This window comes from Capricornis sumatraensis, chromosome 8, assembly GCF_032405125.1.
Source record: "Capricornis sumatraensis isolate serow.1 chromosome 8, serow.2, whole genome shotgun sequence".
NCBI classification, from domain to species: domain Eukaryota; kingdom Metazoa; phylum Chordata; class Mammalia; order Artiodactyla; family Bovidae; genus Capricornis; species Capricornis sumatraensis.
Genome location: NC_091076.1, coordinates 92656335 through 92795650, shown reverse-complemented (window position 1 = coordinate 92795650; position 139316 = coordinate 92656335). Strand labels below are relative to the sequence as shown.

The 139316-nt window shown below is 46.5% G+C and overlaps 7 protein-coding genes and 2 non-coding genes across 19 annotated transcripts in view; 3 read left to right on the top strand and 6 right to left on the bottom strand.

The window, feature by feature from the left end:
• RETREG3 (reticulophagy regulator family member 3) overlaps nucleotides 1-19216 on the top strand; it is a 20645-nt gene extending 1429 nt beyond the window's left edge. Inside the window, exons 2-9 of the mRNA XM_068977131.1 lie at nucleotides 10890-10996; nucleotides 12094-12124; nucleotides 13030-13156; nucleotides 13808-13892; nucleotides 14706-14843; nucleotides 15834-15916; nucleotides 16570-16702; nucleotides 17104-19216. Coding sequence (XP_068833232.1) covers nucleotides 10890-10996; nucleotides 12094-12124; nucleotides 13030-13156; nucleotides 13808-13892; nucleotides 14706-14843; nucleotides 15834-15916; nucleotides 16570-16702; nucleotides 17104-17561 — 1162 coding nt within the window. The 3' untranslated portion in view covers nucleotides 17562-19216. The remainder of the gene's footprint in view (nucleotides 1-10889; nucleotides 10997-12093; nucleotides 12125-13029; nucleotides 13157-13807; nucleotides 13893-14705; nucleotides 14844-15833; nucleotides 15917-16569; nucleotides 16703-17103) is intronic.
• A 1219-nt stretch (nucleotides 19217-20435) lies between these two features.
• PSMC3IP (PSMC3 interacting protein) lies at nucleotides 20436-24444 on the top strand. 2 transcript variants are annotated; one of them, XM_068978709.1, is made up of 8 exons: nucleotides 20436-20484; nucleotides 20572-20672; nucleotides 20842-20931; nucleotides 23004-23112; nucleotides 23855-23967; nucleotides 24063-24116; nucleotides 24248-24307; nucleotides 24388-24444. In XM_068978709.1, the coding sequence occupies exons 1-8, from the start codon at nucleotides 20451-20453 to the stop codon at nucleotides 24442-24444; spliced, it is 618 nt and encodes a 205-aa protein (XP_068834810.1). In that variant the 5' UTR covers nucleotides 20436-20450. The 2 variants fall into 2 exon arrangements, with proteins under 2 accessions (XP_068834810.1, XP_068834809.1); XM_068978708.1 differs by having other exon boundaries at nucleotides 23004-23115; nucleotides 23822-23967.
• Nucleotides 21418-21490, bottom strand: TRNAE-UUC (transfer RNA glutamic acid (anticodon UUC)). The gene has a single exon. It is a non-coding gene; the product is annotated as a tRNA-Glu (tRNA).
• A 234-nt stretch (nucleotides 24445-24678) lies between the features above and the next one.
• On the bottom strand, nucleotides 24679-31962 carry MLX (MAX dimerization protein MLX). 6 transcript variants are annotated; one of them, XM_068976488.1, is made up of 8 exons: nucleotides 31870-31962; nucleotides 31424-31460; nucleotides 30846-30935; nucleotides 30471-30577; nucleotides 30128-30227; nucleotides 29805-29904; nucleotides 29242-29443; nucleotides 24679-25792 (listed from the first exon to the last, which is right to left on the bottom strand). In XM_068976488.1, exons 1-8 carry the CDS (start codon nucleotides 31909-31911, stop codon nucleotides 25736-25738), a joined length of 735 nt encoding a protein of 244 aa, XP_068832589.1. In that variant the 5' UTR covers nucleotides 31912-31962; the 3' UTR covers nucleotides 24679-25735. The 6 variants fall into 6 exon arrangements, with proteins under 6 accessions (XP_068832589.1, XP_068832586.1, XP_068832585.1 ...); XM_068976485.1 differs by having other exon boundaries at nucleotides 29253-29443; XM_068976484.1 differs by having other exon boundaries at nucleotides 31708-31911.
• Nucleotides 31963-32703: 741 nt separating this feature from the next.
• Nucleotides 32704-36735, bottom strand: COASY (Coenzyme A synthase). Its single transcript, XM_068977291.1, has 10 exons — nucleotides 36655-36735; nucleotides 35558-36265; nucleotides 34771-34985; nucleotides 34388-34519; nucleotides 34072-34261; nucleotides 33923-33987; nucleotides 33651-33735; nucleotides 33392-33489; nucleotides 33161-33307; nucleotides 32704-33060 (listed from the first exon to the last, which is right to left on the bottom strand). Exons 2-10 carry the CDS (start codon nucleotides 36252-36254, stop codon nucleotides 33001-33003), a joined length of 1689 nt encoding a protein of 562 aa, XP_068833392.1. The 5' UTR covers nucleotides 36255-36265; nucleotides 36655-36735; the 3' UTR covers nucleotides 32704-33000.
• Nucleotides 36736-46475: 9740 nt separating this feature from the next.
• Nucleotides 46476-50967, bottom strand: HSD17B1 (hydroxysteroid 17-beta dehydrogenase 1). The gene is made up of 7 exons (XM_068978590.1): nucleotides 50928-50967; nucleotides 48291-48433; nucleotides 48011-48178; nucleotides 47689-47868; nucleotides 47404-47497; nucleotides 46802-46979; nucleotides 46476-46712 (listed from the first exon to the last, which is right to left on the bottom strand). Exons 2-7 carry the CDS (start codon nucleotides 48385-48387, stop codon nucleotides 46476-46478), a joined length of 954 nt encoding a protein of 317 aa, XP_068834691.1. The 5' UTR covers nucleotides 48388-48433; nucleotides 50928-50967.
• A 585-nt stretch (nucleotides 50968-51552) lies between these two features.
• Nucleotides 51553-58445, bottom strand: NAGLU (N-acetyl-alpha-glucosaminidase). Its single transcript, XM_068977065.1, has 6 exons — nucleotides 58063-58445; nucleotides 57104-57251; nucleotides 55728-55874; nucleotides 55485-55570; nucleotides 54130-54386; nucleotides 51553-52954 (listed from the first exon to the last, which is right to left on the bottom strand). The coding sequence occupies exons 1-6, from the start codon at nucleotides 58443-58445 to the stop codon at nucleotides 51750-51752; spliced, it is 2226 nt and encodes a 741-aa protein (XP_068833166.1). The 3' UTR covers nucleotides 51553-51749.
• Nucleotides 58446-65650: 7205 nt separating this feature from the next.
• On the bottom strand, nucleotides 65651-118920 carry ATP6V0A1 (ATPase H+ transporting V0 subunit a1). Of its 5 annotated transcripts, XM_068979027.1 has the most exons (23): nucleotides 118860-118920; nucleotides 116795-116958; nucleotides 106110-106188; nucleotides 104496-104593; nucleotides 103397-103525; nucleotides 97643-97746; nucleotides 97204-97330; nucleotides 95283-95365; nucleotides 94574-94667; nucleotides 91949-92161; nucleotides 89567-89717; nucleotides 88542-88681; nucleotides 87582-87739; nucleotides 87039-87129; nucleotides 84525-84643; nucleotides 83507-83723; nucleotides 83033-83140; nucleotides 82141-82215; nucleotides 78338-78445; nucleotides 77352-77369; nucleotides 73097-73214; nucleotides 72642-72813; nucleotides 65651-67180 (listed from the first exon to the last, which is right to left on the bottom strand). In XM_068979027.1, the coding sequence occupies exons 2-23, from the start codon at nucleotides 116909-116911 to the stop codon at nucleotides 67087-67089; spliced, it is 2613 nt and encodes an 870-aa protein (XP_068835128.1). In that variant the 5' UTR covers nucleotides 116912-116958; nucleotides 118860-118920; the 3' UTR covers nucleotides 65651-67086. The 5 variants fall into 5 exon arrangements, with proteins under 5 accessions (XP_068835128.1, XP_068835129.1, XP_068835130.1 ...); XM_068979028.1 differs by lacking the exons at nucleotides 77352-77369; nucleotides 82141-82215; XM_068979029.1 differs by lacking the exons at nucleotides 77352-77369; nucleotides 82141-82215 and having other exon boundaries at nucleotides 97643-97725.
• TRNAS-GCU (transfer RNA serine (anticodon GCU)) lies at nucleotides 104972-105053 on the top strand. Its single transcript has one exon. It is a non-coding gene; the product is annotated as a tRNA-Ser (tRNA).
• Nucleotides 118921-139316: the final 20396 nt, after the last annotated feature.

Here is a 139316-nt window from a genome sequence, read left to right as displayed (position 1 = left end):
TGGGTTAGAGGTGTCACAGCAGTCTCTGGTATTTGTTGCTTCTAGAGTCTTGAGCAAACTTGATGAACTTTTCCTTCAGGATTCTTCATTTACTTTTGGTAGTGCTTCTTCCTTGATCCCCAGGTACCTACTCTTCCCCAGGCTCTCTGTCAGAAAACTTTTAACTGTAGCACCTCATTCTGGAGCATTTACCCAAATGACCTTATCTTCTTTTCCTCTCACCTCCACATCCCCTCCACATCCCAGACCGTAGCCCCAGACCATTAAGTCAAAACTTCTTTGCCTACAATGGGATTGTATTATTAGGAAAAGAGCTGATCATGAATCAGTTTGTATTAAAGTGTGACTGACTGATGTATAAAAACATTGGAAGCATTTAAATGAATTCTGATAAAGCAAGGGTTTACTAATGCACATAGATCAGTAGCATGTATGTTGTTATTTTTGAGGAGAGGACCTTCCACATGATCCTTGCCTGAGAAGGATTTTCTATGTAGAATATGGGGTGGAAGTCTGTTCTTCAGTTCAGTTCAGTTCAGTTCAGTTGCTCAGTCGTGTCTGACTCTTTGCGACCCCATGAATTGCAGCACACCAGGTCTCCCTGTCCATCACCTTCTCCTGGAGTTCACTCAGACTCACGTCCATCGAGTTGGTGATGCCATCCAGCCATCTCATCCTCTGTCATCCCCTCTTCCTTCTGCACCCAATCCCTCCCAGCATCAGCGTCTTTTCCAATGAGTCAACTCTTTGCATGAGGTGGCCAAAGTACTGGAGTTTCAGCTTTAGCATCATTCCTTCCAAAGAACACCCAGGGCTGATCTTTAGAATGGACTGGTTGGATCTCTTTGCAGTCCAAGGGACTCTCAAGAGTCTTCTCCAAAACCATAGTTTGAAAGCATCAATTCTTCGGCATTCAGCTTTCTTCACGGTCCAACTCTCACATCCGTACGTGACCATTGGAGAAACCATAGCCTTGACTAGACGGACCTTTGTTGGCAAAGTAATGTCTCTGCTTTTCAGTATGCTATCTAGGTTGGTCATAACTTTTCTTCCAAGGAGTAAGTGTCTTTTAATTTCATGGCTGCAGTCACCATCTACAGTGATTTTGGAACCCCCCAAAATAAAGTCTGACACTGTTTCCACTGTTTCCCCATCTATTTCCCATGAAGTGATGGGACCAGATGCCATGATCTTCGTTTTCTGAATGTTGAGCTTTAAGCCAACTTTTTCACTCTCTTCTTTCACTTTCATCAAGAGGCTTTTTAGTTCCTCTTCACTTTCTGCCATAAGGGTGGTGTCATCTGCATATCTGAGGTTATACATGTGTTTAAATGTTACAGTTACCTTTAATTTGCTGGTTCCCAATAGCATTTACTTAAGTTTACTAATATGCTATGTTTAAAATGTCAGATCCCTTTCTCCTACTCCTGGGTCTCTTAATGCATTGATGCCCATTGGTCTTTATCTCTGGCATTTCCTGGTAGCTTGCCTGCTGTGTATCCAGTAGGCATTTACTCTTGTTACATTCCCATCAGGCTCTAAGTAGGTGGGGGAGAGATGTGACAAAATGAGGGTGTGACTCTGGAGAGTGAAAGAACAACTGGGTGCACCATTTATGGAGAGTGAAGGGGACAAAATGCCTGACTGATAGTGGTGAGGGTCCAGAAGTGAGGGTTGTTTAGCATTGGAGTTCACAGAGTGGTTTGTTTTAGGTAATGAGCTTCCGTGGAAGGTGATTTGAGGTTCAAAATAAAAGTCAGACTACATTCCAGTAGCATCAAATTGAATATGGGTGTAGGCATTTTGCTTTGGAATGTCAAAGAGTAATTGCTTTATTCTCATTTCATTTAAAAAGGTATTTAGGACATGCAGGTGGGTCTTCGGTGCAGGTCAGAGAGAAATCAAATCTGAAGCATTTTATTTTTCATTACTTGTTTTGAATAATGATACATCATTAACTGAGGTGTTTTATACATTTCGAGGTATTAGAAGACTGAATAGGAGTACAAACAAATCATCAGAATTCAGGTAGGTAGCGCTTAACTTTCAATGTTCTGTCTTCTCAGTGGAGGTTTTCCTGTACCTGTGAATGTGCCCTCTTACATTTTAATAAAGAACATAAAAGATAGAAATAGATGAGATGCCTCGCTCCTATAGTATTTCAAGGCTTTCCTTCTTATTTTTCCAGTTCCAGAAAAATTACAGTGATTGTGATCTTTAGTCTGTATTGTTCCTTGTCACTTATATGTTATTTTCTCTAGCATAACAACAGAAATATCAGGCCTTCCTTATCAATATCAGGCCTGTATTTTCGTTAGCCTTAACAGCACCTGTAAATGAGTGATTTGGGGGAAGAATATCTGAGTCAGCAAGAATCTATCCTGACAGGATAAGAAAAAAACAGGTTTTAGTAACTTTTGGCTGGACTCATTCCTAGGAGATAAGGGAAGGATAAAGGAGCCCTGGAAAGGAGTGTGAACTCTAAGCCCTTGCACTGCCTCCTATGAAAAGCACATGGTTCAAGGCGGTAGGGGGCTGGGGGTTGGGGGCAGATGATTGCCGAGCTCCTTTCCAGGTTTTCACATTCTGTGATTCTAGGTGGTTAGGAATATTGATTTAGAGCAGTCCACAGACTTTTTTTTCTCTTTGATAAGATCTCTGTTGGGATCTGTTTTTAGAGTCACTAGTCTGAGTTAACCATACTATATTTTAGGGGGTATTAGGAAATCTCTTGTTTTTGCAATGGGAAAAGGTGACTCCCCTCCCTGCCCCTCCCCCCCAGGAAAAATATCCCCAAGTAAAAAAATGACCCAAGAAGTGATTGTACTGCAATGCTGATTTAAAAGGTTAGAATTTGAGGGGGGAAAAATAGTAGTGAGAGATAGGAAATGGAAGGGAGGGCCTATTAAGTAGAGGCATTTATTCTGTGGAAAAAAATATCTATACATCAAATTTCAGATGGAATCTGTTGAGCAGATGTTTCTGATGATGGTCTTTGGAGGGTTCTTGCCTTTGGTAGCAGGAAGGACTCCCAGAGATGCCTTGTTGTTGCTCAGTCGCTAAGTCGTGTCCAGCTCTTTGCTCCCCCATGAACTGTAGCATGCCAGGCTTCCTAGTCCTTCACTGTCTCTCTGAGTAGGGAGGATTCCCAGAAATGCCTTGGCTTCCTTTTTTTTTTTTTTCCTTTTTGCCTCTGTTTTGCCAAAAGTTTTTATCTGTTCTGATTTTAAGATTGGGTGCTTTCTGTCCATTAACATAAGGTGGGTCGTTTGCAGCTAGCTGGTTTCATTTCTGGTTTTGTACAGGCAGCAACCAGTGCTACACGATACAGGTTACGTTAATTTTTTTTCTTTCTAATTTACCAGTGACTGGCTCATTAACCAGACAGCCGCAAGTGCTGTACAATAATGGGCTTTCTGTCCCTATAGGATGGGCTGCTTTGTTCTGAAGTGCCACTGAGAGAAGCTTACTCTGTAATAACAAAGAAACCCAGAAATAGTATCTTCTTTGATTGAAAATAGACATGTGATCTTTCTTTTGTTTATGATTATAGCAGACTCTTAAGTTACCGATATCAATGATGACAATCATAGTTGACCTCAAAAAATTGTTTCTTTTTGGAATTTCTCATGACTTTTCTGGATACCAGATTGTTTTTCTAATAAATATTTTATTTAGACTGATAGTTAATTGAATTTTAGCCCCTAGTAAAGGGGGTGGATAATTTATAAAAGGACAAAACAAATAATAAATCAATGGATATATACATTTTTATTCATTAATAATAAAAAATCTAGTATAAGTGGCAGTGAGTTACTAATTTCTGCTTATTAGGTTTTTAAAAATGATAATATTTAATTCTGGGCAAAATATGGAAAATCTGGTGTATGGTTGATAGGAATATGAATTTGACAGCCTTTCTGGAAACTAATTTGGCAACAGTATTAAGACACTTAAAAAGTTACTACCTTTTCAGGGGCTTGGGAGAAATGAGGAGTGATTGCTAACTGGCATGGGGTTTTTTGGGGGGTGATTAAAATGTTCTGAATCAGATAATTATGATAGTTGCAACTCTGAGATACCAAAAAACACTGAATTTGACTGTTTACAAGGTATATTTTATGGTATGCAAACTGTATCTCTGTAATGTTGTTAAAATAGTTAATGGTTTTTGATCTAGTACTTCCATTTAAAGTAATCATAAGTAAGTTCAGATTTATGCTCAGTGATACAGAGTTTTATTACCTCAAAAATTGGAAGCATCTCAGTTCAATTAGGGAAAGGTTTAAAAACTAATTGTGTCTGTGTATGATGTAATTAATCATCCTCAAGTTGTCAGTGCTTTTCTGGTGATAAAGGAAAACATATCTGTGGATTTTTAAATGAAGGAGAACGTTTTGAAACCAGGTAGCCTGTATCCTTCCATGGAGTATTTTATATGTGAATATTTTTTTAACTGAAGGGAATAATCTCTCTTGATACTTTGGGATATGTGTGTGGATAATGAGTTATTTATTTTTTAAGCTTTTTACTGTGGAAAATTGGAGAACATATATATAAGCAGGCAGAATAATATTATGTATCACCATGTACCTAGCTTTAAAAATGTTCAGTTCTTGGCCAATTTTGTGTCTTCTATACCCCAGTTCTTTTCCACCTCCTCCTTTCTTGTTTTGAGGCAAGAAACCAGTTTGTCCTGTAAAGTGTCCGACAGATTGTATTTTGCTGATTGCATCCCTGTGGCTTAACACGTTCCTCTGTGCTCTTCTGTGTGTTTCCTATAAATTGGTAGCTAAATCTAGAGGCTTGACCAGATTTAGGGTAAAAAAAAATTTTTTTGTCAGACTGGTAATAGTGTATTAATTTTATTGTTATTTTCTTCCTTAATTATGAACTATATTCTCTGAAATTTCTTCTACAAACATGCTTGCCATTAGAAATAAAAAAAAATAAATATCATTAAGGAAAAGTCTGTTGTGAGCCTTCTGCAGTTGGGCAATAATCAAATTAAATAGTTCACATGTGATTACCGACTGAGCTACAAGGGAAGCCCGTGAATATCCAGAGTTGACTGCAATTGTAGTTGTTTTTGCTAAGTTGGAAAGTTCTCATGATGATTATAGTTGCTGAAAAAATGTTTTGCATGTTGTCTTATCCAGCTTGTACACTGTTATATCTGTATGTGAATTTTTTGGCTTGCAGAAATAGACATTGGAGGACAAAACTAATCCAGAGGAATCCTCCCTTATTTGTCTTCATTCCTTACTTATACCAATCTCACAAGTACTTTATCTTCAATTATGTCTTGTCCTTGTACATAGTTGCAGAGTTGGTTATTTTTTTAACAGGTAGGCCTCCAATGCAGTTCAGTTCAGTCGCTCAGTCGTGTCTGACTCTTTGCAATCCCATGGACTTCAGCACACCAGGCTTCCTTGTCTATCACCAACTCCCAGAGCCTACTCAAACTCATGTCCATTGAGTTAGTGATGCCATCCAGCCATCTCATCCTCTGTCGCATCCAAGTTACCTCCATAAAATAAAAGTATAATGTGACTTCAATATATCCCAAACACACCAATCTGAGACTGATATTTCCTTTTGTTTAAGAATTTAGTATTGAGGCCGAAGGAAAGGTGTACACACTTATCCATATTTTTTTATATTTGATAGGCCCCTAAAGGAATTAATAACATTTGATATTGTCTTCCCTGATGGCTCAGTTGGTAAAGAATCCGCCTGCAGTGCAGGAGACCCCTGTTCGATTCCTGGGTTGGGAAGATCTGCTGGAGAAGGGATAGGCGTCCCACTCCAGTATTCTTGGGCTTCCCTGGTGGCTCAGCTGGTAAAGAATCCGCTTGCAATGCGGGAGACCTGGGTTTGATCCCTGGGTTGGGAAGATCCCCTAGAGAAGGGAAAGGCTACTCACTCCAGTATGCTGGCCTGGAGAATTCCATGGACTGTATAGTCCATGGGATTGCAAAGAGTCAGACATGACTGAGTGACTTAAAATTTGGGGGCTTCCCTTGTGGCTCAGCTGGTAAAGAATCCACCTGCAATGTGGGAGACCTGGGTTCAATCCCTGGGTTGGGAAGATCCCCTGGAGAAGGGAAAGGCTGCCCACTCTAGTATTCTGGCCTGGAGAATTCCATGGACATAGTCCATGGGGTCACGGAGTTGGACGCACTGAGCGACTTGGAGTTTGACTTTCAGGTACCTTGGAGGGGGCTTCCCAGGTGGTGCTAGTGATAAGAAGCTTATCTGCTAGTGCAGAAGATGTAAGAGATGCTGGTTCAATTCCTGGATTGGGAAGATCCCCTCGAGGAGGAAATGGCAACCCACTCCAGTACTCTTGCCTGGAGAATCCCATGGACAGAGGAGCCTGGCAGGGTCCATAGGGTCCCATAGAGTCAGACACAACTGAAGTGAGTTAGCATGCATGCATGCAGGTACCTTGAAAAGATCAACTCTAGTGGTTTGAGGTGAACTTTCCATTAATTAAGATTTTATCTATATGGAAGAAGCTATTTTTCCAAGAATTGTTATTTTACCTGGGGCTTCCCTCACAGCTCCGTTAGTAAAGAATCCACCTGCAATGCAGGATACCTGGTTGGATTCCTGGGTTGGGAAGATCTGCTGGAGAAGGGATTTCCACTCCAGTGTTCTTGGGCTTCCCTTGTGACTCAACTGGTAAAGAATCCACCTGCAATGTGGGAGACCTGGGTTCAGTCCCTGGGTTGGGAAGATCCCTGGAGAAGGGAAAAGCTACCCACTCCAGATCATGAGGGACCTTTTATGACAAAGGGTACTGAATTTTATCCTGCACATAAAGATGAATCAGCAAAGAGTTTTACACATGGTGTATTTGCTGGATCATGAAGGCTAAAACTGTGAGCATCTTCTTGAACCAGATTAATCCTGGTCAGTAATGCAACTGGCCTGGAGAATTCCATGGACTGTATAGTCTCTGGGATCACAAAGAGTCAGACATGACTGAGCGACTTCCATTCACAGAAAAGCTTTTCTTCCTCTTAAATTTCTGCATTGGCTTGTTCAAGGAAAGGTTATCCTGTGTCTGGCTCTAAAATTGCATTATTGACTGGGATTAATCTGGTTCAAGAAGGTGCTCACAGTTTTAGCCTTTATGATCCAGCAAATACACCATGTGTAAAACTCTTTGCTGATTCATCTTTATGTGCAGGATAAAATTCAGTACCCTTTGTTATAAAGGGTCCCTCATAATCTGACTTCTTCCTCTCTCCCCATACTCATCCTCTCCCTCTGTTCTTTATGTTTGAGTTCTGTCAGACTACTTGTAGTTCCCTAAATATGTTATGCCAGCTGGCTGTTCTCCCTCTCTGAATATCCTCTCCTTTCTCACACTCTTTTCCTGTGTTGTCCTACCATTTCAAATCCCAGCTTAGATGTCCTCATTGTTATTGTTATCTTATCATGCTATGTTACAAACATGTACTGACATAAATCCACTTGAGAATAAGGTCCATGTGTTACTCTTTTCTGTAACTGGCCTACTTACCATAAGGCCTCAGCATATAGTAGGCAATCAATAAATGTTTGAATTGAGTTGAAGCATAGGTGGGGGCTTGAACAGACTACTGAAAGAGTTCAGCTCTTCGAGAAACTGTATTTTTATTGCCATCGTCTTTGAAAAACTGACGTTTCTTAGGAAAGTTTAGTATCCTTTCTCTACCCCAGTTTGTATTTGCATTAGCAGTTGTGATCTGGGAAGTGGAAATTGCAGACAGTCTGGATTGCCTCCCTCAAGAGCCCTCCCAGGTACTTCAGAGAACAGAGAGTCGTGCCACGTCCTGCTGCTGGGACATAGAAGCAACAGCTCGGGGGAGCAAGATGCTCTCAGCCCTTATCCCTGGCCTTGTTAAACTTCTTTGTTTGTTGAGGTGATGAACTGGCTTTGGAGAGAAGATTAATGGCCTTGGGGCAGCTCTTGAGGCTTACTCCTGTTAAACGACTTTCATTCTTTAATTTCGTGTATAATTACAGTATCCTTGAAGTGATGGGGTGGAAATACTGGAATAGGGTTGCCATGAATGACTGGGTTTCTCTAAGTTCTTGGTTTCTTCCATCTCTCACTTTTTGTGTTGTTTAAAATACATAACATGGATTCATATTTATTGAAAACAGTGCAAAACATCTAGAGACCAAAATTAAAGTTCCTCTGACAGTCCCTGCATGCATATGTGTATTCATAGATACACACAGATACAGCTTTAAAAAAAAAAAAGGATTATACTCTTAGTATGGTATTCTGTGAATATGTCAGGTCATTAGGTCATGTGTTGTATTGAGAAAATGAGATTGTTTATAACCATGAATGATCTCTTTGATCAGTTGCTGTGATGATAGCTAATAACACTGCTCCTTTGTAAAATTGAATAGGACATATATATTGGGCATATATAGGTGCCTTGTGTGTATTTTCTTGTCTTTTTAGCAAGATCAACCATGGTAGTTTTAAAGATAGTTTTATTTGTTTATATTTGCCTCTGCGGGGTCTTTGTGGACGTGCAGGCTTTTCTCAAGTGTCGGTGAGCAGGGGCTACTCTCTAGTTGAGGTGCCCAGGCTCGTCATTACAGTGGCCTGTTCCTGTTGAGGAGCATGGGCCCTAGGGCATATGGGCTCAGCAGTTGCAGCTCCCGTGCTGCAGAGCACAGGCTCAGTAGCTGTGGCGCACAGGCTTAGTTGCTCCACAGCATGTGGGATCTTCCTGGACCAGAGATTGACTCTCTCTCTTCTGCATTGGCAGGCGGATTCTTTACCACTGAGCACCAGGGAAGCCAACTATGATACTTTTATAAGTGATTTATGTATGTTGTTTCTAATACCTACGAACAGTCCTGCATGATTTGTTATTGTTAATATCACATATAGATGAGGAAACTGAGGCTTAAGGAGGTTTAAGCTAAGTTACTCAGAGTCATACAACTAAGAATGCCTGTTCAGAGAATAGACTCAAGTCAACCTAGCTTTAAAAGCCATACCTCACTGCCCTGCTGAACTGCTTCTCTGGTGATGCATTTGGCCTCCCTCAGTTCCTTGGTGGCTCAGTGGTAAAGAATCTGCCTGTCAGTGCAGGAGACGCGGGTTTGATTCCTGGGTTGTTAAGATCCCTGGAGAAGGAAATGGCAACCCACTCCAGTTCTTGACTGGGAAATCCCATGGACAGAGTAGCCTCGTGGGTTAACTTAACAACTAAACAACAACAACAAAGATCTTAGAACAGTTGTTTCTCAAACCATCTTCAGTGAAGGACTAGTGTTGTCATTTTCCCCAGTCTATATCTGATCAATATTTTTGTAAAATACAATATAAATAAGTTACTAGATAAGTTAAAAGGGCACACAAAATACAAACCCAAATATATCCTTATGTTCGAAATTACTTGGTCAAATTGCTATAAAAATTGCTAAATTCTTGCTTTCAGTTTCTGTACTTACTTCCTGACAGTCTGGTAAAATCACTGGACTACAGACACTCTGCAGGGCACTGCCCTGAAGGCTTTTGACTTGGATCATAGAAAGACTCATAAGAACCAGTCTTTTTTTTTTTTTTGAAAAAAAATTTTATTGTGAAAGATTTTAAATATATACAGAAGTAGAGAGGAGAGCATAAAGAATTTCATGTACTCATCACCCAGCTTCAGCAGTGAAGAACTCACAGTCAGTCTTATTTCTTCTTTCACATCCTTTGCCCCTTGGCAGGCTATTGTTTTGACAGAAATCCCAAATACGTCATTTTATTCATAAATATCTTAGTATGTATCTCTGAAAGATAGGGACTCTTTAAAAACATAACTTCCATAACATCATCATATCCCCCCAAATTAACAATAATTCCTTAATATTTTCAGATCTACTGTCAGTGTTCTGATTTCCCCAATTTTTTTGTAAACATCTGTTTATGCAACCGTATTTATTCCTTCAAATAATAATTAGCTTTTCCTTCATTCTGTTAATGCGATACATTACAGTTGTTGATTTTTGTATCTTGAACCACCCTTGGGTTCCTGGGATAAATGCCTGGAATTAGTCATGGTGTATAAAATCCTTTTAATATGCTGCTGAATTCATGTTGATAATATTTTATTGAGGATTTTTGCCTCTATATTCATAACGTGTATTGGACTGCAGTTTTCTTGTAGTGTTTTGTCTGGCTTTGGTATCAGTAATGTTCTCCTCATTAAATGAGTCAGGTTTTCTGGGAAGTTTGAGAAGGGTTGATGTCAATTCTGAAGAACTGGTTTTTAGATGGAGCTTTAGTGCTCACTTTCTATGTGTCCTTGACCAAGGTGGTTCACTTTTTTGAGCCTTTGTTCCTTTATCTGAAAAAGGATGTCTGATTGAGTTAGCTGTTCTTTAATGCACCTCTGTCAGTTTATTGCCCTGAACCAGCATCTAATTTTATAGAAAGATGTTTTCATCAAAACAACTCGTTCAGTTCGAGAATGAATTTTGGGGATTCCCTGGCTGTCCGGTGGTTAGGACTCTGAGCTTTAACTGCTGAGGGCCCAGGTTCAGTCACTGGTTGGGGAACTCAGATCCCATAAGCCATGCAGTGTGGCAGAAAACAGACAAGAAAAAAGATGAATTTCTTCTTGAAATTAATAGAATCACAGACTTGAAAGTTGAAAGCGGCTCTTAGTTTATTTGATTTAGTCATTTGCCTTTGCAGAAGCAAATTCTTATCTCTACACTGTAGGTAAAATAGCTAAAGTCCATTGAGTTTAAGTGATTTTTCTCAAGGTGTATAGCTAGCGCTTAAGTCTGTTTACCACAGAACCAGTAGTGCACATATGGTCTTTTATGAAATTAGCTTAAGTGGATAATGATCTTCTCTTTTTCCTTCCCCTTAGGTTCTTTGCCCTGACATCCCTTCGTCTTGTGTTTTTACTTGCATTCAGCTCAATGATTATTGTGTGTATAGATCAATGGAAGAACAAAATCTGGCCTGAAATAAAAGGTGAGCTTGGTAGGATTTGGAACGTTCTGAACCAGAAATTGTCTGTCATTTTTACCTGTAGTTGTAGGAGTTTCTGGAGGAGTATGTGAAGCTGGGAATAGCTTTTGAAGTCTGAATTATTTGCTTTAGGAGACACTTGAAGGGCTAGTGCCCCACCCCCAGTTCCTTAGAGCTGACTTCTGTCCTTCCCATTGTTGTGAAGCTCAGGAAATCTGTATCCACCACCTGAGATATCCTTTCCTTCATAATTGGCGTGAGGAATAAATAGTCCTCAAGTTGTTAAATAATTTTCCTCACTGGATACTGCATCGTTACCAAGGCAGTATCAATTTGCCTCTCAGGAATTTCTTTTAAATTGTTTAAAAATACTGATAAATAGGAGGTTAGGGGAGTAAGGAATAACAGCAGCTTTGGGATTTGGGAGCGAGGAGAGGAGTAAGAGTGGCATTACAGTTAGCAGAAGTAGGCAGCGGCAGGCTGGGCAGTTGGTTTGGGTGGAGTGAGAGTGAGGAAAATTGATGTAGGCTGGACACGTTATTTTTGAAGTGCTGGCAGAATATTCAAACCAGAGGGTACAGTTTTTAAATACATTACCATCCTATTTCGCAGAGACTTCAAGGAATCATATAGTTCACCCACCTGTCCTATGGCTGGTGAATGTCAGAAGACCTTTCATCACTGATTGTAGTTAATGGGTCTCTTTTGAATAGCAGGTTTCCAGAGTTAAAGTAGTCATAACATGCCCTCATGACCTGGCACACATTGATGCATACGAGCAACCCAGACACACTTGAGGGGTGGGTGGGATGAACTCTTTGTGTGCACCTAGGCTCTCAGCTGCAGTAATCAGAAGGGGCCCTAATGCGCCGTTTGCGCTCCCACCCCATCCTGCCGGAGAAATGAGCGGGCATCGCCCTCACTCCCTTGTCTGTAGCTCCCTAACTGGCGCTGTAACATGGTGTCTCCTTTTTATTGGCTGTTACTGTTTTTCCTTTTCTCCAAACCTATTAAAACTTGAGCTATCAGACCAACAGCCTAACATTTTCATATTTTGTTTTCCCTACCAACTAATGCTGGTGTTTGTTTTAATATTGTAGTGCCAAGACCCGACGCATTAGACAATGAGAGGTATGGAATGCTAATTAAATCCCTTTTTGTTGCTCTGATTGATTCTCTTGTTGTAATATTCTGGTTACAGGTTGTTAACTCCATGTTCTGGATACAAATTAGAAGCTGAGAACCTAGTCTGTTGCAAATAATCATTTTAACAAATCCTAAAGTTCAGGCAGCAGTAGGTTGAGATGCTCAGTGTCCTGTGGTACTTGTAAGAGACATTTCTGAGAAAGCAGCATTAGCGTGCTGACGTACCAAGGAATTATTCAGCCTGTGTAAAATCTTAGAGGCAACTTACCTCATTTGTCTCTGGCTTTTATAAAAACCAGGCCATTTAGTGTTTTCTGTGAACTTTGGCCATTTAAAGTTCCTGGTCAGAAAACACATTCGTTTCTGGCATCAGCAAGCCAAAGATCCCTCTTGTGGCTTACAGCTCCTGCTTTCATTTTTCAGTTCATTCATGTCATATGTTGGATTGTCTCTGCTGGGTTTGTTTTGGTTTTGTTTTATTTGTTTTCTCTCCAAGGGGCACATCCATTGGCTCCACCTCACCTGCCGCAGTGCTGTCAGACTGTGCTTTACGTTTTCTCCTGGATTGCAATCACAGTGAATTGCAATAGTCTGAGCACAGGAAAGATGCTTTTAAGCACAAAGGGCCTAGGAGCTGGTGGCAGGTTTACACATGTGGATTGGGCTGCTGGCTCAGGGTGGAGGTGTCAGAACAAGTTTGCCCTCCTAGTCCTTAAATTCAAGTTTCAACCTGGAGAGCCGAGAAGAAAGTCGTGCTTCACCTCTAGAGCACCTCGGGCTAGCCACTCCCCAGCCCCTATTTAAACCCGGAACCATCGGCTGCCTTCAAAGTGAGATGGGGGGAACCCTCAGCACCCTCCTTTCACAGCTCCCCCTTCTCTTTCCCGTAGCTGGGGTTTTGTGCACCCTCGGTTGCTCAGCGTGCCCGAGCTCTGCCACCACGTAGCTGAAGTCTGGGTTAGTGGGACCATTTTCATAAGGAATCTTTTGCTTTTCAAAAAGCAAAACCCAGGCAAGGTAAGACTCTTCCCTTTTTCACTCTTATTTCTGGCTTCTCAGTTCAGTTCATGCTAAACTGAAACAGCCCTTTTACCTTTTACTACCTATCCTCATTCAAGAACGAAAAGACCATGGTGCTGGTAGAGACAAGGGAAGTCATAGGAAGGGGCTTCTGACCAGCCACTAGGACTAAGGCAAGAACTCGATGACTCCTTCAGGTGCTTGCCACTTAGATTAGGCCATCTTCCTGCCCCAAGATGGGAAAGAAAGCTTGCTTGTGTGCATTCTGTGTCATATTAAACATGTGGTAAGTGGTTGAGTTTTTTCATTTTATTTTACTTTGCCTTAAAAAAGCCCACCACCAGCACTTGTTTTCAGAGAGAATTTTTGGCTCAGTCCTATTCAAACCATTTCCCAGCACGAAAGGTGCAGCCCTGTGGGGTTAGCCATGTGAGAAGAGTTTGAATAGAAGTGGACATGCTCCCTTTCCTCCCCAGCAGAATCACCAGCAGCAGCAGTGGCTAGGTACATGTCATTCTGACATGTCCATGGTTTATTCAGAGGTCATAGAAAATCATTTCAATCACATCTCCATCTTACCTGCCCCACATCCCCACCCCATCCCCTGCCATATAGCAGAAACTTAATATTGTTTCCTGACATCCCTAGTTCTGCTTGCTGAGCTGTGGGATACTGACCTTTTTGGCTGTCTTGGGCCGCTACATCCCTGGGCTCCTGCTCTCCTACTTAATTCGTAAGTATGGTATATACCTCCCCCACAAGCTTAACGTACTCATAGCTTTTCTAGCTGTAGCTAACTTTGTCTAGAGAGAGAACTTTTATATTTTTGTTCTCCAGGAAATGACCTTTTTTATTTTCATGTCCTGTTTAGAGTCATGAAAATACCTTTCTTCTTACCTGTGTCAAGCTCCCACATATAAAGTCCTTTTCTTACCAAGTTTTAGAAACTGACAAGGGTCCACTAACCAGCTATAAAGAAAGGACTGTCTGTCCCTATTTCAGGAGGGAATTTTTAGAGTCAGTGTATTGTGTAACAGTAGGACATAACTCTTAGGATTCTGTTCTAGATTCTGTTTACTCTGTAGGTTACTAGGTTTTGTTTACCTGGAGCACTTCCCCCCACCCCACCCCCCCAGAGCAGTTTTGTAAATGTAGTTACTTCATATTGGCATGAACTCTGTCTTCCTGAGGCTGGAAGAACTGAGCAGTGATGACCCTGGTGATTAAATAGCAGAAACTCGAATGATGTTGTGTGGCTGCCGAGGCGTCGTTAGCATCTGGTCTTGTTGATGCTCGGTGACACCCATATGCAGGTGACAGCACTGATTCTGCCCTTGATGCATCAGCAGCATAGTCCACTGTGCACGGCGCTGTTGGGGCTACAGAAGTCTCTGACCCCAGATCTTCACCTCGTGAAGATGACCTGCAGAATTAAGCAGGACCGTTCCACACTGGGTCCCAGCCCTAAGGACACACGGCGGAGGGACAGTCAGGACTGTGTATGCAGCCCTTCCTCCATTTCACCACTCTTTCTCACTCCTCTCAGTTGTCACTGTCATGATGTGGCCCCTCGCTGTGTACCACCGGCTGTGGGACCGAGTGTATGTGCGGCTGAAGCCCGCACTGCAGCGGCTGGACTTCAGCGTTCGTGGCTACATGATGTCCAAGCAGAGAGAGAGACAATGTAAGTGTCCAGGGGAGCCTCCCGTCCGTTTGGGCAGTTGGGGAGGAGAAGCCCAGAGGTTTGGCATCATAGGTCCTTGAACGTGGAGAAGTGGGATGTGGTTGCTGTATAGGGGGGTGGTAGGGAAAAGTGATGATCTACTCTAGGGAAATCTCTGCAGGCTTACCAGTTTTTCCCTTTGGAATTCTAGACACTCCCATTTTAAACAAATATGAGAAAAGTTCTCCCAAGTCATATAAAAGACAGTGAAGATATTCCCAGTGTTAGCTGCTTTTTATGAAGCACGTCCCATGTGCTCAAGCACTGAGCTGGCTGCTTTGCATACGTTGTCTGTACAACACCCTTAAAAAGAGGGTGGTATTTTCCTTTTCTGGTTGAGGAAACTAAAGCTCATGGTTAGTAAATGGCAGAGTAGGTCTTTTAAACTCCTCAGCTGGGCCTCTGTTCACTCCTGAAAGCTGCCTTCCCAAAGCGATTGAAAACTGGCTTTTGAAGCCTGGTGTGTACTAGCCTGAGGTCCTCCAACCCACAAGCAACAGGCAAGCGGACTTTTCCCTCTCTTCCGTGGTGCGGTCAGGCTGGGTCTGCATTAAGCCCTGGCCTTCTAAGAGCCCTGCACACGAGCGCCAAGGCCCGGCTCTGCCCGGCGCAGCCAGCTGAACAGCACTACTCCTCAAAGCCTGACTCAGCCAGGTGGGGTGTCTCCCTTCGCCTTCTCTGTGATAGTGTCCACTTTTCACACTGATATCTGATCTTGAGGCTTGTTGACAAGTCTGGTAGTTGATCTGTCCAGAACAAAAAGGGTTTCTTTCCTGTGTTATCATGTTATCAGCTTACCTTGCCACTTAGGCAGCTCCTTCCTCAGACATCGTTCTGTAGGTTTAAGGGGTTCATTCTCTGGTATTCTGACTTAAATGCCTTTGAAATTCAAAGGGGGCGGGAGTTTGCCCTCAAGGGAAGGTGTTCATGGCTTCTGCTCTTCCCACACAGTGCGTCGCAGAGCTCTCCACCCAGAGCGTGCTGCGGACAACCACAGTGACAGCGAGGAGGAGCTTGCAGCCTTCTGTCCTCAGGTATCTGGGGTGTGGGAGCTGCCTCACTGGCCAGTCTTTTTAGCTCCTTTGTTACCATCTGGTACTCCTGTTTAGACAGTAAACAAGTTTCCAGGCTCACTGTGGGCTCTCCAAGGACCCAGCTTCTTGCCTTTCTCCAAGGACGTTCCTGCTCCCAAGTGCAGTGAGGAGAGAAGCTAGTATTATATTGGGACTTTGTATGTAGATCTCAGTTTGAGTCTGGTGAGGAGCACACCCTCTTCCACGTCTCCTTTTAACCCCTGCCATCAGGGCAGAACTTCTGCAACTGACCTGTTCTCTCTTTAAACAGCCCAGCTTGCCTTAGGTCAAGCGGTAACCTGTGCATATCCTCCCAGCCACCTGTGAAAAGTATTCTCTGGGTCAGTTATTTGCTTCAGAGTATAAGTGGCGGGTTGACTCTCAAGGCTGCTTTCCTTCCTGGGCTCAAGATTGATGAAAATGAGTGTTTTCCCTGGGGGAGCAGCCTGAAAGGGGTCAGGATTCTGACTAAAGTTGCCATCCATGCCTGGTTACACTGTTAGCCTTAGGGGTAGCCTTTGGGGCCAGCTCACTGGTGAAGCTGTAAATGGCAAACTGCACCTGTTTCTGCTGGCACCGTTTCTTCATGCTTGTTGGTCTTGTCTTTTCCTCAGCTGGATGATTCCACTGTTGCCAGGGAACTGGCCATCACAGACTCCGAGCACTCGGATGCTGAGGTCTCCTGTACAGACAACGGTACATTCAACCTTTCACGGGGCCAAACACCTCTAACAGAAGGCTCTGAAGGTGAGAGGAACCTTGGACCCAAGTTGATACTGGCTCTGACTGTTGCCGCTCAGCTTTGCAGGCAGCAGGGACGCTACCCCCGCCTCTCCTGTTTTCCGAGCTGTGGATTAGGTGGCGGAGCAGCTTCAGGGGCATGGCTCCAGCCAGATGGCACTGCTGCTCCCCTGGAAGTCCTCAGTCGCTTAGTGGCCTCAGGATCAAAGCTCATGGGGGACACGGCAGAGAAAGGGGAAGTTCTTTGGCCAGTAAAGGTAACAGCAGTCTATAAGTGGAGCGGGAAGGCTGACCAGTGCCAGAAATCCAGAGTGGAAACATCTGGTTATTTGGGGCTGACGTGGTGGGGCTGGGGCACAGGAATGCCAGGCAGTTGCCATGTCTCAGACACTCCTCTGTTCTCCCAGACCTAGATGGTCACAGTGATCCAGAGGAATCCTTCGCCAGAGACCTTCCAGACTTCCCTTCCATTAACGTGGATCCTGCTGGCCTGGATGATGAGGACGATACCAGCATTGGGATGCCCAGCTTGATGTACCGGGTCCCACCGGGGGCTGAGTCGTCTCAGGGCCCTCCTGCCAGCCGGGAAGAGGCCGCACTGCCAGAGCTTTTGCTTGGTGCCCTGCCTGCAGGATCCAACCTCACCAGCAACCTTGCTAGCCTGGTTTCACAGGGCATGATCCAACTGGCCCTGTCAGGGGCCTCCCAGCCAGGCCCTTCTGGCCTACCTCCCCGGAGAGCCACCAGAGGTGTCCTCAGGGCACCCAGTTCAGACCTGGACACTGACGCTGAGGGGGATGACTTTGAACTTCTGGACCAGTCAGAGCTGAATCAGCTGGACCCTGCCAGTTCTAGGAGCCACTGAGGAGAGACTTCCTTTGGGGGGGGTCACTGTGGTTTCAGTTTTTTTTCTCCCCATTCCACTTAAGGTGAAGGGGCAAGGGAAGAACCCAGGTCCCACTCTCTGAATTATATATGTATGCACGGTGGCCTCGCTGATGCCCAGAGGCCTACTCAGAGAAGATCCTCACTCCCTTGCTATCAGCTAGATGCTGATATCTGAGCTCAAGTCACCGAAGTGAGAGTGTGCTCCCCTGAGGGACACTTCTCTCCATCAGGATGGTGGTACTTTTGGGGAACAAAGTAGTCAAGGGTATTGGTTCCCTTTTGAGGGGATGCTGCTGTGTGCTTCTAGGTCTGGGTGCTGAGGCCCTCAGTGAATAGATCCCTTCCCTTCCTCCCTCCATTTATCATCTCCCTAGAGCTCCAAGTCAGGCAGCTGGAAGAGTTTTACTGTCCTCTTTTGCTAAGCCATGGTTGATTTGCTTTTTTCTAAGCAGACTTGTCCTTTGGTTCTGCAGAGCAGGCCTGCTCCCCTTGCCTCAGCCCATCCTCATTTCTTGAGGCCTACCCCCTAGTGCTCCAGAATCTTGCTTGTGAAGTTTTAGAATGTGAACATGAGGTGTGGGTGGGCCTCTTCCACATTACTTTGGGCTGTGGGGTCAGTGGGTTGGGAGGGTGAACGCCTCTGTAGCTCCCAGACTCACTCACTGTTTTGGAGCTGCTTGGTTATTTTTGGTGCTGCTAACCCCTGGCTCCATTTGCCCATCAGCCTGAGCAACGAGCATAGCAATACCATACCATTCCATACCTATTTCCGTGTTCCCGTTCCTTCCCCTGCTCCTCCTTTGGAGAAGCAATAATCCCACACAGGCCATGTCAGAGTAGCACTTTACAGACGGCTCAGTGGCATTCATCCCAGGAGCCACCAGCTCTTCTTGCACCAGCTCTTCTTACCCTCTGTTCAGCTCCTTTAATAATTTTGTTTTCAACTGCCCAGTTTGGCAAGGCCTCTTTTAAGATGAGCCCAGTTAGCAAGAATGTGTCTGTAATCAGCAGAAACCCCTGTATGGGGTATCTGTTCTACTCCCCCTAGTAAAAATCATGTGAGACAAAAACAAAATGATCATTAGTTCTAAACCCATGCCTCCCCAATCAGAGCTCAAGCCTAATTCTCCTCATCATCTTTCCCTCCACATAAATTAACCCTTTGCTGATCCTCAGGGACCACTCCCTCCAACACCCTGCACCTGGGTGATGGATGTTGGACAGAGCCCGTTTTCACGTGCTGCAAGTGGGAGTGCACTAACGTGTTTGCTCTTGGTTGATGGACAAGGTAGAGGCCAGGGAGTGAAAATAGTCAACGGTGAGAGGAGAGAAGAGCTTGGTGTCTGATTCAGTCACTTCCCTTTGTGTGAAGTTTAGAGTAACAGCCTCTCTCTCACTTTAGGGTTCTCAGACTTTAGGACACCTCTTCTCAGAGCCCAGATGTCTTACAGGTGAGCTCTGATGTGGAAGAAAACAGGAGGTGTGGGAAAGGAGTGGGATTTTGTGCGTTTGCATGAGTGTGTGTAGCTTCAAGCCTTGGGAGTTGGTAGGAGGGAGAAAAGGAAGGAGAACAAAATCTTTGGAAGGTGTGTTTTGTACCTGCGGATCCTGCTCTGAATGTCCTTAGTCCTCCACTGTGAATCCGGATGGGGGTGTGGGTGGGAGGGGTGCTGGGGAATAAATCTTGTATGAGAACAACCTTTAAGAGACTTACGTTGAATGGTGTCTTAGCCTTGAAAGGTCTTGCTAATCTGAGATGTTAGAGGAGGTGACAGCCTCAAAGAAAGCCCAGTGTGTGAGGTACCCACTTGCCCATCCTTGGTTTTTTGTTTTGTGACGGCCAGAAAAATCACCATGGTAGGAGGCTACCCCCCATCTCCAGGGGAGCCCAGATAGGAGCATAACTGGCACTCCTGGCCAGCATCTAACCTGCAGTTCCAGCATTTCTAATTCTTAATATTGTCCGCTAAACGTGTGAAGAGAAGTACAGGTTTCAAAGGCTAATGAGATTGAGGTAATAGAGGCTTTTAAAAGTAGCACCATGCCCCACTGGATTGTTTGAGCTGCAGCAACAGCTGCTCTTTGGCCTTCAGCTGACCTCAGAAACTAGAAATAACTTATTTTAAGGCTTTGTCCCACTGGCCACTGTGGGCAGGAATGGAAAGCACCTGTCAGGTGTTGCCGTAAGACTGTCTCTGCCAAAAGGAAACTTCTACAAGCTTTGTGGCTTACAATCGGCCCCCTCCCAACCATACCTTCAACCACAGCATGTGCTGAGCGCCCCCTGCGTGAGACGCTCGGTAACGGGCAAACAAACGCAGCGTTATTCCTTGCAGGGCGCCTAAGCGTCGTTCTGTTAAGTCTTCACAACCCCCCACCACCCGCAAGCACCTCTTGTTCCCGTTTTACAAAAGATAAAAACCGAGAAAAAGGCTTGGGCCGTGGGATGGGACACGCCTTTGGGTAACTGTGACCTTGAGCAAGTCACTTGCCCAGCGGGAGCTGATGCCGAGATTCCTTTCCACTCAAATACTCAGTCCAGCTCAAGGTCATGAGTGCTCAGCGGCCGCTGGAACTGGGTCCCGAGACTCCAAGGCGTGATACCCTACAGCCGTGGTTCCGAAGGGAGGAAGGGAGAGGTTCGAAGCGTACACTCCACCTCTCCAGCAGAGACCCAGGCCGCTGGGGCGGGAGCCGGACTGCCCAGAGCAGGCAGAGCTGAACTACGGTGCCCGGGAAGGGCCGCTCCACTCCTCGCTGCCCCTAGCCAATCACACTTGAGGCCCGCCCTGCCCTTTGCCGGAAGGAGCCGTTACCCCGAGCAACTACAACGTCCGGTTTTCGGAGTTTGGTGGCGGGAAAAGCCATGAGTAAAGGACGGTCAGAAGCTGCCGCGGGAGGTAACAGCCGTGGGCGCTGGGACACCGGGAGGAGGGTGGGTAGGGGTCGGTTGAAGGACCCGCTTCCTGCCTTGTCTCTCTCCGTAGCCTCCGGGATCCTGCTGAAGTACCTACAGGAGCAGAACCGGCCCTACAGTGCCCAGGACGTATTCGGGAACCTGCAGCGGGAACATGGGCTGGGCAAGACGGTGAGAACACTCTCTTGGGACCCTGGGACCCCCGGGGTTCTGCACCTCCAGGCTGCCGTTTTAGCCCAGGGCTTCCTAAGGCTTGTCGGGCGCTTCCCTCATCATTGGTGACATCCTTCCGGCTCCCAAAGTCCCTCTCCTGACTACTCCGCCCTCTCGCCTCTGTCAGGCGGTGGTGAAGGCGCTGGAGCAGCTGGCCCAACAAGGCAAAATCAAAGAGAAGATGTATGGCAAGCAGAAGATATACTTTGCGGACCAGGTGAGGGAAACAAATGTATGAGAGCCTGGCATTAGGTCAGTCAGCCCCTAGTATGAACTCTATTTGGGAGAATCGACGCATCCTGTGAAATTCACCCATCTTAGGTCATTTAAAGGGCCCCAGCCAACCTTTAGGACAAAGTGTGCTGTCACCCAGACTTCACTAGATTTCCAGACTTGAAATATGATCGATGACAGAAGATCCTGAATTGTTGCTATCAAGGTCCATTTATGCGTGGAAGTTCTTATTCTCAGTCATCTAGAATGAGAACCAGTCTGCCAAATTGTTTTCCTTCTGTTTGCGGCCCAGACCCCCTTCAGACCCATCAGAATCAATATTGCCAAAGTAGAATGCTTCATTTCTCCCCTAAACCGGCTCCTCTTGTGTTCTTCTCCCTAACGGAATAATTCTTCACCCAGGCCAGAGAGTGGGGAGTCATTCTTTTTGTTTTTGGTTGGCCTCACCACACAGCTTGTGGGATCTTCATTTCCCAACCAGGGATTGAACCTGGGCCCTCAGGGGTGAAAGCGCTGAGTCCTAACCACTGGACCACCAGGGAATTCCCTGGGAAATTATTCTTCCTTATTTTACACACCTAGTCAGCCATCGAGCCCAGGTGTTTCCCCTTTCTTGACTCCCTCCTCTCCTTTCCAGCTGCCATCACTGCTGTGGTTCAGGTGTTCATCAACTGCAGTATCCTCCTGATCGCCTGGGCTCCTTACACATATCTTAAACATTGCAGCCAGAATAGTCTATGTACATGCAACTTTAGTCATGCCATTTCCCTACCAAAAATTCCAGTGCTCCTTAGAACAGATAAAAGGCACTCAGAGACTTGCTCCAGCTTCTCCTGTCCTGGTTATTTCTCCATCCATCAATACTAGCCCATTTAGATATATTTAACTCCTGTGGCCTTTGCTTGTTGTCCTTCCTCTGCCCGGGTTTTTGAGTCCCTTCTTCCTCTGCCAGCTAACTCTTACTCATCCATTAGGATTTCACTCAGGCATAACCTCTGGAAACCTTCCTTACTGCTCTGAACTAACTGCCTTCCTCAGGCACTTACCTCTTTGAGGCATCCTCTGTTTTAATTGTATTTCACTTGCCTCCATTACAAAACTGAAGCTCTTCTAAAGCAGACCCCATTTCTCATCCATCTTCCTTTACTCAGTACCCCTACAAGATTTAACATCCACTGTCAAGGCTAATTTTCCTAAAGTAGGTATCATTATGTATTACTGCTGTACGGAAGATTCCATAAAGAAGTTGGCAAATTTTTTTTCCTGTAAAGGGCCAGTTAATATTTTTATGCTTTGCAGACCTGGTGGTCTTTTGTTGCAGCTACACAACTGTCAGTGTCATTCAAGTCTGCCGTTGTAGAGCAAAACCAGCCATACACGGTATGTAGATGAATGGGTATGGCTATGTTTCCATAAATTTTTTGTTTTCAAAAACATGCATCTGGCAGGATTTGGCCTGCAGGTTGCATTGCTGCCTTCTGCCTTAATGGTTTACTGCACTTGATTGTAGAGTCCAAACTGCTCAGGGTGGCATTCCAGTTCTTTCTATTCTGCTTCTCATCACCAACTGACAGGAGGCCACTGAGCCCCAGCACAGGCCTTTTCTAGCAGCTGCTCACATGGAAGGGGCGCCTCAGACTCACTGATGTCCTTATCTGAATACCTCCCACCATGCCTCTTGATTCTTACTACTGTGGAAGCCTGTAATTAGGTATCAACCCCTTTAGAAGAATGTTTCTTTACTCCTTCAGACCACTGAGTAGTTTTGATAGTAAACTGCAAGATTATTTCTGTTCTATTAGTCAGGACCCCACAACTCAAAGCTCCTGAGGACGAATAGCAGGTTTCAACTTGTTCTTTCTTGTAGCTTTCTGAGGAAACAGGTTCTAGACTGAATGACTGCTCAGAAGTGCCCTCCCACTACCTTCCTGGACCCTCTGGAGGGTTGGGGAGCCCCACATTTTCAAGTGTGTATGAACATTGCCTTCCCAGATGTGGGTTCCCCTCTTGTGCCTCCCATCAGCCTGCTTCTATTTTTCCTTTTGTCTCTGGCAGGACCAGTTTGACGTGGTCAGTGATGCTGACCTCCAAGGCCTGGATGCCAAAATCTTGGCTCTCACTGCTAAGGTGCAGAGCTTGCAGCAGACCTGCCGCCACATGGAGGCTGGTAGGACTGGCGGCCCCTGGAAGTTGCCCCTACTGTCAGGGTTGGTCCCGAGGTCAGGAATTACCAAGTGCAGGATTTATTGAGTGCAGTGATATCTCGCAGCAGAGATCCCTTTGCTAGGCTGCCACAGGCATCATGGGCTTCCCTGGTGGCTCAGTGGTAAAAGAATCCACCATTCAATGCAGGAAATGGGGGTTAGATCCCTGGGTCAGGAAGATCCCCTGGAGAAGGAAATGGCACCCCACTCCAGTATTCTTGCCTGGAGAATCCCATAGACAGAGGAGCCTGGCAGGCTGCAGTCCACAGGGTCGCAAGAGTCAGACACGACTTAGCAAACAAATAGCAACGTAGGCGTCCCATTCAACTTAATGTGTAACAACTAATGGCTTTTGAAGACAAATGGGCAAGACAGACATTTATCTTCCCTACTCTGATATCAATACACAGTTCCCACACTCCCCTTTATTCTGCCTATTTAATTGACTACAGCTAATAGTCTACTCGAACTTATACTCCCCAACTGTTTGTAGATTTAGGAGGAAAGAAAACTGTAATAAACTGGTAATTCTGTAAGCATTAGTCTTTCTTGAGGCTTTCCAGAATATAGGACCCATTCTGAACCTGGTATGGAGAGAGCCCAGAGCAAGGTGGAGGCCTGGTCTCCTATCTCAGGGTAGCCATTGACTTCAGGGAGGTGTGGTTTTAGAGCTGAAGGAGTTAACTAGTGCCCTGACCACACCGGAGATGCAGAAAGAGATCCAGGAGCTAAAGAAGGAATGTGCTGGCTACAGAGAAAGACTGAAGAACATCAAAGCAGCCACCAACCACGTGACTCCAGAAGAGAAAGAGCAGGTGGGCTGGGAGCGGGGTGGAGCAGGGAAGGCTGCCTCTGCAGGTTCGAAATGAGGAGGAGTGTTGACCCCAGCAGCTGCTGTTTCCCCCTCTAGGTGTACAAGGAGAGGCAGAGGTACCACAAGGAGTGGAGGCGGCGCAAGAGGATGGTAAGTGTAGGGGACCTCTAGGAAGGCCCTGGGCGACAGCAGCCCCTGGGGACACAGCTGCCTCGTTTCAGGGGCCCGTCAGGCATGCCCAGTACTGGCATCTGAAAGGGGGTGGTCTTATTTCTTCTCAGGCAACAGAGCTGTCTGATGCCATCCTTGAAGGATACCCCAAGAGCAAGAAGCAGTTCTTTGTAAGTGGTGCTTGCCTTCCCTTGCTCCCCTGGGACTTTGATCCAAGGTGGTCTCATTCCCTTGTCTCACTGCCCCACAGGAGGAAGTTGGGATAGAGACGGATGAGGATCACAACGTCAAGCTCCCAGATCCCTGAGAGGCTCCCCTGGCAGGACTGGGAACAGACGTCCTGGACTGGCCGCCGTGTTTAGGTCAGCTCTTTTGCTGTTCCTGGTGGTGCCCACCTTTGAACACATACCAGAGGACTGGGTGGAGGGAGGGAGTGCAGGTGGCCCAGAGAGGATGGGCATGCTCGTTTCATCAGCCACTTGTCGACTGCTTAAACTCAACACTTAGATGTGGAACAACGCTAAAGGACAGCATTTGGCGATATTTATTGTAATATAATTTGATATAAAAATATTTCATTTCCTCTGGATAATCACACCTCCCAAATATCAAACCTGAGGAAGGCAAAAAGGAGCTTGGGGAACAAGGGCAGAGAGAGGCTGCCATACACAGCATTCAAGAAGCCCAGGGCCTTTCCCAGGATTCTCCTGGGCTCTACAAGTCAGAAGGCCTTCAAAGAATCTCCTCTACCCACCTTCACCCCACCCCAAGTGCTGGGAGAAATGTAGGAAGCACTGAGATGGTAGAGAGCCAGATACACTTGACAGAAAGGCTGCAAGTAGTCTGGAGGCCAGTTAATTTTCCAAAATTGTAACTTTAGCAAAATTGCATTGTTTAGAAAAATTAAAAACTTAATATGTAGTGTTGTGTCACACTTGACTTTGCTGTGCACTGCTGCTGCCTGTGGGGACAGGGAAGGAGGGGGTGGGGAGGTTGCTGCCCTCCACCACCCAGAGCAGGGAGGCAGTGGAGTAGGGAGCAAGGGCAGGAACCTGGCAGCCCTGCCCTGAGTTGGCCAGAAAAAGCTCTGGCCTCACCTTGGACTGCCCAGGCAGCCCTAGCCTAGGCATGAGGCCGCCTTCCACCCCTCATGGCTGTGGGAGTACTTCCTCTTCCTCCTTTCTTCCCATCCAACTACTGCCAAATGGCTGCACTGGCTCAGTGTTGCCAGAGACACCCAAACAGGCAAACAGTAGTTACCAAATATGAGCAGGAATTCGAGGCTTCAAAAAAGGGGAGAGGCCAGGAGCTCTTTAGGGTGCCAAGAGCAGACCTCTATCCTGAGGACTTCTATGGGAGGGGGAAAGACTAGGTAGGTTTCAGATCTATGGTCAAATAAATTAAAGCTTTCATAATACTCCCCCCACCAACCCAATGAAAGCGGGGGGACATGGAGGAAGCTGGGAAGCCAAACAGCGAGGAGAAAGCAGCTCACTGGTGTGCAGTGTCACAGTCCACTCTCATAAGGCCAGTGGCTCCATGGCCGAGTAGGAGACTCAAAGCCTCTTGCTGGCTGTTCTGCAGGTTCCAAGAGTTGGTCAGTAAAGCTGGTTCTTCAGTTGGTGCAGGACGCCAATCACAATTTCCCGTAGGGTCTGGCGAGGGCAGCACAGAGCAAAAGAGATGACAGTCAGGAGGGCACAGGGCTGCTCAGGGACACCTGCCTGGGCCAGGCACGCTCTTTAGAGTGCCATTAAAAATAAAAGCCCCTGGAAAGCACTGATGGCTATAGTTTACTTTGCACCTGCCCCTAAAATAGGCTGAGATGCATTGTTCTGTGATAAAGCAAATTCAGAAATGATTAATGGTGTACTTTAGGTGGGGGTATTTGAGGGCTCATTATAAAGCTTGCAATGCTGCAGTATGTTCACGGCGTTTTACAATAAAAATTTGGGACGTGGCTTCAGCTGAAAGCATTTCTTCTAAAATCAGAAACAAAACATGGATGCCCAGTCTCACCATTTTTATTCAACACAGTCTTGGAACTCCTAGTTATACTGATTGGAGAAGAAATAAAAGGAGTCCAAATTGGGAAGGAAGAAATAAAACTGCAGACGACAAGATATTAAACATGGAAAGTTCTAAAGACGCCATCAGAAAACTACTGGAGCTCAACAATGAATTCAGTAAAGTTGTAGAGTACTACACTGATGTATAGAAATCTCTTGCATTTCTGTAAACTAACAATGAAGGATCAAAGAGAAATGGTGGAAACAATCCCATTTACCATCACATCAAAAAGAATAAAATACCTAGGAATAAACCTACCTAAGAAGGCAAAGACCTGTACTCTCAGAATGATAAGATCCTGATGAAAGAAACTGAAGACAAACAGAAAGACAACCTGTTGTTGGGTTGGAAGACTCAACATTGTTAAAATGACCATACTACCCAAGGCAATCTAAAGACTCAGTGCAATCCCTATCAAAATGCTAACGGCATTTTTCACAGAACCAAAACAAATAACTTTAAATTTTGTTATGGAAACACAAAAGACCCTGAATAACCAAAATAATCTTGAGAAAGAACAGAACTGGAGGAATCATATGACCTGACTTCAAACTATACTTACTACAAAAGCTACAGTAGTCAAAAGAGAATGATACTGGCACAAAAACAGACAAAGATCAATGGAACAGGAGAGTCCAAAAATAAACCCATGCACTCACGGTCAGTTCATGTACAACACAGGAGGCGAGAATATACAATGGAGAAAAGACGTTCTGCTCGGAAAACTGGACAGCTACATGTAAAAGAATGAAAGTAAAACCTTCTCTAACACTATATACAAAAACTCAAAATAGATGAAAGACCTAAAGTAAGACTGGATACTATAAGACTCCCAGAGAAAAACACATGCAGAAGACTGACATAAATCACAGCAATATTTTATTAGATCCATCTCCTAAAGGAAATTAAATGGGACCTGGTTGAACTTAAAAGCTATTACACTGCAAAGGAAACCACTGACAAAAAGACAGCCTACTAGATGGGAGAAAATATTTGCAAATGATATGACTGATAAGGGGTTAATATCCAACATATATAAACAGCTGATAACAACTCAGCACCAGAAAAACAACTAGGGAATTCCCTGGTGGTCCACTGGTTAGGACTCGGTGCTTTCACTGCTGTGGCCCGGGTTCAACCCCTGGTCAGAGAACTAAGATCCCACAAGCCACTTGGTGTGGCCAAGAAATATCCCTGGAAGACAACCCAATTCAAAAATGGGCAAAGAACTGAATGGACATTTTTCCAAAGAGGAACTGCAGGTGTCCAACCGGGACAATGAAAAACGCTGAACATCACTAATCATCAGAGAAATGTAAATCAAAACCACAATCATCTATCACCTCATACCTGTCAGAATGGCTATCATCAAAAAGAACACAAATAATAAATGGTGGTAAGGATGTGGAGAAAAGAGGACTCTTGCACACTGCTGGTGGGAATGTAAATTGGTGCAGCTACTGTGGAAAATCATAATAGAGATTTCTCAAAAAACTAAAAGAGCTACCAAATGATCCGACACTTCCACCCTGAGGTATATGTTCGAAAAAAACCAAATATGTGCGTATATTCAAAAAAACAAAAACACTAATTCAGTGTGTGTGTGTGTGTGTGTGTGAAACCAAATATGTGTGTATATTCGAAAAAACAAAAACACTAATTCAGTGTGTGTGTGTGTGTGTGTGTGCGTGTGTGATGAAATACTACAAAAACACTAATTCAGAGGGTGTGTGTGTGTGTGTGATGGAATACTACTCAGCCATAAAGAATGAAATAATCCACTTGCTGCAACATGGATGGACCTAGAGATGATCATACTAATAAGAAAGGAACTCATAAAGACAAATACCATGTATCACTTATATGTGGAATCTAAAGTACAACACAAAGTATCTATGAAACCAAGATATACAGAACAGACTTGTGGTTGAGAGGGCAGGGTGGGTAGGGAAGAGAAGGAGTTCGCATTAGCAGAGACAAACGTATCCGTAGGATGGATAAAAAATAAGGTCGCGCTGTATAGCACAGGAAACTCTTACTACCTGTGACAAACCATAGTAGAAAAGTATGAAAAAGAATGACTATAACCGAGTCACTGCTTACGGCAGGAATTAATATTGTAAATCAACTATACTTCAATAAAAGATCAGAAAAACCCCAGATGAATGAGTAAAAATGTGGTACACAAACACAATGGAATATTTCTCAGTTAAAAAGACAATGAAAATTTGCCTTTTCAGCAACATGTATGGACTTAGCATTATGCTAAGTGAAATGAGTCAGAGAAAGACAAACACTATACGACTTCACTTACAAGTGGAATCTAAAAAAATTACAATAAACTAGTAAATATAACAAAAAAGTAGACTCACAGTATGGTGGACAAACTAGTGGTTACCAGTCGGGAATGGGGGTTGGGGGGAACATCAGGGTGGGGGAATGGGAGGTACAAACGATTGGGGGTACTGTACATGAGGGATACAGCCAATATTTTGTGATAACTGGAAATGTAGAGTCGCTTTTTAAAATTATATAGGAAAAAATGTTGGGAAACAAAAAAGAAATCTCAGATACAAGTCAAGCCTCAGTAAAAGCAACCAGACCTCAAAAGCAAAAGACTCAGTCAACTGTTAACACACTCTCTATTACAAATAATTAGAAACCCCAAGGAAAACTACTGTACGGGGCCTAGGGATTGGGGCCTTAAATCTTTTCCCAAAATCCCAAGGTAACTGCTGCAAGTGATCCGGGCTCACTTGCTGGGCAGGCAAGCAGTGCCTGAGGCACTGCTGTTACTTGCCACTATGTGAACTAAACAGAGGCCTTGCATGAGTGAGTGCTCAGATCATTCTTGCAAAATGAAGCCTCCACAGGAATATCTGGGCTAGAAAGCAAAGAGGGAAACAGGAATACAAGTTGAAAAAATACCCTCAAGAAACCTAAAAGCTGCCACCCTGCCTCTGAACAAACCACAGCTTGGGTCACTTTGCCTGAGCAAAGAGCCCGTGACCCCGTGACTACTGACGCCCTGTACCTGAGGCTTACAGTGCTCCTCAATCCAGCTGAAGACACAGGCCGACAGCTCCTGGAAGCTCGCCACCGAGATGCAGGCATTGAAGGACTGGAAGAGGGAGTCCATGATGCCTTGAAACACGTTGAACTTGACCTGGTCCGAGACCTGGTCCTCCCCCTCATGGGGGTTGTCCTGGTGCGCCTTCACAATCTGCTCATAGTTCCTGAAAGCGAGCAGGCCAGGCCTGAGGAGCTGCAGCCGCTCTCCTGGCCCCGGAAGAGTAATAGCGCTTACCCTCCATGCTCCCCGGGGAAGGAGATTCCCAGCAAACTTGTGGGATGGATTCAACATCAGCTTCTAGGTCAGCAGTGACGGCCTACCCCCTCCAACCTTTCCTTCATTAAATCCCACAGGTGTTTCCAGAGTATTATCTGCTAGTTGGGATTAAGTGGTACCTACCACACAAGGGAGTAAGAGTATCATCTGATATGGCCTTTGAAGAAGGGCAGGGTGTGAACTGAAGAGGCCTCAGAGTTCCCTCAGAACCAGATGCCCCGGTTCCCCCAACCCAACACCCCCCTTACACTTTCATGATCTTTAGGGCCATGACATCCTTGCGGAGCGTGGATACCTCCTCTTCCTGTTTTTTCTTCTCCTTGTGCAAAAACTGGATGTAGTCAATGGCTGGAGTGGGGGCCGGACAAGGGGGTGGGCAGAGAGGACGTCTCAACAGAAGGACGAGGCTTCTGTTTTTCTGGTTTTGACTCCCCTTCCCTCCAGACCCCACCTTCCCGCCCCCCACCTCGTTACAACCATCCCACCGGGGCCAGGCCAAAAGCAGCTCTGAGGCTCCAGCCTTCTCACAGCCCCCTTGGCTCCAAGCCCTCCAGCGCTCTCCGGGCCGTACTCTTCTGCAGCACGATGGCTTTGCTGAGCTTCTGAGAGCCAATGGAGAAGTCCTGCTGCTGGCAGGTGGGGACGATGGTCTGTAGATCATCATAGCCTCTCTGTGGAGAGAGCAGGGGAAACGGGTGCCTTTACGAGGGGCCAAGACAAGTGGGCACGCAGCTTTTCTTCCACGATACCACGTTCCATGCTTGCTCACTCAGAGGGGTAGAAAGCGGGGAGAAGTTCACGTCCAGGGCCTAGACTAGCTACCCCCAAGCTTGCTTGGGACTGCCTGACGGGGCCAGGACAGAGCGGATCTGAAGTGTGCAGGCGCTCCCTGAGGTGCGGGCCTCCCCAATCACCTTGATGGCGTCCCTCCTCTTCTGCTCGGCCTGAGTGTGTGCTCGCCGCCGCCGGTCCTTGTAGGACTCCTTGTAGGATTCCTGGTGGTAATCGCTGTCCTCGTCATCTACGCTCAGGGTTGGGGGCAGGAAGAGGTCATTCTGGTGCCCAGTGGGGCCCAGCTAGCCCACTTTCCCCAGCTGGGAAGAACCTGGTGCCCAGAGATGGCGGATGGATACGAGAACCTAACACCCTAGATGACGTGAGGATGAAACCCTGTGTCTAGAATTAGGGTTCCAGCGCCCCCATGTGGAAGGCAGGAGCTGTCCTGTCTAAGAAAAAGACTAAAATGAAGGCACATCTGGTTCCCCGGGTGGGGGGATGTTGCCGCCTACCTGTGTTGGGGACAGAAGAGGCACTGGTGGAACCGATGCTATTAGCTCTGGACACTACACTCCCCTTGCGGGTGCTTTCTACAAAAAGCCCTGGAAAAAGAGAGGCTCCAATCACTAAGGAATAGAATAGGGGGAGGGGCTCTGCTAGGCTCTCAGACACCTGTGGGCCCAATGGCTTCCTGAGCCCTAAATGCTGACCTCTCTCCTTCAACCCCAAAGCCAGCCATCCTGGGCCACCCACTTCCTGTCGTGCCATGCCGCAGGGCTCCCGTCCCTAGTCTACACTGCTCCACAGGCCTGCACGGATACCTCCTGGCTCACAAAGCGGCATCTGGGCGTGATGATGGAGAGTGACCGGCTGGCCCTGTTTCCATCACTTCCCTGCTCCAGGGCAGAGGGAACTAGGTGTCACCCTTGATGCTTCCTGCCCCTGTCCTCCAGAGCCTCCCTCGCTGCTCAGGCCCGCTCAGCTCAGGGACGGTGGGCTGTGCTCAGGTGTGGCTGCCAAGGCCTCGCGAATCCATCGGGCTGAAGTGCAGTGTCCCTCCAGAAGTGAAGAGGGTGGGAGAGGCACTCACCAGGGTCCAGACTGTTGTCGCTGTAGGCATACTCCACCTGCGGCACCGAACAAGGGAGAAGCCCGTCAGGCCTCCTCCGCCCCTGCACGCGTGTACACACACACAGACACACATACGTACACACTTGGGGTGCGCGGGCAGTCGCAGGACTCCCCCCAAGCCAAGAGCGGCTAGGCCGCGGGAGCGCAGCCCTTCGGCAGGACCCCGTCCGCCCACTCCACGCCCCCAGCCCTCCAGTCCCGTCCCCTCACGACCGCGCGCACACGCCTCAGTTGTCTTCCCACCTTGGCACACACAGGGTGAGAGCTGTCTTCTCTGCAGCCCCAGGGCCCGAGGATCGGGGGTAGCTCTGGGGACTGCAGGGAGTCCCCTAGTCTTCCAGACCCCCTACGTGCTCGAGCCCGACCCGCCCTCCCCTCGCCGGCGTGCGCGCCCACGGGGCTTGCCTTGACCCAGGGGTCCTCCGGAGAGGCGCCCGGTTCCGTCATGTCCGACCCACCGAACCGGAAACCTGCCAGCAGGCGGGCCCCGGGCCTGGAGGAAGAGGCGAGGCGCGCTCACGTGACCCAAACCCACCAACCCGCAGCCCAGTGGCGGGGCGGGGCGGCTGCGCATGCGTGAACCGGAGGACAACCCCCACGCCCGGCTGCAGCCTAGCCTAGGTGGTGCCCCGCCTGCTGTCGGAGCTGACACTGGTGGCCTCGGGGCCACCTTCCTTGCTAGTCCCTGCTCTTGCTCAGGGTAGATGTTCCAGCCGCCGCGACAGGAAGCACATTCCGTGAAACGGGGTCCCTTTAAGAGGCTTGTCCGCATAATATCGCAGCGCAGGCGCACCGCCGTGCCCAGCGGGCTCCCGGGACCGGACGAGTTTCCCGGACCTGCACTTATGGCCACCTCTTCCGACTCCGCCGGATGCAACCTCTGTGAGGCCAGAGGCTCGAGTAGCTTGTTGAAGGAGGCTCCTCCAACACCCAGCCCAGAGTCTGGCAGGATACTTGTGGAATCAAGAAAGAGCCTGTTAGCCAAATTACGCTACTTTGTAAGCTAAGGAAACTGAGGTGCCAGGAAAGTCCAGAACTTATCCAGAAGTGCACAGCTAGCCAGTGACAGGACCAATGATGGCCTTAGTCTGGCTATCTTCAGAAGCCACACTCTTAACCACTGCACTTCTGGCTTCCAGCTCAGGCCTGGGCCTTGCACTTGGGCTCAAGGGTCACAAAGATACCCAGAGTCATTGAAGCAGGAAGCAGACGCCATGGCAACATTCACCTTTAATTCTGTTACAAGTTCCAGTGTTTGCCCTGGCCCCAGCCCAGCATGGGTACCAAAGACCTGTGGACAAGAGCGGGACTAGAACGCCAGGGGCCTGCACCCACATGAGCTGTATCCTCAGTGTTGGCCAAACACTGGCAAGCTGGGTAGGCTTCCTGTGTCCAGCGGGCCCAGCCCTGCCCTGCCCAGCTTAGCTTAGAGCCCTCTAGGCCCAGGCTAGAGTGAGCTTCAAGGTTCCATCCCTCCTCACAGCTGGATCTCCTCAGCTCCAGGGGACACTTTGACCCCACAGAGAATTCTGTCAGTCATGGGCCTGATGGTGCTTCGGAGATGCGCTTCTGCAGGAGGGCCCAGGCTTTCTCCACCTTGGGACGGGCCAGAATGTCAGGAAGAAAACAGGGACAGGGTCAGATGGGTATTCACTGAGACTCCCTCCCACAACCCAGCCTTTTCCTGGGCACCAACCTGGCGCTGGGTGACATGCGGCTCCCACATGGTGCTCAGCACCACATGGCTCTGATCCACAAGCTGCTGCCCACTCATCTGGCTCTGCAGCCTGCTCTGAGCCGCAGCCTCACTCAGGCCATCCCTCTCCACGATGCGTCGTATGGCCTGGGCAGACAGGGCATTCGTCAGCCCACTGGTTCTGGGCAGGAACCGGGCTACAGTGATGGAGTAGGGGTGGGATCCAGATACCTCGGTTTCAGGGATGACAACCGTCCACACCTCATGCACCATGTTCTGCCAGCCGGCTTCAAGCAGCATGGCGGCATCAATCACGCACACACGCTTTCCTGTGGGGAGACCCCAGTCACTGCCAGCAGCACCCCACCACTTACTACCAGTCATAGAGCCAAGAAAACGTAGTCCCAGGGAAAGTGGATGGTCTGATTTAGGGTGGGGGAGCTCTGGGGGGAGAATCTTCTCCACTTGTTTCCCTGGGCTGCTCACTCACCCTCAGCCATAGCCTGATCCATCTCCTCTCTGGCCAGCTTTGCGATAACTGGCCACATAATGTCCGTGAGTATCTTCAGCTGCTTCTAAGGAAGGGAATGGAAGGGCTGGACTAAGTTCACCTTCCCCCAGAGATGGAGCCAGCCCGAGGGAGCAGGTGGTGGGGAACAGGTGGTAGAGACTAGCATTTGGGGCCAGAACAGGGAGGTTCACTGGGTCCCCACCTCTGGGTCTGGCAGTAGCTGCAGAGCCCTTGGAGAGGTGTGTGTTTACCTTGTTCCCAAACACCCGGCTGCCTAGGACCTTCCTGTTGATAATGCCATCTTTATGGAGAATATCTGGACGACAAAGACGGAGAACTGGGCAAGGAGGCCAGGCCACCTCCTTGCTTCAGGCCACCTCCAGTCCTCCCCACGTATTACCTGTTCCAAAGGCTTCCACCACCGGCTGGTAGGCAGGACCGCCCGGGGCATAGGCCCGATGACCCAGGTGGTCACTGTCAATGATATACGCCCCCAGGCCCTTCAGCCGCTGAGCTACTGAGCTCTTCCCAGAGCCGCTGATGCCCGTCAGCCCAATCACGTAGAAACCTGGGGGAAGCTCTGGCCTCTTCTACAGGTACAAGAGAGAACCCCAGTTACTAGGGTCCCCAGACTCAGGATGGAGGCTGAACCGTTCAGTCTTTCCTCTCCAGCAATCCCAGCCCACCCACATGGGGGTGGAGGGGTGGGGGCTTACATATGGAGGCCGGAGCAGGTTTCCCAGCATTTGTTGCCGGAAGCTGGAGGAGCTGACTTTGTCCTCTTCGTTCTCCTTGTGGTTCAGGTCCTTCAGCAGCTGGATCTGGTACAAAGTGAGCTCTTCCAGGTCCTGAAGCAAAGGAAGAGTGAGGAGAGAGAAGGAGGGGTGAGATGGACAAGGACAAATCTATCACCTCCTCCCCTGCCTACCCCAGAGGTGGAGCTTGCCTCAGAGGGCAAGGTGGGAACCAGTTCCTCCTTGCTTCTTCCCACCACCTTCAGCCCTCTCTTCCCTCCTCTGGGGTCACGGTACTTCCAACAGCCCCCAGTGGCCTTCCCCATCCCCTTCCACTCCCTCTGCCAGTTGCCCTCAGGGGTTACATTCTCAAGGCGGAAGCGGTTGACGGCCATCCCCCCACGATAGGTCTCCTCGCTGACCACCAGGAACTCCAGAGAGGGGTCAGAGCCAGCGGGCCCATAGGGGTCGAGCAGGGGGATGATATCAAATGTCAAGGAGGGCTTGATGTCCACCAGGAACTCACTCAGATGTTCCACGCGTTCTGTATAGGGCTGGAGCAGCTCAGGGAGCAACTTGCCTGGGGAAGGAGCCCAGAAGAACAGTGAGATCTTACCGGGGAGGACGAGGGTAGGCCAGTTTGGGGAAGAGTGTCCCTAAGCATCCTATCTCCAGAGGGGAGGTGGGGGCAGGACGGAGGGGCCTATGAGGAGGAGGCAGCAGGCAAGCACAGTACCGCTGCAAGGGCTGGCACATGTGCAGAGAACTGGCAGTGCCAGGAGGTGTCAGATTAAGAATTCCAAGAGTGAGAGAATTTCGAGAGCCTCCTCTTACTGCCCCTGGCACTGCTACCTGTAACTTACTCATCCATTTATTCCCAGGGGCTCAGACTTTAGGATTCATCACCTGGAGAACTTGTTTAAAAGTGCAGATTCTTTGGCTCCACATTTGGGGGATCCTGATTGAATGGTGACTACTCCACACACCAAAAAATCTGCATTTATTCAGTTAACATATCCCCTTAGTGCGAACTGAGCCCCAGGCACTGTGACATTTAGGAGGGGTGAGAAGTACTGGATGGCGCCCCTTCCTCAGTCTTGGCCTGCGGGGGGAGGGTAAGGTGGCCCCGATCCGGAGTCTCTTGTCACTCACTCTTCAGCAGCTCTTTGTCTGCCACTCCCACCACAAGCTGCTCCCGAGCCAGGATGCAGGCGACACTGAGCAACACCTTGTGGGCATTGTGCAGGCGGTCAAAGGTGCCGCCCACAGCCCCCCGCCGGTGGCCACGCACCGGCTGCTTTGCAGACCTGGCCACAGGGGAGGTTGGCCTGATGGTGGAGGGTAGGTGGACGCCCAGGGACCCCGCGGGGGGCTCTACAGGCCCATAATCTGGGTACAGCAGCACTGAAGACAGCTGCGAACAACAGCTGTAACAGCTGGTGGCATAGCGCTCGAGCTGCTGCTTGGCCGGGTTGTACTGGCTTCCATCCAGGGTCTGGAAGTCAGTTAGGACCACTTCCGGCGGGTGGGCCAGGTTCTGGACTGAGGTGGGTAGGGGAGGGAGACAGCTCTTAGTTCGGATATTTGTCAGCAGAATTCTGACGTCCAGGTGCCTGTGGACATCGGCGCCTGCGTAGAGGTGCGTGATGAAATCGATAACTTCAAATGTGGCCTGCACGGGGCTGGACTGGGGTTGAGCCGAGCCGCCCAGGCTCATGCCCGGCTGCAGGTGTACATAGAGCGTGTGATTCACCAGCCGGGCTGCCGAGGACAGGATGGGGGCCAGGCGAGGGGCCAGGGAAGTCAGCGGCGTTGTCAGCACCAGGAGGCCCGACCGGAATACAGCCATCCTTCTCAGGCCTGCGGACAGTCGGGGAGACGAGGCGAGGGTGAATGGGTGGTATGTGTTTGAGGCCGAAAACTGTAGGGGGACTCGGACGCAAGAGAGGGGGACCTGGAGCAGGGACGGGGTTCTCAGTGCCTATCGAGAGCAACCTGGGGAAGGGGACAGGGCTTGGTAAATGGCGCCTCCGGGCTGTGTTCTAATCTCGGTTTTATCATCTCTCAGAGCGGTGAATTCGCTGAACTGAATCAAAATCCTAGGGTGGGGAGAGGAACTGGTCAGAAGCCCCTGCGTCGTAAGACTGGGGATCCAGAAATCCCGGGCGTTCTTGCTGAGCTGCACCAGCATCTTCAAGGAATCGGAGGAGGGGACTAAAAGAGGACACTCAAGCTCGGGTCCTACTTACTGAGACCTCCGGGCTTTGGTTCTGCTTGCACTACCGCGGAGGCTTCCCCAACCACGACCCGTTAACACAAGTTCCGGAGCTGTGACTCGAAACTACGGAACCTAAGAAAGGCCAAAAATCTCAGCTTTGGTTCGGCGAGGGATTCTCGCGAGATTTTTCGTTTGAAGGCGGGCGGAGCGGGGCGGGAGAGGGGCGCTTGCGGTTGCAAAGGGGCGGAGCTCTGAGGCGTGGGAGGTGCGTGAAAACTTGTTTGCAAAACCCAACCTCACGGAAACTGGGCGGAGTGGGGCAAAGCGGGTGGAGAAGGAAACAGTAACGCACTCCAGTATTCTTACTTGAAAAGTCCCATGGATAGAGGAGCCTGCCGGGCTGCACTCCATGGGGTCGCAAAAAGTCGGACACAACTGAAGAGACAGCACGCACGCTGGGCAAGGCGGGCTTGAAAGCCTGCTTAACGGGTACCCTTCAGACTCTCAGAGAAGAGACTGGCTTCAGCCAGGTCACTCGGGAGACAACGGCAAAGGCGGAGCTAACACCTGGCTTTCCTGCTTAATAAATCGCGGGGACAGAGGTGGAGGGATGTGTCATAGGGTAGCATTTAAGTTAGGGCTCGGCGTCCCCAGAGCCCTCCTGACGCCCTCCCAATCTAAGAATCTGGTCACGGAACAGTTCTGTCCAAGTCCCCATTTCACAGATGGAAACATTGAGGCCCTGTATGTTCCAGGGACATCTAGGGAGGTAAGGACAGAGGCCATGTGTCGTGGCTCCCGTGCAGTGCTCTCCACATCACCCAGAACCAGTGATATGACAGTTTTCCCAAGAGAGGAGGAAGAAGAGGAGAGCTCTGCGTATGAGCTCAGTAGAGCTGCCAGACAATGGTCCCTGTGGGCGGAAGAAAAGGCAGCGGGGCTAGGGGAGGAGACTCAGTGGCAAGAATTTACCATGAGGCTAAAAAGTTGGCTTAAAGCTCAACATTCAGAAAACGAAGATCATGGCATCTGGTCCCATCACTTCATGGGAAACAGATGGGGAAACAGTGGAAACAGTGTCAGACTTTATTTTGGGGGGCTCCAAAATCACTGCAGATGGTGATTGCAGCCATGAAATTAAAAGACACTTACTCCTTGGAAGGAAAGTTACGACCAACCTAGATAGCATATTTAAAAGCAGAGACACTACTTTGCCAACAAAGGTCTGTCTAGTCAAGGCTATGGATTTTCCAGTAGTCATGTATGGATGTGAGAGTCGGAGTGTGAAGAAAGCTGAGCGCCGAAGAATTGATGCTTTTGAACTGTGGTGTTTGAGAAGACTCTTGAGAGTCCCTTGGACTGCAAGGAGATCCAACCAGTCCATTCTGAAGGAGATCAGCCCTGGGATTTCTTTGGAGGGAATGATGCTGAAGCTGAAACTCCAGTACTTTGGCCATCTCATGTGAAGAGTTGACTGATTGGAAAAGACTCTGATGCTGGGAGGGATTGGGGGCAGGAGGAGAAGGGGACGACCCAGGATGAGATGGCTGGATGGCATCACTGACTCAATGGATGTGAGTCTGAGTGAACTCCGGGAGTTGGTGATGGACAGGGAGGCCTGGCGTGCTGCTATTCATGGGGTCGCAAAGAGTCAGACACGACTGAGCGACTGAACTGAACTGAACTGAAAGAGTGCTGGTCAGGGGAAGGAAATGGCCACCCACTCCAGTATTCTTGCCTGGAGAATTCCTTGGACAGAGGAGCCTGGTGGGCCACAGTCCATAGGGTTGCAAAGAGTCGGACACGACTGAAGTGACTTAGCATGCGAAGAGTGCTGGAAAGGCTGGAATTGGTAGTCTCGGTGGGAAGACAAAGCCAGGTTGCCATTAGGAACATTTCAGGTAAATTGTTCAGGGAGGTCTCAAAACGGAGGGAAACCAATTTCCAAGATCCACAGTAACGTGCTGTGGTTTCTGTTTCCATACTAAATAAATGTTCACTTGCACACTTAATTTTGTTTTTAGTCATAAAGAGGTCTCCCAAAGTGTACAAGCTTCTGGCCTCACAGAACCTGGATCTGGTCCTGAAGTCAATGATGGAAGAGTTTTAGTGCCACAAAGGCCTTGAGACCAGTCTTCTTGCAGAGACATCTTAAGGTGGGTTTTAAAGAGAGGACCCAGGACTTCCCTGGCAGTCCAGTGATTAAGAATCTGCCTGCAAATGCAGGGGACCGGGTGTGATCCCAGGACCGGGTGTGATCCCTGGTCCGGGAAGATTCCACATGCCAAGGGGCAGCTAAGCCCCTGTGCCACAACTGCTGAGCCCTTGAACCTAGAGCCCTTGTTCTGCAATAAGACACCGCGATGAGAAGCCCATGCACCGCAACTGGAGAGTGGCCCCCACTCACTGCAACTAGAAAAAGCCCTCACAGCAATGAAGACCCAGTGCAGCCAAAAATGAAAGTGTGAAAAAGAAAGGACCCAGTTGAGGAAGCAAACCACAAAGACTGTGAGGCGATTCCCTGAAACGTCTGGACACACTGTTTCACATGCTTACAGAATCACTGTTGGAGGAGCTCTCTGGAGGATGTCACTGGCAATTGACCCTTGAGCTGGAGTTGGGCAATCAGAGGCAGCTCACCCCTCCTGTGTCCTTGGAATGTAGTCTTCCCACGATTCCTCCAGTGGGACCTATTTCAAGCATGCAGCCTTGAGAGGGCAACATGTTGTTGAGACCACCTGGATGGCTTAGGTGACTGAACCCAGTTAAGGCCTCTGTAGAAACCTGGAGATTCTGGTGGGCGGCTGCAGAGATCTACTCTTCTTTCTCCACCATGACAAGCCTCGTATGTAAGTTCCCTTGCTTTTTTTAAAAAACAAACAAACAAACAAACTTTTTTGGCCACACTCCACGGCATGTGGCATTGAACTTGCACCCCTGCACTGGAAGGCTTAGTCGAAACCACTGGATGTCTGGGAAGTTCCCATTGCTTATTAAACCTGCCACCTTCCAATCTAGAGTGGTTGCCTCTTTCTTCAGTCTGGGGGGGTCTTTGCCCCCAGTTGACAAATCAACGTTTGTGGCAAGCCAACCAGGAGACCAAAGAAATGGACCTTGGCAAAGAGGCACCTGCATGGGAAATCTTGGGAAACACAGGCTGGTCTAGTGAGCTTGTTTGAGGAACCACGCAGGGTGAACCACTGCAAAGACGGGACATGAATATCCTGGAGTGGGCTGGCCGCTGCTGTGGGCAGACCACTGGGCACCAGTGCCCAACTAGAGGCTGAAAGTCAAGCTGGAAAGTTAGAAGGAGAACTGAGGCTGGAAAAGCACGTGTGGTGCTCTCTTCGGGGCTGGCAGGCGGGTGGGAGAGCAGGATGATAATTTGGAAATATTACCCTGCTGTTTGCAAAGCTAGGAGCTCATGAGCTGCCTCAAATTAAGGTCCAAGCACTTGTGACAAAGCCTGACTGGAGGCTAAGAGGTGGAATCCCTGGGAAAGTGAGTAGAGAGAAGGGGAGGGTGTTGTGGTGACTGACAGTCTAAAGACCAAACACACCTCATGCCCTAGGACCCCCTTATACAGAGGGAAACAAAAACCCTGCAATGACCCCCACCCCAGCTGGCGCATCAGCCCTTGTTCAGGGAATGTTCAGATGAGAGGATAAACATCCACTGAGGTTATTGATGTAGCTGCCAAATTCCAGCAAAAGGCCAGGGAAAGTATACAAGCATGGTTGGCTATGGGATTAGGGGGAGGGGTGGGGTGATTTCCCTGGCTGGGGAGGAGGCAGAGAAACTGAGAAAAATCACAACACAGCCTGCCTTCCTGCAGCATCTGCACAGGACTTGAGGGGAGGGAGAACAAGGTCCTCACTTCCTCATAGACTGGATCATTCTAGCCTGCAGGCAGGCTTGTCCCAATATGAGGGGCAGGTCTCTTTGGGCATGTGAGACCCTGGAAGTCCATAGAGGAGGGGGAGCTCCTAGATTTGAAGGGCTGATCGGGCCACATTCACTGCAGGAATGAAAGCCAGGATCCTCCAGTCTACCTGTGTGGGATGTGATATCTGTGCTGAGCCCAGCTGAGGGACAAGACGTTCATGATGCTAGGCAACCATGTTGATCTGGAAGAAACTGACAAATCCCAGAAATGGGTATATACTGGCCTGCAGAAAAGACCCAAGACACAGAGGGAGCTCGAGAAGCCAGAATGCTATCCTGCAGGGCTGTAAAGATGGTAAAAGTAACCTGGAAGCCAATGTGGTTTAATCTTATTACTGCCAGGACTGCACAGGAAAGTACAAACTGGCCATCCAATGCTGTGTTTGTTGGCCTGTGGAAAGGCTTAAAACATGAACAACTGTTCAGACCTGCCCTACCTACCCCTAAATCCCTGCTGCCCTGCCAGCCCCAGCAGAGGCCTTGGAGAAACTCCTATTCAAGGTGGGTGCCTCCCACATCCCAGGTTATAGGATGCAGGCCAAGATTGCCTCCAGGTGAGACCCATTGGAGGCAATTGGTTGGAGCTCAACACTGATTGATCTTCCACAAATAAAAGGGGACAGCTTCTGTGGATACTGGAGCCAGTATACCTTAATTTCTTTTTCCTTTTTGGCCACACTGCACAGCTTGTGCAATCTTAGTCTCCCAATCAGGGATTGAGCCTGGGCCATGGCAGTGAAAGCCTGGAATCCTGACCATTGGACTGCCGTGGAATTCCCCGGACATACTCTAACACATAGTCATCCTCAGAAGTTTTCCAGGCTCCCTCAGCACCACTGAATTACAGAGGGCAAAGGGTTGCAATCAGGAAGATCCTTTTCACAAAACAAATTGGGCATTCTCCCTGCCCTCGCACACACCCTGAAAATATCCGATACAAGGAACACAGTGGGCATTGATATCCGACAAGGTCAAACTCTGCAAACCTCTGTCAGGGAATTCTGCCTCAGTTCAGCTCAGTTCAGTTGCTCAGTCGTGTCCGACTCTTTGTGACCCCATGAACCGCAGCACGCCAGGCCTCCCTGTCCATCACCAACTCCCGGAGTCCACCCAAACCCAAGTCCATCAAGTCGGTGATGCCATCCAACCATCTCATCCTCTGTTGTCCCCTTCTCCTCCTGCCCTCAATCCCTCCCAGCATCAGGGTCTTTTCAAATGAATCAGCTCTTTGCATCAGGTGGCCAAAGTATTGGAGTTTCAGCTTCAGCATCAGTCCCTCCAATGAACATCCAGGACTGATCTCCTTTAGGATAGACTGGCTGGATCTCCTTGCAGTCCAAGGGACTCTCAAGAGTCTTCTCCAACACCACAGTTCAAAAGCATCAATTCTTCGGTTCTCAGCCTTCTTTATAGTCCAACTCTCACATCCATACATGACCACTGGAAAAACCATAGCCTTGACTAGACAGACCTTTGTTGGCAAAGTAATGTCTCTGCTTTTTAATACGCTGTCTAGGTTGGTCATAACTTTCCTTTCAAGGAGCAAGCATCTTTTAATTTCATGGCTGCAATCACCATCTGCAGTGATTTTGGAGCCCCCCAAAATAAAGTCTGACACTGTTTCCACTGTTTCCCCATCTATTTGCCATGAAGTGATAGGACCAGATGCCATGGTCTTTGTTTTCTGAATGTTGAGCTTTAAGCCAACTTTTTCACTTTTCTCTTTTACTTTCATCAAGAGGCTCTTTAGTTCTTCACTTTCTGCCATAAGGGTGGTGTCATCTGCATATCTGAGGTTATTGATATTTCTCCTGGCAATCTTGATTCCAGCTTGTGCTTCCTCCAGCCTAGCATTTCTCATGATGTACTATGCATATAAGTTAAATAAGCAGGGTGATGATACACAGCCTTGATGTACTCCTTTTCCTATTTGGATCCAGTCTGTTGTTCCATGTCCAGTTCTAACTGTTGCTTCCTGACCTGCATACAGATTTCTCAGGAGGCAGGTCAGGTGGTCTGGTATTCCCATCTCTTTCAGAATTTTCCACAGTTTATTGTGATCCGCACAGTCAAAGGCTTTGGCATAGTCAATCAGGGTTAAAGTAATCGAACCAGTGATGAAGTGACACCAACTGGGAACCGTAGGGGAAGAAAGGTAACTGTCATGTGGGCAGGGCTTAAGAAATTAAACAGAAGAAACTATTCCAAAACTGCACTGTGTGGGAATGGTACACCCTGCTCTTAATGCTTTCATCAGCCCGGTACAGTTGCTAAAAAGGCCAGATGGCTCATGGCAGCTGACTGTGGGCCACCGAGAGTTGAACAAGCCCCCATGCACGTGGCTGTGCCCAACGATGCCACTCCTGCTGTCTTAGGAACCTTCCATGTAGTACTGGGCTTAGCAAATGCTTTTTTCAGTCTGCACCTGGCATCATCTTACCTTCATGTGGGAGGAGTGACAATGGCCCTTTCAAGGGCTTCCCCATGGTCACTTGCACAGCCCCTCCAGATGTCGTGGGATGGGAGCCCAAGACTGGTCCTTGTACTCCTTCCCCACATCAGTAAAACGGCCCATTACATGGATGATATAATGTTAACATATGCAGACTTGCCTCTGCTTCAGGACCTTCTGCAGATGTTTCTGGAACATCAGTGAGGAGAGGATGGGTGGTGAGCCCTCCGAAAATTCAAGGCCCAGACAACCCCATAAAGTTTCACGTCTCGGAAACTGTGATTGATAAGTTACAAGCCTGTCCAGCTCCTAAGAACATGAAAGAGGTGCAAGCCTTTGTGAGGGATTTGGGGGGACTTCTATTTCCCACCTGGCCTGGTACCTCCATCCCTTATCCCACCTGGTAAAGAGAAAGCACACGTGGGGCTGGGGGTCAGGGCAGCAAGCCGCCTTTGAGACAGCAAGAATACCAGTGAAACACATCACAGCACTGGGCCTCTCCCAGCAGGGACATGATTGGAGCTAGAGGCGTCTGTGACGACAAACACATGGCGGCAGAGACAACAGAAGGTGAGAGCGCCCTAGGATTCTGGCCCCTGCTCTGGGAGGGGACAAACCCCAGTACACCCCCATAGGGCCTCCTTGCAGCATACACAGAACACCCCATCAGGTAGAGCCTCTCATGAAAAGAACAGTCTATCATGGTGAGAACTTCCCTTCCTGTCAAGAGCAGGGTTGAGACTATGCTCTATCAACCCACCTTTGCCATGCTTCAACCCCCACGTTACCTAAGTGGCCATTTGCAACAAAAGGTACCTTGTCTAGCAGTCCACTGTCTCTAGACATTCAAGAGCTACTTGGTCCTGAAGAATGTGGAAACGCCTCTATACCTGGAGTGGCCCCTGCAGCTCATAGAGAGGTGGGGCGGGAGCAGGGGTCCCTGCTGGTGCCTGGTGTACAGATGGGTCTAACCAGGGCACCCCACTCACTTGGACTGCAGTTGCTCTTCTGCCCAACAATGACATCATCTAGATGGAAACAGGAAGGAACTGCAGCAGCCAATGGGCTGAATGCAGAACAGTTGGGCTGTTCTAAACGATTAACCCCTCCGCAACAAGAGAAGCCACTGTAATGAGAAGCCCCTGCTCACTACAAGTAGAGAAAGTCTGCACACAGCAATGAAGACCCAGCTGAACCCAAACTAAAATAATTTAAAAAAGAATTGCACTTGGGTGCACACACACACATTCACTTGCCTGTACAGTTGGTGAAATGTGAACAAACTCTGGCGATTATAAAAATAAATAAAGGGGTTTACTCTACGGCTTGGACAAAGGGAAGCTGAGAGATGGCTAAGCCCTGGTAAGGTCAAGATGTGTGAAGACATTTGTGTTCGTCTGCATGAACCTGACGTGGTCCTCACCGTTTTCCACATTCTGGCTCATAAGCTGCTGCCATCTCCTAGCAATCAGGAAGCTGATGCCCTGCCTAGGTACAAGCTCTAGAAACTGACCCTTCAGTAGATACAACAGACTGGGTGCATTGAAAAAGCAATCACTGAAGAGCCTGGATGGGATGGCATATTGCCAAGAATATCCACTTGCCCTTGAAATATAGTGATGTGGTTAATGCAGTAACAGCATGACCTATGTGTTCTAAACAATGCCCAAAGCAACTGCCAAAGGAGTCAGGGGGCATCCACTGGAGTTCCCAACCAGTGATGGATTGGTGGTTGAAACATACTCTACTTGGAGTGGACCATGCACCATTAAAAAGGGGAAGAAGGTGGGAATTCCCTGGTGGTCCCATGGTTAGGACTCTGCTCTTTCACTGTTGAGGCTGCAGGTTTAACCCCTGGTCAGGGAACTAAGATCCCAAAAGTCACGTGGCCAAAAAAAGAGAGAAAGCGAAGATGAAGGTCTGGTCCAGCATACCCAGCACGTCCCACCTTGCCCCCGTGCTCACAGCTGACAGTGCTGCACCCTTGGGCAATGCGTATGGCATGCACAACCAGGTCAAGTACCTAAGCCTGCCGCGGCCTCCTCTTCAGGGCCATGTGAGCGCATTCTGTGCTCACTGTCACAAATCATTAGACTGCGGTCTTTGTTCCCTCCTTTGGCCTTTGGGGAAAGTTACAGCACACACATGCCCTAACTGACGGCACCCAGCAAGCCTTAAATGATAATCAACAAAGCCCGTCCTGAGGTCTCTAATGAGAAAGCTGTCCTCCAAAACAGGATGCCTCTGGGCATTATCGCTGCCTCACAAGGAGGGACCTGGGCCGTTACCCAGAGTACTGTGTGTTCGTACCTGCCAAGTCTGCTAATGTATCTTCTGTGTTAAGCTCCTCCTGGAGCACCCCTACCACTTTCCTCTTTTTGCAACCTCCCCATCTAGTCTCTATCTCCACCCCCACTCCAGCACCCAAACTCCGAGGAAATCAGATGGTCTCTGCAACCCTGCAGGCCCTTTCAGTGGCTCCTGCCACTCCAGCTCCTTTTGCCGGCATCCGGAAGGAGAGGATGGACCATTGGTCTGATCAGCCAGGCCTGCAGCCTCAGCTAGACCTCCTGGTGAGAGTCAGCTTCTGGGTGGGTCAGGATCCTTCCTGTTGAGTGTTGTCTAGGGCAGGGGGCAAGGAGGGGATGAGTGGGGCTGTTTCCTTTTGGGTCATTTAACCTTCTTTTTTACACATCTGGCTTCTACAGGGGAACACAAGGACAATAGTAATACCCCTAGTAGTAACAATGTTAGTCAGTGCCTGCTATTAAGACCTCTAATACCAGCACTTTCAGGCACTATCTCAGTTAATTCTTATCACAATCCATGATATGTGTGTGCCTACTGCGCTCAGTTGTGTCTGATTCTTTGTGACTCCATGGACTGTAGCCCTCCAGGCTCCTCTGTCCATGGAATTCACCAGGTGAGAGTACTGGAGTGGCTTGTCATTTCCTACTTCTGGAGATCTTCCTGACCCAGGGACCGAACCAGTGTCTCCTGCATTAGCAGGCGGATTCTTTACCACTGCGCCACCTGGGAAGCCCCCACACAGGTAGCATACCCATTTTTCAGGTAAGAAAACAGACTCAGAGAGGGTCAGAACGATGCCTAAGGTTCCGTGACTCTTGGGAGCCACATCACAAGCCGGCTCCCCCCCCGCCAGGTCCACCTAACTCCAGTGGCTGCAGACACCCCTAGGGCAAGAATATAGGGAATGCTCTCCCTGCCCTTCGGTAAACTTGAGGCCTGATCTTGGGCTAGCTCCTTCCCTTTCTGGGCCTCGGTTTCCAGAGGTATTACTCGGGCTAACACGGTCTTTCGCGATCATCCACCCACTGTGCGTGCCCGTGGTCACGCAGCTGCAGCCCAGTCAAAACCCCTTTCCGTTCCCCAAACGCACCCCACCCCCCCAGGACCGCAAAAGAGAGCGCGGGAGACGGCAGCGGATTAGGCCTTTATTGCGGGGCGAGAGGAGCGCGGAGCTCAGATGCTCCCAGTTTACGGGCTTCGGCCTCAGCCCCGTTGCCGTCGGAGCCCTCGGCGGCCTTGTCGTGGAACGCTGACTTGTGCGCAGCGGCGAGGTAGCTGGAGCCGCTGGGGTCGGAGAAGCGCAGCTGCACCAGTGGCAGGAATCGCTCGGTGGTGAAGTAGCGCAGGGCTGGGCGCGGGGCGCGTAGCGCCTGGAGGAAGACCTGCAGCAGCAGGAGGAGGCGCGCTGGCCGGGGCTGGGCTGGGGAACCCGGGGGCGGCCCCCGCTCCCGCAGTCCTGCTCGGCGCTTACCTCGACCACCTCCTCCGGGTCCTGACCCGCCTCACGTATGACCCGCTCGCAGTGGCGACAGTAGCGGTAGAAGAGGTCGCGGGTCTCGGCGTCCGCGCGGTCCAGCATCCCGCCCAGGCCGCCCTCCACCTTCTCCGGGAAGGGGGTGTGCACCGGGCCGCACTCGATGAGGCTCACGCTGCGGGCCGGAGAGCGGCGAGTGAGCGCGGGCGAATGCAAGCCCGGAAGGGAGGGCCAGAGCGGGGCTCCGGCTGCGAGCACTTGAAAGCGGGTTTACAGCCGGAAAAGCGCCCCCACATCCCTTGGAGGTTCTGAGAGAGGCTCTGGCGTCAGAATGCCAACCTGGCCGGGTCACTTACAACGGTGTGACCTTGGGTCAGTCACCGAGCCTCTCTGGCCTGAGCTGCCCAATACCGACGCCTCACCAGCAGGGTGGACAGGTGGAACGAGAGGACGCGTGCCAAGCGCCCTGAACTGTGCCTGGCGCACAACCAACGGGAGCCGCACTGGGGAGAATGCCTGAGAGCGGTTCCAACAAGATGGGGTGCTGAGGTTCCCAAAGTCAGGGGTCAGGGGGCCCCCGGGGCAGGGCGGTGACTCACTGGACCCCGAAGGGCTGCAGCAGAATCGCCAGACTCTCGCACAAACCCTCGAGCGCGAACTTGCTGGCGCAGTAAACGGCGTTGAAGGGAAGCGCTGGGAGGGAGAGGAGTCTGCTGGGGCGCGTCCGGGGTGGTGCGGGTGGTGCGGTCCGCGGGGAGGGGCGCAGGAGCGGCCCGGGGCAGCCTCACCAGGCCCCTGCCCTTTACTGGACACCCTCCTCCCCATCGCTCCTGCTGAGCCACCCCCGCCCCGCGCGCCTCTGGCCTTGGCCGCGTTCCGCTCACCCATCAAGCCGCCTATGCTCCCGGTCACCAATATGCGTCCCGAGCGGCGGCGCTTCATGTCCGGCAGGAAGGCCTGCAGCATCCGCACGGTCCCCGTTAGGTTCACGTCCAGCACGGCGTCCACGCTGCCCTCCTTGTGTGCCTCCAGCGGCCCCACCAGGCCCCGGCCTGCGTTACACACTGCGGGGAGAGAGACCCGACCCCGCCGCCTCACGCACGGCCCTCCTTCCCGCCCGTCCCCCCGTGCTCCGTGGGCTTCGGACATCTTGGTTTGGACACAGACTGAGGAAGGCTCTTGGGCTTGTTTTGCGGGGAGGCTCACCCAGCACGTCCACGCGGCCCTCGGTCACGCGTGCCTGGGCAGCGGCTATGGAATCTGCATCCCTCACATCCAGCTGCAACGTCTCCAGGGAGCCGGGAGGGCACCCTCGGGACTGGGTGGCCTCCAGCAGTGGGCCCTGTGAGGCCAGGTCCCTCAGCGTGGCATACACTGGAGGTTGGGGGAGAGGACAAGGCTCTGAATTCCGGTCTTTCAGCCTTTCTTAGGCCCCCTAGGCCAGGAAGGAGTTGCTCCCTTCTCTCCACCCCGTTCCATCAGGTACCTTTGAAGCTCTGGGACGGGTCGGACGCCAGTCGCAGGGCCAGGTGTAGGCCAATGCCGGAGGAACAGCCGGTGATGAGTACCACGGTGCGGTCCATGGGGATGTGCGCAAGGAGAGACCCCGGAAATGCTGGGCTCTGGTCTCTGGGGATGGATATCACCTGCTTCGCTCCGCCCCTGCCCTCCGGGGTCCCCACCCCTTTATTATGTCTGCAGCACAATCTCAAGGCTGAGCCCTCCCGTGGGTCCCTGGCCTGCTCTCCAGGTCAAGGCAGAGAAGAGGGCCCCTGGCTTAGACAGCCCCTTCTTTGTCAGTCAGAGGGAGGGTGAAGTTTTGCAAACAGGAGGTATGAGCTCTCATGTGGGCACTGAGTGCCCTGGGCAGATCTTGTCCTGGCAAGCCTCTGTCCCAGAAAGCCTCTGTACCACAGGGACAATTTTTTTGCCGGTTAGCCGCTGAGGGTGTGGAAGTGTTTTGGAAGGGCATTCTTGGTTCAAAGGTCAGGTGCGTATGTGTGTGCTCAGTTGCTGGGTGGTGTCTGACTCTTTGCCACCCCATGGACTGTAGCTCGCCAGGCTCCTCTGTCCATGGAATTCTCCAGGAGTGGGTTGCATTTCCTACTCGAGAGGATCTTCTTGACCCAGGGATCCAACCCATGTCTCTTGTGTCTCCTGCATTGGCAGGTGGATTCTTTACCACTGCGCCACTTGGGAAGCCTCAAAGATCAGGGGTTAATATTAAATCTGGGGAAGCTTGGTGGCTAAGTGAACAAGGAAGCAGCCTGATCTGGCTTTGACTGGTGAGGGCTGTGATCCAACCTTGGAGGAGGAGGAAGGGAGTGAACAGGCACTAAGGAGTAAAGACGAGCTGATCAAATTAATAGATGGTGTTTTGAGAGACAAGAACATGACAGATACAGGAACTATGCTGAGTGGCAAAAATCACTGCAGCAGACATGATGTGGCCATGTGCTAGTTAGATGCTAATGTGACCCATTCTAAAGTGATGGAAGGCTTTTGGTAATGCAGAATAACCCACTTTCAAAACAATACCAAACAGTTATTTTGGTAAAAACCTGTAGCAGCTTGTTACATTAGGGTGAGAAAAGAGAAATCAAAAAGCAGAGAAGGGGGGACATACTGTAGTCCTCAAGTACTGTTAACTCTAACTGGGCAAGAGTCTGATCAAAGAGTTCTTTTAAGAATATTGGATTCTTGGAGATGAGCACTCAGAAACTGGACTGGAGAATGCTGCCAGGCTCTTGATTTTAATTTAAGCCACGCGTAAAGTATAACAAGCTTTTGTTAACCAGACACATTTTTCAATAACAGAAAGAATGGAATAAATGCCAGATACTTCCCCTGGGGATGTCCTGTCTCTTCAGGGAAATGTGGTCTATTTTCTGTAAAATTTCCCCTGGCCTAAATTAAATGATTATTTGCTCCAGACAAGGAGTATTTATTAGACTGTTTCAAAGTGACACCGTCAGGGCTTCCTGGATGGCTGTGTGGTAAAGAATCCTCCTGCCAACGCAGGAGACATGGGTTCAGTCCCTTATCCAGGATGATCACGCATGCCTCGGAGCAACTAAGCCCGGGGGCCACAACTACTTAGCTCATGTGCCCTAGAGTCCTTGCTCTTCAACAAGAGAGTTGACTACAGTCAGAAGCCCATCGCTGGAACTGGAGAATAACCCCCACTGACTGAAACTAGAGAAAAGTTCACACAGCAATAGACCCAGCACAGCCGAAATAGAAAAAGTCACACCAGCAGAAAAATGTCAAATAGATCAGCTAGACACAGTCTCTTAAGATTCTGTAAGTCCTGGCACTTTAGAAATTATATGCCACTGATGTAAGTGATTCACCTTTTTCATTTTTTCAATATTTTATCCATATAAAGCTACTGCCTCATCCTTTGGAATTCCCAGGTGGCTCAGGGCCTGCCAATGCAGGACATGCAGGAGATTCATGTTTGATCCTTGGGTAGCAAGATCCACTGGAGGAGGAAATGCAACCCCCTCCAGTATTGTTGCCTGGAGAGTACCATGGACAGAGGAGCCTGGGGGGCTACGTCCATGGGGTGGCAGAGTCGGACTTGACTAAGCATGTGTGAGCACGCCATATCCTTACACTTTCTTCTTCAACTAGGAGTGTTCTCAAATCTCAGAGTGTTCTTGGGACTCCTCTGGTGGTCCAGTGGCTAAGACTCCTGCTTCCAATGCAGATGGGCCTGGGTTCAATCCCTGGTCAGGGAACTAGACTCCGCGTGTCACATCTAAGAGTTTGCATGCTATGACTAAAGACCTCACAGGCCGCAAGGAAGACGGAAGATCTTCCGTGTCACAACTAAGACCAGTGCAGTCAAATAAATACGTTTTAAAAATTAAAGTGTTCTCTGTTTCTCATCATTAACAAATGTTTTAGCTTTCTAAATATTTGTATTTAACTGTTGCTTCTAGGGTTTTGTTTTTGCAGTTTAGAAACTCTTAGGAATATAAAGACTTTTATCCCTTCTGCTTGAAACAGCAGGGGTGAACACTAGCCAGACTAGCCTAAGTGACAAATGAAAAGATTCTTCATTAAGCACAGTGATTAACCTGATCTAAGTTAGATTTGGAAGGAATGTTTTAATTACCTCTTCTAGCCTGAATACATGAATTCTTTCAGATCAGGAAAGACTAGACAAAGCAGCAGCAGCTGATTATAATTTGGTTTATGGGCTGTCAGATGTGCTGTGATAGGAAATCTGAAACGACAGTTAAAGGGGAAAAAAGTTGCATAAAATTTGCTGTAAGCGATATAGAGGCTTGTTTTCCGAAGTAGTCTTATAACAAAAACACGTATTTGTAAAAATGGTTTCCATGTCAAGGATATTTGTGCAATTAGAGCTGAACTGTATTCTATTCTTGTAATATTTCATCTTGAAAGATTTATATAATCAATTCTGGATATATGACCAATAAAACTAATAAAACACAACACTGAGGAAGCCAAGGCAAGAGGGCAGGGAGACCTGCCCTCACCAGTGTCCAGGCTACAGACCCGAGGCCTCGCTGGCATCATGGCATTGACATTCTTTGTTTGTTTTTGTTTTTGCTGTGCCACATGGCATGTGGGATCTTAGTTCCCTGACCAGGGATGGAACCTGCATCCGCTACAGTGGAAGCAAGGAGTCTTAACCACTGGACCGCAAGGAAGTCCAGCACTGACATTCTGACACACCATCCAGATGATTTACCAGTTTATTAAGTTGTATTAAAATAGTACTTTGATCCCAAATTTGGGATGTGGAGGAAGGCAGCTCAGCCCCTCCAGACAGTCCGCGCCTGACCCCATGGGTCAGTGAGTTCCTTCACTCAGGTCTGTGGTGCTCCTGTGACGCCTGCCCAGTCCCAGGCCCTGGAAACCTGCCCAGGTTTGGAGTCTGGGGAGAAGGTGGCTTGAGAATGGTTAATTGTCAGAAGGAGCCAGCCCGGGGGTAATATTTGAGGAAGAGCTTCTTGACCAGGTCCACTGTGTCTCCTTCAGGCTGGCTAGGATACCTCCTTGTGCCAAGGACAAAGGTCTGTTCGAGTTGGAAGGCATTCTTGTCGAACTGGTGCTGCTGGAAGGGGACACCCTGGACCAGGCTTTCCACCAGTGTCTCTGCGAAGAGCCGCCAGCGGGGGGCGTAGTAGTCAGCCACCAGTCCTGCCAGCTGCTTGTTAGCATAGTCTAGGATGTTGCCCTCCGGCCCCCACAGGGTCAACTGGTAGCGGCTGTTCTGCTCATAGAAATGGGCCTCAGTCTCACTGACCGCTGCCAGTCGGGCCTGCTCCAGCCAGCTGCCCAGCAGGAAGTGGCAGTCACTGGCCAGCACCTGGTCAAGAGCAGGCAGGAGCTCGTAGGCCAGGATGCCTCCTGCCCTCATCAGGGGAACCAGCTCCTTCTTCAGATAGGCGGTCCTCATCTCTTCGTAGTACAAGCTGACCAGCTCCTGGACTGCCTGGCGGGTCACGTCTACCAGGTCGTAGCGGAAGGCCGGGCTGCTGGCCAGGGTGGGGGTGGCTGCCAGCAGCAGCCGCCAGGCTTCAAATACATCTGATCGGTTGTACCAGACAGTGGTGACCATGTGCAGGGATGGTCGCTTGACCAGCGGGCTGTGATTGTGTCCCCGGCACTCCTCACCCGAGCAGTTGTAGACACTCCTGAGTAGCAGCCGCCACGCTGTCTCTGCATCCCCATGGGAGACCCCGTACCGCCGTGCTGCAAAGCTGCTCACCCAGGCCCCCAAATCGGCCACTGGGTCCTTCCGCCAGCCCAGCTCGGCCATGAGGGCGTAGACCACCTCGTTCTGGCCGATGCCCTCCGGGGCCATGCCTGTGCCTACCAAGGTGGAGTTGGGGAAGCGGCGGGCGGTTGTGGGGCCTTGGTTCACAGACTCCAGGGCCCCGAACAGGCCATGGTTGCCCCCGAAGTTATGCAGCATGCACCAGATGAAGGGCTGGCCCTGGAAGGAGGCTGTGCGGACGTATACGGGCTGGCTCTCAGCGAACAGGTCCAGAACGAGGAGGCAGCCACGGGGCACGGCCCCCAGCACAGCGGCCACCTGGGCAGGCCCCCAGAACTCAGGCTGGTTCTGAAAGAGCCAGCCTTGGAGCAGCCACACAGCGTCAGGGTCCACTGTTGGGGGCGGAGGACAGGAGGGTGATGAGAGGAGAGGGGGGCAGGGAGCACTCACCGTAGTTTACAGATGAAGAAACAGAGGTCCAGAGAAGTTAAATGACTCTATCACACTCTATCATGTTCCTGTAAATCATCCCCCCACCCGCATCATCAGGACATTCCATCACTCATACCTTTCCCCCTGGGACTACCAGCTGAGTACTGCAAAGCTGCAGGAAGCATCAGAATTACCCAGAGGCCTGGGCGCCAGGCGCCCTCATTCTGATTCAGGAGATGGGGGAGGTTGAGAACCTACAATCCGACCGGCCCTGGGGTGACACTGCTGGTCCCAGACCACACTTGGAGCACCGCTGCTCAAGGAAGCCTGAGCCAATTCACCCCAATCTGCCCCTTCCCAGCTGACACAGAGGCCTCCCCAAGCCATTCCTGACCTGGCCCTTCTCCTTGCCTCCCCTGTTAGTGGCAGGGAGGAGTGCTGTGTTCATATTTGTGTACCAGGAAGGGCACCTTATTGACTGGGGGCACATCTCTAACCTCTAGCCTACCAGCATACACATGTGTGCGTGTGCTAAGCCACTCAGTCATGTCCAACTCTTGGCAACCCTGTGGACTGTAGCCCTCCAGGCTCTTCTGTCCAAGGAATTCTCCAGGCAAGAATACTGGAGAGGATATGCACACCTTCCTCCAGGGGATCTTCCCAACCCAGGGGCTGAACCTGTATCTCTTGTGTCTCCTGCATTGGCAGGCAGGTTCTTTACCACTAGCACCACCTGAGAAGCCCTCAGCATGGAGGTAGAGACTAAATAAAACCTTTTCAATAGTCAGCACTTAATGACACTTTACTCTGGGCCAGGCGTCAGTCTATGAGCGAGCCCCTTTTGCAGATGAAGCAGCCGAGGTACTCGGAGGGAGGGGAGCTGCTGCAAGTCTCGCAGGCAGGAAGTGGCAGGGCGGGTGAGGGAGCAGGGTGTCCGCTCCAGGGCTCACCCCTCAACCACAGCATGACTAAATGAGATGATGTGTGTGTACAAGTGCTTGGGAAATGGTAAAGTGCTCTGTGTCACAGTCAGGTGTTACAATTCCCCATCCCTCCTCCCAGCCCCCTGACCTCTGCCACCTCCATCTCGAGGGCCCAGGGGACTTCCCTTTCTCACCTCCCGCTGGCACCCTACCTGCGGTCATGGCCTGGTAGACAGCGGCGGTGGCTGCAGCCAGGTAAGAGGGCTCCGAGGACGGGGGCTGCATCTCGTTGAAAGTGTCAGCCCCGTAGATGTGGTCCGTGCCGAACTCTTTGGTCAGCTCCCGCAGGAAAAGGCTCCCCACGAGGGGGAAGAGGGGATCTTCTGGAGCCAGGAGGAAGGAGCAGGAGTAGGAGCAGTTGAAATGGCCCCAGCTGCCCATCTGGGTGACATTGACCTGAGGGAACACCCTAGTGCGGGGGAGGGGGTGACAGTTCAGACATTTACCGGAGGCCGATGCAGTACTTTCCTCGAGCCTCACTGACACCTGCAGTTCCGGGAGCCCTCCTGCCTCTGGGCCTTTGCCCATGCTGTGCCCTGGGTCTGGAGCTCTCGCTTCCCCCGCTCCCTGCTGATGCATCTGGTTACTCCTTGACATCCTTTTTGTGTCCCCTGTCTGGAAAGCTTTGGCTGTCTCTCCTCCTCCCACAGAGGATGAGATGGTTGGATGGCATCACCAACCAATGGACTTGAGTTTAAGCAAACTCCGGGAGATAGTGAAGGACAGGGAAGTCTGGCGTTCTGCAGTCCACCGGGTGGCAAAGGGTCGGACAGGACTGAGTGACCAAACAACAAGAAGCCCTTCCCACTGGCTTAAATAAATGATACCACCTCTGCGCTGAGCCCTTCTTGCCCCTCCCTTCCCCAAGCAGAAGTGACCTTGATGGAGAATTGGGCCACATCCATTCCTATCACTGGGTTGTATCCCCCTGGCAACGTGTCTCCCACCAGGAGCAGGGCGTCTGTGCATCTTCGTGGCTGCACCCCCAGCCCCCAGCCCAGGGCCCGGTCTGGCAGCCCCAGACAGTCTGACAAACGTTGGCTAAATGTATGAATGAGTTTCTTGCCGCCGAGCTAGGAAGGCCAAGGAGTGGCCAGTGAGGCCAGCAGCATGTGCTGAGCGCTGAGAGCAGTGGGAACCAGGCGCTTATGGGCCCAAGGGAGGTGATAACCGATGCTGGGCGCCCCTGGCAAGGCTTCCTGAAGGAGAGGAGGTCTCAGTTGGGCCTTGAAGAAATTGACCAGCCACAGTAGAGGGTGTGTATAGCACAGAGGAGCAGAGGAGCACCCCTACCATCACTAAGAGCTGCCATTTGCTAAGACTCTGTGCCAGGCCATACAAGTGAGGAAACAGGCCCAGAGCAGTCAAGGTCACATGTCAGTAAGAGAACCAGGAATCAAGCCCAGGCCTACATCCAGAGCTTGAGTTTTTCTTCAAATAGTGTCTTGCAGGGGAACATGTATTCTCTCTCTGAGCTGAATGGGGAGGGGTGAGGGGGGGACATCACCTGGTGAGAGCCTTGGGGACATGCCCTGCAAACGCCGGCAGCACAGGGATCATACCAAACGAGCGCATCCGGTCAAGGATCCGATGCTGGGAGGAACAGAAGGGGTGTTGGTGAGCATGCCCCCCGCTCCCCCGCTAGGGGGAGGTCTCCTCTCTCCCAAGGCACACAGAGTCCCCCTACTCCCACCCCAGACCTGTGACTATCCAGCATCAATTCTGCCCCTTCCATTCCCCATCCTTTTACCTGCAGGTAAAGCTGCTTGAGGTGCCAGGATGGGGGCAGGGGGCCACTCCAGGTGTGCAAGTTGCCCATGCGCCCCCAGGCCAGGAAGGCAGGACCAGTGAAGTATTCGTCGATCTCTGTCTGGGTCAGACCCAAGGCCAGATACACCTAAGGAGGAAGGCAAGCCCCACACATAAGACCACTCATCTCTGTTCGCTGATTCATTCACTCGACAAACATACATCCATCTCTTCTCTGTGCCCTAGAGTTCTTAAGACAAGCTCTGATCCCTGCCTGCAAGGAGCCCACAGTCCAGAAGAAATAGATCAGTTAGCAGGTGAGTTTGCGAATGTCACTCTTGGTGCATAGGCCGGGTGAGGCACAAAGGGGTTCTCTCTCAAATGGGGAAGGGGCTTAGAAGGCTTCATGGAGCAAGCAGGGCTAGCATGATGGGTGAGGGCAGCTCTGAAAGGAGCTTAAGCAGCCCCAGAGGCAGCCAGAGCTCTCGGGGCTCAGGCATGGCAGCTCCCAGGCTGGGCAGAGCCTGATGGTAACAGGGAACTCCTGGGTGTGTTCAGAGTTGAAGGTCTCCCCTAGATTCACATTTCAGAAATGACACTCTGGTACAACTCTGAGAGCCAGGAGTCTTGTTTTGAAAGGAAAATATTTCTTAAGAGAGCTCTCTAAGCACTAATGACCAGGAGGTCACTAAAGAAATGTAATTTCTGCATGTCTCAGCCGGAGAGGAATCTGACCTTTTAATCTGATCAAGTCATCCAAAACGCCTCCTAGAAACTCAAGATATTTATCAGGCCCTTACCCTAAAATAACTTGCAATCAATGTCTGTCAGTCACAATTCTCATCAGGTAACTTCTAACTGTCTCATGGCTTCAAAAAAAAAAAGCCCCTACTTCTCTTTCTCAGAGCACTCTTTCAGGTATCTGAGCCTGTGTTTCCCAAATGGCAATTAGTAAAGTCTCCCAAACAAACTCTTCTTATATGCAGCCTCTTGCATTATTTTTTGGGTGATGCTCTTCAGGGGCTGTGGTGGGCAGGCGACCAAGGAGAGGGGACTGACCGCCTGAACTGGCGCCATGAAGAAGGATGGAGAGGAAGAGGACAGGCAGAGCAAGAGCTGCTAATGACACAGAATCCAGAGAAGCAGCTGACTGGCTCACGTGGGGTGGGGAGACAGGGAAACCTGGCTTCTTAATGTTTACTGGGGGTGCTGGGGGCCAGCCCCGGGGAAGTGCTCCCACGTGTGTGTGTCAACCATGGAAGCTGGGAGGCTGGAGCCATCACTCCTGGTACCAACACTTCTGGAGCCCTAGTCTCTGTGCCAGATGCTGAGCCGATGTGGGGAAGGCAGGACACCTGGGGTGTGGTGGGCACCCACCCGCTGCCAGATGGCCTCCTGGCCGCTCCAGGCCAGCGCCAGGTTGATTCCATTCAGCGCCATCCAGTCGATCTCCTGCTCCCAGCGGGCCCAGTCCCACCACAGGAAGGAGTAGCTTTGTGTGCACACATTCTGGTAATAGCGGTACCTGCAGGCAGGGGCAGGAGCTGGGGCATGGCCCTAGGGGCAAAGAGGAGGTTTCTCAGCCCAGAGGGTACACAATCGGGGAAAAACTGGGGGAGCAGCTTGCCCTGCCACCCCAGATGGAGCCCAGAGAGGAGTGGCTCTGGGTGTGGCCCCTAGACTACCGCTTCACTCCAGGATCCAACCCAGGTGCAGCAGAGACTCTGAGGCTTGAGCTTCCGAGGTGTCCACCCACCTATCCCCAGCACTCAGCTCTCTAGCCTCCCAGATATCTGCGGGCACATTCCATTTTCATTCCTACTCTGGGTACAGTGTGCCCCTGTCCTGTAAGGGGGATCACTCTCCCCACAGTCTAACGGGGAGAAAGCTGTGTGAACCCATCATCTCAGGACAGTGGGGCAAGCGCTGAGCAGAAGACTGTGCCAGGCTGGGTGTCCCTCCCCAGGGAGCATCTTCGAAGAGAGGGTGGGGTAGGAACGGAGCGGCATTTACTGCTCACCGATTGTGCACCACAATTTCTACACCCCGCACCGTGCAAATCATCACAATAAGAAAGGCACCACTGCACGGTAGAGGTCATTGTTTCCACTTTTCCATTGTTTCCCGCTGAGGCTCAGAGAGGCCAAGTGACTTATTCAAGGATACTCAGCTTTTAGAATCGGAGCTGGGGTCTGAAGCCAGTGCTTGCTAGCAGTCAGGCACTGGGGCGGGGCGGGGACTTCGGCCCGAGTGGACGCCCCCGGTAGGGGGAGGGGGCGGGAACGGGGCCAGCGGGAGCTGCAGGGGAGCCGACCGGCGGGGTCCGGTCGCGGTACCTGTTGGGTGTGGCCTCGGTCAGCTCCTCCGGCACAGCGGGCAGGGGCTGCGGCAAGCGCAGCTGAGAGCCCGACCAGGCCACGTGGCAGCCGCAGAAGTCGCGCAGGTATCGGTGGAGCCCCGCGGCGGCGGCCACGCCCGTGGAGCCGAGCACCTGCACCCGCGCCCCGGCACCGCCGCCGCTCAGGCGGTAGGTGTCCAGGCCGGACTCGGTCGCCAGGGAGCGCTCCACCGACACGGAGAAGGCGGCCGCTGGCCCGGGCCCCAGAAGCCGGACTAGCAGCTCCCGCACGGCGGCCGCCTCTCGGGCCTCGTCCGCGGTCGAACCTCCTGCCGTGAGGAGCAGGAGCCCCAGAGCCGCGGCCACCCCCATGGCCTCCATGGTCCAGCGGTCCTCAGCCCGGCTGTGGCCCCGTGGGGAACCACTGGGGACTAGGGACCAGGGCCGGGACGGCCGCGCCCAATCAGCTGCGGGCCTCAGGTCACGTGGAGCTGAAGGGCCAACCCGCCGGCGACCGGGAAACCCAGCTTCCGGGCCCCGCACCAGCTTCTAGTGGGTGTTTTCCGACCACACTTGGTCCCAAGAGCGCGTGACTTTAATGATTGCAAAAGTCCGGGACGGGATGTGACTCGCAGCCCTTCACAAGAGCCCTTGGGTATAATGTGCTTTCACGTACAAATCACTTTCCTTCCATCCATCCTACCATTTGATAAATATTTGACATTGATTTTGTACCAGGCACTACCACCCCTCTCCTGAGACCTACAAACCAAGTACTTATATTATACAATTGTATATATTGTACAATTATACAATTATACTTATACAAGATTTATATTATACAATTGACCCTTGAATTGTGCGTGTGTGTTAGGAATGCTGACCCGCTGGCAGTCAAGATATAACTTTACAGTCAGCCCTCCTGTATCCAGGGTACTACATCCGCAGATCATGTAGTACAGTAACTCGTATTTATGGGAAAACATCCCTGTGTAAGTGGACCTGCGCAGTTCAAATGGGTGTTGTTCAAGGGTCCACTGTAGTTGTGATGCTGTGCAGGGTACCCAGCCAAAGGCTTCCAAAAAGACGTGACATTTAATCTGAATTAAATTGGGGTTCACTAGGAGAAGATGAGGGGAAGACCATTCCTAGGAAAAAATGCATATATGAATACCCAGGAAGGGTAAGGAAAGAGCTGCGCAGGTTTGAGGAACTACAAGGTCAGGAAGTCAGAGGACAGATGTGTCATGTGAGCCTGGGCTGACCAAGGAGCAGGGTCTAGTGGGTATGTCAAGGGCTCTCATGTGATCCATAAGTGGTAGCAGCTGCTGAACAGTTATCTTTTTTTTTAACTTCTCATTTTATACTGGAGTATGGCCAATTAACAATGCTGTGATAGTTTTAGGCACACAACAAGGGACTCAGTCATACACATACATGTATCCATTTTCCCCCAAACTCCCCTCCCTTCCAGCCTGCCACATAACATTGAGCAGAGTTCCCTGTGCTATACAGTAGGTCCTTATTGGTTATTTATTTTAAATATGGCAGTGTGTACATGTCCATCCCAAACTCCCTAACTAATCTGTTCCCCCATCCTTCCTCCCTGGCAACCATAATTTTGTTCTCTGTGACTCTTTCTGTTTTGTAAATAAGTTCATTTGTATAATTTTTTTTGGATTCTGCATATAAAGGATGTCATATGATATTTCTCCTTCTCTCACTTCACTCAGTATGACAATCTCTAGGTCCATGCATGTTGTTACAAGTGGCATTATTTCACTCTTTTTAATGACTGAGTACTATTCCACTGTGTATATGTATGACATCATCTTTATCCATCCCTGTCAATGGACATTAGGCTGCTTCTGTGTCTTGGCTATTGCAAACAGTGCTGCGATGATCACCAGGGTGCATGTATCCTTTTGGACCATGTTTTCTCTGGACATATGCCCAGGAGTGGGATGGCAGGGTCACATGGTAGCTCAACTTTTAGTTTTTTAAGGAACTTCCATACAGTTCTCCACAGTGGCTGCATCAATTTACATTCCCACCAACAGCGTTGGAGGGTTTCCTTCTCTAGGGCGGGAATTATCTTCATTTTACATACTGGGAAACTGAGGGCCAGAAGAAGGAGGTAACTTTGAGAAGATCAATGACAAGTAGGACAGCAGGACTGGGACTAGAACCAGAAAGTCTTAGCTCTCAGATGAGTGTTCTTGCCGCCATCCCCTGAGAGATGCAACGTTTCATGCTGCTTACCGGCAGGGAGGGGTTGAGTAGGGCTGTGTGGTGGCCAGGAGTGGTGGGCCCTTTAGAAAGATTGCACTTTCTAAAAGGATTCTGAGCCCTTTGGGAGGCAGGTGTAGCTTTTACCAAATTGTCAGGCCTGAGTGCAGCTGCTTAGAGACAGGAAAGGGCTCAGAGGAGGGTTGCCAACTTAGGACATCCAGAGGTAATGTGGGAATCCACTGAGCTTACTCTGCCCCCTGCCCCCAGGTTCGGACTCAAGCTATGGTGCCCACGGCCTTGTTCCTGGCTCAGTGGGCAACAAGTGCAGCAGGTGCGGCCCTGTTCCATTCCACTCAGTTCCTAGTATCAGAGGCTTTTCAGCTTTTTCTGGAAAGGAGCTCCTCGACCTGCCCAGAGAGATGGGCCCTTGTGGAGCTATAGCTTGTAGCCCCTCAGGCCCTTCTCCACTCCAACACCCCCTCCAAACACCTCTTGCTCCAGGTGAGATTCAGCAGACTCTACTCCTCCAAGGACCTGTTTTGCCAGTAATCTGGGTCTTAGGGAATGCACTGCTTGGGGGAACTGAGCTGCAGGTGCACCGTCAGGCTCAGGTTACCTCTCTGTGGGGCCTTCATGCAGAATGGCAGATGGTTGCTGGCAGGGACAGCAGGTTGGGGACACCATCCCAGGGCTTGATAGCACATTTGCAGCCTGAGCTCATGGAATGTGTGGCAGGGGTCGCACCGATTAGTCCGGTGCGTCACACTGTCTTTCTCATCTTCCCCACCAAGCTGGGAACTCTTTGAGGACAGATGAGGGCTGGCTGAAGAAATTTAAGGTGCATTGATAAGATGAAATATCAAGCATTTGCTTTTTAAAAAAGTGAGGAAGATGTATTGGTGCTGATTTGGAATGTTCTGCAAAGTATATATATATATTTAAAAGCTCAAATCACTGGATATAGTACATCCCATCATTTTTTTTTAAATGCTGTTTAAAAAGTGCTTACCTTGCGTAGGGTAATGGGGTGGAAAACTTTATTTTTGGCTATGCTGGGCCTTCGTGGCTGTGTGGGGCTTTCTGTAGTTGTGGCAAGCAGGGACTGTTTTCCAGTTGTGGTGTGCAGGCTTCTCATTGCGATGGCTTCTCTTGTGGCAGAGCATGAGCTCTGGAGTGTGGGCTCAGTGCCCGTGGTGCACAGGCTTAGTTGCCCTGAGGCATGTGGAACCCATGTGCCCTGTGTTAGCAGGTGGATTCATAACCACTGGACCACCAGGGAAGCCTGGAAGACTTACTTTTACATTAGGCCCTTCTGTAAGGTTTGAGAAGCCATCGCAATGAGAAGCCTGCAGTCTCCTTTCTCCTGGGTCCTGGTGCACACAAGTTTCTGTTTGTGCCCTCCAAGAGTCTGTTTCCCCAGTCCTGTTTAAGTTCTGGCGGCTCTATGGTGGGGTTAATGGCGACCTCCTCCAGGAGGGCTTATGCTATTGGGGAAACAATGGAAACAGTGACAGACTTTATTTTGAGGGGCTCCAAAATCACTTCAGATAGTGATGGCAGCCATGAAATTAAAAGATGCTTGCTCCTTGGAAGAAAAGTTATGACCAACCGAGACAGCATATTAAAAAGAAGAGACATTACTTTGCCAACAAAGGTCCACCTATTCAAAGTTATGGTTTTTCCAGGAGTCATGTATGGATACGAGAGTTAGACTATAAAGAAAGCTGAATGCTGAAGAATTGATGCTTTTGAACTGTGGTGTTGGAGAAGACTCTTGAGAGTCCCTTCGACTGCAAGGAGATCCAAGCAGTCCATCCTAAAGGAAATCAGTCCTGAATATTCATTGGAAGGCCTGATGCTGAAGCTGAAACTCCAATACTTTGGCCATCTGATGCGAAGAACTGACTCGTTGGAAAAGACCCTGATGCTGGGAAAGAGTGAAGGTGGGAGAAGAAGGGGACAACAGAAGATGAGATGTTGGATGGCATCACCGACTCAACGGACATGAGTTTGGATGAACTCCGGGAGCTGGTGATGGACAGGGAGGCCTGGCGTGCTGCATCCATGGGGTCGCAGAGTCGGACACGACTGAGTGACTGAACTGAACTGTACAGTTTGATCCCTTTACCACGTGACACATTTCATTGCTGTTTCATTTACTGTGTGTGAAACAAATTGTCCACGCTCTCCACTCCTATCTTCTCTCTTTCATTCCTGCCAACCTGCCCTCTGCCTGTGCACCCTCCAGATCGCTTGGCCCTCTGCCCTGCCAATCCAGTTCCCTACCTGTCACAACCCCGCTAGGATCCCACCTGCCTTACCTATAAAGAGGAATGAGTCCTTCCCTGTCTGGCCACCAGGGAGCAGCCCATGCCTAGGCCTTGCCTTTGGAAGGCTGGAGAGGGGAGCTCCAACGCCCTTTCTACACCACACTCCTGGGCAGAAAGAGGTGCCATCCTGCCCAGGTCTTCCCTGAGGGACAGGAAAAAGAGACGGCTCCTGAAGATGGTGATGGAATTGTCCCCGATCTTTATAATACTGAGCAGGCCCAAAGCCACCCTCTCCACACTGTTCTAGGACCTCAAGAGGACTTCACTGATGGAGGCACAGGCTCACTCAGCAGATGTCTGGGGTCCAGGGATTCCACCAGAAGGGGAATCAGGATAAAGGTCTAGACTGAAAAACAGGAGCAATGGGAATCCCCTGGGTTTAAGACCCCATAAACCAAGGGGCCAAAAGAGATCACAACAACAAAAGAGCAACAGAGCCACCATTGCCCACCCCCACCCCAGGGCTCCTGGGGATTCCCTCTCAGGGTTCAGTTCTATTTGGTCCCATCTTTAGCTGGCTGGGCAGGGATCAGCCCAAGGCCACTAGATCCTAAATCCTTAGCTAATGACCCCCTGACCCAGATCTTTTGGGAGGAATTTCTTCCTGGGGAAGTCCTAGTTCCACCTTCCTAGCCCCACTTTATTGATCTTATCAGGAAGTTTATCAGTTTAAACTCAGTTGTTTTTTTTAGTATACCCATAGTTGTGCAACCGTCACCATAATCTAAATATCATCCCCCAAAGAAACCCTGCCTGCAACGCCGCCCAGCAGCGGGTACTGGGCAACCACGGATCTACATCATCTCTGTAGATTTGCCCTTTCTAGACATTTCACATAAAAGGAGTCATACATTGTGTGGCCTTATGTCTGACTCTGAGGTCCCTTCACGTAGCATGTATCAATGTCGTTCCTTTTTATTGTAGAATATCCATTGGATAGATATACTGCCTTTTGTTTATCCATTCATCAGCTAACATTTGGGTCATTTCCACTTGGGGCTATTATGGATAAAGCCACTATGAGTGCTTATGCACAAGTCGGTGTAGACATTTTTTCATTTTCCTTGAGTAGATATCTAGAACTCAAATTTCTGGGTCCTAACTTAACCCTACATTTAACATTTTGAGAAACTGCCAGGCTGCTTTCCAAAGCAGCTGCACCATTTTGTTTCCACCACCAGGGGATGGGGCTTTCAGTTTCTCCACAACCTTGTCAACACTTGTAATTGTCTTTTTAAAATTATAGCCTTTTTAGGTGGTGTGATGTCTCAAGATTTTGATTTGCATTTTCCTAATGACTTACGATGTCAAGTATCTCTTCATGGACTTATTTGCCTCATATTTTCTTTGGAGAAATGTGTATTCAAATTCTTTGTCCTTTTTTTAAGGTTAGGTCTTTGTCTCTATCACTGAGTTATGAAAGTCCTACATATATTCTAGATAAAAGTTCTTTATTAGAGATATGCTCTGCAAATATTTTCTCCCACCACGAGGGTTGCCTTGACCCTGTTCTTCAAAGCACTAACGTTTTTTAATTTTTGCTAAAACCCAACTTATCTTTAGGAGAAGGCAATGGCACCCCACTCCAGTACTTTTGCCTGGAAAATCCCATGGACAGAGGAGCCTGGAAGGCTGCAGTCCATGGGGTCGCTGAGTCGGACACGACTGAAGTGACTTAGCAGCAGCAGCAACTTATCTTTTATCTTTTTATCATTTGTGCTTCTAATGCCATTTCTAAAAACCACTGCCTAACCCAGGGTCAGGAAGATGTACTCCTATGATTTCCTCTAAAATTTCTCTTACATTTAGGTCGATGACCCATTTTGAGTTAATTTTTGTATATGGTGAGTCGCAGTCCAAATTTGTTATGTGTGGATAGTATTCTAGCCTGGAGAATTCCATGGACTGTATAGTCCATGGGGTCGCAAAGAGTCAGACACTACTGAGCGACTTTCACTTTCACCCAGCTGTACCAACACCATCTGTTGAAAGGATTGTTGTTTATCCATTGAATTATCTTGGCCCCTGTGTGGAAAACCAGCTGACTATACCTGTTAGGGTTTGCTTCTGAACTTTCAATTCTATTCCATTAACTCCAAGTATCTATTCTCACTAGGCCTCCCTCTTTGAGTCGGTAACAGAGTGGAGGTTAAAAGAGCTCATTTACCTGAATGGTCCCTCTCAACTTTCTGAGGAGCGGATGCTGGGTGTTGTGCCCAGGCCTGTTCCAGGCCAGGTGGCTTGTCAGGGAGGAGACGGTTTGAGGAGCATGGCATGAACAGGGTGTTCCTGCCCCTCCTGGAGCAGCAGCAGTTGTCAACCTGGTGCTCACATTCCTGGGCAGCCCCTCCCCTGGACGTTTGAGAAGGCAGGAATGGAGAGGACGGGCTGAGAAAGAATGTGGTCGCCTTACATGGCCGTGAGGAGGGAGAAGGCACCCGCCCTGCCCACCCCACCAGCTGGGACAGCCTGTTGGCCCTTGGGCTGCCTGCCTCAGCACCTCGAATTCTCCAGCTGCCCTGAGGAACCAACCCCCCACCCCCACCCCACCCCGGCAGAGTTCCACCTACACCAAGGCCAAAGGCAATCAGGGCTAAAAATAGCCAGGCGGCTGAGCCCTGGAGAGCATGCTCATAGCAGAGGGACAGGAGGGTGGGCAGACACCCAGGCCCCCGCTCCGGCCCCTCCCCGGGCTGTCTGGGTGTGCGGTGCAGAAAAGGGGGTGGTGATGAGAACCCAAGCCCTCTCCCCAACATGGGTGGTGTCTGCAAAGCTGCCTTGGCTCAGGGAGGGTGGGATCAGGGAGTGGGAAGGCCCCTGGGAAACTTGAGATAAGGTGAGAATTTCACAAACTGCCTGGCCAGGGCCACCGCAGCTGTGGCCTTGGATCACAGAAAAAGGCAGCAATGCTGGCGAAGGGAAGTGGAGGGGGTAAGATACTAGATGGACTCAAGAGGGTTGAGTGACACGGGAGCTGTGGGCACGCAGATGGGCAGCCTCCCTGATAGAGTCAAACACACTTTATTCAGCACAGGAATGTCTGAACAGAAGGATCTTGGCAGGATTCCTGATCAAGAACTCTGCTTCCAACCCCTCTGTCCACAGAGTAAAGGTCATCATGTAAACCACAGGGGCCAGACAGGAGGGGCTCTGCACATGGGCTGGGTCAGGTCACACTGGCTGGCATGGGGTCAAGCTGGGGTTGGGCAGATAGCCTGGGGAGTCACTGAGCAGCTCCAAGCAGCTCCCTTAGACAAGTGTGTGTGTGTGGGGGTGCTGACCAATTTAGGGGGTCCTCTCGATCACTGAAGGTCTGCTGATCAGTTTAGCTGAAGCAGCCAGGGCTGCTGTGCCAACACATGATTAAAAGGCCCCAAGATCCATCTCCTGCTGTGGGGGTGACAGGGAGGTAGTGCTCAGGGCCATGCTCACACAGCCACACACACTGGCAGCCCTGCCAGCTGCCTCCAACCAGCAAATGGTAAACGCCATCGACCTTCCCACCCAGGACTCACTGGACGTGGGGTTGTCACGGAGGTAGGGAGGGGCACTGGTGGGCAGAGCAGGCAGAAACGCCTTGATGACTACAATTCTGAGACTCATAATTGGGGGTGGGCAAGGTCTCCCATCTGCACCAGGAAAGGGCATCAGTCTGGAACCTCTGTGCAGAGGGTGTGCTTGTGGCACAGTCCAAGCATGGCCTGAGACTCAGCCAACCAAGGAAGCCAGTCAGGACCTCTGTCTTGGGCCCTCCCAGCTATGCAGGTTATGCTGGGTACCAAAAGGGGAATCTGGGAGGGAGGGGGGGAAGGTGTGAGTTTAGGGTGGGCTTAGGAAGGTGGTTGTGGGGTATCTACGGACACTCCAGGCTGCCAGAGAGAAGCCATGCTTGCTGGCGCAGCTGGGTTGAGCCGAATTCCTGATGAGCAAGCACTGAAGATCAGAGTGAGTGGGTGGAGGACAAAAACACCACCTCCTTGGATGCCTTGCTGCTAATCTAAGAGTGGGGAGTGTTAAAGAGCACCCCACCCCCAGCCAGGAGAGAGAATGGCAGGAGCAGGGGCTCAAAGTTTGGGTGTGGACAGCGGACGGCCCCCCTCCAAGTGCTCTTGGCTCTCGTGTAAATGCACAAACGGGTTCACCACCAGGGGGCAAAGAAAGAGTGAGACAGAGGCCGGGAGGGCAGGGTGGGTGCCCAGGTGAGTGGGTGTGAGTGACCGTCAGGGCGCGGCTTCTCTAAAATACCACTACACTACCACACACCAAGCTGCGGGTGGCGGGGGACTGAGGGAGCTGGGGGACCTGGATCGAGCTAAATGCCTCACAGGTGGTTGGGGGGAGGGGATGGGGATGACACAGGTGCCCTGATACCCAGGGATCACAACCAGCAGGCAAGTGGAGCACAGCTAACCACTGTGGCGGGGAGCAGAGGGCAGCCGGGCACACAGCCCCTTGGGGGCTCAGTCATCAAACTTCCCTTCCCGGATGTGCTCAAAGGAGAAAGGCAGGAACTTGAAGCCAGTCCCACTGTAGAACTTGTTCTGGAACTCCACCCTGGAGAATGGGAAGAAGAGAGTGTCATTCCACAAAAACTTTGGGACTCTACAGAAAGATGCCCTGACCCCAAGTTCCTCAAGCCCCCTGCTGCCCATGAAGCCCAGACTTTAGCCTGCTTCCAGCCCGTGATGCCCAGGGCCTGCCCTCAGCAAGGGCGCACCGCACCAATGCATTGATTTGGTCTCAGTTCCTGCTCTGTCCTGCTCAGCAGAAAGTGTGTATGCCAAACTCTGCAGAAAGCTGGGTGCAAAAAACCTTCAGCTGGCCTGAGCCTCTAACAGTGATGGGGAAGAGTCCCCCAGCACCCCCTCCTGGCAGGGCCTGGTGTGGACCTCCAACGGAAGCGTCCCACGTGGAGTGGTGTGAGCTCGTGTGAGGAACCTTGGCAGGGACCACTGTTCTCTTGTTTGTATCTCTTCTCAGGGGAGGAAGGAGAAGCAAGGGTTGCGAGTGAACAGTGGAGGCTTTCGATTTAGGGGAGGAAATTCCCAGGAAAGGGGGAAGTTAGGAGGGGAAGTCTTCTCAAAGCAATGGCAAAAATATTCTCCAACTACAAAAACATCTGAGAAAGAATTCTTCTCTTGGGGACTGAAAGGAAAAACAGCTTTAGCTCCCTTCCCCGGCAGCTCAGCATCCATCCCTGATGGTCTCCCTGGGCCCTTCGAGCTCTGAGGGGGCAGGAAGGCATCCACGCCTGGAAGCAGGGCCCGGCTGCAAGCTCACCCTGGACGGCTGCCCAGCGACCAAATCACCACCAAATATGGGCAGAAAAATGCATGATACAGAGGATAAAAAAGCCAAGGAGAGCTGCCCTGAGGAATAGTTTCCACTCAATGCTGTGTGACCCTGGTGGCCTGGATCCCTGCAGCAGCGGGCCGCGTGGGGCTGAGGCAGGCTGTGGGCAGCGGGCACCAAGACACTCTCCACCTTCCTGCCTCTCATTCAGCCTTCCGCCAGGACATTCTCCCTCCAAGACAAAGCAGAAAATCAGTGAAAAGGAGGTGGGAAGGGGACTGTCTGCGGTGGATGAGAGAGGTCCCCAGAGGCCCCTCAGACCTGGGGAACTGGCTGAGGTCACCAACTGCAGAGGCGCCAGCTCCATCCCCTGGGGAGAGGAGGGGGAACAGGGTTTTCTGTGTGAGCACAAGAGGCAGCCCTTCTCCCTGGATCCCGCATTCCAGGGGCTGATCCCACATTCCAGGGGCTGTGCCAAGGTCCCCAGAGCCTCCTGACCCCTGGAGGAGTCCGGTCAGTGCCTCGGCCACGCCCCCTCAGAGAGCACGGGATCCAGGAAGGGGTGCTTCAAACTGACTCAGTTGCAGGACTCAGCCCCATGTCCCAACACCCCCATGATGAGGGTCCAGCTCCAGATAGCTCCCCTGAGGAATGCGGTGCGGGTGGGGGTAGGTTTCAGCTTCTCCCGGCTCTGAGGACTGAATCCTCCTTGCTGGGTAGGCTGTGTGCACAAGCAACAACATTTCGTGTCATTCAACCATGTACAGCCAGACCGTGGGCAAGTCACCTTGGGGTCTGTGCTTTGTCTGACCTCTGGCTGACTCATCACACAAACAGTTCTGATCCAAACTGGCTGAAGAGAGAAGCTGCGGATGTGTTCACAGGCCCAAGGGGTCAGGGGCAGAGGCCTCTTGCCATCATCCTGCCTGCTTCATGTGTATCAGGGGACCCAGGCCTGGGAGGGGGGCACACACATTCTACTGTGTGAGCGGATGGGCGGTCCCTCTGACATACCACCTGATGCCCCTTCACCCACTAGCTGCCACTTAAGGACTTAGGGTGGTGCCCACCGGGGACACTGTGGGTATTTTAAGGCCAGTGTGGCTCCACTTCTTGGTCGTGCTTGCCCCAACCTCCCAGTACAAAGCTGGAAAGCAGTTTCCTTGCCGGTCTCTCCCCCACACCCCCTGGCCCCAGCCAGGAACTGTGTGCTTCCTGACAAAGTACAGACATGAAGTTCTCTGTGCCGGGGCGTGGCGGGACCTTGCTGGCTGCCCTGTAAGTCCTTCCTCCTTGAGGGAGGGAGTAGGGGGGGCTCTGGTTGGGACGCCTCCAGGGTCTTACCACACCCCAGGTCACTAAAATGCATTTCCAACTCAGCAGCTGCGAGGAGAGCCTCGGGCAGTCGGGTGGGGTTCTGTCACTCTGCCAGCTCCCACACCTGGCAAAGGCCACCTAGTGGCCCGGAAGGACTGACTGAGAGTCCCTGGAGAGAGGACCCCTGCTACGTGACAGAAATCTTGTTTTCTTGAGTGAACGAAGGGAAAAAGCCTGGGCCTCTTCCCTTCCCTGCTGGGGTGTGGCCAGAGGGAGGTGGTTTTAGAAAGACGGTCCTGTCCTGATCTGAGCAGTGCTGGGCCTGCAGCACACCGCCAGCCGATGACCCCCATGCGGGCCCATGAGGTCAGCCCAGGGGGCTACATTTCAGGGGTGTTCATTCTTCTGAGCAGCCACTCCCTCAGCCACCCGCGGTGTCTGGCTGTGGTGCCACTGTATTCCTTACAAAGTGGCTCCCAAATCTGCCCCTTTAGCCCCTCGTCTGTGAGTGTGCACATGGAACCTGCTAGGCAGGAAGGGATGAGGTTCCTGTGAAGGTAGGTCATTGGGCAACAAGTTTTCTATTAACATCAATCCGGTGTCCACAGTTCAAACCACAAATCACACCCCTGCCTTTGCCTTTTCTGAGGAAGAAAAGACCTTTCATTACGGTGGGCAAGAAGGCCACGCTGCACACAGTCGGTGGGGGAAAAGACAGACAGACACAACTCAGGAGGAGACAGAATTAGCAGGTAGGTGCATGAATTCACCTGCTGTTTTCACTTGTCCTTCACCTCCTCATGTCCCTACATGACCCCCAGTCTCAAGGTTTATCCTTGTTATCAAGTCAGATGTTTTTCTTCTTGTTCCCACCGAAGAGACCCAGAACTGGTAATGGGGCAGTCCTTGCAGCAGAATCAAGAAAGCCCAGCTGAAGACCGGAGGTAAAGTGACAGGTATGAAGATGCCCAGGCTGGAAGCCAGGAAAACACCACAGCAATGTCCCTGCAGCCATTTTCAGCGGGCCCAGCTGTTCCCACCCCTCACAGGATGGTCATAACTCAGGATGCCTGCAGTCCTGCTGGACTGAGATCCTTGGGGCACGTCCACACTCAGCCAGGAGGGGGTGCACGAGCACCAGCTTCACTCACTCCTTTCTAGTGGCAGGGGAAAGCAAAGGTCTCCAGGGATGCGATTCTCAAAGGTGCACAAAGGAATCTGCACTGCTGTGTTATTTCTCTCCTATCCAAAATTTCCCCTACCAAACAACCACCACCCTGCAAGTATGATACAGTATTTGATGAGCGTATTCCTTGCAAACTACGTCTGGGAGGCATTCAAGTGGTCTCATGTGCCTCCCCTTGGGGTCTCTCTTCTAACAGACTGAAGCAGAGCGCCTCTAGGGGCCCCAGCCCTCTCGGCAGGGCAGCCCCATCTGCATTTGCTCTCAGGTCTGACGCACCAGGGCGGCAGGACAGTCACTTGGTCTGTGCAGTATTTCCTACTTCACTGCAGCAACCTTGTCACATGGACATTATCCTCTCTTTTTACAGGAGAGAAAGTGAGGTTCAGAGAGGCCAGTGCTGTCCTCAGGGGCACCCCCAGCCAGTGCCAGCAGAGCTGGAATTTAAATTCGGGTCGCCCGATTCTGAAGCCTGCTCACTCGCCACTCGTTACTTCCTCAGGCTCGTTCATGAGGACTTTCACTCAAAGCCCACAGGTGAGTCTGAGGAAGAAGAATCCTTCTGACAGCAAAGCATGACCTCCAGTCGCCACAGTTCACCCTGGACATCGGGCCCAGGCGGCCCCTCCCTGCTCCATGTGGGCCTGGCTCACTGCTCTGACAGGTCTGCCCCAGCTCCTTGACTGCGCCCCACTGACCTGGGGGTAGGTAATGGGCTCCCCACTCGGGCTGGAGTCCAGGTAGGTTGGTCACTGTTCCCTGGAGCCCAGCGCTCAGAGACCAAGTGAGTCAACACAGGCTGGCAGCACTGGGTGGTGAGGAAGTGTGCTGGGGCGAGTGCGCGCTGATAAGCTGAGAGCGGGTAGCGCGCCAGCAGTCGGGCCACTCGGCCGGGCTAGACTCCTGGCTCCCAGTCAACAACAGCTGGGCGGGGAGGGGACGTGGGGGAGGAGAAAGCACGGTGTCCTGACGCCGATTCTCCTAAAGGAGCTTTTGAGGGAAGAGTCAGTCCCGGCCACGGCTCCCCCTCCCACGCCTCCCTTTTCCCTCTGTAGTTTAGAACAACAAATGGCGGATTCTTTGAGCAGGCTCAGCTGAAAACAAGTCAGGCGAGAAAAACAAAGATAAGGGGAGTGGGGAAGAGGTTTCTCAGGTTCAGATTTTAGTTTTCTTCAGGTTTTGAGAAGCAACGGAAAGAGTCTCAGCCCTCTCTCCTAACCCTGAGATCATGAACACTACAGATCATCTCGCCTCGGGAGCCCAAAGGGAGGGGCAGTGAGTCTGTGAGCCCCTAAACTGGCACAACCGTGTGTGCACACTTCAGGTCCAAAGCTTCCAGAGCCGATGGACCCCAAAAGAGAGGGAGAATCAGGATGTAAAGGCAGAAATGGAGATTCAAGGAGGCAGGGTTTGAGGTCAGGTAGCCAGATAAAGTACGGTACGGCCAGTTTTCAATGTAAACATGTCCCATGGACATCTGGGAAATACTAAAAAAAAAAAAAAGCTCAGTGTTTATCTGAAATCCAAATTTAACTGAGGGCTCTGTAATTTTATTTGTTAAATCTGCCAACCTTACTCTGAAGTTGTGGAGTCACAGTCCAGACCAGACCCCAGCTCTCCACTCCGCAGGACTGAGCCACTTCCATCCACAGCCATTAAGAGCCACAGACAACATTCAAGAAGGAAAACAAACAAATCCAAAACCTGCCCTTCTGACGAGATGGCTTCAGTGTACCGAGCAACATGCTCTGGAACAAGAATCCTCCTACTCACAGAGCTGCCGGGGTCCTACCTAAAGATACTGGCGCCATGACGGATAAGGGGCAAGACAAGGGCAGAGTGTGCTCCAGAGCCTCCCTGGACTTAGAATCTACTTCACAGCTGCTTTCACTGCTCTGAAGACAGGAAAGAGTTAAATGCCAGTGCAAAACACCCCAAACAAACAAAGACCCCAGAAGATCTCTGAAGCCATAATCAGGACGCTGAAGGAGAAGGCTGAACACAGGAGCACAACCTGACAGCACGCGACGGGGCCCTCCCTGAAGGCCGGGAAAGGGGCTGTGCTGATCAGAGGACACTCCTGGGGCTCACCGCCACGCACGTCCTTGGGCACGGCCGTGTGCAGGCAGACACTTCCTAGTGTCTTCAGAATTTGGACCAGCGTAAAACTGCCCTCTGTGTAGCTAAGGACACATTTCCGCCCCAGCCCGCACTGCCCCTCACCAGTGTAACCGCAGCGCATGGAGAAAGGCTGAGAGGCCCTCCATGATCAGGAGGATGGCCACGGTCAGGGTGGCGAAGGCGGCGAAGATGAAGAACAGCGCCAAGCCCCCGGCCAGGCTCTTCACCTTCAGGCCGATGTGGATCACCATGGTCCAAAGCACCTCGGACAACTCTGGGGATGGGGAGAGACAGGACATCGGTTCAGTCGGGCCGGGGGTGCTGCAGGCTATGCACCTCGCTATCTCCCCACCGCAGTATGCCCTGCTCCCTGGCTTCCTGCGACCTCAACAGCTAACCTGGCAAAAGCATGGATCCTCCCGGCGGGATGTCACTCTCCTGTGATTCGGGAGTCCATAATTCCAGAGCCCTAAGGTCATCTCTATAAGCCCCCACTGTAGGGAGTGCCCAAGCGAGAGGAACAGACATGGCTTCTGACCTGAGAGAAATACACTCACGTGCATGAGCGAGGCTGAGGGCCCAGAGCCGCAGGTAGGAGGCGGTGTTGGAGATGCAGCCCAGGCAGTACTCGATGGTGTGGATGGCCTGGTGCACCATGGTGTCCCCAAAATCAAACTGTCAGGGGAGGAAACCAGACAGCAGAAATGAGGCGGGGAGGGGAGCGTGCAGGGGTCTGAGTGCTGGCATGAATGGTTACCTGGGCCCAAAGCCCCTGGAGCTGAATTCCTGGTGGAGACACTTCGGTGGGACCACCCCTGGAAATCCTGCCTGGCTGGGCCCCTAGCCGGGCCCCGCCCTGTCCCTCAAAACACTACACTGTAATGAACTCTATCTTAATGAGCCTCTTCTCAACACATCTGCTTCTTCTCCCCACTAGGCTGTCAGCTCCGGAGTGGGGTGCACGTTGGGGTAAGAGCTGTCTGGCAGCTCCGTTCTGGCTTGACTTCCACCTCGTGGAGCCTGAGAGCAGACCACCCTGCTCTCAAAGAGCCAGGAGGGCAGGAAGGGCTCTTCCCTGGGATGCATGTCAGGTGACAGGCCACCAGGCTGCAAACTGCCTGGAGGAGACTACACCTCCGCAGCCCCTTATCTTCCCAACATGTGGGCAGCAGGGTCACTCCCTTCTACTTTAGAGACTTCTGAAAAGATCACACAGGGACATTTTGGCAGTTTTACAAATTCCTACTCGGGCAGGTGATGAAGGTTTTTCCTCACGCTCCCTTTCTTCCGGTTTTCCTTTCAACATCAAAGATTATTTCCAGCATAAGCAGGAGGGGCTGTGGGGAGCTTCCCGTTAGGCCCGCTCAGGGTCCAGCCCTAGGTGTGCTTCCGGGCCTCACTCTCCCAGGCGGCGCCACAGCCACTGAAGGCCAGGAGGCAGGCAGCCCCTCTCGACAGGGCCCAGACCAGACCCAGTGAGCAGAGGGCCGCTGCCCAAATCCGCCTTCCAAGTCTGCCTTGCCCGCAGGTCAGAGTCTGTTTTTCACCAGTTTCTTTCCAGATTCACATGACCCCCAAAAGATACCAGAAAGAACTACCTTTAGAAACGGCATGAGGGCAGAAGAGGAGGGCTGGGCTGGCTGGTGAAGCGCTAACAGCCCAGGCCTCACGAGTATGGCCAGTGGCGAGGGGGGCCAGCTCCAACTCGCCATCTCTGGCAATCGCCTCATTTTCCCTCACCCTTATGTATACCGAGAGTATTTCTGGGCTTTTCTTCTGAAATAGGCTCTTGCAAAGTCTTCTAGTTACCCTGAAAACTAGGGTAACCATAGTTACTCCAATCCTGACAATGTTGTTAAGAGCTTTTTGCCACCGCTGCTGGCTGTCGCCCCACAGTCCACGCTCCAAGGAAGGACAGGGTCCCCATCTCCACGGAGTGCAAGGCTTTACTAAGAGCTCTGTGAAAGCGGTGACTGTGGGATCCCTTAGAGAGATGGAAGATGAAGCTTTCCTTCCAGGCGTTACCCTTGCTTTCTCCTCTCTTTCACTCCCAGCTTCCTACTTTGTAACCTTGGGCAAGTTTTCATACCTGTATACTGAGGGGTGGGGCAGGGGAGATGGCAAGTGGGGTGAGAATTAAGTAAGAAACTAGCCAAGCAGTTGGGAGTCTGTCACTGCCCATGTGAGTCAGCTACGACCGACTCGGAGCCACCGCAGATGCCCCGTCTAATCCTCTACCCGCCTCCTGGCCGCCCCGCCATGCCTGTTGCTCACCTGCTGCACCCTCTCAGCTCCACACGCCTCCCAGGCTCGCTCCCCTTAGCTCCCGGGCGCAAGGTCTAACAGACACCCTGTGACTGCGCCTCTGCAGCATCTGTCACCACCGCCTTGCCCTCCTCCTCTCCTTGACACGCTCGCTTCCTCTTGGTTTTTCTCTCCTGTAGCACCGCCACTCAGGCCTTCAGGGGCCACCCCGGGAGGAGCTCCCAACGGGCACCTCTACTTCCATGCTGCGGGTTTCCAACCAGCTGCCCACATCTCCTGCCACACCGCAGGTGCTTCCAACTCCACACCACCCAAACTGAACTCACTGACTGCTCTCCTCTGACCCTCCAGACCTACTTCTACTCCTCATCCCATCTCTAACTGGGGGTCATAACTGGAGCCCCAGGCATCTGAACCTGGAAGTCGAGCTTGACTTCTCACTCACTCCCACTGCCTGCATTCACGAAGGCCCGAGGCCTGCAGCTTTTCCTTCCTCCATCTCCTATTGCTCCCTTCCTTCCCAACTCCCACTGCCAATGCCTGACTTCCCTCCGGGCCTCCCGGGTCTTTCCTGACCCCTCTCAGGCGGCGCCCCTCCCCCACCCAACATACCCCCCCACCCTTCTCCCCTAGGGTACTCAGCAATGGTACACACTGGGTTACCTGCAGCCTCACTGCCCCGTGATGCTCCTTCTTGCCTAATACTCTACTATGGCTGCTGTCTGCCAACCTCTAGTCTTACTTCTCACCAGTCCCTCAACTCCTGACCGCGTTCCAGCAAGTTGAAAACTTGTTTATCCCCAAAATGTGTCTTTATGGTAACTACATACTATGGGTCTGCATTCCCTCTGGCCCTCCCTCCACAGAGGACTCTGGCTTGGCCAGGCTAACCTCAGCAATAGTGCCCGTGGGGAATCCTTTCTAGGGGTCCTCTTCCACACCCCCACCCGTGTTCTGTCAGGTGCCCTCTTCCTGTGCTCCCACAGCAGCCTGGGCACACCTTGATCACAGCATCTGTCACCCAGACTCTCCTCAATTAGTCTGGGAGTTCCTTGAAGGCAAGGACTTGTTTTTTTTCTTCTCTCAGTTCCTGCAGCGCTAAACAGAGTGCTTGGCACATGGAGAGTGAATGAACGAATGGGTTGGATGAATGTTGTCTGGTGAGATGACACAGTAGGGAGAGGTCCCACTGACCCTTGCTGAATGGTTACAGCCTTCAAAGATTTCCCAGACAACTGAGGGGCCGGGCTCTGGTTTGCAGCTGGACAGAGCGCCCCCAGAGAGAGGGTCTGCTGCCTCTACCTGTGACGTATTTAGATCTCTGAGACAGTTATCTGAATGTCCTCACTACTTATGATGCTATGGGAAACAATCTGAGGGAGTCGGGGGTGGGGCCACAGACTGGGAAGGCTGAATTCCAGCCCATCTTGTTTGCATGTCCACTCCCCGGGGACAGGGCCGCATATAAGAACTGAGCTGGAGGCACTGGTGCTGGAGGCAGCCTTACTGGGAGGGCTGGGCTCCTCTCTGACACGGACGCACTCCCACCTGGCCATGCACAGAGGAGTGGTCCGGAGGAACAGAAGCTCCCAGATACCATCCAAGGAGCCTCTCCAGCCTTCAGGAAGACCGAGCACTGTCTGCTGTCACACAGAATAGCAAAGCCTTTCCCATTCCCATCCCACTGCCCACTTAGAGAGCACCAGGAAGCCAGAAAAGGGAAAGGGTCACAGGTCTGGGTATTTCAGAGAGAAATTTGGGGAAAAGATGCAAACAGTGCAGCAATGCCTATTAAAAACCCAATTCAAAATGTGTACACTGCTAAGTGAATTAGGGCCGAGCTAGAAGGCCTTCTAGTTTGGCTGTGGCCTGAACATTTAGCCAACTTTCTTTCTACTGTTACTCTCTATGTGTGGCTGGGATAATATGAACTCCTTGCATGCAGATGGACTGTTTTTTTCTGGAATGCATCCTAGAGGCAAAGCCTCCTTTTGAAAGCTGTCTGTCTTCCAACTGGGTCACGTGGAGGTAAAGGTGACCCCCAGCAAAGGTCCAGCATTCTCACTCCAAGCATCATCAAGCTGATGAGGGCAGCAGGAAGAGGTGGGCAGCATCTCAGGGAGGAAGGGTGAGCTTTCCCATAAGCACTCAGAGGAGCAAGGAGGAAATGGTTACCCCCAGGGCAGAGCGACTATACATAGCATCACAGAGAGGAAGGCAGAGGCCAACAGGGTTTAACTCCCAAGGGGAGTCACTTCAAGAATGCCAGTGCAGACATTACTTGCAGCTCCTTGTAAAGCCATTCTCAAGGCATTAGATCAGCAAAGTCAATGAAACAGAGACAAAGGTGACTGACATGAGATGCAGTTAATGGAGATGAGCTTTTTCATAACACAGATTCACAGACTGGTTAGAGATGGCCAGTGAGATGCAGGGTACACGGGTGTCACGTGGGGCCCCAGGATGCAGCAGGGACAGCAGAGTGATGACAAGGATGGGAAGAGAAGCCCCAGATAAACATGAAGCCAAAGCCAGCTGGTTTCTTACCACTTCGTCCTCGGTAGGCTTGAAAACACAAATTTACACTTAGTGGGAAGCCACACCACACACAAGGTCACGAGTCATAAGCACCAGGCTACTCATTGCTTCTTGTGGGGGTGGGGGACTGTGAATGTTAAATGTTCTAACATGTTAGAGACAGGCCTCCTCAGCACAAATGGAAAGCAAAAGCAAAATCAGCAGTGCTTGGAGTGCTGGTACTTATTTTGAAAAGGCATCCCAAGCCTTGCCATTTCTATTTTGAAAAAAGTCATACACACAGTAGACGCGGTCAGTCATACTGCACAGTTCAGTCCCCTGGGTCTCCAATTCCTATTCTTTATGCTTTCAAAAGAATATAGTGGATAGATGAGATTCAAAGTTCAGCTCAGAGGCTTTGTGGTACAAACGGTCAGGCAAGGAGACTGATTTAAAAAAAACTGAGCTTGGAGGTGGTGGTTTAAGGAAAAGTCTAGCATGTTCAGACTTCACCCTCCCTTTAAAAAGTAGGCAAGTAACCCCTTTAAAAGGCTCACGGAACATGTCTGCCACAAGAGCACATTAGTGGAACAGGACTTCAAAAACCCAGTGATTGAAGTTCACACGGGAACCAGTCTGAGAAGGGGCAAGGGACGAAGGGGCCACCAAAAGTGGCCGGGTTTCTGCTGTCAGAGCTGGGGCACTGGGGCTGGCTCTGCCTCAGTCTGAGGAGAGTGGTCAGTAACTGATTCACGCACAGGGTTACTGCAGGCCTCGCGGAACTCAAGAAGCCGGACAACAGAACAAAATGCTACAAGCTCAGCAGGCAAAACCTGGAGTTTAGAGCAGGGGCCACTGGAAAACAGCTGAGGGGCCCTAAGAAGTCCAGAAGGCAGGCGGATGCTCAGTGTTAGTATTTTCATCTTTCAAGGAGCAGACAGGAGTGAGGCCACGGAGGGACACAAGACTAGGGCTGACCCGATGGCAGGAGAGGAAGCCCACACCACTGATCTTACCTCCTCCGCGTCCTCTGAATGGGTGGAGAGCTGGTCATGCTGAATAATCTCAGCATCCTCCTCTGTCGGTCCGTTGCCCACCCTGATCCCACCAAAGTTGAGAGTTCCCTACACAGATGAACAGAAAGAGTAGAATTTGCCTGGGCTTTAATGTGACATTCTGTGATGTGGGGAAGGGCGATGGTTAGTACATACAAACCTCAGAAAAGCATATATTCTAACAACAAAAACAAAATCCGCTGATGGAACAGCTAAGTAAAATCAAGCCTCTGTTCCCACCCCAACCACCTCTGCCCAGGCCCAGCCTGAACTACATGTACCACCTCAGTCTGATCAGAGGCAACAAGCAGTTTCTGCTGCACCAAGAGACACCAACCTCGCCTCGGCCAATGCCAACTGAGAATCCTGCTTGCGTGCAAACTTAGTAGGAACAGACTCTCCTAACAAGCGTGACTCTATCTGTAAAGGCTTCAATGACCTAACTTTTTCTGGAACTAAAGATTACACTTTCTAAGAGGGAGGGGAGTCAGATGACATGGTGATTGCAACCTGGTCGGCTAAGATTTCAACAGGAGCCTGACAGTTTCACCAACCTCTCCCCCAAATGTACTGGGTCCTTGCCCAGGAACAAAGGACTTTCTAGGTCACACAGAACAGGGGAAAAAAAGCTTAATGTTCATTAGCTTGCAGCTAGAGAATACTGAGTTAGGCCCCTGTCCTTCAGGGGAGGACTTTGAGTGCTAACACAATTTTTTCACAGGCATGCGGGCAGATGCTGACTAGGTGCCTGCTGCCTCTCACTCCACAGGCGTGTTGAGCAGGGTCCCCAGGACCAGAATTTCTAAGTCAGCCTGATCTGGAAAAGTTTGGGTTTACTGAGGCAAGGGGATTCTTTGGGTACAAAAACCAGGCAGAACTGGGGTTAAGTGTGGCAGATACCAATTAGTGCTAACCTGCCACTAGAGTGAAAAGGAACCAAGGAAAGAGCTCTGAGACCTACTTCACGTGGCTGCCACCCAGGGAGCCAAACAAGGCAAGAGTTCAGACGGCTTTCCTGGAAAATGGCCTCCAAGCAGCACCACCAACAATATGCAAGCGCTTTGGGACAGCCACCCCAAGGTCCCCACTCGTCGTTTCACCTCTGGTGTGCATCTCTGACCACAGCATACGACCACCGACCCTCCAGGTTTGGGCAGATTCTCTCTTTTCTTCTAGTAATGGTTCTCATGTGCTCGTCAGAGAACCGGTTGTATCAGAATCACCTTGAAAGCTGCATTTCATTAAATAGACAGTCTCGAATATCACCTCTAGAAATGGTAAATTTAATAGGTCTAGGGTGGGGCCTAGAAAATCTGTATCTTAAAAAATATTTCCCCGAGGACAAACTGTATGATCGTTTTGATTGTCTACCAAAACTGAAAAGGCGTGCCCCCTAAAATGCATGCACCCTTAGAGACAGTAAGCCCACTGCTAGGAACACCTATGCCTGTGAAGTTTTATCAGGATACAAGGACAAGGATGTTGTATTATTTGGAAAAGAAAGAATTGGGAGCAACCACCAGAGCCATCTATAAGGGGATGGTGACATAACTAGCACATCCAACAGACAGTCCTATGGACTTCTGGGCAACTCTAAGGGTACTGTGATGAAACAATAAGTCAAGGGTCAGAAAAGTGCTACAATTTAAAACCCAATTGCTAATGTGTTTTAAATATATATACCTGTACATACGTATATACGTATTTCTATCAATAGATGGCAGACAGATGCTGATATTGGCAGAAAAAAATTGAAAGGCAAAATTCCCCACTTGCTAACAACAGCCTGGAGGAGGAGGTGGGGGAAGCTTCACTGTCAGCACTATTTGCAGCCCTAACCAAGGGTACCTATTGCTCTTAGTTTTTCGTGTCAGAAGGGGGTGACACATACTGCCATGAGGGGTCATGGCATTATGGGCAATCTCTCTGTCTTCCTCCACTTCTCTGTTCTGTTCTAACACCTAGGAAACAAGTTCAAAGTTCATCAGGTGATTCTGATGTGTAATCAGATCTGAGAACTGCCTCGGGCACCTCCAGGTTGTGTAACTATTACACTTGATGACCCCCGAGAGGCGGATTGAACTTGTAACACAAGTGTACACTCTGCAGCACCTTCTGCACCACACTGGTGACAGGACAGGACTCCTGAGCATCCTGGGCTGGGTCCTTGGGTGCCTGGGTTGTGGAAGCAGGCTTTAGGACCTAAAGCATAAAGTCGTTTCTGAAGTTTTCCCCAACCAGCAGATGAAGTGAGGGGGCAGCCAGGTTAAACCTCCCAGCCAGACAAAATAGGTGTCCCTTCAGAACAGAGGAAGTGTGAGTTACAGGAAGGGAGATGAGACACACATCAGCAGGAAGAAGAAAAGAAAAAATTAAAACTATGATACACTGCTTACAGACAACCAAGAGGACAGGGGACAGAACAAAGCCAGATCTGTGTTCATATCCTCAGCTCTTGGGGTCAAGAATCTACGGCCCTCCTAATGGAGTGATCATCCTGATGCAGTCAGGCTGCTCTCCAGAAACAGATGTTTGGCTAAAGAACCAGTGGGGTAAGGAGTCCTTCCGAAGGAGCAGGTTTCCCGACCGGAGACTTTTAACTTGGACAGTATCACAGAAGAGGATGCTAGATTTAAAAGCATCAAGACTGATGCAGCAGAAGCACACTTTAAACTAAGACTAGAAGAAAGAAGAGCACACGGGAAGAATGCCAATACATGGACAGTAGGTGCTTTAGGGTATTTTTTTCCCCTCTATAAAAGAGAGTAAGTCCTCATTTGAAAACAATTGTAAGCAGCCACATTTAAATATCTTCTGATTCAAGATATCAGCCTTTTTAGACTAGTTCTAGAAGAATAATTAGTTTTTGGAGTTAAAAGGATCAGGAACACCTAATGAAGTAAACAGTCACCATCTAAATATTTCATTTATTTAAAAGAGTATGATGCCACTAGAATACAATAGAACATGTAGAACCGCTACCGGTGAGATTTCAAAAATATTACAGATTCATTATTACCTAGAATAGATTGGGCTAATTTGGTATTAGTGCATTTTAAGATTTTGGTTAAGAGATGTTTTGAGGACAAATAATGAAATGCTTAAGGTTCAGAGGCTGTCACTGAATCATGAGTTAGCACTGGAAGAAGGAAAGACTGAAACAGAAGATGACTTTGTTATTACACCAAGCGGAAAGTACACGAGACACATGGCAGGGATGAGGTCCCAATGAACAGCTGAGGATGTGAGGGCTTCCGAGTCTCTCACAGAAAAGGAGACACGTACAAGCCTCCACTGGAAAGAGAGTAAGTCACAGCTCACGTGGACCAAATGTCCAACCATCACTTTGAAGTAAATCTTGAAAGTGGAGGGAAATCAATTCAAGAATCACAGGGATATTCTCAATCCATGATGAAAAAAATCATCCAACACAGGGTCACAAAATACACACATGACAACGGATGAGTCCAAGAGCTGCCCTCTTGGATTAAGATGATGGGCTTGGAGAGGGTATGACAAACGCCCTGCGTTCACAGACATGACTGTACTTACACACTGAATGGAAACTTAGTGGTCAAGATGACACTAGAATCTGTTCCTAAGAGGTGGAGGTTTTTTCTGTCATCGTCTCAGTGAGTAACAAGGACAAAATTCCCAAGAGCACACATGGCCCATGCTCTCAACATACTCAGAAAGAATTCTGCTGCACTGTTTGCCACCTCTTTAAACAATATGTGATGGTTCATTGGTTTTAATTCACTCACTGTTGCAGCCGCTGCTGCCTCTAGTCCCTGTTGGGTCGGGGTTGGGCTGACTGGGGCCTCCACAGGTTGCCCTTCCTGATAGTGAATGGGAGAAAAGAGGAAGGGAGAAGGAAACAAGAGAGGGAGGGAGTGAAAGGGGAGACGAATGGAGGGCACATGGAAGGATGGAGATGGTCAGAAAAGGGAGAAGGATGGTCTGGTAACTCAGCTGCTCTCCAACAGGAGTAACAATCTAACAGCCGTATGAGAGTCATGCAATACGATCTTTTAGGCTTTACCAGGCAATGTAATAAGTAAGCATTACTGCAGTGCCAGAAACGGATATTTGGCAACTTAAGTGTGTGTGTGTAATTCAGATGCACACATACATAAAGTAAGCACAAGTATGTATGCTGCTTTTTTAAAAAGAAAAAACATCGATGTGCTTTAAACAAAATCCTTCCCTACACCGGATGTTTTGGCTGGTGAAAGTATCATGGTCTCATTTTAAAAGAAAATGTCTTGGTGTCAGCCCTGTGGTTGCCCAGGCAAACCACATGAGTGGGTTCGTCGTCTGCAGCTCCGGCAGCCTTGCTTCGGCTATTGCTGCAGCGAGACGGGCCCAGACCTGGATTCTGCTGAGCACAGCATAAGCAAAGCTCCATCAGGAAAGGTGAAAACTATGACTTGTTCTTCCCACCTGGGCTACTCAAAGCTGAGTATCTGGCTGTCTGAACAGCAATTACATGTTTGTTTTTTTCTTTTCAGCTGGTCCAGGGCTCATGTTGGGATACAACACAAGTGCATTTTAAGAGAATACAGGTTATGCACAACTCATTACATCCAATGAGGAACTGCACCGATTAAAAAAAAAAAAAAATCTGGTAACTTTCAGCAACAGAAATATACCCACCAAATGCTTCCTCCTCAAATACTGACGGCGAAGGACCAGTGGTTTAAACAGTAGCATCCAAGGGACACATAGCAGTGCAACCACTACCAGGAAACACTGAATTCCTTTCTGCAAAGTAAGGAGGAAAATGCACATTGTATTAGTCAAATGTGCAGTTTCCAACTCTAGCATAGATTTCCCCTAAAATAGTTCTTTCTTACTGATCTAAGAATAAAAAACATAATCAGTTTCTCAAAATAACTAGATGTTGCAGCAAAGCCCAGGCTTGTCCCACAGGATGGGAGTTATAAATTCCACTCTGCCTGGATACAGAAAATTACAGTCGACTCTCCCAAAGAATGAGACTGGGTTGAATTTAGATCTGAATGTGTGGACCAAAAAGGAGTTTTAAAGGCTTTTTTCAGGTCACAGAAACATCTGGCTTCCTGACCTAGGCTAACAACCTGAGAAAAGTCCACCTCTAGATTGACGTACCTGTCCAGAATACAGCATTGAATTACCAGAGTCCCCGTAGGAAAAGAGGAACATATTTATGAAATGGATCAGAAGGCTTGGTGCTTTCTCCGATGTCTTAGCATTATAGGCCGTCCACTTGTAAAAAATAAGGATAACCAAGTAACCAAACAAAGAGGTCATGAAGATTATTTCCGGAATAAATCCAAAGTAGATATTCAGGGGCTTCTTGAAGTAGCTAAAAAGTAAGACAGAAAAAAATGTTAACAGTGAACAGACGCAGGGTCACCTCATACCAAGTGGACTGCTCTCCCTAGACATTCTACCTAACTTTCCATCAATTCTGTGTTTAAGAATTGAACACTTTAAGAAGCAACAGCCAGAAGCACTAGAGGCAACAGAGACAGGCAGGATCAACAATGACTTCCAAACTTTTGAGCCTTGAACAGCTCCAATACCATCCCCGTCAATCTCTCGTGAGAAAGGGATGGGAAAATCAAGTACCTTCTGAGACTACAATTCACAAGTTTATGTGAGTTACACATCATGGGAAAAAAACACAACTTCCATTTTGATGAAAATTACACAAGGTGTTGTTTTTTTTAACAAAGATCTTGAGAACGATTGAATGTTGTCTGCTCGGGGGCTCAGTCATGTCCGACTTTTTACAGCCACATGGACGGTGGCCTGCCAGGCTCCTCTGTCCATAGGATTTTCCAGGCAAGAATACTGGAGTGGGGTGCCATTTCCTACTTTAGAGGATCTTCCTGACCGAGGGATCAAGCCCATGTCTCTTGTGTCTTCTGCGCTGGCAGGCAGATTCTTTACCACTAGCGCCACCTGGGAAACTCATACATTGTTAAGGGACTAATATTAATAAGCAAGCTTCATTTGAAGAAGTGAGATTTTTTTTAAAGGCACTTCTTCAATACAGAACAGTGCTCTGAGTTATTATTTCCTCCTAAAGGTGTTATGACTTCTTCAGGCAAAAGCACTGTCTGAACTGTGTGAATTCTTAGGACAAAACAGAGCAACTCACGTGTGGTTGAAAAGGCTCAGGCTGACTCCAAACAACATGTGGATGATACCAAGGATGACAGACATCTTCATCTTAAACGAGTTGAGGAAGGTCAGTTTATTGGTAGCAATGTTCCAAATCTATCATAGCCCAAGAAGACAGAAGGCATTACAAATAGTTCTCAAATGGAAAAATATTTCCCTACTGTAGAAAAAGTTTTTTTTTAATTGTAGAAATTCTAAACTTACACACAAGCAGGGAGAATAACATAACATTCCTATGTACCTATGGCCCAGCTGCAATGATTAATTATTGACTTCTCGTCAGTCTTGCTTCATCATTAATTACCTCACCTATGCCCCACCTCCATATTATTTTGAAGCAAAATCCAGATATCATATCCTTTTACCTGCACATATTACATTTCAGCATGGATCTCTAAAAGGTAAGAGCTCATTTTTAAAACATAACCACAAAGGACTCCTCTGGTGGTCCAGTGGCTAAGACTCTGTGCTCCCAAGGCAGGAGGCCTGGGTTCAATCCCTGGTCAGAGAGCCAGATCCTGCCTGCTGCAACTAAAGATCCTGAATGCCACAACTAAAAGAACCTGCTTGCTGCAACAAGATTGAAGACCCCACATGCTGCAGCTAAGGCCTGATGCAGTAAAAAAAAAAAAAAAATCACCACAGTACTGTCATAACACTCCAAAGCATTAACAATGACTTCTGTAATACCATGGAATCATTAATATTCAAATTTTCCTGATTGCATCCATATTTTTAAAAATAATTCATTTATTCAAAGTAGAGTCCAATTAGTCACTGTATCACGCGACTGCTGATACAGTTTTTAAGTCTCTATAGCTTCTCCCTGGAGCTCTTTTTTATTCATTACAAAATATTTGTTGAAGAAATTGGGGACATTTATCTTGTAGATGCTGGCTGAAACCCAGTGGTGCTGTCCTTCCATTATTTTTAAATATTAACTGCCTTCAGTTTTGTCACTTAAGACCTGGACGCCTGTCAAATTTTCCTGACAGTTCTGTCTCCACTTTGGCCATCAGTGTATGTTTCCTAAGTAATGACTCTGAGGCAGCCATGTCCCTGTGCCAAAACCTCCAAGAATCCCCCTGTCACCTCTGAGACCAAAAGCAAACTCTGTAACCTGTTAGGCCAGATCGTCCACCATCTAGCCCAGTATCTTTTTTTCTGAACTAGCCTCTTCATGAAGAGTTCATCCTCAGTGACCTCTAACCTGAAAACTTCTGGCTGGTTCTCTCTGCAGCCCCAGTCTGGCCTGAGGTTCTGCAGCTCCAACTGCCTGATGGACATTTATACCTGGATGACCCACAGGCACTTTAAACTCAGTACCTACCCTGTAAGCATCAAATGTCTGCAACAACAACAAAACCTCTGTAACTACAGAACACTACAGAAATGTGAGATAGTATTATTATCAGATTCCAGCTGTTTGAGGGCAGGAGCTATGTCTTAGAATGATGTGTTTCACCAGCAGCTGCTACGCCTTATAGACAATAGGGATTCAGTAAACATCTGTTAAATGCACATATGAAATGTTATGAAATATCTCCAAGTATCAGTTTCCTTATCTGTATAGCACAGACAGCAGTCTCTACCCGATAGAATTGTTTGGAGATAAATAAGATATGCTGAGGGTTCAGTACAGTACCTGGTCCATAGTAAGCACTTCAGTAACATTAGCTTCTATAAAAATTAAAATAATTAACTTTTTATCTCCCTAACTCTATGCTTTTGCACATACTTCTCTTCATCTCTAACAATCTGCAATATTTTTCAAAGGCCAGATTAATTCCTTTATTTTTTTTAATAAGAAACCTCAATCTTTCTGGCAATGATCTGCTTTTCCTCTGGAATTCTGTAATCCTTACAATTTAATGCTTAAATTCCTCCCCACCTCCTCTGTTTAAGCACATAACACAAAAGATTTGATCCTACTTTACTTGCTTACACATTTGAAAAAAATAAAACTCTGGGACAAGTTTTTTAAGTATGTAAATATAAGAATGGTAATCTAAAATCCATAAAGAGCTATTTTTGCTTTATTAAAACATCTGCTAAAAATAAAAATGAAACTAAGTTAAACAGAAATAAACTGGGAAGAAGTCTTGAAAAAATCAATCTTCCCAGAGTCAGTATTATTAGCCATCTCTAAAGTAAGTCATGTAGGAAAAATAACATGGCTCCCCAAGGCCTCTGGGTCTCTTGTGGCTTTAAAGTACTCTGGACAGATACACTGAAGTTTTCTAAAAATATGTTACCTAAAACTCCAAAAAAAACTATTTATCTTCATTTTCATTCTTTCACTTCTGGGTTTCAGTTAAGACTTTTGGTGTTAGAGACTTCCCTGGCAGTGCAGTGGTTAAGACTCTGCACTTCCAATGCAGGAGGTGCAGGCACAATCCTTTGTTGGGGAACCAAAATTCCAAAAGCCATGTGGCATGGCCAATTAAAAAAACAACTTCATGTCAGACACATAGAAAAGAAGTGCTCTTACTGGATCGATGCCAAAAGGATATGGTCCACCAAAAACTCCAGTGACAGCTGGGTTCAGCTGGAGGACAGGGTTCCCCCGAAGTGTCTCTTCCCTACCATGTTAGGAGAAAACCACCATTTATTTTTTTATCAAGAGAGGGAATCACTGGGATCCAGAAACTGATCCCCAGAGAAACTACTATAAGCTACCTTGTCTTTTCAATAACAGAGGAGGGATTAGTATTAGAGAGTGAGAAGGGATCATATATAACAAAGAGAAAGATTAAACATACATACAAGACCAGGTAGGGAAATTGGGAGACCTGCTTTTAACTTACAAAAAGAATCAATGCACCTAATTTACAGTTTCAGTTCCTTGATACTACCGAACAAATCACAAAGCATTTCCCAGGCCAGAGCATAGATAAGAGGAGACACTACACTCTTTTGGAACAGAAACAGTGTCAAACACTTCCTAAAGAAGTGCTGGTTTACCACGTATCTGGAAATCCAGAGTTGGACATGAAAGGAATAAGCTTTGACTTTCAGCTTCTTGGCAACTTACGTCCAGTTGTATATATCGAACATCGGCCGTACGCTCCAGGATGACCCAAAGATATTAAGAGACTTGGAAAAGCAGTCATTATAGATGAGGCCAGTGTAGATGGAGAACACGCCCATCAACAGAATGATGTACCGGCCGCTGAATACAGTGCTGAACATCTGGGAGCCAGAAGAAAGAGGCCAATGAAACATAATCCCTGCAGCTCAAGTTGTGACAATGTCATTCAGAATATACTAGCCCCTTCCTCTCTCGCCACTTTTACCCCATTCTGGGTCAGAGAGCTTGAAGTAAAGACCAAAATACAACGCTAACAAGAAATGTACTTTCACAGCACATGGCCTCTTTAGTGTTAAAATGAACATAGCTCCTCTAGTCTCTAAAATTTCTCTTATGGATCAAAGACTTCCAGATCATAATTTTCATAATGGATGCTTGAGAAATTATCAAGTTCCAGACCAACGCAGATGTAACCTAGACATTAGTTCATTCCTGAATTAACTAGTGTTAACTGTGTGGTTACCAGTGCGGTGAGCCAAGGGGAGAGGGACAGATAGAGGCAGATGACTCAAGAGGTACAAACCACGATGTATAAAATAAATAGGCTATAAGGATATATCGTACAGCACACAGAATATAGCCAACATTTTATAATAATTATAAGTGGAGTGTAATCTATAAAATTTTGGAATCACTATGCTGTACACCTGAAACTAATGTAAGATTATAAATCAATAATACCTCAACAAATAAGTAAAAAGAAAATATATTTCCATCAATCATGGAGAAAAGACTGAATTATCCCTCTGTATGTACAAAATTATTATAAACCTGTTGCACCATGGAGAGACAAAAACAGCACGCAGCCAAAGATTACAGGAGAAAAATATTAGAAATATGTCAAGAAAATAATAATACTATCTTATGGTTCAGAGTTTCTATCAAAAACAGACAAAATATCACCTCATTCTCATTCTTCTGGGAGAGGATCCGGCTCTCTCTTAACACCATCCATACAGCGAAAAGGGTCATCAAAATGCCATGGCCAAGGTCACCAAACATCACAGCAAACAGGAAAGGGAAAGTGATGATGGTGTATGGAGCTATCAAGAGACCAAAGAGAGAAAAAGACAAATTCCAGAAAACCGCAGCTCCCAACACATCACATCCCTCTCCATAATCTAAGATCAGTATAAAAGGGACTCATTCCCAAGCTGCTGGTCAGAGGGACTGCCAGGAAATAATGTCCACAGCAGGATTTGCACAGACTCACAAAGCTACCACCAGCATTTTCAACAAAGAATCACACAGGAAATGAAGGTTTTGTCTTTAGACTTGGCACCAGGGGGGTTTGTCTCTTGATTCCTTCTCTCTCACCCCTGGGGTGCTGCTCCCGGGACAGGCCAACTTTCTTCCCCTGTGCACTGCAACCAGCTGAATAAAGCCACCAGGTTAAGTGGGAGAACATTCAGAATCTGAAGCAGAGCAGGTCCTGCAGAAGACTCCCACTGAACATGAATTACCTGACTCTCGATTTCATCACCAGCTCTCTGAACAGAGGAGAAATCTGCCTTGTGCTTAAAATGGTCAACAATTGCTATATTTTCTCTATCTAACCTGGAACCAGGAAGCTATTCTAAAATGTCAATGACCTTGGGAAAACTTTTTACTTAAAGCAGTCCCAGCAAATGGCATGTGAGTGAAAGCCAGGTGCTATATAGCCGTGAGGATAGAGGAACCCCGTCTATGGAGCTCATGCCTATAAAATTCCTATAAAATCGCCTGCTAAAGGAGTTCCACCTGGCAACAAACCTCACTCCTTACATCCAGATAGGCACCTCTTCACAGGAATTCTACAAGAGCTGAGGCCTGGACAGCATCTTCAGTCTTGAGCCAACGCAATTGTTCAATTGCATTCAAAGTGAAGCATTAAAAGAAATAACAAACAGAATAAAATCTCCAGAGGGAAAAGATTCAAGCTTTTTTACCTGGATTTATCTCTCGGTAAGTTCCAATTCCATAAGCATCCACTATGTTCTGAAAGCCATACGTGAACTTGTTGGTCTTGTTATAGGTGGGAGGAGTCTGGTTTGTCTGCATCCTGTTCAGAATGGAGGGCACGGTGGAACCACTGTGCTCCTGGGAAACATCAAGCACAGATCAGAATCAGGTCACCCTTCTGATTATGGTGGTGGATTCACAGGCATATATATTTGTCAAAACTCATTGAATAGTACACATAAAATATGTGTATTTTCTTTCAGGTAAATTATATCTCAATCTTTCCAGACTTTGAGCACACTAGAACTAGCTGTAAAATTTATGATGACACGTGTAAACGAAGTCTTGGGAAGAATATCCTTACCGTGAAACAAAAAAATTAAGTCTAAAATGTATAAATAAAGAAAACGTGGTACTTTCTTCCCTGAAGATATCCTTATCTATCTACGAGTGTCGTTGTTCTCTCCTGCTTTTATGAAGAAAGCAAAGTTATTTTCTGACTTTTCCCTCTTTACCACCTACTCTTAATTCTCAGTCTAGCAGACCATGCCTGGTCAAAGTGGCTGGCTCATCACCAGATCCAAAGATCTTTTCTCTGACATGCAAGCCTCTGACCCTGGAGAGCTTCCTCTTCTGTTTACCAGCCATGCCTTTCCTGTCTCTGCTGGTTCCTCCTCCCCTGCCTGTAACACTGCAGGCCCCCAAGGTTCTATCATTAACTCCTTATTTTCTTTCTTGGAGGTCTCATTCCCTTCCAACCTCACGTATCCCATTTCTTTCATTTTGCTTTTTTTTGAGTAAAGCAGGCTTTTACTGTTCACAAGGTTATTTGTGAGGTGCAAAAATCTTCCCATGCATTCTCACATTCAATCTGGGCTGCCACAGCAAGACGGACAGAAAGCTTGAGGACATATTTTTCTCGCATCTGTATGTAGTGGAAACCTTAGCAGAGAGTAAATACTCCAGGCCTGTCAAATAGAGGCATTTTCCCCTTTCTTTTGAGAACTATCTCATCATCTGTTTTACATTTCCACATGGATTTCTGTCCAACCCCTCAATGTGACTGAAACTGAACTTAGCAGCCTTCTCCAATCAATAAGTTTCTCTTACTGAATCTCTGCTTCCATTAATGGAACTATTGTTCTACCAGTTATCCAGCTGATAACCTCAGAAACATTTTTAATTTTTTCGCCTTGTATTTCTCCTGTACATTGCTAAATACCAAGTCTATCAACGGATACTTCCTTCAGAACGTCTCACAAATTCATCACTATTTGCTCTTCCCGTTGCCAGGTCTTACTGCAAGGTCATTATCACTTACTACTGTTTACAGTAACCTAACTGTCTTCCCACTTGTAGGCTCTCTCAGCTCCCCAATCCAACCCCCACGCTATCAGTGGATTACTCTTTTATTTAATTGATTGAAACTGACTGATTGATTTGCTGAGGCATGCAGGACATGAGATCTTAGTTCCCTGACCAGGGATTCAACCTGTACCCCCTGCAGTGGAAGCGTGGAATCTTAACCACTGACCTGTCAGGGAAGTCCCTGGATTATTCTTTTAAAACTGTTGTGATCATCATGTTCTTTCACTGCTAAATAACTTCCAGTGTCTCTCTACTCCCTCTAGGATAAAACTTAAACCCACTAATCTGGTATTAATGACCCTTCATAATCAGGTTTCTGGCTCCCTGACTCAGGTTTACCTCCTGCTCTTTCGGCTCCCCGCTACAATTCCTGTTCTGGCCCAACCATGCATGGTCACACTGTACTTGCCTTTGGCCAGACTGTTTACTTCTTGTTATTGCCAACAGACATCTTATCCAGTCTTCAAAGCACTGAGTAAATGCCACTACCATCCTCACTGGACAAGCTAGCACCTTCCTTCCCTCCACACACATAAACTGCTCTTGGCACAGACTGTCTTATATGTTTCACATCAGCCTCTTCAAGTCAGTAGATACTTGAGGGCCTACTTTTTACATCTCTGTACCTCCTGGCCCCTAGATCAGAGGCTTAGACAGGGCAGTAGCTCTAACTAACTACTAAAGGGAACTGCAAGGGTTATACTATGTACCTAGACTAATTGTCAGAGAGAATGGACCAGGAAACTGATGTTCTGAGTGTGAGTAACCCTGAAGGATCATGCGGATATGATCAAATCATTTAATCTTTTCTGAATTACAATTGCTACATTTGAAAATAAGGATACATGAGATGTTCTGTCAGGATGCAAGGCGAGTACAAGGTGGGTAAATTGAAGAACTCTGAGACAAAAATGCCATGAGAATGTGATTGATTCCTGTTACCAGTGATGGAAACCTCTCTTCCTGGCTGGAGGCTACACTGCCAGCTGTGGGGGACTCACCGTGCCCCTTCTGAGCGCAAACTGGATGGAGTCAAGGTCAGTGACAGGGCACCAGACCTCCGCAATTAGACACTTCTGGGTCACATCTATGTTGCACAGGTTCAAAGTGTGGTAGATGGCCTTCATCTTCCGCACCTTGATGAACCAGACACGGATGTTCTTGGCAGCAGCCTGAAGAACCCTCTGGCGGTGATCCTCTGTTTGGTTCAGAACCTTTGGGGAGAGAAAGGACCAGGAGAGCGATCCTTCTAATGCCCTTCTTCCATTTCAGGACATGAAGGCAAGGAGGCACAGCTTTCTGAGAAGGGATGCAGGGGATCTGTTTTTTTTTCTTCCTCTGGCTATAAGTTTGTGTTTTTTTTTTTTTTTTTTGCCAAATTGAAAGAAATTAAGAGTTCTACTTACTAATGTTCATATTCACTTCACTTCAAGCTAAAGAGAAACCTGAGGAAATGGTTTTCAGCTTTTCTAATTTTACCACCAAATCCATGGCTGAACAATGCAGTCACTGGCTTTTATCTGGTTCATTAAAGAGCAATGGTTTTCCATATGGAGCCTGTAACTCTGACTTGAAGAAGCCAGTGTCCCAGGCCCAGGAACGGACTGAGCTGTCACATTCCTACTTATGAACATCAGCCAGCACTGAGGAGCGGTGGAGAAGAGGCGCTGCTGACCACCATCTGCCTCTCAGAGACTCCATGCCAGGGAAGGAGACAGGAGACTTGTGGCCTCTGGAGAGGATTCAGACTACCACACACCACAGTCATCACAGAGCAGATAAGGCTTGATCTTTCTGTCAGGCTTCGTTTTCTCCCCAGGAAGCCCGATCCCTTGGAAACCAGCACATAGTTACCTTGGAGGAATAATACTGCCTCGACTAGAGGTGGGAAGAAAGGCCAGGGACACTTTACATTCTGCTGTCTTGTTTATCACCAAATATTTAACAGGTCTATAGCAGGAGAGGGGAGAAGCCAAAATTAGGCAAGCAACTCACCACTCACTTGTGCTTAAGAATCTATCTGAAATCTCAACATCTTTTTGAAGAGGAAAAAACTATATATTAATCAATTTAGCACAAATACTCCATCATAGCTGGTTCTTCAGGTCAGTTCAGGAAAAAAGTCATGACTGCTCCCTGAGAAACTGTCTTGGGCAGTAGAAAGCAACTTCCATGAGAGGTTTTTTTAAAAAAACAAACCCATGGCATGCTAGGGAAACTCTTGTTCACTTGAGAATAAAGGAACAAGGATACTTTCTCTCCTGCTGCTGCTGCTGCTAAGTCACGTCAGTCGTGTCTGACTCTGTGCGACCCCAGAGACGGCAGCCCACCAGGCTCCCATCTCTGGGATTCTCCAGACAACAATACTGGAGTGGGTCGCCATTTTCTTCTCCAGCGCATGAAAGTGAAAAGTGAAAGTGAAGTTGCTCAGTTGTGTCCAACTCTTCGCAACCCCACGGACTGTAGCCTGCCAGGCTCCTCCGTCCATGGGATTTCCCAGGCAAGAGTACTGGAGTGGGTTGCCATTGCCTTCTCCACTTTCTCTCCTGGTTGTTGACAATTTCACAATGACTATTTAAACTTCTGGAAGGATGCTAATAAACTTGCCCCAACCCCTACATCTCACTCCTTGGTATTCAATCCCTTTTAAAATTTTACTTCAAAAAATTATTTCATTAAAATTTTACCTCATACAGTTTGGTGCTGTAAAAGTCGAACTCTAGCCATTTATAAAGGCTACTGAACATGTTCTTCACAGTCTACTGCAAGCCTGCTCATAAGGAGGGGGTAGAACAGTCCTAGAAGCCAGAATGTACTACCATGGCTCATCACCCATCAGCAGTTCGAAGAAAACTCTCTTCCCTTGGTTAAACTGATAAGTGCAGCTAACAGGAGCCAGCAGCGGGGCAAGTGGTGGGTCATACACAAGAGGGCTTGAAATGTTTCAACATGTCAAACATGTTTCTTAATGTTTCAAGGTGGCAATTGTTACATTCTTTCAATAGGGAACCAAACTCCAACTGGGCACCCTTTTCCTTCCATGTATGTATAAATCATGACTCCCTCTTTAGAACCCTGAGACAGCCATCATGTGTGCAAACTACACACACTGTAACTGGGTAAAAGTTCCTTCCTGGGTACAAGGGTTACACCAGGACTCTGGCTAGACGGTGTGGTTCAGATTCAAGGTGACCAGGAGGACACACACCAAGCTATTAAGAGTAGCTGCCTCTGGAGGTAGAGCACGTCTGTGAGAAGCAGAATTGATTTGATATGTACTTCTATATTATTTTTTTCTTAACTAAGCGTACTTCATTATTCATATTCATTCATTATAAATGTATCTCAGACTCATGAGCTGGGTAACTGAATATTCTAAGCAACAATGATTTCAGGTGCATAGCGTCTCTGTCTCATTTGAAGATAATTCATGCCATTTTTAAGTTATTCCCTGTGGGGGATGGGGAAGAGTTTCAGGGAATGACTTAAAAATAGTACACACACAGAAAACCAAACATATCCTGAGCTGCTTAAGTGCCTAATAAACTGTTAGTGCTTCAAGGAAGAAGTAAGGTCTTCTATAGCAATATTTCACAAAGACAAACTCCCTCGAGGTCTCTGTTTACCATTTGGAGATCATCAATCCTGGTATTAACTCCGGAAGCCATTTCCTTTCTCTCCTGCGGCGTCTCAGGACAGGGATAGAGGGAAGCCCGGAACCTGGAATGTGCAGACACAGCCTAAGGCACACTGACATTGCTTCAGGGAGCCAGTTTAAGTAATCTCAGAACATAATCCCAACATACTGGAAGGACCAAAACAGGGTTAGTCCAGACTGGTGCACTAATCAATAATAGTTATTTATGGGAAGGGGCCTGCAGTAGAGCAGCAACATTTGAACTGTCTCGGCATTCTCCATAACTATGAAATTCCTTCAGATTAAAAAAGAAAGGCAGAGCAGTTATTACAAATCACATTATAAAGTGCTGGAGAAAAATGGCATGGAGAAAGGATCTCATGGGCAGAATTTCAGAAAAGTTTAAGGGCACAGTGCCTATGGTACACTGCTAGGTATGCAAACCCATTGTCCCAAAACAATGTAGAATTTATAAACCATGAGTCCTAATTACTTTTCCCAAGAAAAGGAAATTGTGATTTTGACGGTCTGTAAAAAAAAAATAAACTTAGGCCATTTCTGATCGTTTAAGATAACCTTAACATTATTAAAAAATATATTCCCCATGTTAAGGTGGACTTACAGGGCTTGTGTCTCACTGTTCTACAGGCTTAATAGGTGGCCTGGCTACACCCTGGGGGGAGGCATGTTTCTCTTACCCTTCACAGATTTTCTTGACTCTGTTTTTCAGCTGATCGCCTTGGAAGAAAATGATGAACACAGACTTGTGCACGTAGTCTCCCTAGGCCCCAAACCAAAAACCAAGAATTCAGACTTATAACCCAGAAAACTTACAACCCAGAAAGCATCTTTCTTTCTTGGTGACATAGAAACAACTGGAATCCTTTAAGGGTCTGGCAACCATGCACTTTAACCATTATCTTCAATCCATCTCTTAAGCTCCACAAGAACATTTGCTCTATAATATCAAGATTTACAAAAATCTTTCCATACTTGTTTTTAAACTCAATGAGGAGCCTGACAAAGATGCAAAGATGATTCTCTTCTTAGAATTTAGTCCTATTTACCAATTCCACTATTCAAACTGAATAATTCTTATACTGCCTAAATGACTCAAGTACAGAGAAGAGGAAAGGAAGTCATTCCTGCCTGCTCGCATGCTCAGAAACTCCAGATAAAGGGGACTAACGACAAGGAGCTGAGCAGCTGGGGAGAAATGTTGATGCACAGTCTCATGATTCATGCTGAATTAGACCTCAGGGGGCAGGGAGGAAGGCAATCTATCCAAATACCAAGTGTATACCTGAAGCCTGAGGCAAAGGTTAGGAGGAAAGATCAGAAAAAGACTCTATAGTGGGTGTTAGCCAGGACTGTCTCTGGTGGCCTGTATTTTCTCCAGTTCCTAAAGAGCTTTTGTAACAGGAAAACAAACAAAACTTTGAAGGATAAAGAGAGAAGAGGAGGAAAGGAGTAAGTAAGGCTCATGGGTCTTAAATTCCTAAGTTCTCCAGGAATTAACTGGAGCACATTCTTTGTGCAGCTGCTTTGTTAGAGATAGCCAGACCCTCCCTTTACTCCACTTGTTGATAAAAAATAATGCTCCTGTTGCCCAGGAACCTGGCTGAATATCCCTGAGAATAGCTCCACATGAGGTGTTTCCATGACCCAAGGACAGCCTTCAGTAAGACTACAAAACTGGTACTTCAGGAGACTCACCGTAACCTAAGTGTCACCACCCTCCTAACTCGGTCCCGAGGACATGATCCATTTACTTCTAGCTGAAGGACCCAGCTACTCTGAGAACCCTCATAATTCAACCTCTCTTCTTAGGTTTAAAAAAAAAAGAATACTAATTTAAGACACCCAAAAAATAATTGAGAACATAATAACCAACTCCAGGCTTCTAAATAACACTAACAGCAAAGTGAAGTAAATTTCTTGCAGAACAGTTACTCATCTTTGCTTGTCGTCTCTGCATGGACTCACCATATAAATGTAGGTTTATGCTAAGAACTCTGTCCTGTTATGTCAAATGCCAAGATGTTAAGTTATTCCTCCTTTCCAAAGCACTGGGTGGGGAATATCATCCTATTTTGCACAACATAAATCTTGAAACTAAGTTCCTAAAATTCCCAACAAACAAGTAGACAAAAAACTATCAATTAAAGTTTCATCAACTTATGAAGATCACAGTTCAGGAAATCTCTCCTCCTTGTACACATGGTCGTTACCAAACTTGGAACCAGAAGTCTTGCTTTAATTTTCATTGAAGAGTTAATGTTCTTTTGGTCCCAGATAAGTACCGGAAAACACATAAAGCTGAAATAACTGGAGGGAATTCCCTGGCAGCTCAGAGATTAGGACTCGGCACTTTCACTGCTGTAGCCTGGGTTTGATCCCTGGTAGGGGAACTAAGATCCCACACATCATGTATACACTGTATGTACACATACGATGGAGGCGAAGAGGAAAAGAGGAGTCCCTCAAATTCACAGATCCAAACGGAGTAAATGTAAGGGCTCCTCTTAGGAGGGTCAGGTTCAGGTGGCACATGGTATGTTACTGCTCTGAGTTCCTTGTACCAGACCTACTCCACCAGACGCAATTCCCTTGTCTTACAGTCACAGGATCCTCCAGGGGGTTCTCGATTTCAGCCTGTCGCAGGAACACATTTCCCCGGCACACCCGCCAAAGCATGCGCTCAAAAGTAGGGATGCGCTCCCGGTTAATCACACCAGCCACGAAGCTGTGGGAAGAAGAGCCAGACTGGGAACGGTTCCACACCACAGGATGGGAGGAAAGTGAAGAGCAGGGGAGGGGAAAGACGTCAGACAGGAGGCTGGGCATTACTATGCCAAAATAACTGCCGAACTCTGATTCCTGGACTCAGCAGAGGGTTGACAGAATGACTTAGGAACTGAACCCAAGGTAAGTCAGCAACACCTTGCAACAGGCTCAGAAGAGAGGGAATCCTGGCAGCCAGTGAATGCCCAGCCTGACTGCTATTCTGAACAGCAAAAATGGACCGCTGAGTACAGAGGGTCGAAGTAGTACTTACCCAAGTCTTAAGGGCGTGCCTCTTCCCATCTCGCTTGGCTCCAAGAGGGACGAGGACTCTTCCAACAGGTCTGGATCCGCCATCTGCTGATGATGCAATTCAGCCTGAATTCACAAATCAATTAATATCTAATGAAAATAGTTAGTGGCATGCAGGGAACGAGGAACCAGGAGATAAGTTCAGAAAATAAAGATGAAAAAAAGAAAACCACCAAAAGAGAAGACATACCCACAAAAAGAAGACAAGAAGAACAGGGGAAGAAACAAAGAAAAGAAACAAGAGGTAAAGGAAGCAGAACTGCCCCAGTAAAGCATCTGGGGAAATGGTTTTAGAAATAAGGAATAAAGAAAAAAAACATTAAATGATAGTGACACCTGTATAAACCTGTGACTTGGTGGAAACCATTTTTTCTCTTATGTTTTCCTGAATAAGCCATGAAAGAACCAAAAATATTTTTGCATGTGCATAAAAGCTGAAGTATTTCTTCCTTTTGAGCAAAAACAAGGCAGCTCAGCAGATACATTCAATACCAAATTTCCAGGCAGCTACAAATTAGAATTTTCCCTGTGTAAGAATGTAAAAGATGGAGACTCTCTTTCCCAGGAAGAAAGCAAGGAGCTGTCACTGTTCTGAACAGAAGAAAGATAGAAGGGGTGTCTCCAGATGTTTAGGTTTTCCATGCCCTTAAAAAGTCAAAGCATGAGGGCTTTCAGCACACCCACTATTTAAAAGAAAAAAAAAAAAAAAAGCCCCAAACCATGGGATTTAAAGAGTATTCTTTGTCCAAAAAGGTAAGAAACACCATAGTTGGGCAGGCATGGGCCTTCACTGCATCAATAAAGCGAAGGAAAAGTGAAAACATACCTGAATGTCCTAGTTTCTGACCAGGAATCCAGGAATAGTAAAAAGTTCCTGTGGGCTTTACAGCTAAGGATTCTTGAGAGCATAGCTTCAGTCAACAATCTAAGTCAAGTGAAGAAGTAACAGATAATAAGCCAATTCAGAATATGTGGACTAGATGGACTGCTGAGATTTAAAATGATTTCCACCACGACAGTTTATACAATAAAATGGAGGAGGAGCAGGACCTTCTTAGATGCAGACCTACATTTCTCAGCCTTTCTCTACACAACACTTCTTGCCCCGTTTCCTCTCAGCCTCTCTCTCCACAATACATCTCGCCTTGTTTCCTCTCACCAGGAAGGAGGAGCTGCCCTAAGAAATGAAGGCTAAATGACCGCTCCACTGCCTCATCTCCCCAGCTTCAATATCCACGGCCTACCTGTTTGACCAAAGACTAGAAGTGAGCCAGAGGAATCTTCCTTTTCAAAAGTAGAACTAAATAAAAATGAAGTCAGGAGAATTTTTCTCATCATCTTCACTCCAAATTTCAATTTGATTCTACTCTTACCAACCCTACTATAAAAAAAAAAATGTCTTCTTGATAGTCACAGAACTATAAATGTAAAGTCACAGGGTTGGGGTGGGGAGCTGAGCATAAACTAGGTAAGTCTGAAAGTCTAAACAAGTGAAAGCAATTGTTCGGGAAGTAAATTCTAGAAGCAGGATCAACTCTCAACGACCAAAAGAAAAAAGAAAAAATTTCCTTTTTTAAAAAAAGGAAGGATAGGCACTGGGCACACCAGAAGTGCAGAGAAATACCACCATGAGATTTGGGAAACTTTCTGAACTGAACTGAAGATGAGATAATGAGGGCATGGGTTACTACTTGTTCTCAAGTGCGCAGTTCTTGTTTCCGCTTAAAATCAAATCCGCTGACTACAAACCACAAGCAACCTGCTTTGAGGATCCAGAGTAACTAGAGCATTTCATCTTGCTCCTAGGATGTCCCTTAGCAAAACCCAGTGAAACTCACAAGCCTCCTATCTACTCTACTGCATGGTTCACAATCCCTGGTTTCAGTAAACCATAAAGATAAAGCTCAGTGCAAATATGTGCTCTAAAGGGGAGAACTGATGGAAAAGCAAATAGTGCTCCTCTAAAGGAGGAGGCTCCATCTAGAATCTCTGGGAAAATGAAAAAAAAAAAAAAAAAGGGCAGAATTAAAATCAAGTACAAATTTACAATAATATTCTAATTAATAATTACACCATTTCAAACTTAAGAATCCTTCAAATGAAATAATTGTGCCTGATGAGAAACTGTCCAGAACCACTAACTGAGGGCCTTTAAAGCAATATCTAAAACCATGTCATCAAGTATCTCAATCCTAATCTGGGTTCTCTCATAAAAGTACTACCAAAGTTCTTCCACATTACTTGCTATGCCCTCTGGTTTACCCGTTCCCCCAGTCAGAATACTAAAACCATGCCTTGAAAGAGGAAGTAGCACGACTTCAATAGTTCTATTTCTACACTTTAGTATAAGCAGCACATCTAGGTCAAGCTACATGACCAAGAGCGAACACTTTTCTTTCTATTGACATGAGAAAGAAATTACATTTCATCACCCAAGGTATTCACGCAAGCCCCAAAGGAGATGGCAGATGGGAAAGAAAAGTAAAGAAAGCAGATGGATGGAAAACTCAGAAGGAAAGGAAGGCAGGGCTCTGCATGCCATTAACCATTACTTTTCCAGTCTTCTTTACGCTCTCATATGTTATGGTGCTTATGGTAAAAGATGCAGAGAAATCTCTCCAGCTCTTACAGTTCTTCATAAGCAAGAAGACTGAGAAAAGGATAATCATTAACAAGTCATTTAAAATGCTCTGGATAAGAAATGGCTAAGTTGAATTTGTAATCATCATAAATCATAAGACTATTCAATATGTGTTTACCTCTCCCCTTCTCCACACCTGGCCAATCATAACCCCTATGCCTGGAGATGAAGCGAATCATTTTCTGATTTAGTCATTTTCTGCTCATTACTCATTATTATTTCTGCTCTGTACTTACTATTGTACATTACTGATCATATTCACCAAATTATATTCAAAAGAAGGGTTTAAAATAGGTAGTGTTTCAGGCCATTGGCAAACATTATAATCTCAGGCATGGAAGAAAGGCTCATGAAAAGTCTACATTTCTGAGACCTGAGGTCCCAAGTCTCCTGATCTTTTGCATCATGTGAGGCGTGCGGTGCAGATGTGCTTACCTCTGTGAGGCTCTGTCTCCTGTACTGGCAGCGACACCTGAGACTGCTGTCTGGCCTCAGCAGGGCAGGGGCTATTGAAGGGGACCTGGCTGAGGCTATGGGCTAATGGCGAGAGTGGACAAGATGCTGACTGTGCACTAGGAGGGAAAAGGAGGGGTTCCTGGCCCTGGAAATAGAGGGACTGATGACGACAGCAGCAGAAGAGCCTCTCACAGCCAAGGCCTCATGCTCAAAAAAATGCTTTGCATGAGTAGGACGGGGGGAAACGATGCAAAATGGACAGGGTGTGAAGGTCATGCCTGACTTCTCAAGATGGGCATTTCATGTTTACACCTATTAACCACAAAGAAAATTCCTAAACCCATAGTTACCATTTTAAAATCTTATATCATCTTTCCAAGTGATTCTGCTTATTTTGTTTTTACTATTATTGGTGGTTTTTTTTTTTTTTGTATTATAAAATGAAGAGTTAAAAAAACTGTTTTCCTTAAGGGAGTCCATTTGTCAGTCTTTTTTCAGAATTTCTCCCAGAATGAACTAGACTAGGAAGTCTATGCCAATCCTTAAAACTCAGGAGAATATGAAAAACATTCTCATATATCTCATCAATATCCCAGCAGGAAACTAAAGGGTATATCAAAAGGGGGGAAAAAGCAGGGACAGGGTAAAAGAACTAAGTACCCAATAATGATAAAAGTAACTGAGCTCTGATCTTGAGGCCAGGTTTACTTTGGATCTGTGGGCAGCAGCTTGGACACGAATAAAAAGCACACCGTCTTTGAGCCTAGGGAGTCACTGTGTTCGTGGATGTTTCCAGACATGACTAAGTGATATAGCCCTTGAACACAGAGACCATGTCACCCAGCTGATGCCTCACAAAGAGCAAGTGCTCTTCAAATGATCCAACAATAATAATGCTGTATTATTATTAAATATATCATCATTTAATAATATTATTAAATAATAATGATGTTTAGGCAGTGAGTATACTGGAATTCCAGGTTATTTGTTTATCAAAAACCACTTGATGTAAGTGACCATGCCTGTTGCAAAAGACCTGAAACACTTGGAAAGAGTTAATCACACCGTCCCACATCCTTTAATGTGATGATATCGGGGATTGGTGAAAGAAGTTACCGTCAGTCTCAAAATTCTCAACTCTGAGCAAACTGAATATTCACACCCTCTCTGATACGTAGCCTGATCCTGATTCTCAGGACCAGGCAATTTAATTCCTAGGAGCTTTTCCCCCTTTCCCTGGCTCCAGTAGATCTTCTTAATTAGCATGGTTTCTCTGAGTCAGATCTTCAGTTACTGAGGAATGTATCATGTCTTCAGCTGACTTTCTCCAGCCCCGTGTGGTTCTCACACTAGCATGCTTCAGAATCACCTTGTGAAAATGGACTGCTGGGCCCCACCCTCAGGGTTTCTGATTCAGTAAGTCTGGAGTGAGGACTAAGAACCGGCATTCTGACAAGTTCCCAGGTGAGGCTGACGTTGCTGGTTGGCAAAGCCCTGCTCCAGGCTAGAGAACTAGGGAGAGTTATTTTTTCTTCAAAACATCGAAATTAAAAGTGAAACTGAGGACTTATCAGATACTAACTAAAGTAGGCCTTTTGTTTTTTTAAAAGCTTTGCTAATTTTTGTTGTTGAGCAAAGGAAATAAAGAACTTAATGGGGTGGTCTCCCTGGTGGTCCAGTGGTTAAGACTCTGTGCAGTGCCTCTAGAGCAGGAGGCATGGATTTGATCTTTGGTTGGGGAACATGCTGCAAGGCGTGGCTGAAATTTTTTTTTAAAAAGAACTTATTGGAAGGCATACTGAATAGTGACTGGGACAATCTATGAAATGTATGATGTTGCTAATCGGGTGGCAAAGACACCTATAAAATAGAAGAGTTACCCATATTTTAGGCCATCAGAAAAAGCATGTCCACACTGAAAGCTAAGACTCCTACCCAGCTTTAATTAGGAGAAGGAAGCCTTTTGAGAGCCTTGTTCCAAATCCTTGTGGTGGGGTCACTTCAGCAAGCTGTCCCCTGGCAACTGAGTCACCTACATTTTTAACCCAGGAACTTATTATTAACATTTTGCCCCTACAAGGTACTGAAGTTGAGTTTAGAGGAAAATCCAGGAATTTCAAACAAGCATCCTACCAATTTTCCATACAACATAAAAAACAGCTCTCAAACTAAGTGTGCTTGCCATCTGGAGTACTTAAAACTATGCTCAAAGGTTGACAAGCAACCATAGAGGATACAAGTTAAAATTTAATGACAAAAGGTTTGGAGATTAAATTTTTGTTTCAATTTCATGTATAACTTTTTCCTGTTGCTTCAACTTCAAGCATACACTTACCTTCATATGTAAAATTTCATCTATGTTTACACAACTACTTTAGGGTTCCTTTCCTCATCTTGAGATGAAAAACTGCTGAAAATGCGAAAATATACAAAACCATGGCTGGCTGTGTACTGCATGGAAAATGGAACAGAATCTGACATTTCTTCAACTAAAACAGGGTGCAGAAATGGTATTGTTCCCAAACTAGCAAATTAAAACAATTATTGGAATAAAAATATGGCCCATTAGTGCTGGTGTAATATCCGCTGCTTAAATACTAAAAGAAACAATAGTCTGACCTCATCAAAAAACTGTTGAGTTTTGCGAAGTATAAATTTTAATTCAGTTAGTTCCAGGAAATTTCTCTTCAGAGCTTCCTGGTTTGTATTGATTTCCTTCAGTTCATTTTCAATCTTCTCAAAATTAGCCTATAGAAAAACAAAACAAAACAAAAAAACCAACCAAACTATTAACTCACACTAAGCTCAAAATGCCTGCTCTAAAAGACAGATGAAATAATCCATCCCACAGAATGCTGGCCACGCTGAATATCCAAAGGTATCTTCATATCTACCCAGCAATACATCTGGCCCTGTGTATTCTTTGGTTCCATATCCACAGATTGTTTAGTTAATCATAGTTATGGTTAGTTAACCATAGTTCAAAAATATTTGGGGAGGAACATTTTCCAGAAAGTTCCAAAAAGCAAAACTTGAATCTGTTGCTCACTAGCAACTATTTTACCTGGGATCTACATTGTATTTACAATGATTAACATAGTATTTACACTGTATTAGGTATTGTAAGTAATCCAGAGAGGATTTAGAGTATATGGGAGGATGAGCCTAGGTCATATGCAAATACTACAGCCATTATACACAAGGGTCTTGAACACCAGCAGATTTTGATATCGAGGGAAGGGCTGGAACCAATCTTCCCTGGTTACTGAGGGATGACTGTACTGTGTTTTTACCAGGGTGGTTTTCTTTATAAAGGTTTTTTTTGCTTAAAATAGCCTCTTTTTGTCTATAGATTCTGTTACACACTTGGTTAAATCCCTCAGCGGACTTTAGATAAAATAATGATTGAAAAGTCTATCGAGATTTTATGAGATTCAGTTTATGAGATTATTAACAAATTACTAGATAAATTAACATTAATCCAATAAATTTTCAACAAGCCAATAAACATTAGTGACATGTGACAGTATTGGAGATATTAATACCATAGTGATTTTTATACCATAAAAAAGGAAATTCATTTTAATCCCATCCACAAGAAACTTGCAATCAAAAGTAAGGACGGCAAGAATTATTCTACTTTCCATCTACTTAGGAAAGTAATTTCTGCCCTTAAATATAAAGAAACTTATCTGGCTTCCCTAGAAGAATTATTTACCTCTAAGTCAATCATGTCCCGGGGGAAGGGCACCTCTGGGTTTTCACCAGTGTCCATAATTGGGATGTTAGCTTTCCTTATCTCTTTCTCAACAAATCCTAGAACAACAGAATCAAAACATTCATGTCTAGCTCCACATGTCTGGAACTGCCAATATCTGAGGAAAAAACTAATAAGATCCCAAACCTGGCTAAGAACAGCTTCATTCTAAGAAAGACACTTTTCATATAAAAGAAGCAGACGCGTAAATCCTTTTCTCTTCACACTCCCCTTTCTCCTGCGCCACATTCTCTAAAGCACAGTTCCTGCAAAGAGGCTTATCAGTCCACTACTGTGTTCTTTTCCTCTTCGGATCTTAACACTGGTTCTCATCTGTGTCAGCTCTCAACCCTGTATGATGGCTCTGGTCACAGATACTGGTGCTGGGGAGAGCTACAGTAGAGTGTTACTCAGTAGAATATTGGACACTCAGCCAGGACAAGGTGGCCGAGTGGTTAAGGCGATGGACTGCTAATCCATTGTGCTCTTCATGCGTGGGTTTGAATCCCATCCTTGTCGGCTTGTGGCTTCCATGCCCTGCCTTTAGCTGGGGCTTCCCAAGCGGTGCTTGTGGTTTGGGACTTCCCTGGTGGCTCAGACGGTAAAGCGTCTGTCTACAATGCGGGAAACCTGGGTTCGATCCCTGGGTCGGGAAGATCCCCTGGAGAAGGAAATGGCAATCCACTCCAGTGCTACTGCCTGGAAAATCCCATGGACAGAGGAGCCTGATAGGTTACAGTACATGGGGTCGCAAAGAGTCGGACACGACTGAGCGACTTCACTCACACTAGTTAGACAACTCCAACCTACAAGGGTTTCGTTAAATTTGAAAATAGGTCAGTTCTGAGTTAAACAAAACAAGAAACAAAGCACAGAAAAGGCCCCAAAACACAGGAGAAAAGTGTGTTTTCAGGTGATAACTACTGACTTGTTTTTCAGCACAGAGACTAAATTCACCTAACTGAAAGTTGGCATCATATAGCAGCAAGATCTTGGGTTTTGGAGGCAGACAACCTGGGTTCAAACACTGATTCCATCGTGGCCACTTACATTCTTGGGCACATCACTTAACCTCTCTGATCTTTAGCTTCCTCATTTACTTAAATAAGGAAACTGATACCCATCTTGAAGGAATGCTGTGAGGAATGAACAAAATAAAGTGTATGAACACCCTAACTCTCAACAGTACCTCAATAAATGTTAGGTTCTTCCCGCATAAATAGACAATTTAAAGCTGGCTATGCTGCCATCTAAAATTGATGTTGTTCTAGGTCCTATCTCTCAGAATTCTACAGTGTTAGCACTGCCATAAAACTCTTCTCATTAAAAAAAACAACAACAACAACAGTATTTTCAGCTTGCAGCCTTGTCATCTCAAAGTTTCTATTAAGCACCACCGAGCCCAAATACCACACATCTATTTGTGCACAAGAAATTCATCTTCACATTATTAGACTGCAAGATTTTTCCTCTCTCCTATTCCTTTCATAGTATTTTCCTCCTTTATGAAGAGGACTCTAATTTAAGACAAAGGGGTCAATAGATGAACATCAGACAAGACCAAAATGCACATACGAAGCTTTCGGTCCATTTCTTCACATCTTCTAACTTCATTCACAAATTTCCTCTGGAAAACGTTCACATCTGGATTTAACTGCAAAATAAGAACAGAATACCAAATATTCAAATACTGTATCCATTTCCTCTCTTTCATAAGTAACACATCCTGTGAAGTGAAAACCTAATTCTATGTCAATGTGTCAGTTCAGTTCAGTCGCTCAGTCATGTCCAACTCTTCACGACCCCATGGACCACAGCACCCCAGGCCTCCCTGTCCATCACCAACTCCCAGAGTCTACTCAAACTCATGTCCACTGAGTCAGTGATGCCATCCAACCATCTCATCCTCTGTCATCCCCTTCTCCTCCTGTGTTCAGTCTTTCCCAGCATCAGGGTCTTTACAAATGAGTCAGCTCTTTGCATCAGGTGGCCAAAGTATTGGATAATACAATGCTATTAAAAAACTTTCTACTGATCCACACAACCCGCTTTAGGACCAGTCACCAAGGAAACGTAAAAACCCTTCTCTCACTGCTGCAAGCTTATTACTGGAATAGAGGCAAATATAACAAAACACACTAGTACCAAATGTTCATCTCAGGCCAAAAAGCTCAGTGAGTACAACCACCTCCCAAATTTGGGCAATGGATATAATAGAAGCTTTGCCTGGTTTTCCTTCTCTCCTTCTTCCCAATCAGTAGAGAGAGAAAGCAAACTTCTCTTAGTTTTCTGCCCAGGGTCTTCACCTTCCAGGTGACAGGCTTGTTTATTCAATAATCCACCCATCACAGCTAATTTTCGAAACAATGCCACAAGATATTCTGGGAAATACAAACAAGAATAAAACAAATTCCTACTCATTAAGAAGCTTGCAACCTAATAGGGAAGAAAGATGAATACAACCCATAAGATAGACTGTGGTAAGTTCCATAAAAGTAATACAAATAAAGAACTAATAGCTACTCAACATTTATGGAGCACCAAATATGTGCCAGACACTGTATTAGGCACTGGTATAAATACAAAGAGTAAGATATGTCCCAGTTTTTAAGAGCTATCAGCCCTACAAAAGAGACAGACAGAAACCAATCAATACAACTTTTGTGAAAAATATTATTAAAGAGTAAGCAAAATGTTGGTAGTTTCCTATAAACATTCACCTACCTATCTCATGACTGAACATTCTACACTAGAGACCTGCTTAAGGAGAATGAAAACATGTTCACAGAAACTTGTTCAAGAATGTTCATAAAGACTTCGCTGGCAGACCAGTGATTAAGATGCCATGTTTCCACTGTAGCAAGGGGCATGGGTTCGATTCCTAGTCAGGGAACTCAGGTCCCACATGCTGTGCAGTATAGCCAAAGGAAAAAAGAATGTTTACAGCAGCTTTATTCACAATAGCCCCAAACTAGCAGTGATCCAAATATCCATCAACAGGAGACTGGATAAAAGCACTGTGGTATGTTCATATCACGGAATAAAAGATAATCAACTACAGAAATATATAAAATGAGATTAAATCTCAAGAACATGAAGTTGAATGAGTGAAAGAAGTTGGACATAAGAGTCTGGGTAATAAAAAAAGAGAGTCTGTACTGTATCATTCATTTACATGAAGTTCAAGAACAGGCAACACTAATCTATGATGGTAGAAATCAAAACAGTGGTTACCTACGGTGGGTACGGACTGACCAGAAGTGGGCCCGAGATAACTTTCTGGGCTGCTGGAAATATTCTGTATCTTGATTGGGGTGATGGTTATAAAGGTGTATACATTTACCAAAATCATCAACTTGTACTCCTAAGATCTATGCATTTCATTGAATATAAAATTTTACCTCCATAAAAAAAAAATGAGGGCAAAAAAAAGGAGGGGGGGGGAAACAGACACACACACAAGGAATAACTGATTCTATCTTGAGGGACGAAGAGAAAAAATGCACAAAGGTAACACCTGAGCTAGCAATGAGGCAGAGTTCAGCAAGCAGAAACAGAATGGAAGCAGAAAGACCACAAGTGACTCAGAGACATAAATCAATCATATTCTCAGAGAATAGGGGACATTTTCTACAGATGAAGATGAGGGAATGCAAGGAGCAGGATGTGGAAGATTTTGTCCTCTGGGCAATAATATGGAATCAAATGATCTGATTTTTACTTTTTTTTTTTTTTTAAAGATTTACTGTTTTGGAGAATATTGTATGTGAAGAATGAACTGTAAGAGAGAGAAAGACTGGTAACAGAGAGACTAATAAGGAAATTATTGGTATTATGTATCATATTAATGTTAGATGGAATCTATGTAAAAAGCATTGTTAGAGATTAAGAGAATCACTACATCATGATACTCAGAACAATTCCAAACTTGTGTGTCCCTAATAAAATGTTTATTTGGGTTTTGAGTTTGTTTTTTTTTCTCACTGAGCAGGCAGTACCTTGACCTCTCATTCAGAAATTTCCATTTCAATAAACAAGACATTCTGAAATGAAGGTAGCCACAAGGCTCATGGTTAAATTTACTGGTTTCATAATCAGGAGTCAAGGTCAACTGCAGCCACACCACAGCCTGTTTCGGTAAGGACTCCTGAAATATCTGGGCAAGGTGTCTTCAAAATATTTCAAACAAACACTAACAGAATTACAAGGAGATACTGACAAACCTGTCCACGTAGTGGGAAATTTAATATAATTTCAAAACCATCGATATATCAAGTTCACCAAATATAAGGGACGAAGGAAATCTGAACAACATCAGCTTAATCTCACACACACACACACTTTCTACCACTGCATCCAATAGTTTTCTCTTTAAGAGCTCATTTATAGGGACTTCTCTGGTAGTCCAATGGTTAAGAATCTGCCTTGCAATGCAGGGGACTCAGGTTCAGCCTCTGGTCAGGGAACTTAAATCCCACATGCCTTGGGGCCCAAGCACAGTAGCAAAAGATCTTGTGTACAGCAAGTAAGATCTGAGGCAGCCAAATAAATTTTAAAATAATAATTTTTTTAAAAAGTTCATTTATAAAAGCTAATCACAAAATAGGTCATTCAGCAAGTCTCAGTATAGAACTGGTACCATACTTTGATTACCATGCAATTAAGTCAGAAATCCATATAAAAAATACAACTTAACATATTTGGAAATTCTAAATATGGGTGGGTGCATGGCTTGCAGAATCTGAGTTTCCCAACTAGGGATCAAACCCAGGCCCCAGGTGGTGAGCGAGCAGAGTCTTAATCACTAGACTACCATGAAAGCCTCTGAAAATCTTAAAATAGTTAGAATGGGATGACAGTGAAAATGGTAAAGGTCAAACTCTGTAGGATGCAGTTAAAGCGGTATTTAAAAAGAACTTTACAGACTTAAAAACAAATAGGAAAGACTAAAAAATAATGTGTTAATTATTAAAGAAGTTTAAAAAAAAAAAAAAAGGTAATAGGACATAGAAAATAACAAAGAGCAGAAATGGTTGAAAGTTCCAGAACAAAACAAAGTCCAGAGAAGATTCCCCCAAATCAAAAGCTGAATTTTTCTTTTCTTCCTCTTAATCATTTTGTTATCATTTTTTCTTAAAAGCGGGTTATATGAAAAGACAAGAGACCAAATTTTTATAAGACCAAGAGATGGCATAAATAAACATGAGAATTTTAAAAGTCCACTAAAGATAGAAATTTCAACAGTTAAAATATACCCATCTAAAAACACCAAGCCTAGAAGGTTTAAACACAGGCTCTTTCAAACACTAGAAATGCCTAAAGCTTAGAAAAATTATTCCAATAAGGAAAAAAATGAAAGGGAACACTCCTCAACTAGTAAGTGAGACTGGCCAATATAACCTTAATACAAAAATAAGAATAGTTTCAGAATGGACAATCACAGGTCAATATCACTTGTAAATATAAATGAAAAAATCCTAATAAAATTATTAGGACACTGAACCATAAAATTCTTTTGAAGTACACCTCATGACCAAGTTTCTCAGGCTTGCAAGGATAATTTCATGCTTTTTAAAAAAGTCTGTACAAATGGCCTGTAAACTGGCTTAAAAGTGAAAGTGAAGTCGCCCAGTCATGTCCGACTCTTTGCGACCCCATGGACTGTAGCCTACCAGGCTCCTCGGTCCATGGAATTTTCCAGGCAAGAACACTGGAGTGGATTGCCATTTCCTTCTCCACGGGATCTTCCCAACCCAGGGATGAAACCCGGGTCTCCTGCATTGCAGGCAGACGCTTTACCATCTGAGCCACCAGGCAAGACAAACTGGCTTAAAATTCAACAATAAAAATACTAAGATCAGCCATGGGTATACCTATGGCTAATTCATGTTGATATATGGCAGAAACTAACAATATTGTAAAACAATTATCTTCCAATTAAAAATAAACAACTAAGATCCCGGCACCCAGTCCCATCACTTTATGGCAAATAGAAGGGGAAAAAGTGGAAGCGGTGACAGATTTTATTTTTCTGGGCTACCAATTCACTGCAGCCAAAAGATGCTTGCTCCTTGGAAGGAAAGTTATGACAAATCTAGACAGCATATTAAAAAGCAAAGACATCACTCTGCTGACAAGGCTCATATAGTCAAAGATACGGTTTTTCCAGTAGTCACGTATGGATGTGGGAGTTGGACCACTAAGAAAGCTGAACGTCAAAGAACTGATGCTTTTGAACTGTGGGGCTGGAGAAGACTCTTGAGAGTCCCTTGGATTGCAAGGAGATCCAACCAGTCAATCCTAAAGGAAATCAACCCTGAATATTCATGGAAAGGACTGATGCTGAAGCTGAAGCTCCAATAATTTGGCCACCTGAAGTGAAAAGCTGCTGCTAAGTTGCTTCAGTTGTGTCCAACTCTGTGTGACCCCATAGACGGCAGCCCACCAGGCTCCGCTGTCCCTGGGATTCTCCAGGCAAGAATATTGGAGTGGGTTGCCATTTCCTTCTCCTGATGTGAAAAGCTAACTCACTGGAAAAGATCCTGATGCTGGGAAAGATTGAAGGCAAAAGGAGAAGGGGGTGGTAGAGGATGAGATGGTTAGAGAGCATCACTGACTCAATGGATATGAATTTGAGCAAACTGTAGGAGACAGTGAAGGACAGGGGAGCCTGGTGTGCTATAGTCCATGGGGTCGCAAAGAGTTGGACATGACTTAGCAACTGAACAACAACAAGAAGCATGTGAAGAAAGCTCCACATCATTTGCCACCAAGGAAATGCAAATCAAAACCACTGTGATGGCTATAATAAATATGTGTATATATATATTGGTGAAGATGTGAAGGAACTGGAACTCTCATACATTGCTGGTAGGAATGTAAAGTGGTATGGCTGCTGTGGAAAGCAGTGTAGAGGTTCTTCAAAGTGTTAGAATTACCAATGACCCAGCAACTCCAAGTCTATACTCCTAAGTATATACCCAAAATATACCCCTAAGTATATACCCAAAAGAAGTGAAAATGGGAACTTAAACCTACTTGTACATAAATGTTTATACAGCAATGTTATTCACAACAACCAAGAAGAGAAAACAACTCAAATATGTTCATCAACTAGTGAATAAATAAACAAAAAGGTGGTATATACATTCAGTGGAAAATATTCAGCCATAAAAGGAGTGAAGTACTGATACTTCTACTTCTTAGGTTGCTGTGAGGAATGCCTGCAATAATAATGCAAAATGTTCAACATGGCATCTGTTTCAAAAATGTAAGTTGTCATTATCATCCTAAGTGTTGGAGAGTAAGGGCCTGAATAATAGACTAGAAGTATGTCAAAGAGAAAAAAATACATGAGGGCAGAGAAGCCACAGAAGACTTTGAACAAGTCAAGCAACGAAACATGTCTTAATTGTCTCTCTAAAACCCAGGGCGATATCTTTTGTACAGAAGATAAGTAAGAATTACTTATACTAAAACCACTCATTTTAATATTCTGCATATGTTCATAGTTAAAAAAAGGTACAAAAAAGTAAGAAAAGAACAGATACAAGCTACAATACAGTTGAACTTTGATAGTAAGTGAAAGAAGCCAGACACAAAAGACCATATATTATATGATTCCACTCACATGAAATGTCCAGAGGCAAACCCATAGAAACAGCAATGAAGATTGGTGGTTGCCAAGGGCTGGAGGTGGGGAGTGGGGCTGGGAGGAAATGGGGATGGACTCTTAATGGGTACAGGGTTTCTTCTTGGCGTAACGAAAATGTTCCAAGATTGAGTGTGGTGATGGTTGTACAATTCTGTGAATATAATAAAAATCATCGAACTGTACACTTGAAATGGACAAATTGTATGGTATGTGGATTGTATCTCAGTAAAGCTGTTAAAAAAATTAGTAGGGAAAAAAGTGCCTATGTAATTCACCAAATTAACAGATTTAAAGGAGAAGAAAAATTTTTAATGGTAATCTCAATAAACAAAAGGCATTCAGTAAAATTCCACAACCATTTGTGGCAACCTCAGAAAAACCATAAATGGAAAGGAATCTGTGTAATCTAATAGAATTTTCCCAAAATATTAAGAATAAACATCCTATTTAAACTATAAAAAATCTAAACAATTACCCTTAAAGTTAGGAGCAAGACAAGCATACTATGTGATAGACACAAAGCATTCCGCTCTATTTCCTCATTAACAAAAATCCCAATTTTGTTCAGGGCAGTAGCAGATCAGTTGGAAAAAAAAAAAACCACCACCACCACATTTCCCAAACTCCCTTGCAGCTAGATTACACCATAATTTTGGCCAATGAATAATTAGCAAAGTCTGATGAGGATTTCTGGGAAAATTGTTTTCCTCCATATGTAAGTCCTTCCGCTGCCTCCTTGCACTTTCTTCTTCCTGCCTAGAATATGGATGAAACGTGAGTTGTGGTGATCATCTGTAAAGACAAAAGCCAAGTGCTCAAGGATATTTAAACAAATACAAAGTGATCTTAGGATGATGATGACAGTGTGAAGCTGGGCTTCATGTTACATGAGAAAAGTATATACCCCTATTGTTTGGGTTTTTAGTTACATACAGCTGAACACAATCCTAACTAGTATCAGCTTGGTCTTATACTTTATCAACATGTTACTGAAGGTAAAATAAAAAGAAAGAAAGAAAAAGGGTTTGAAGGAGACAGCTCACTCTGATAGTGCAGTAAAAAAAAGACTGCATCAACTGCAGCAAAATATTAACAACTAATGAATCAACACCAGAGTATTCAGGCTTGAAATTTTTCAAGATAAAAATGTTTGAAAAAAAGAAAATACTAATAACAAAAAAAGAAAAATAAACTTTACATATACGGCAAACTATACCATCAAGAGGGAAAAGACAAGCCACAGCCTAGAAGAAGTTACCAGTAGAGGATTTAGAAAAAGATTAGCTTCCAGACTACAAGAAGAACTTGAAAAAAAAAATCCTACAAGTCAGTGAGCAAGCAAACTCAACAGAAAAATAGGCAGACGATATGGACATTTATGGAAAATGAAACTCATTATATTCAATAAACAAATAATAAGATACTAAATATACTAATCTAAAAGGTACAAATTAAAACAATAAGATACCACTTCATAACCATCACATAGGCAAATTTCTTTCTGTCTGAGCACAGAGGTGTTGGCACAATTGTGGAACAAAAGGAACTCTTCAGGCAGGGACGGGAGCATGAACAGGTACATTCACTGTGAAGTATAGATTCTGACTACATCTAACAGGGACACACACGATGATCAGCAATGCCCCTCCTGGTTATAATCCCTGGAGCAGCAGCAGGTCCATGAGAGCAATACCATTTTCATGTAACACTAAGACATTATTTGCCCTTTTCATTCTCATCCTTTTATGAGTCTGCAATGAAATTTCCCAGAGGCTCATAAGATATGTCACAGCAGACTGCAGAAGCAAGTAAGAATCAGGCTGTCTTCTACTAATTCGGACACTAAAAGATTTTCAAAAGTGTAAAAGCCATACCCTTCTTCTCAAAATTATTTTTTTTGTTTTGGAAAATAGTTATTTTTCATAAAAAAAATTATGATAACATGTGGTGGGCTTATTATAATTTTTAAATGAGTTAATAAATACTTCAAAGATTTCTCAGTACAATAATATCAATAACTGTAACTCACATAAAAACCCTCAAGGGTCCTCAGTAATTTTTTAAGAGTGTAAAGAGGTCCTCAGATCAAAAAGTTTGAGAACCACTGCCCTGAAGAAACTATCACATATGCATATTATGATATATACATAATATATAGAGAAGAAACTATCACATATATATATATATGAATCTTCACTGTACCACTCTAGAGCAAACGACTGCAATCAACCAAAATGTTCATCAGAAGGAAAAAAATGCTAAACTGTATACTCTTACAATAACTATACAGCAATTTAACCTATACAGGTATCAACATGGTTAACTCTCACAATGTTAAATTTAAAAACTACTTGCTGAAGGATATATACAATATGAAACCATATACATAGTTTTAAAACATACAAAACTATACCACATATTATTATTTAGTGATACATACCTACATACATACACACACAGCCAAAGTGGGGGAAAAACACAAAGGCATGACAAAAGCAAAGATCACTGTAGAGATCACCTTTGTAGGGGAGGAGAGAGAAATGAATGGCACGGAAGAAAGCGACACTGGCATTTTTCAGTTATTCGTGGCGTAGTTCTCTTAATTAGATAATAGAAACAGTTACAGGCGTAACTCACTTTACTGTATTTCACACTACTGCGCTTGGCAGATATCGTATTGTTTTACGAGTTGGAGGTCTGTGGCATCCTTGCATCGAGGAAGTTGGTTGATCAGTGCCATTTTTCAATCGTATTTGCCCACTTTCTGTCTCTGTCACATTTTGGTAATTTTCCCAGCATTTCAAACTTTCTCATTATTGTATCTGTTATGGAGATCAGTAATCTTCTGAATGCAAGAAGATTACCACTTGTTGAAGGCTCAGATGATGGTTAGCATTTTCTAGCAACAAAGTATTTTAAAATTAATGTGTGTACTTCTTTTTAGACATAATGCTATTGCACACTTAATAGACTTTAGTGTAGTCTACAGTCTACAGTATAAACATAACTTTTTCTTTTGGCCATGCCACTCACCTTGCAGGATCTTAATCTTTCAACCGGGGATTGAACTTGTGCCCTCAGCAGTGAAAGTGAGGAGTCCTAAGCACTAGATCATCAGGGAATTCCTAACATAACTTTTAAATGTACTGGGAAACCAAAACATTTGTGTAACTCAATTTATTAAGATACTTTGTTGTAGTGGTCTGGAACTAAAATAAATATTCACTTTATTAATTCCTATTAATTTTTGTTATGACTGACATAAAAGTTAAGAACACTGAATGCACACAATGGTGTTAGAAAGGGAGACACCATAGGACAAAATAAAGGATTGCAAATTAAGGATGAGTTAGGTTTGATTTACCCTTCAAGTCTAAAAAACTGGAAGCATATTGATGCATTAGCTGAGTTAGGTAGGAGAACATTTGAAGAGAGGTAATATAAGAGGGTTCAAAGAGAAAAAAGGAATGAGACCTTGTAACTGGATTATATTTGTGCAATTTCAGCTCAGACTGAGAATTTCCAGAAAGCTTGCCAATTCCAGGAAGTCAAAACTGATTAATTCCACCGCTTTCTGACCACTCCTCTTTCATCCATCCATTCATTCCAACAAATATTGATTATCTTATATGCGGGCACTAAGGCTATAAAGTGAATGTCTTTATCTTCCTGGTGCTAAGATCACTGCACAAGAGACATTCTTTAATCAGTCACTCACACCGATGAACAGAAAATCAGGACTCTGATGAATGCTATAAACAAGAGACTTCCCTGGTGGCTCAGACAGTTAAGCGTCTGTCTACAGTGTGGGAGACCCGGGTTCAATCCCTGGGTCGGGAAGATCCCCTGGAGAAGGAAATGGCAATCCACTCCAGTACTATTGCCTGGAAAATTCCATGGACAGAGGAGCCTGGTAGGCTACAGGCCACAGGGTCGCAAAGAGTCAGACACGACTGAGCGACTTTACCTTACCTTACCTTACATGGAGCTTTGAGATTGCATAACAGGGAACTGTTAACTGTCCCTTCCTTTCAGCACTGTAGATTGTGCCTTCCTGATCAGATTGTAAGCCTCATAGTATACTTTTTTTTTTTAATACTTAGATTGTCCACTTTCTTTTGCTATCTCCTCCAAAGTGCCTAGCATAATGCTTCAAAACAGTGAGTATTCAGTATACCCTTAGGCACTATATATCTGTAACTGGATGCTTCAGATTTTGTAATAAATACATCCTATTGTACACAGAGCTATGACACTTTTTAAAAATACCCTACTATGGGTGTTAAGGAGCCCAAAAGTGAAGTTCAAGCCTTGAACTTTTGAAGGCTGAGGATGGAGGCTGTCCTCCATCTGCATTTCAAGCAATTATGCTGAGAATGCTTCAGATTATCCTCCACAGGGCAGGCTAGTAGAAGTGTGGAAGGATCAGCACAAATCACTTTCACCTGTGCAAGGACAACTTGAAATGTACACTCTTCTAGTAGTAAGCCAGTACTGTAATGTTATTTTTGCAAATAAAAAGCAAAACATTTGTCACGAGGCAATTGGCCATAATAAGAAAAATAAAGTTCAGTGGTAATCAAGAAGCAGTGCCGTAACTACTTACATCACGAAACTGAACCTTTCCAAGTTCACCTAATTCACTGACACAACAATAAGCAGCTTCTGACTGTAGAAAAAGCTGGGCCAGTGTCATCTCCTCACTCCGGAAAAGCTCCCCCATGGTGGCAGAAAGGACAGGTCAACTGAGTACCAAGATTTCTCTGCAACCTAAAGCAAAAAGAGAAAATTACATGAACTTGGAACTACCAAGAGGACTGAAAGCAAACAACACCCCAGGAGGCCTCTTCCAAGCTGTATTTCATTTCTCTCACTCCATGCTGACATCCTTAGCTTAGAAAGACAGAAAGAAGAAATTGCAAAGGCTGTTACTGAATCCTCTTGTGAAGAATGCCTGATGAACAGTCACTTCCTTTGCAGTCAACATCAGGATCAAATGACAATAATGTGGGACATCTCAATACATAAGAATGTATTCAGATTAAAAACAGGAAGTGCGAATCTGAAACAGCTCTTTAAACACCCTGGACACAGTATTATAAGGCAGTGACATTCACAGAGATCTTTTTTTGTTTTTTTTGTGTGTCAGGAAACAATCAGAAGAGACTTCAATTACCCTCTCAAAAAGGATGTCTCTGTTGAGATTAGTTTTCTATCCTCCACTGCCAATTTCTAACAGCCAAAGTCCCAGCACTGCCCTCAAGGTACAGCTACCTTAAAGGATTTACCTTTTCAAACTCCTCACAAAACACCATTTTCTCTCCAAAGAATCTAAACACGTAAGTGTTCACTTCTACATACACACACACAGAAACAGCTTACACATCATGCCCAACTTCAAGTCAAACATGATGGAACACATGAAATGACAAAGCAATTTTATCGTCAGAGAATAAGCTTTCAACCTCTGCAGCTTTCTGTTTTTTATCCCCACCTTCAAAATTACTACGTTCTTCCATCTGTTACAGCTTCTCACGAATGAGCCAATAAAGATATCCTTCTGGGGCGGTCTTACCGTTACCGGGTAGGAAAGACAATTGGCGCTATCAGTGGTCCTGAAACTGCAATTATTTATTCTCAGTCGGCTACTGTAAGGCACAGTCCGTGCCTTACAGTATCTAAACGCAACAAAATGCACGTTATTTCTGGTATCACGAGGGCATTCCTAATGACAGGCGAAACTGGCATCAAAGGAAGAGCTATTTCTCCGGAAGCCTGGGAGACATTTTGAGAAATCTGAATGACAAAACCTTTGTGCATTTGGCATTCAAGGTAGCAAAACAATACATTTAGATAGAAGCAAGAATTTCTCAAGAGATTATGTAGCTTGACTCTGAGACTGCCTACACCTGACTCATCCAAAACAGCTGTTAACAGTCCCCACTCCACCTCCCAACACGAATAGATTCCACAACCTCTAAGCACATTAAATTATGCCAGATCAGCATCGTTCAGAGGCTGCCGATAATGACAACCTCCAATCAGTTGCCTCCCTGTTTCTGCTCTTTAATGATTAAAAGTCTCCCTAGAACATCTCTGTCCCACTGGAGCCAAATCGAAAAATAAAAAGGCTATAGCGATCCGGGGGTGTTGGGAGGGTCACAAAGCAAAAATAGGAAGAAACAGTAATCCTGCCCAAGAGGAGTCCAAATAAAGACCTCCCGAGCCCTCCTGCCTCACAACTGCCATCCAGCCGTCGCCTCCCTTAACGAGGTATTCAAGTTCACCTGCCTCATTTCCTGTCTATCCAATGAGAAGCAGGAATTCTCCGGGCCCAGGCACACCTACCTCCTGGAGTGGGGAATAAAGGGGAGAACCCTCAAATGGGAGTCCCTCTAAGAAGACCCCCAATTATTCTGCCTTCCCGATAACCTTCCGTTTATCCACCTTCCACGTAAATGGGAGAAGGGTTCGGGGCCTCCAAAAGAGAGTGAACCTCCTGTTCCTCCGCCCACAGGAGGGGTACCCGAGGAGGGGTGAACCCCTGCTAATTCCTTGAAGAGACTTGAAGCCCCTGCTAATTCCTTTGACAACCGAGCGGGCCATTAGAAGGGCTTGCTTTCCCCTCAAAAGCCGCTCTCGGCCGCGCTGTACCCATAGCCCCGGCTCACCTCCAGTTGCGGGCCGCCGCCAAGGCAGCCGCGGCAAACCAAGCCCGCAGCCTCCGCAGCTCCTGGCAGCCGCACCTCGACGTGCGTGCGTCCGCAAAGCCCCGCCTCCGCGCCGCCGCCGGCCGCCGCCCCCACGATGACCTCATTGCCATTGGCCAATGGGGTACGGCCTCAGCCGGAGGCCGCATTGCGGAGTCGCGGGGGCGTGGGCGAAACCCTGCGTGCTGACGCCATCTTGTTCCCGCAGCCGCGGCTGCAGGCCGCGGAAGGCCGGCTGCGGCGCAGGTGCTGGCGGCGTTAAGTCATTGAGCTCTTCAGAATCCGTGTTCCCTAATAAGTTTCCTTGAAGCCAGGCTGTCTGCTTTTTTATTTTCATATCCAAGGAATTAATTCACAACTTTTTCCTCTTCTAGGGAAATAGCATGAAGGGGAGAAATCATTATGAAATAACTTGCTAGCTAGAGGGAAGGTTTAAAGGGCTTCCAGCCAGTCTCTGTACGCACACACACCTTTTCCCCTTGTTTTACAGAGGAGAAAATTTGAGTCCTAGAGTGGGGAGAGACTTGCTAAAGGTGCTAGATCCTATCGTCTAGGCTTGAGCAGGGGGCTCTTTCGTTTAAGTACGGAGAAACCTCTCTGTAAAGGTAATTGTTTCAGCCCCTCCAGCAACTATCCAGGGCCTGTCTATCTCCAGTTAACAGTGGGAGAAACCTTATTAGGCCAAGTGTTGTGAAAGTTAATTTTGAATCTTGTTTGCACACTTGTGCTCCCACTTGACCGCTTAAAGGTTTTCTCTTCCTCAAAATCTGTAAAAGAATAACCTAAGTGTTTAAAACCGCGTTAAGTGATGCCTACCCATTATTTATTTAAAACAAAACAAAACCACCATTATCAACGATTGATGACGGTTCCCTTTTCTTGCCGTACTTGTAAGGAAGAGTGGGGATCCCAAATCGTTTGTCAAAACCAAAACTGTATCAGGAAAAACTCGGAAAACCGGTTATTCATACTTCGTGGGTGGTGGACCATATGAAGATTCAAATTTAATGACGGATTGACGTCTACCTGGCAAAACACCATCAATCTTGCTTTACCAGCCTAAAGGAAATAAGGGCAAAAACGGATGCTTAATTTGCATTTTCCATCTCACAGTGTGAATGAAGATAGGATTTCATTTCGATTTTGTTGAGCAGTAGCACCTTGGAGAGCCCCAGAACCTCATTTTCCTTGTGAGCTTAGTTCTCCCTAGCGCTCTCACCTTAACCGGAAAGGCGGATAAGGACCCACATTTGAATGCCTGCCAAGTTTTAGAAAACTATTACACAATGACTGTTATTTCCTTCCTTTGAGACTTAAAATTTTTTTCAACCTCAGGGTCAGCTGTTTGCTAACCACAAATTTTCATTCTCTTGCCTTTAAGACAGCCTTTCATCTGGTCTCATCTCGGTTCTCTTGAATTCTCTTCTCTCATGGCTTCCTTGAAAGTATATTCTCTCAGAGCTCCTTTTCCGTTTTCATCTCCTGCCATCAGTGTTCTGTTTCTTTTCCCTACCTGCTCTCTTCCTTAGAAGTCTTGCCTATTGTCAGGCTTAAATGTCTGTATATAGGACTCATACCTATTTTTCCCTCCACCTCCTTCCTCCAAGGCTCTCACTGAATAAAAACTGTCTCTTCCTCTGAGATCCTTAATCCTGCTAAAGGCATCGTTATTTTCCTAGTTACCAGAACTCCAAGCTTAAACCATCCTGGGTTTTTTCCTGACCAGGGATGATGGAACTGTGGCCCCTAGCAGTGAAAGCACAAAGTCCTAACAACGGGACTACCAGGCAATTCCCTTGCTGCTGCTAAGTCACTTCAGTCGTGTCCGACTCTGTGTGACCCCATAGATGGCTGCCCACCAGGCTCCCCTGTCCCTGGGATTCTCCAGGCAAGAACACTGGAATTCCCTTAGGCCATCCTTAATTCTATTCGTTTCCCTCTCATTCTTAACTTAGTCAGCTATCATGTCATTTTCATTGTATAACCTGCATTTATATCTTGTCTGTATCCCCTTGATCCTTTTTATTTTCATTGCTGATAACTTAGATAACCTTTGCATCTGTCAAATAACTAAAACAGTAGCCTATGGGAGGCGCATGGTGTAGTGTAGCAGAAGACCCCAGGCTTTTGTACCATCCAAATTAGGCTTGAATCTCAATTCCTCCAGTTATTCCATCTGATGTCAAATGCAAAAGGAGCCAGTCTCAGCTCTCACAGTTACAAGATGTGGGAACTTGAGCAAGTGTGAACTGAACTTCATGTTCCTCATTGGAACTCTAATGGGGCTTTTCTGTTTCTCTTATAAAACACAGTACTTTCTACCTGGACTTTTCTCCCCTAGTTATGAGCCTGCTCATTCAATAGTAAAGTACCATTTCTTGAATGAATGGGTGAATGGGTAGTTGATTCTGAAAGACCTCCTAATGGAAACCTGCTATCACCAAAAGAACACAGGTATAAATGAAAAGGAATATGGGACATAAGGAACATCCTGCCTTTTCTCTGTCCCCTTCATTTTATGGACTTCGTTATCTGTGGGGGTAGAGAGCTCACGACAGATGCTTGCACTCTTGTCATAGAGATATGAGGGAAAGGCTCCAAACAGAAACTAGAATCAGGAAATGTGTGTGGAGTCAGTGAAAACTTTGCAGAGTCATCAAGTTCAGTACAATAACAATGCTGATACTTGTATTCCATGTATAGTTCCTGAAGTTATTCTACATTAGAACATTCCTATGAGGAAAACGCTCTTTTAAGTTCAATGATGCGTACTTTAATGAATAGCTTTCAGTCATCAAAAATTCATCATTCCTTCAGCAAACATCTATTAAGTGCATGCTTTATACTAAGCATAATGTTGGCAATGCAAAGAGGAAGAAGGGGCTCACAGTCTTAACAGGAGAGACAGACAAACCACTAACATATACTATATAGCAACGATTGAAGTGGTCTTTGTAAGCCCAGAGAAAACTCCCTAATCCTGTTTACCAATGGGGGAAGCTTTAAGAAGACACAACATTTGAGATGGGTATGAAACGATAAACAGAAGTTTGTTTGGAGGAGAAGGCAAAGACTAGTAGAACAGAAATAGTACTACTATCAAACTAAATTCAGATTTTGTTTTCATCACAATAACTAAATACAGCAACTTAGCCAAAACTAAGATGTTTTGATCCAGAATAATCATGCATTTACATTGATTTTATCTAGAGTTAACTTGTATGCTTCTCTAAGAAAGACATTGTACTTGCAACTTTCTGTAACTTGAACAAGTACAGCATATATCCAACAAGATCCAATATAAACAGTCGATCACCACACAGCCCTAGAAGACATGAGCAATTCCATACGAGCCATAGCCAGTAGTGCATTTCTGGATGTCTAAACTGAGTTATTATTTCTTGGCATCTGTGAAAATGTCTGTGCAATAGTTATATAACACTCAGTTCTACTAGCAAGATGACAGACCAGAATCAGTGATCAAATTTAAGAGAATTATCACTGTACTGGAGTAAGTAAAAAATATATATATTTTTCTCTTTTTTCTTTCTTCCTTTTTTAATTTGAATGAATGCACAACAATTTTCTGAATTTCCACCAGTGAAAGGTCAGCTCCTGTTTGCTTACCCAACTTAAGTCCTAGATGGGGCCTTGAGGAGGGTATTAAAGTTAAACCAAATGTTTTGAAATACATATTTGGTGAAGTATTTCTGTCTGCCATATGCTTCCTGTATTAATTTCCTAGAACTGCCATACAAATGACCACAAACCGGGTGGCCTAACACAACAGAAATTTACTCTCTCATAGTTCTGGAGAACAGCAGTCTGAAATCAGGGTATCCACAGGGCCATAGTATTTCAAAAGGCTCTAAGAAAGAATCCTTCATTCCCTCTACCCAGCTCCTGGTGGTTGCTCCTAATCCTTGGGGTTCCTTGCCTTGGGAAGGCAGCATCACCCCAGTTGCTGCCTTCATCTTCACATGGCATTCCACCTTCTGGGTGTCTGGACATGCACCCACATTTCCCTCTTCTGATAAGGTCACTAGTCATTGGATCAGGGCCCACCTTAATCCAGTATGACTTCTTAATTTGGCCACATCTACAAATACTCTGCTTCTAAGTAAGGACATATTCACCAGCTCCAGGTGGACATAAATTTGGGAGGAGTACTGTTCAACCCAGTGCACTTGCCTTACCAGTTTCGAGGAGGAAATTTTGCTCTGTGTGATAGTGCAAGCAGCTGGCAGCTAAAATTTTGATTTAAAAGTTCATTCTGCTTGTCGGCCTTCTTTGAGGTGATAGTATCACAGTGTAATGATTATATGTATATAGTCAAATAATTTTTTCCCTTTTATATAAAAATGAACTCTAGGGACTTTTCTGGTGGTTCAGTGACTAAGACTCCATGCTTCCAATGCAGGGGGCCCAGGTTCGATTCCTGGTTAGGGACCTAGATCCCGCATGCCGCAGCTAAGAGTTTGTGTGCTGCGACTAAGACCCGTCACAACCTAATAAATAAATAGTATTAAACAAAATGAACTCTAATTCCTAAACTATTCTACCAAACATCTGATTTGAGTGTTGGATGAAAGATTTCTCCTGCCACAATCTTTAAGTAACCTGTCATGACCTTGACCATTGTTCTTGAAATATTGATTAGCAGTTTGTTTCCACAGAAACATGTACTTACTTTTGTCTTTGCACTCTGAGTTCCTTAAGATAAGCTTCTTGCGAATTCCTTGGTGGCCCTGTGGTTAGGACTCTGTGCCGTCACTGCCCAGCGTGCGGGTTTGATCCCTGGTCAGAAAACTAAGATCTCGAAAGCTTCACAGTATGGCCAAGATACAAAAACAAAGGAAAAAAGACTCTGCTATTATTTGCAAAGTTCATCAATGTTTCAGATAAAAGTTTTTAAATAAACATATATTCATAATAGATCTTGAGTCTCCCTTTGAAGCTCAGGGAATGTCCATGTCCTTTAGCTCTGGTAATAATACATCCACGAGGGGATGTGAATGAACCTAAGGCATGTGACATTTTATGCAACGCTTAAGACTCTTGTGACCAACACATGAGGCAAGAAGCCTCTTAACTTGTGTGAGCGAAGAATGCCATGGAAGGAAGCTTCTTAAAGAAATAAACCCGAGAAAAGTGGAGATGAAAAGGCAGAAAGGATTGAGTGACATAGAGCAGAGAAACCTGTCTGTGAAATTAGACCAGAAGTATTTGCCCAGGTAAACAACAAGTTCAAGATTTCCCAAGTGGAAAACCTGGCAAATGTTTCTGTATTGAGTTTCTAGTGACTTGGAGAAAGGAGGTGAGATCTGTAGTAAAGAAACACATGGGGAAAATTCAAGTAGATTTATTGAATCTGGTTGATTTAATGGTCAAGGGATAGATTCACCCTAAACTGTTGTATGGCCACTGCTTAACTTGGTGCCTGGCATTCAATAGACACTTCATATGTTTGAAAGAAAGCAAGCAAAACTGGGAATTCAGTAAAGGTTATTTGCAATCATGCACTTACTTAAGGCTGGAGATTTCTGTGCTTTACACAGGAGTTGTTTTTATGTTACAAAAACTTACCAAGTTTTTGTGGTATTTTTAAGGAGGGAGAATGGTGGGGAAGAGAGCCTGCAGGAAACTTGTAGAGAAAATAAATAAGGGTGTCGTCTTCAGAGGAGAAATTTTTTTTAGGGAAAGCAGAAAGTTATCCAAAAGGGAACCTTCAGATGGATATTGCCTTGAACTGTATTTTCATTACAAATTTCCTTTTGCTTAGAAAGTCTGAATACAAGTGAACAATTAGTTCTGTTTAAAGAAAGGATACTTTGGGCCCTTAAGTTTTTCTGGCAACATGAATAGCTATTGACAAAAACTGCATTTGAGTAAAATCTGTAAGGGAAGTGAATTTTAGGAGCTTTCCAGTCAGCTTCTATATTCCTCTCTTCTATTATTTCACTCAGTACAAGGTTTTGTGCTGGATATGATTCAGGCCTACGTATAGAAAATAGGGCAGGAATTCCCTGGTGGTCCAGTGATTAAGACTCCATGCTCACACTGCCGAGGGCCTGAGTTTAATCTCTGGTTGGAGAACTAAGATCCTGAAGGAAAAAAAAGAAGAAGAAGAAAGAAAATTGGAGAAGGGTCCTATCCTGAAGGAGCACAGAATCTACAATACAACAAGGATTTTTATTAGTAATATATAGGTAGTACTATGGATTCACTGATAAAGGCATCACTAACGATGCTTTGAAATCTTTACAGAGGAGATGAAATTTGAGTTGTCTTAAAGAATGAGCAAGCATTGTCTGTGAGTAGACTATGAACCTGTCCATTCTCTGCCTACACTGGGAATGATTCCAGCACTTCTCTGCAAATTGTTTCTTTCAAGACTGAGTTGAAGATCAATCTTTTAATGACAGTGCTACATATGAAATTGTATGAGAGATCACTAAAGTTGCACTCAGAATAACAATTGCTTTAAATGTGTTTATTAAGCAAGAAAGAATTAAGGTAAGTTAAATAAGCATGAAATTGACATGTTTTTCCTTCCAGTTTTATTGAGATAAAATTGACATACAGCACTGTATAAGTTTAAGGTATTGTTGTTTAGTCACCAGGTCACGTCAGATTCTTTTGCAACCCCACGGACTGTAGCCCACCAGTCTCCTCTGTCCATTCTGCCCTGGATTTCCCGGGCAAGAATACTGGAGTGTGTTGCCATTTCCTTCTCCAAGGAATCTTCCCAACCCAGGTGGGGAAGGTAGATTGGCAGGTAGATTCTTTAAGATACACAGTATAATGATTTGTCTTACATACATCATGAAATAATGGTCACAATAACTTTAGTGAACATCTCATATAGATACAAAATTAAAGAAATTAAAAGTTTTTTTCCTTGTGATGAGAACTCAGAATTGACTTTCAAGAACTTTTATACATCACACTTATTTATCTTTTAACTGGAAGTTTGTACTTTTTACTGTCTTCATCCAATTTCCCCTCTCTCCGTGCTCCACTTCGAGTAACTGTAAATTATTTTTGTGGTTCTATAAGTTTGTTTGTTTTTGAAGTATAACTATGTTAGTTCCTGTTACACAACATAATAGTTTGATAGTTTACTGTATTTCAAAGTGATCACCATGATAAGTCTAGTTACAGTGTGTCACCGCAGAAAGATAGCGCATCGTTGTTGACTATATTCCTCACACTACATTTCACACCCATGACTCATTTATTTTGCAGTCCAGAGTTTGTACCTCTTAATCTCCTTCACCTTTTTCTTTCCTCCTCACAGCCTCCTTTCCACTGGAAGCCACCTGTTTGTTCTCTGTATCTATGACTGTTTCTGTTTTATTATGTTTGCTCATTTCTTTTATTTTTGGATTACACATATCAATGAAATAGTACAGCATTTGTCTTTATCTGAACTTATTTCACTTAGCATAATACCTTCTAGGGCCTTCCATGTTGTGTCAAATTGGCAAGGTTACATTCTTTTTTATGGCTGATATATATATATATCATTGTAGCTCAGCTGGTAATGAATCTGCCTGCAATGCAGGAGACCTTGATTCGATTCCTGGGTGAGGAAGATCCCTTGGAGAAGGGATAGGCTACCCACTCCAGTATTCTTGGGCTTCCCTGGTGGCTCAGACAGTAAAGAATCTGCCTGTAATGCAGGAGATCTGAGTTCAATCCCTGGGTTAGGAAGATCCCCTGGAGGAGGGCATGGCAACCCACTCGAGTATTCCTGCCTGGAGAGTCCCCATAGACAGAGAAGCCTGGTGGACTGCAATCCCTGGGGTCAAAGAATCAGACACAACTGAGCGACTAAGCACAGCACAGCACATCACTGATACATATCTCACAGCTTCTTTATCCATTTATCTATTTATAGGCACTTAGATTGCTTCCATATCTTGGCTGTTGTAAATAATGCTATAATGAATGTAGGGGTGCATCAGTTCAGTTCAGTCGTGTCCGACTCTTTGCGACCCCATGAATCGCAGCACGCCAGGCCTCCCTGTCCATCACCAACTCCCGCAGTTCACTCAGACTCACATCCATCAGGTCAGAGATGCCATCCAGCCATCTCATCCTCTGTCGTCCCCTTCTCCTCCTGCCCCCAATCCCTCCCAGCATCAGAGTCTTTTCCCATCAGTCAACTCTTCGCATGAGGTGGCCAAAGTACAGGAGTTTCAGCTTTAGCATCATTCCCTCCAAAGAAATCCCAGGGCTGATCTCCTTCAGAATGGACTGGTTGGATCTCCTTGCAGTCCAAGGGACTCTCAAGAGTCTTCTCCAACACCACAGTTCAAAAGCATCAATTCTTCAGCGCTCTGCATCAATCTTTGCTAATTAGTGTTTGCATTTTTTCAGGTAAATATCAGGAAGGGGAATTGCTGTATGGTAGTCCTATTTTTTTGTTATTGTTGTGTCATGTGGTGTTTGGGATCTTAGTTCCCTGAAAAGAAAGTGAAGTGAAAGTGTTGGTTGCTCAGCTGTCCAACTCTTTGCGGCTCCATGGACTGTAGCCTGCCAGGCTCCTCTGTCCATGGAATTCTCCAGGCAGGAATACTGGAGTGAGTTGCGATTTTCTTCTCCAGGGGATCTTTTCAACCCAGGGACTGAACCCACGTCTCCTGAATTGCTGGCGGATTCTTTACTGTCTGAGCCACCAGGGAAGACTTAGTTCCCTGACCAGGGATCAAACCTGTGTCCCCTGCAGTGGAAGTGTGAAAAGTCTTAACCACTGGACCACCAGGGAAGTTTCTATTTAAGTTTTTGAGGAATCACCATACAGTTTTCCAGAGTGGCTGCACCAATTTACATTTCCACCAGCAGTGTGTGAGGGTTCTCTTTTCTCCACATCTTCACCAACACTTGTTATCTGTTCCCTTTTTTTTTTTATAACAACCGTTCTCACATTATATTTCATTGTGGTTTTGCTTTGCATTTTCCTAATGATTAGTAACATTGAGCAAATGTGTTCTCAGATCCTTTCGCTCTCTTCTCCTTCTGGGACCCCTATACTGTGAATGTTACTCCATTTGCCATGGTCCCAGAGATCTCTTAATCTGCCCTCATTCCTTAAAAATTCTATTTTTCTGTTTAGTGTACAAGATTTCCAGTGCTCTGTCTTCCAGTTCACTGATTCATTTCTATCATCTAATCTACTGTTGATTCCCTCTCATATATTAAAAAAATCCCTTACTGTATTCTTCAGCTCTATTTGGTTCTTTATATTATCTAACTCTGTTAAAAATGTCTAACTTCTCACTTTGTTCATCCTTTCTTCTGAATTCTTTGAGCATCTTTGTCATCATTATCTTGAACTCTTTATGGGATAGATTGCTTACCTCCACTTCACTTGGTTTTTCTTCTGAGGTTTTATCTTGTTCTTTCATGTGGAATCTATTTCTCTGTTGCCTCATTTTGCCTAATTCGCTATTTTTATTTCTATGTATTTGGTAGGTTGGTTATATTTCCCAAGCTTGGAGAAGTGGGCCCTTCTGGTCACCAGAGCTGTATCTTCTATGCGTGTCCTCTGTGTGGGCTCTGTGAGAGCCCTTCTGTTGTAATGGGCTGACTACTGTGAGCAGTCTGGGAGGTGTGGCTGGTCCCTGGTCTGCTTGGTTGCCAGCGCCTGCCTTGTGCAGAAGATGCCAGATGCTGGTGGGTGCGGCCAGGTCAGGAGGCTGTTGGCTGTAGGGCCCCCATGGCCCTGGGGCTAGTGCTGACTCAGTGGTGGGCAGAGCCAGGTGTTGGCTTTCTGGTGAGTGAGGTTGAATCCCAGAGCAGCTGGCTGAGGGGTCTAAGGTGAGTGTCCTGGAGTTGGCCTGCTGATGGGTGGGGCAGGGGCCCAAGGGATACTGGGCTACTGCCAGCTTGCTGGTGTGTGGATTTGGTCCTTGAGTCTCTTACTGCAGGACCCTGGGGTCCCAGAGTTGGTGTCAGCCCACTGGTGGGCAGAGCCAGGGCCCAGGGGTCCTGGGGCTGGCACCTGCTTATTGATGGGTGAGACTAATAAGCTAGAGAGAGGAGTCTAAGATGGCTCTTGCCAGCACCGGTGTCTGCATGGTAGATTGAGCTCCCCAAGCAGCTGCTGCCAGTATCCATGTCCCCAGGGTAAGCTCCAGGTGCCTCCTGCTTCTCTGGGAGGCTCTCCAGGATCAGTGGGTCTGGCCCAGGCTGCTTTCAAACTACTGCTACTTCCTTGTGTCTTATGGCATGTGAAGTTGTGTGTGTACCCTTTAAAAGTGGAGACTATTTCCCGCACTCCTCTGGCACTCCCAAAAGTAAGCTCAATGACCGTCAAAGCCCAAAGTTCCAGGGGCTCATTTTCCCAGTGCGGAAACTCCAGATTGCAGAGTGCAGTGTGGGGCTTGGATCCCTTTCTCCTTGGACAGAACTTCTGCAGTTGTAGCTATCTTCCCGTTTGTGGGTCACCCACCTAGGGCTACGGGTCTTGACTATACTGCATCTCTGCCTCCGCTGAAACTGTGCACCTCAGACTGAGACTCCGACCGACCCATGTGACCAGGACTCAAAGCCAGCCAAAACTCTGACTGGGATTCTAACCTGTGGTCTTTTTTTTTTTTTCCCCTGTTTTCTTTTCTTTTTTTTTTTAATTGAAGGATAATTGCTTTGAAGAATTTTGTTGGTTTCTGCCAAACATCAACATGAATCAGCCGTAGGTATACATAATTAGAGTCACTTACGTAGTGTCTGGACTTCTGAAGGCTTAGGTTCTTTGTCTCAGTGCAGAAGGAATTCAGTGAGAGGCAAAGTAACGGGCAAGAAGTAGATTTATTAATATTGGATGATTATGAGAGATGCAAGTGGGCAAGTGGGCTCTGCCTCGAGGATTAAGTGGGCTAAAATTTTTTAATCAAAGGAAAGTGGAAAAGTGAAAGTGAAGTCAATCAGTCGTGTCCGACTCTTTGCGACCCCATGGACTGTCGCCTACCAGGCTCCTCCGTCCATGGGATTCTCCAGGCAAGAATAGTGGAATGGGTTGCCATTTCCTTCTCCAGGGGATCTTTCCATCCCAGGACCTAATTGCAGGCAGACGCTTTAACCTCTGAGCCACCAGGGAAGACAAGGAAAGTGGGGGAGGGGAGGAAAGACCACCTTCTTTGAGTAGACATCAGGCTTATATCACTAGCTCCTCCTTTTGTGTCAAGCAGAAGAGTTTCTGACTCTACGAAGTCAAACTAGGATTATCATAGCACTTATTCAAATCATCAGAAAGGTGGTAACATTATTCTTTCACCAAATGGCCTGGGGCATATCTTGTGCTTTTATTTATGGCTTTCTAGTTAAGCAAGCCTGCTTCGTTCCATGATGTTCCAATAGCTTTCTTGAGCGATCATTAACTTACAGTGGTCTCTCAAAGTTCCCTAGGTTTCCCTCTCTATTTATAGTCGCTTGTTGGCTTCCCTGGTGCTCAGACTGTAAAGAATCTGCCCACAATGCGGGAGACTGGGGTTCGATCCTGGGTTTGATCCTGGGTCGGGAAGATCCCCTGGAGAAAGGAATGGTTACTCACTCCAGTATTTTTGCCTGGAGAATTACATGGACAGAGGAGCCTGGTGGGCTGTAGTCTATGAGGTCACAAAGAGTCAGACACGGCTGAGCGACTAACAGTTTCACTGTTCCCTGGAACTTCTACAACTACCTGTATATAACTATCCTATTCTATCCCTATAACTCCTACCTGTCTCACTGTGATTCTTTCTTTATATCTTTAACTGTGGAAGATCTTTTCTACTAGTCTTCTGGTCTTTCTCATCAACAGTTGTTCTGTAATAGTTTATCATTTTGGTCTGCCCGTGAGAAGAGGTGAACTCAGGATCTTCCTACTGTGCCATCTTGGCCACTCCCCTCTCAGCGTGTTTATAAAACACAACAAGATAAACCCAAATAAAGCAGAAAGGCAGAATTAATAAGTTCTGCCTTTCTGCTCTCTGCCTTTGTGCAGATAGCACGGTGGTCTATGTAGAAAATCTCAAGAAATGTATTTTTTAAAAATACCCTAGTACACGGGACTTCTCTAGTGGTCCAGCAGTTAAGAATCCCACCTTCCAATGCCAGGAACTTGGGTTCCATCACTGGTGGGGAAACAAAGATCCCATGTGCCTTGGGGCAACTAAGCCCCTGCACCACAGTCAGAGAAAGCCTGGGCACTGCAAAGAAGACGCAGCACACCAGCACTCCATAAAACAAAAAACCTTCACAAAACCCAAGTAGAGTACACAAGTTCAAAATTAATAAAAAAGATAAAAGATAAAAGATTTGTTAAAAGATAACAAACATAAAAGGTAGTTCTTTTTTTAATATTAATAAAATAGGAAAACTATTAATAAAAATAGGAAAACTTCTGGTAAGATGAGAGAAAGACTAAAAATATAATGAGAACTAGAATTGGTTTTAACCACAGATAACAGAAGAAATGTAAAACATGAAAATACTATATACAGTTATAAGTATAAATGTTAATAAAATTTTAACAGACTGGGTGCTTTTATTTAAAAAATTATAAATGAACAAAACTAATTCTGTTATATATGTTTTATTGGCTTCACATATATTTCATATTTTTTTAGCAACTATAAATGCTTTGTGTTTTTGAGGGGGCCATCTCACTTTCAGGATTTCAGGTCCTCAACCAGGGACTGAACCCAGGCCACAGCAATGAAAACACCAAATCCTAACCATTAAACCACCAGGGAACCCCCATAAATGGCATTTTTTTTTAAAAGTTTTAAACATCTTATATATATTTGGTTGTGCCAGGTCTTAGTTGTGGCACATGGGATCTTCAACTCTTGGTTGCTGGCATGTGACCTCTTAGTTGCAGCACATGGGATCTAGCTTCCTGACCAGGGATCGAACCCAGGCCCCCCTCCATTAGGAGCATGGAGTCTTAGCCACTGGACCATCAGGGAAATCCCCATAAATGATATTTTAAATTTCAGTTTCCACGTGTTTGCTGATACTCTGTAGAAATACAATTGATTGTTATGCGTTTACTTTATATGCTGTAACCTTGCTGAACTCATGTACTGTTTCTAGGGTTTTGAAAAATACATTCCTTGGATTTTCTATATAGACCACTCTGCCATCTGCAAAAGGTACAGTTTTATTTCTTTTTTTCCAATCTGTATCCCTTTTATTTCCTGTTTTTTGCCTTACTATGCTGGCTAGTACTTTCTTGACTTGAATATGTGTGATAAAAGCAGATATCCTTGACTTGTTTCCAATCTTCAGGGGAAATAATTCAGTCTTTCATCATTAAATATGCTGTTAGCTGTGTAGTGTTTCGGTTTTGTAGATGTTCTTTATCAAGTTGAGGAAATTGCACTCTAGTCTTAGTTTTCTGAGAATTTCTGTCATGAATAGGTGTTGAATGTTGTCAAATGTACTTTCTGCCTCAATTGAGATGGTCATGTGGTTTTTCTTCTTTACCTGTTCACCTGGTGAATTACACTGGTTGAATTTTGAATACTGAATCAGCCTTGCAACCCTGGAATAAACCACACTTGCTCATATATATGGAGAAGGCAATGGCACCCCACTCCAGTACTCTTCCCTGGAAAATCCCATGGATGGAGGAGCCTGGTGGGCTGCAGTCCATGGGGTCACTAAGAGTCGGACACGACTGAGAGACCTCACTTTGACTTTTCACTTTCATTCACTGGAGAAGGAAATGGCAACCCACTCCAGTATTCTTGCCTAGAGAATCCCAGGGATGGGGGAGCCTGGTGGGCCGCCCTCTATGGGGTTGCACAGAGTTGGACACGACTGAAGTGACTTAGCAGCAGCAGCAGCAGCTCATATATATAATTCTTTCTTACATATTGCTGAATTTTATTTGCTTATACTTTGTTAAGAATACTTACATGTATATTTATGAGGGATATTGGCTTACCTTTTGTACCGTCTGTCTGGTTTTTCATGTTAGGGTTATACCAGTCTCATAAAATGGGTTAGGAAGGATTCTCTCCTCTTCTCCTTTCTGAAAAAAGACTGGGTAGAGTCAGTGCTAATTCTTTGTATGTTAAGTGGAGTTTCCACTAAAAGCATCTGGACCTGGATATTTCCTTTTTTTAGATTTTAAATTACAAATTCAACTTCTTTACAGTTATAGAGATAGCAAAGCTACTTCATGTTAGATGAGTTCTGGTGGTTTGTGTGTGAAATTGGTGTATGGAATATTTACTCAGTCTCAAAATACCACCCTACAAAATACTTATGGATGACAAAGAAGAAAAGACTAACTTTATAATCTGGAGAAGGAAATGGCACCCCACTCCAGTATTCTTGCCTGGAGAATTCCAGGGACAGAGGAGCCTGGTGGGCCACAGTCCACAGGGTCACAGAGTCAGACACAACTGAGTGACTAACACTTATACTGGAAAATTGGACCTCACCTTAACTGATCAAGGTTAACACCACAAGCAAAGGGCAAATCAAAATCATGTACCACTTGATAGGATACAATGAAAAGAACACAGCATCCCTTTCATGCTCTTCCTGCCAAAGTTAAAACCATAAATCCAATCATGGAAAAAAAGCACATCAGAAAGCCCAAATTGAACAATATTCTGAATGATAATTGTCCTGTAATCTTAAAAAATGACAATGTTATGAAAGTCAAACGAGAAATGAGGAACTATTTCTGTTATTCATGGAGACTAAAGAAAGGTGACAAGTAAATTCAAAGTGTGAACTTAGATTGGATCACTAAGTGATAAAGGACACTATTAGGACAAATAATGAAATTTGATAGGTAGCTGAGAACCAGATGGTGGCATGTATTGATATCAATTTCCTGATTTTGATGGCTGTTCTGTGGTTATGTATCAGAATGGCCTTGTTTATAGAAACAAGGTATTTGGGGTTGATGAGACATCATGTTGCCGACTTACTCTCAAATGGTTCCAAAAATATATACAACCTTTTTTGTACTCAGAAATTTTCTGTAAGTTTTAAAATTTTGTAAATTATAAAAATTTCCAGATAGATAGCTTCTTTCTATTTTGCTCACTCTATCAATGAAAAATCAATTAACTACCCAGTTAAGGGAATTTTATTTGAGCCAAACTGAGAACTATAACCCGGGAAAGCAGATTCTCAGAAAGCTTGGAGAAATGTTCCACCTCTTAGAAGCTGAAGGCTTTATATATATTTTTGAGACAAAGTATATCAAAATGACATACTGATATTTTACATAAAGTTCACCAAGGATACACAGTTCAGGGAAACACCTACAAAGTGGAACAGCAAGTCACCATGACTCCCTACGGAGCTGAGAAAGAACACTGTTCTTTTGAGAAGTTAAAATCATCTTTATGGTTGGAGGCGCTCTGGTTAATGCATAATACAGGTGCACACTGCACTTTAGGGAGGGAGGAAGCCCAAACAAACATGGAGACAGAATTTTCTGTTTAATTTTTTTTCTTGTCCTGCTTGAAAATGTGAAGTTTGTTTCATTGACTCTAATATTCTAAGACTCAGAAACATTGATGGATATATTTTATATATACTTGTATTGGGTATCATTGACTCATTTGAAATCTTTATACTTCTCGTGCATTTATTTCCTTGATGAGATTACTAAACACCCAAAGGATGTAATTTTGCTTCTATTACCTTTGTATTTCCTTTTTGTATCTAGTAGCTGCTGTTTTTAAAATATTAATTTATTTTTGTATTTTTTAACCGCACTCTTCAGCATGTCGGATCTTAGTTCCTTGGCCAGAAATCACATGCCCCCTGCAGGGGAAGGGCAGAATCTTAACCACCCGTCCTCTAGGGAAGTCCCTCAAGTAGCTGCTCTTAATAACCACTTGTAAACACTAAAGGTTTTGGAGCTTGAATTATCTGAATAGCTGAATTGCTTCTTTCAATTTAAGCCCATGCAGAAAACTTTAAATCAAGTCATAGGATGGATCCAGGAGCCAAGTCTGTGCTGACTGCTTTTTCACACCAATCAGCGGCCCCTGGGATTCACAGAAATCTGCGCCTTGGTGGAAAAATGAGTCATTCCACCAACATGCAGCTGGACTCTCACACCCAGACCACAATGGAAATGTGGAAATCTGAGTGGCACACAAGGAATCTACATACAAACAAGAGTTCACACTCTTCCTGTTCTGTTACATTGTGAAATGGAAACATCGTTTCCTGGGAAACAAGCCAGATTCCACAAATGAAATGGTTTGCTTAAAAATGCACAGCTGCTAAACACTTACTGTGCTTTATTGAGAGTGTCTTGTTTTAAAGATCTAGATTTTGTTCCAGCTGCGAAGTTGAAAGGAAGAGGGGTACTAGCGTGTGCAACAGAATGGGTTTAACAGAAAATCTTTTTGAATACGAGTTCTTAACTGGTTCAAGTGCTCCAAAGGGAAAAAGGTTCTGTGCATGTCTTGCCATCAATGGTAGGTCAACCATTCAGATATGTGCCTTTATACACAAGAATGCATTTCATCCTCAAAACAACCTTAGTATTTATTATGAGAAAGTTCAAATGTAGATGACAGTACAGAATAACATGAAGATTGTCTATGCACCTGTTGCTTGCATCAACAATTATTAATATGTGGCCACTTCATTTCACGTATAGGCCCATCCACTTCCCTCAGGATTATTTCTTATTTTTAAAATAATTTTATGTATTTATTTTTGGCTGTGTTGGGTCTTTGTTGCTGCTTGGGCTTTTCTCTAGTTACGGTAAACGGGGGCTCCTCTCTAGTTGTAGTGCGAGGGTGTCTCATTTCGGTGGCTTCTACAATGGCAGGTGGATTCTTTACCACTAAGCCACCGGCGAAGCCCCCCTCAGGATTATTTTAAATGCTGTCTTAGATGTGATCTCATTTCATCCGTAAATACTTCAGTATGTATCTCTTAAATATAAGGATTATCTTTCAAGCATAACCACAATGACACTGCTGCTGCTGCTGCTGCTGCTAAGTCGCTTCAGTCGTGTCCTACTCTGTGCGACCCCATAGACGGCAGCCCACCAGGGTCCCCCGTCCCTGGGATTCTCCAGGCAAGAACACTGGAGTGGGTTGCCATTTCCTTCTCCAATGCAGGAAAGTGAAAAGTGAAAGTGAGGTCGCTCAGTCGTGTCAGACTCTTAGCGACCCCATGGACTGCAGCCCACCAGGCTCCTCCATCCATGGGATTTTCCAGGCAAGAGTACAGGAGTGACAATGACACTATCATACCTTAAAATTTAGTAATGATTCCTTTAGGTCAGCAGATACCTAATCAGAGTTCAAATTTCCTGATTGCCTCATAAACCATTTTTGTTTTTGTTTACAATGTGTTCAAATGAGGGCTTCCCTTGTAGTTCAGCTGGTAAAAAATCTGCCTGCAATGCAGGAGATTCCGGTTCGATTCCTGGGTTGGGAAGATCCTCTGGGGAAGGGATGGGCTACCCACTCCAATATTCTTAGGTTTCCCTGATGGCTCAGCTAGTAAAGAATCAGTATCTAAATAAAGTCCATATACTCTGATTCTTTGCAACCCCATGGCCTATACAGTCCGTGGAATTCTCCAGGCCAGAATACTGGAGTGGGTAGCTTTTCCCTTCTCCAGGGAATCTTCCCAACCCCGAGATCGAACCCAAGTCTCCCTCATTGCAGGCAGATTCTTTACCGTCTGAGTCACAAGGGAAGCCCATACTGTAATTAGTTGACTTTTCTTTTCTTATTTTTTAAAATAAGTTTTTTAAGTATTTAATAAATACTAAGCTTGTTTTGAGGATGACATCCACTCTCATGTGTATAGGCAGATATCTGGTTGACCTACCATTGATGCAAGAAGTGCACAGAACCCTTTGGTGCACTTGAGCCAGTCAAGAACTGGTATTCAAAAAGGTTTTCAATGTTAGATTAGTTTCAGGTATACAACATAATATTTGATATTTGTATATATTGTGAAATTATTTCCACAGTCTAGTTAACATTCATCACCATATATAGTTAACAGAATTTTTTTTTCTTGAGAGAAACTTTTGAGATCTACTCTCAGCAACCTTCTTTTCTTTTTTTTTTGGCCACACCAGGTGGCCTGTGGGATTTTAGTTCCCTGACTAGGGATCAAACCTGAGCCCCCTGGATTGGAAGCGCAGAGTCCTGGACCCCTAGGGAAGTCACTGGGACCTCCAGAGAAGTTCCTCAGCATCTTTCAAATATGCAGTACAGTACTGTTATCGAGAGAGTGTGTGGTGAGTCTGGTTGCTTACTGCTCAAAAGCCGATAAACAGGCCAGGTTGGTGGAAAGGAAAGTTTGCTTTATTTCGGATGCTGCAAGTGAGGGTTTGGAGGGAGGGTGGCAGACATCTGTCCGAAGGCCGACTCCCACCCCCCATCAACGTAACCAGTGGGGCAAGAGCTTTTATAGACAGGGTGGGGGTTGGGGAGCTACACGTAGAAACAGCAGAGTCATCTCTAACAATCATCTTCAAAGTGGTCATCAGTGGTCTGACCGGCATCATCTTGGTGGTTTTAGGTCCAGTTCATCTTCAGTTCCAGGGTCCATTTGTCCCCATTTCTTTGTGACCAATTCTCAGAATTGTGGCAGCTCATGTCCTAGGTACAGTCATCATGTAGTTAGCCTCTCCACCTGGCGTTTCAGCAACTGTAAGACGGCTCACAGGATCTGGCTCAGAATATTATCTGCGGCCCTTGAGAAAGAACTAAAGCTCCTTGACTATGCTTGATGACTCCATTGTTATTATTATCTCCTTGGTTTCCACATTTCTCTCTTCTTTGATTAAAGTTTTAGACAAAAGGCAGACAGAAGACATGGTGGGAGGGGGCAAGGACCTTCTCTGTTTCAGTACTATCAAACAGATTTTGAAGTCTCCTTTAATGTGGTGTTTTCCCCTCTTTGTCATCACCTCTTCCTCTTCCCCGGCTCCTCGTTCTGTCTCCAGTTTGTCTGTTGGAGAAACTGGGTTGTTTGTCCTGTAGAATGTCCCACCTCTGGTCTTGGCTTATCGCATTCTTACAGTGTTGTTTTTTTAATATATTTTCCTGACCTCCGTCTTTTCTGAAAACTTGAAGTTAGATCTGGAGTTCCAATCAGATGCAAGTTTGACTGTTTTGCTGCTGGTTTTTGTCAAAAATACTTCATAAGTGTTGGTGTGTACTTCCTATTACATCACACCCCAGACACACAATGTCAGTCCTTTCCCCTTTAAATAAAAAGAAAAATGATTTGTTTATTTTGGCTGTGCCGGGTCCTCACTGCTGTGCAGGCTTTTCTGTAGTTGTGGGGAGTTGGGGTGCAACTCTCAGTGGCAGTGCAAGGGCTTCTCACGGCAGTGCCTTCTCTTGCTGCAGAGCATGGGCTCAGCAGTTCCGGCTCCTGGGCTCTAGAGCACGGCCTCAATGGTTGTGGTGCACAGGCTTAGTTGCTCCTGGACAGGTGGGTTCCTTCTGAATCAGGGATTGAACCAGTGTCTCCTGCATTGGCAGGCAAATTCTTTACCACTGAACCTCTAGGAAAGCCCAGTCCTTTCCTGTTTTGTGATGTTATGATTAATGAATGAGGGGTGAGGGGGCATTTTCTTGAATCTTTATTCCATAAATAAAAGAATGGGACTTCCCTGGTGGTCTGGCAGCTAAGACACTGCGCTCTCAATGCACGGGTCTGGGCTCACTCTCTGGTCAGGGAACTAGATCCCGCATGCCAAAAGGAAGACTGAAGATCCTGCCTGCTGCCACTAAGACCCAGGGCAGCCAAATAAATAAAATAAATAAATAAATATTAAAACAAACAAAAATTATTGAAAAAATCATAAATAAAAGAAAAAACAGACTGTTCTCCCCCACCACCTCTGCCAAAAAAAAAAGATTAATGAGTGGGCTTAGGTGTTGTTAGTCTCATAAGGGGCCTCCCACAATTAAGAGTTCTCCATCAGGCTCCAGGCTTCCCTGGTGTCTCAGCTGTAAGTAATCTGCCTACCAATGCAGGAGATGTAGGTTCCATCCCTGGGTTGAGAAGATCCCCTGGAGAAGAAAACAGCAATCCACTGCAGTATTCTTGCCTGGGAAATCCCATGGACAGAGAAGCCTGGTGAGCTACAGTCCACGCGGTCACAAAGAGTCGGACTCGACTTAGTGAATAAACGCCATGCCACATCAATCTCCACCTAATATTTTTAGCAGGCATTCAGTTCAGTTCAGTTCAGTTCAGTCGCTGAGTCGTGTCCGACTCTTTGCGACCCCGTGAACCGCAGCACACCAGGCCTCCCTGTCCATCACCAGCTTCTGGAGTTCACTCAAACTCATGTCCATCGAGTCGGTGATGCCATCCAACCATCTCATCCTCTGTCGTCGCCTTCTCCTCTTGCCCCGAATCCCTCCCAGCATCAAGGTCTTTTCCAATGAGTCA

Excerpts from the sequence above, each read along its gene's own strand:
- COASY (XM_068977291.1), bottom strand. The coding sequence starts at position 36,254 with ATGGCTGTATTCCGGTCGGGCCTCCTGGTGCTGACAACGCCGCTGACT. Across the intron at positions 34,262-34,387 it reads ACCTGCTCCGGCCTCCATAT|AAGAGGCCAGAGCTTCCCCC; the intron begins GTAAGCCCCCAC and ends TTGTACCTGTAG. Across the intron at positions 33,736-33,922 it reads GCCGGGTGTTTGGGAACAAG|AAGCAGCTGAAGATACTCAC; the intron begins GTAAACACACAC and ends TCCCTTCCTTAG.
- NAGLU (XM_068977065.1), bottom strand. The coding sequence starts at position 58,445 with ATGGAGGCCATGGGGGTGGCCGCGGCTCTGGGGCTCCTGCTCCTCACG. Across the intron at positions 55,875-57,103 it reads AGGAGGCCATCTGGCAGCGG|GTGTATCTGGCCTTGGGTCT; the intron begins GTGGGTGCCCAC and ends CTTCCTCCTTAG. Across the intron at positions 55,571-55,727 it reads TCAAGCAGCTTTACCTGCAG|CATCGGATCCTTGACCGGAT; the intron begins GTAAAAGGATGG and ends TGTTCCTCCCAG.
- HSD17B1 (XM_068978590.1), bottom strand. The coding sequence starts at position 48,387 with ATGGACCGCACCGTGGTACTCATCACCGGCTGTTCCTCCGGCATTGGC. Across the intron at positions 48,179-48,290 it reads CCCGTCCCAGAGCTTCAAAG|TGTATGCCACGCTGAGGGAC; the intron begins GTACCTGATGGA and ends CCCAACCTCCAG. Across the intron at positions 46,980-47,403 it reads CTGCAGCCCTTCGGGGTCCA|CGTGAGCCTCATCGAGTGCG; the intron begins GTGAGTCACCGC and ends TCCGGCCCGCAG.
- ATP6V0A1 (XM_068979027.1), bottom strand. The coding sequence starts at position 116,911 with ATGGGGGAGCTTTTCCGGAGTGAGGAGATGACACTGGCCCAGCTTTTT. Across the intron at positions 89,718-91,948 it reads TTGCGCTCAGAAGGGGCACG|GAGCACAGTGGTTCCACCGT; the intron begins GTGAGTCCCCCA and ends GATGTTTCCCAG. Across the intron at positions 78,446-82,140 it reads AGGCAGCAGCGGCTGCAACA|GGAACTCTCAACTTTGGTGG; the intron begins GTGAGTGAATTA and ends TCATCTGTGTAG.
- MLX (XM_068976484.1), bottom strand. The coding sequence starts at position 31,911 with ATGACGGAACCGGGCGCCTCTCCGGAGGACCCCTGGGTCAAGGCAAGC. Across the intron at positions 31,461-31,707 it reads CTCACCCTGTGTGTGCCAAG|GTGGAGTATGCCTACAGCGA; the intron begins GTGGGAAGACAA and ends TCGGTGCCGCAG. Across the intron at positions 29,905-30,127 it reads AGCCATCGTGCTGCAGAAGA|CCATTGACTACATCCAGTTT; the intron begins GTACGGCCCGGA and ends CCCCCACTCCAG.
- PSMC3IP (XM_068978708.1), top strand. The coding sequence starts at position 20,451 with ATGAGTAAAGGACGGTCAGAAGCTGCCGCGGGAG. Across the intron at positions 23,116-23,821 it reads CTGCCGCCACATGGAGGCTG|AGCTGAAGGAGTTAACTAGT; the intron begins GTAGGACTGGCG and ends GTGTGGTTTTAG. Across the intron at positions 23,968-24,062 it reads CTCCAGAAGAGAAAGAGCAG|GTGTACAAGGAGAGGCAGAG; the intron begins GTGGGCTGGGAG and ends TTCCCCCTCTAG.